Genomic DNA, 144,179 nt, shown 5'->3' with positions numbered 1-144,179 from the left:
GGGAAGTTATTGAGCCGAGTATAGTCCACATATTAATTTATTTAGCCGAATCACATAGTCGAAGAAATCAAGTCTCTGTCTGCGTCAATTACAATGGTGTGCAAGAGACAAGGGGGGCTTCCGGGTTGCCCCTTTTAGGTCACCTGGGATGAACTGTCCACACCCCATGAACAAGCCTTCTGGCTGATTGGTCTGTGCCGTGTTGATGCAACTTCAAGCATTGGGAGAAGGATGATAGGTCATCGCCCTTGCCCCCAGGCGAGTTGATAAAATCATTGTTATCTGCACAAACAAAAAGGAAGAAAAGGCGCAGTCCAAGGTGAAGTGCGGTTCACGACAAACCTCTCATAGTTTGCCCTCAAACACTGAAGTCAGATTTTAGAACAAGTATATTTGACTTTACGTAACCTGAAACTTCAGGATCACTAGTAGACCCAGCAAAGGCTCCGAGCAGTAACATAGGTGGAAATTATATCTCAAAGAAATGAAGGGGTAATAACAAATTAAAATAAAAAATAAAACAACAAACAGACATGGATTTTTCAGGATTATAATAAAGTAGAGACTGGAACAGAACATGAACACATGTAAGAGTCTTTCTCAGTTTTTCATACATTGTCAACTATTTTTCACGATGACCAGGCATCTTATGGGGCAGTGTCGTAGAGGGTGAAACATTTCCTGTTGACAGACACCAACATCATACAAGACCCATCAGTACCCCAAATTATTGACCATAACAACTAATAAAGTAATGTTTAAAGGATTCAAGTGTTTTTATTGGTAACAGATAAGAAAATACGCTTTACCAAATGCATTACTTATTATGCCCCATCTCTGATATGCCTTGCCTGTGATTGGTCCGTTGCCACACGTGGATGAGATATCTTAGAAACTGAACATTTTTCCACCCCTTCAAATAATTAATTGGGAGAAAGTGCATCCAGTGTCCAAACAGAGGCTGGCAGCCGCACCCGAGGGCATCATTCTGGTTCATCATTCCGCAAAGGAATATTGATGTGCTTGCATTCTCTTTGGAGTGATTTGCAGTGTTGGCAATTATGTTGTTATGAATAACGTCGTTACGTAATGGCGTTATTTTCAGTAACGGGGTAATCTAACTGGCAGCACGGCGGCGCAGTGGTTAGCGCTTGTGCGGCACAGTTCATTCCTGGGAACCTGTCGTGGGTTCAAATCCAGCTCCAGACTTCCTGTGCGGAGTTTGTATGCTCTCCCCGTGCTTGCGTGGGTTTCCTCCGGGCACTCCGGTTTCCTCCCACGTTCCAAAAACATGCATTTCAGGTGAATTGGCCGGTCCAAATTGTCCCTAGGTGTGAATGAGCGAATGAGTTGTCTGTCCCTGTGTGCCCTGCTATTGGCTGGCAACCAGTTCAGGGTGTCCCCTGCCCACTGCCCGGAGATGGCTGGGATGGGCTCCAGGCCCCCCGCGACCCTAATGAGGATAAGCGGTACGGCAAATGAGATGAGATGAGATGGGTAATCTAACTAATTTTTTGTTACTGAAGGCTAAAAGCAGTGTTTTACTTTGAATAAATTGAAGCAACTCCAAGCTGCAGCGAGTCTACACTACTCTGTTTATTCATCATCCCTGCACATTCCAGAATAACACCCGTAGGATCCAAAATGTATATGATATTGATCGTTATTTTTGTTTTACCCATGGGGTGGCGCACATATATATATATATATATATATATATATATATATATATATATATATATATATATATATATATATGGCAGGGCACACAGGGACAGACAACTCACTCGCTCATTCACACCTAGGGACAATTTGGACCGGCCAATTCACCTGACAAGCATGTTTTTGGAATGTGGGTTGAAACCGGAGTGCCCGGAGGAAACCCACGCAAGCACGGGGAGAACATACAAACCCCGCACAGGAAGTCTGGTAGCTGGACCTCAGAACTGTGCCGCACACGTGCTAACCACTGCGCACTGCATATATATATATATATGTATATATATATATATATATATAGCTATATATATATATATATATGTTTATAGTATATTTATATATATATATAGCTATATATATATATATATATATATATATATATATATATATATATATATATATATATATATATATATATTTATAGTATATTTATATATATATATATATATATATGTTTATAGTATATTTATATATATATATGTTTATAGTATATATATATATATCTATATATATATATATATATATGTATATATATATAGCCTGTGTGCCCTGCGATTGGCTGGCAACCAGTTCAGGGTGTCCCCTGCCCACTGCCCGGAGATGGCTGGGATGGGCTCCAGCCCCCCCGCGACCCTAATGAGGATAAGCGGTACGGCTAATGAGATGAGATGATATATATATATATATATATATATATATATATATATATATATATATATATATATATATATATATATATATATATATATATATATATTATATATATACATATGCTAAGCTGCACTACGCAAAATCTGGTTTCTTTTACGTTGAGTAAAAAGCGAGGTTCGAGAAGCTTCTCCTCCTAAAATACAATCACTATGTGTGTTTTAAGCCTACATTTAAACAGTTCCACTGAGGTTGCAGATCGAATCTTAGAGGTCAGAGCTTCCCACAACATGGGGCCCGACTGGAGAATGCTGTCGAACCTGCGGATCTCTTCTTGGCTCCTGGGATAGCTATCAGACCAACATTTGCCGAGCGAAGGCTCCGAGCAGGAACATACGGGGAAATTAAATCTAAAAGATATAAGGGGCAAGTCCGTGCTTAATTTTGTATAATACCAACAGAACCTTAAAACCTCATCTGTAGCTGACATGGAGCCAATGCAGGTTAATTAAGTCGGGGTAATGTGACGTTCGGGATACATCAGTTTTTGCTACTAGAACCTCACAACTCCAATGTCATTTTAAAATATTTATCTGGTCCGAGGTTGGAGAAATCCCACTTCCCATTTTTCTGTAATGCAGCATTATATTTAATTTAGCAAACTCAGTTAATAATGTTTAGTTCTGATTGTTATTGTATAGTATATGATATTATATTAGATTATTATATTGTTTACTGTTTATTTTTGTTGCACTTCAAGTGTAGCATGAATCTGTTGCTGCTGAGGTACAATACATATTACATTAAAACACGACTACCAGTCTGTTTCTTTCTATTCAACTGAGTTAGAAACTGCTCAGAATTTTTTAAATTCTTTGACATACAAGAACTTAGTGTTCAAGTAATGGAAATAGCTACTTTGCCTAGTAACAAGTTACTTTTACTATATGTTGTACCGCATTCAACATTGCGCAAAGTTTCTATTTTGCAATGTCAAAGGAAATTATGAGACTATGTCAGAACAAATGAACTAAATACTATGCTTTAATTTAATTATTTGATAATCTGATAACACCGGGGCTAAGATTTGTTATGTTGCATGTGGGCTGGTATGGTGTTATTCCGCATGTTGCCTTGACAACTCCCCCCCAGTTTGCTTGTCAGACCGGAGCTGGGATCCAGGGCACCTTACACCTTGCAATACAGTCTGAAAGAAGCCAGCAAGGGCACAAGAGGTCCAGCCAAACAAGCAGTACAGGCAAACAGAGAACCTAGCTTGGCCAGTGCCCAAGCCTGATTGAGCCAGCGGCCAACCCGGTAGAAAACAGCCAGCAAACTCAAAGAAGCCTCAAACCACCAACACTAAACCACGGCTTCAACACACTACAACCTGTGGTGCTTTTCCCGACCGAGTCTCTAGCCCTCGGGATTCCTCACCGCTCAACAGCCAAGGACATCAAGACTGAGCGGTCACCTTCACCGAACCAGAACCAAAGTTTATCTCATGGTGCTAGTTATTGGTATTGGTGCGACGTTAAAGGGGAATTCTATTAAATTAAGATAACGTAATATTCAAGCCAACATTGTTTTCTATCCAAATGGTGCCAGTTTAAGATCTCAACTTCTATCTTTCATTGTTTTCTATTATTTATTTTTGATCACTCCTAGAAGGTGAAATTAATCAGTCATCATGACAGACACAATGAAAGGTAGTCAATGATTAGTAAAAGAAAACTACATAAATCTATGGGTGTCATGATTAATGATTAGTATGACCTGTACCTATTCATTGGGCGCCAGCCGCTGCAGGCTACCTGATTGGTTCCCTGTCCTTTTTTAAGCCCAGTCCTGTCACTCTGTGGTTGTCAGTCCATCAGCGAAACTCTGTTGTTTCAAGGCAAGTATTTTGACCCTGACTCCCACCTGTCCCATTTTTGCACCCGTTTTTCCACACGTCCATTCCTGATCTCTCCGTTTTTCTCCGGCTCCGACCTGTTTTTGATCCCGACCACATTTGCCTGCCCGTCCCGGCTTGCGACCCGTTTTTGATCCAACCACGTTTTGCTCTCCTGTCCTGGCTACCGACCTGTTTTTCCGTCCTTGACACCGCCATCTCCTGCTACGGAAGATGCACTTCCGTGTTCGGATGACAATTCGAGTACCAGAGAGACTTGCTAGGGAGCACCGAATCGCGGGCGCTGCCCTTCCTCTTTCCATCAATAAACTTGTGTTTAATGCTACGCATTTTGGTCCTGATTCCGTTCTGATCTTGACAGAAAGTGTGTGTTGAAGTACTGTATATTGAACTATCAAAAATGGTAAATGGAATTCACTTAAACTTGGGTCTAGCCACGGTTCAGAATAACTAAAAAAGTCTTTTTAATCCATTTTTTGTGATATAATGATCCAAAAACATATGTGGTACTCCAAAAGACAAAACAAGTTTTGAAAAGAGTAAACCCTTCTTTTTTATTTAATTTGTCAATAAAGTATGGGTTGAAATAAGTTATTTACCACCCAAATTTCACTACAATTATAATTCAGTTAATAACCTTTTGGAAGAAGTAAGTAACTATTACTAATTATTATTTGAAAGTAACATGGCCAACACTGCTGATATGTCAACTTTGGTCCGAGGGCCCGGCTTAATCCCCAGCGAGGTTTAGGCGGGTATTCTTCTCAGGTGTAAACAGAAGCGCGCCGTGACGGTGACAGCTCATCCGTCAGCCACGGGGGCCTCAGGGGCAACGGCTGCAGCTCTTGGAACCTGACCAAAACAATTTCCCCGTCGATGCATGGGCGTGCTGTTTTATGACGCGTATTAGAGGAAAGGGTCTTTATTTGGTGACCCTGAAGAGAATTAGAACAGCCGAGGAAATGGCGGCAACGCTTGCTTTTAAGAGCGAAACCATCATTTGATGCCACGCTCCACCTGTATTAGCAGGAGAGGATGAAGCAAAAAGCTTTGCAATTTAGCTTGGGCCATCTGTCAAGGGTACCTGCTTCCGATACCAAATTCCCTAGTACAAGCCCTGGAAAGGGCCCAAGATAGCTGTTTCAAAACAAAATGGAATACTTCCCTATCGTTTATGTTTTTGAACCCTTCACGTTAAGTCTTGAAGCTAGGGTTTCAAGCTGGGGTGATCTTAAGTTCAGAGCTTTTGGGGTGCCGAACACCCAAAATATCTGGCTTTTTTTTCATTTCAATCAAAAAAAAGTATATGTAAAATTCAGTAAAGGTAACATTTTAATTTCAAAGATTTTGCTCAAGTATTTTTATCTTGAAAGGCCGTCTTTGTCATGATTACTGATGCGAAGCACCTGTGCCCGCACATTTGGCGCCAACTGCCTCGGACTCTGATTGGCTCCCTGTCCCTATTCAAACCCACTCCTTTCTGTCACCTGCTGTCAGTCCTTCTGCGAACCTCAGTTTACACTAGGCAAGCACTTCGATCCTGACTCACTCCTGTTTTGGCTTCCGTCTGTTTCCTGGCTTCGACCCGTTTTTTTTTATCTAGACCACGTTTTTTGCTCTCCTGGCCACTGACCTGTTTTTTCCGCTCCCGACACCGCCATTGCTTGCCACGGAAGTGCCACTTCCGCGTTCAGAGCGACCAGCGATCACCGGATCTTGTGTGCAATCCTTTCCCTTCTTCCCAATAAAATTGAGAGAAACGTACTCAAGTGGGTCCTGTCTCCGTTCTAGTCCTGACAGTCTTTATCGATTAGATGTTTGTTTTAGGGCCGTTTGTATGAAATCAGCCCCCAGGATGATAGTTTGAGGCTCCTGCCTTAATATAAAATTTAAAGGGACAATTTATATAATTTTCCCACTTGATGTTGCTGTATTTTTTTGTGCCACCAAAAACAAGAAGAAGATAGAATATGGTGACTCAAAGTGCCAAAAAGCCACTTTGTTATTTTTTAAAAGAAGAGAAATAAGAAAAGAAGAAAATAAATGAAAAGATAAATGAAAAAAGTACAAAAAAGAAAAAAGAGAAAAAATAATAAAAAGAAGTAAGACAAAAAGTTAAACTCAAGAAAAAAAAGGTGCTTCTTTTTTTTCTCTTGAATTCTTTCCATAATGACATACTCTCACCGTACTACACTGGAGCCTCCCCAGACTCTGCAGCTGTGCTGCAAGAGACTAGCTGAGGGAAAAGAGGGGAGAGGGGTGATAGGAATCAAATGGAAGAAATCTAATTTCTAATACCATTTCAAAGGGGCAGCACGGCAGGTCATGAGATCGAACCACCTGTGTGGAGTTTGCATGTTCTCCCCGTGCTTGCGTGGGTTTCCTCCGGGCGCTCCGGTTTCTTCCCACATTCCAAAAACATGCATGTTAAGTTAATTGGCCGGTCCAAATTGTCCCTAGGTGTGAATGAGGGAGTGAATTGTCTGTCCCTGTGTGCCCTGCGACTGGCTGGCAACTAGTGCACTGCGCGAAGATAGCAGGAATGGGCTGCAGCACCCCTGCGACCCTACTGAGGATAAGCGGTGCAGATAATGGATGGATGGATACCATTTCAAGGGAGCAGTTGCTTTCCGACACTGAGTTGTTCACATATTTGTTTTGTTTTACTTCTTTATATTTTAGCTAGCGTTTTTTTGTTATTCAAACCTATAGTGTCCTTTATTCAAGAAAATAAAGTTTCAAGATGCTATAATGTTGGGGGGTGCTTGTGATGAATTAGGGGCACCCGAGCACCCCCTAAAATCGAGCTGGTTACGTCCATGGTTTTAATAAGAAGGCTTTTTAAAAACCAAAAGCCTGAGAAAAAAAAAAACGAAAAGAAAAATGGTGCTGGGTGATCAACTTGAGTTTCCGTTCTTTGTATGCTTCCCTGTGTGCAATACACGAGGGGTCGGGAACCTTTTCAAGCCAAAGAGACATAATGGCTTATTTTTTTCTGTTTCGGGCGAAGAAAGCCTCGCCAAGTCATGTTTATTTGCATAGCCCTTAATCACAAGGAGTATCAAAGCTGCACAAACCACAGATTATTGGAAACCACCGACTATTATTACACCATCCCCTTATCTAAAACCTACATTAGGGCAAGGAAAAACTCAAAAAACCTCAACATGAGGAAAATGAAGAAACCTTGAGAAAGGACCGCACATGAGGTAATCCAGGATGACCAGGCAGCGATGGATATTGTAATAACAATTAATACACAGATACAATCAACAGGAAATATAGGTCATTCATAAGCTATCGAATAGAAGTGTGTTTCAAGCCTGTATTTAAACAGTTCCACTGAGGTTGCAGATCGAATCTCAGGGGGCAGAGCATTCCACAACGTAGAAGCTCGAATGGAAAACGCTCTTCAACCTGCGGTTCTCTTATGTTTTAGGACAATAATCAACAGAAGTCTAGATAATAGCTACTTTTCCCCTCATTTGATTTCACTGTGTGACGTGAGATGACTAGATAAAAATTCTGATGTAATAATAATGCCACAGTTGGTGTCCCATATCAACAATTATACTACTTGTCTCACTTTCGCAGTTACTTAAGATCATTGTCACTTATTATGACCTTCATTTATTTTGTAAATAATGGTCTTAACACATTTTGCAAGTAGAGTTCCTTTGTAAAAATATCCCAAAGAACTGCGTGGTGGAAAGAGAGGGGAGTGTGCTATGTGTGCAGCAACCACCAATACATGTTAACGTGAAAGGCAGTTTGAAATAGAAACAAAATAGAGAACACAGTATACTAACGTTACACATATGTGCTTTTTTAAGACACGCTCATACACATCAGTAACGACAAAACATATCAATATCAGAAGCAGAACTGAAACAGGACCCAATTGTGTTACGTTTCTCACAAGTTTTATTAAAGGAAAGAGGAAAGGCTGCTTCCACGATCCGGTGTTTGCTAGGCGCGGCAAGCAAGTTCTGATCCGAACACGGAAGTGGATCTTCTGTAGCAAGCGATGGCGGTGTCAAGGACGGAAAAACAGGTCGATAGCCAGGACAGGAGAGCAAAAACGAGTCGTAAGCCAGGAAAGGAGAGCAGTTGTGGTTGGGGACAAAACAGGTCGAAAGCCGGGACGGGAGAGTAGACGTGGTCAGGATCAAAAACGGGTCGAAGCCGGGGGACAGATGGGAGCAAAAAACATATGGGAGTTCGGGTCGAAAAAGGCTTGCCTGTTGTTAACTGAGGTTCGGAGACGGACTGACCAAAGGGGACAGATAGGAGTGGGTTTAAATAGGGACAGGGAGCCAATTAGAGTCTGAGGCAGTTACCACCAAAGGAGCGGGCACAGGTGATTCACATAGGTAATCATGACAATCAACAGTTTTTCAGATAACTCTAGCATAAAGAACATTCATACCAATCTATCAGCTTCACTCCAAGTCGCTAGGCTTGTGCAGTCCTTTGAGACATTTTGTGATTAATGGCTATACAAATAAATGTGACTTGACTGGAAATTATTAACACAGGCCTGGAGCTCCCTCTTGCAGTTTAGTGTGAAAATAACATGTGAAGTGATATACAGCAGAGGTAATCAAAAATGCAAGATGCAAATTCAAGAATATAATCATGTTTTAACATATAAGTCTCACTGGAGTACAAGTCGCATGAAAAGAATTTGACTCACAGTCAAGAAAATACAATAAATTATGATTATTGTATTGATGTTCTGCTGGTTCGAGAGTGTTCTCCATCCGGGCACCGGTGCTATGGAATGCTCTTCCCCCTGAGATCCGATCTGCAACCTCAGTGGAAATGTTTAAATCTAAGCTTAAAACTCACTTCTACTCTATAGCATATGAATAACCTACTCTTCTCGTCGGCTCCAGAGCAGGGGAATGTATAATAATATTCTGAAAAATAGTCTGTGTAATATAGTGTAATAATCTGTGAAGCCCTTTGAGACTCTTCGTGATTTAGGGCTATACAAATAAAAATTACTTGACTTGACTTGATTATAATGAGAACAACAAATTAAAAACATTGGATTTGCAACTAACAAATGAATTTCTCATAGCACTGTTTGCAAAAAAATGGTTATGTTTAATACATACAGTAAAGAAGTCTTCCACCCATATAAATGAGGGATGAGCGATTGAGCAAGGGAGAGAGTGAGCCACATAGCAGCTGTCCACCTAATTCCCCCTTAACCGTAGCGCTTGTGCTCTGATTAAGAAAGCGATCTGGCCTTTAATTTCCGCGTGACACCGCTTAATGCCTCTCGGAGCGTCTCAATCGCCTTGGCGAGTCTCACACCGCCGTCTCCATGAGAGAAAGTAGAAAGTCAAAACGAACGCTGCAAACAGCTCTGGTTGCAGATTTTGTTTACAGGTTAGGGTTTCAATGGATGGTAAGGGATTTTGATTCGCGTTTCAAAACGAACTTCAGGTTTTAAGATTTAGGGTTTTAATTGTGTTCAAATTCACAGATTTAGGGCTCTACGCTTTCAAGGTTTTCGACTCTGGGGTAGGGCTTCAAGATGGGTTACAGTTTCAATCTAAATAGGTAGGGTTTTAAATTGGGCTAAGGATATTTGGATGTTCGCTAAAACTGTTTTCCTGACTGACAGTCTTTTTCCTCAAACTTGAGTAGTTACTCATACCCACAGTGAGATTTTTTTTAAATAAACATACTGTACATCTTTTTCATCATTTGATTGGTAGAGCAAGGAAGCAATACATCAATTGTTGCACACAGTAAATTATTTTATTGTCTTACCTTAACTAATACATACAGTATATGCACTGCTCTTTTAAAAAAAAAGGGCCCACCAATAGATAGTTAATTCTCCATTCTGAAAAAAACGTCTGTGCAACAGGAAAAAAAAAATACTGGATAACGTCTATTGGCTTCATTACTCTTGCTGCTGCTGGTCCTTAGTGCTGCCTTTGACACTGTGGACCATAATATCTTACAAGAACGGTTGGAAAAATGGATTGGTCTCTCAGGAACCGTCCTCTTATGGTTCAGATTCTACCTCTCAGATAGGACGCACTGTGTTAAATATGTTGAAATGACATCTGAGCCCTTTAGTGTTACCTGTGGTGTTCCGCACGGTTGAGTACTTGGCCCCCTTCTTTTCAGCATTTACATGCTTCCATTAGGTGATATTATTCACAAGTATTTGCCCTCATGTAGGTTTTAGATCAGGTGATGGTGTAATAATAGTCTGTGGTTTGCAATAATCTGTGGTCTGTGCAGCCCTTTGAGACTCTTTGTGATTAAGGGCTACACAAATAAACATGACGTGACTTGACATAGCCTGCACCTTAGCTTGCTACTGCGATACTATTACTAGTTTTATTGTTTGGAGCTGAGGTAGCGCACCAAATTGGACTCCTTGGTCTCACTATCGCCCTCTGCCATTGAGGCAAGAGAATTTCATGCCTTACTATGAATCTGCAGATGCTCAGCACAATAATACATATTGATAATATTCATAATGCATTGTGAAAGTTCTGAGTCTTTGGATAAGAAAATCCAAAAAGGGCAAAGTTTAGTGAGAAACCACTCTACTACTGAATCACCCGCCTCACCCGACTGAACGTCCCAGCTCATACTGATACCAAGTACCAACAACACTACTACTTTTAAAAAATAAAATGTAAATTTAAAATCCATCCATCCATCCATTATCTGCACCGCTTATCCTCAGTAGGGTTGCGGGGGAGCTGGAGCCCATCCCAGCTATCTTCGGGCATTGGGCAAGGGACACCCTGAACTGGTTGCCAGCCAGTCACAGGGCACACAGAGACAGACGACTCACTCAGTTTTCCCGGAGGAAACCCACGCAGGCACGAGGAGAACATACAAACTGCGGTGGCTGCACTTGAACCCTGAATCTCTGCACCGCGGAACTGCGGCATGGCGACCACCCAGTCTAAAATTTGAAAATCATTCCAAATAATTTTTTTTGAGTAACAAAATTAAATCAAATAAAATAGATTTTAAAAAAGCATTTACAGAAAAATCGATTTGAAATTTGGGCTTGAGTGCAATGAGAATGTAGGTTTTATGGGGGTGCACAAAGGTACCCAGGCTAAGAAATCCAGGTCAGTGCAATTGTACGGCATTAAACAACGACTTCCATTACATGGGGTTTTCTCGAATGTTATCTGGTTGACTAATGGTAGTCAGCATACACAGCTATGGTTTGGAGTGGCTCGTGGCTTTGTCAACTTTCAGTGTACATATCTGAAACATCACATCATAGTTTAATGAAAAGCCGCATTAGCTCAGGAAGTATCTTGGGATCAAAAGGTCACAGGTTCGATTACCGGCTAACCTTGTGATATGTCAAAGTGTCCTTGGGCAAGACACTGAATCCCTAATGCCCCCAATAAGCAGGTAGGCGCCTTGCATCGCTGACTCCCTATTGGTGTGTGAGTGTGCGTGTGAACGGGTAAGTGTGAAGCACATTGTAAAGCACTTTAGGAGGTCTTCATTGTCTTGAAAAGCGCTGTATAAATGCAGACCATTTACCATTTATGCTTCTCTTAGCATTGTCTTGCGCGCCGGATTCAATTTGTAAGCGGTCATGATATGGCCTGCGGGCTGTAGTTTGGCATCCTCTGCTCAACATCCTTTGAACCCGCATTAGGTTTTAAGTAAGACTGCATGTCAAGCATTGTTTCGGGGAAGAATTTGGCATTTGTGTTTGAATTGCAAAACCGGATTTAATGATCGGGTAAGAAATTGTTTTCAAAATTATTTGTCTTCATTAACAGTTGATTGCATTTGAAATTCTTGCTTTGCTTCCATTCTCAAGTAAGTTTCATGGAGCAGGTTCATGTTTGCACAGACGCCACCAATGAAGCTTCGGTAAACACTGGAGTGCGCCATGTGGCATGTGTGTGTGCAGCGCGAGGTGGCGTTGCTAAGAGCGGCAGGTTGCATGCAGACAGCAGCACACGAGCATCCTCCACATGGCAGAAGAAAGGAGTGGAGCAATGCCAACAAGACCCCCACAAAATGACAAGACACCACCTCCTCCAGCTCGACCCTCCCCTTGAGAGTTGAGGCAAAAAGAAGATGGAGATGATCATATGGCCTCCGTTGGGCACGTGGAATGATCGTAAAGATAATTAAGATTGAGAGAAGAACAATTTCTAAAACTTGGTTTAGGATTTTAAGATATAGCTCTGGGAATGCATGTCTCAAATTCGGTTAGTTTTAAAACAGCATTTTTTAAAGGTGCTGTATGGATTTTAAAACGTCTCTATTCGCTGACACCATCTTCTGGCTTAAGTTATAATTGCAGCCTCTGTCAAGGTGGTGTGTGCAAGTACTGCATGTGCATTTTTTTAGACTCTTTTTGAAACAGTCCTTTTCTCACGTTCACCAATTTCTGTCATGAACCAGAACAGGATCAGGACCCAAACGCGTGACGTTCTCACACAAGCCTTTTATTTTACGAGAAATGGAGAATCATGCAAGTTAGGCAGCAGTCTGGCATAAAATGATAGGAAGCCAGAGGCTGACGAGATCGATACCAACTGCCCAAGTGGATATCGGACAGATGGGGTCAATACCGGACAGGACCGACAGACAGGATTGATAATGAAACAGGATAATCAAAAATACAAAGGACAAACAAGACGGGAACGAAAACTGGAGCGAAAAATCAACAGGACAAAAATAGACGGGAACAATACTGGACGGGAAATACCAACAGGAAAACGGGACTGAGTCAGAACCCACGTCTTGCGGGGTTGAGGTTCATTGACGGACTGACAAAGTAAGAGAGAGCGCACTGAACTTAAAAAGACGGAAAGCCAACCTGTTAATGAGCCGCAGCTGGTGCCACACAGGCGGGGCCAATTGGACGCCATGGCAACCGTGACAATTTCATGCTAACCTAATAGAAAACTGCGAGCATCAAACCACTTTTCTCCCCCTTCCCCCTTTTCTAACTTCCTAATGTGTCACGTGTGTTAGGTTTTTAGAAGATGATGGACCCATGTGGAGAAGGTAGGCAGGACTTTTGAAACGGGGGTGCTCAAAACAAGGACGGTATTTATTAACAAAACCGACACCAAAGTACCATGTAAACAAGTGGTCACAAAGCAACCAATAAAATGCCAAATAAGAAACCATAAACAAAAACCAAACCTTGAAGTAACACGGAAACCAGAAACAAGCAGAGACTAACCTGACATGTAGGTGAAAATAAAACTGTTAATGATCCAATCCTTCAGCGTATTGAAACCGCCATCAAATTCAATCTAGAACTCCAAAATAAGCGTGTGTAACGCCACTCATGATTCATTTTTACGCACTATTATTACACGCAAGTGCACACGATAGTGATGGAAAAGCGGAGAGAGATGTGAAATATTTCCAACTCTTTCAAAATGTCTAGAAAATTGTCCAAAGTAAAATTGTCCAAAGGGTTATATTGCTACTATTTAGTCATCTCCAAATGGCCATTGAAAAAATGTTTAAAATACAATGTTTAGTTTTTTAGATTGTGACTAAATTTGACAAGGTACAGGGTTAAGGTCAAGCTATTGTCTCACCTGTTTACCTAGCTAAGATGTCCATGCTACACTAATTTACAGGCAATTGATTGCCATCAATTGCATTCGGTGACCAAACCCCCCAATTCTAACCCTTAATGCCGAGCGCCAAGCAGTGAGGCAATGAGTACCGATGTTGTAAGTCTTGGGTATGACTCGGCCGAGGCTGGAACCAGCGACCTCCCAGTCTCGGAGCGGGCGCCCTACCCACAAGGCCACCAAGCTGGTTGGCTAGTAAGCTGGTTAAATGTTATATGTTCTGATAAATAAATTTGTAATGTTGAGAACAGTTATGTTCAAAAATATCAATTTTGAACACATACATTGCAATCTAAATAAAAAAAAAAATTCTTACTCACATATTGTCATTATTACTGATGCGAGGCACCTGAGTCTGCTCCTTTGGCGCCAACTGCCTCGGATGCTGATTGGCTGCTTATCTCTTTTTAGACCCCCTGTCATGATTGCTGATTCGGGGCACCTGCGAATGCCCCGTTGGCGCCAACAGCCCTGGTTGCTGATTGGTTCCCTGACCCTTTTTATATCCCCGGCTTCCAAGAGGAAGCTGTCAGACCGTCCTGCGAACCTACGCTTTCAGCTAGGCAAGGTCTGTACCTTCCGACAATCTCCAGCCCCGTTTTCTCCTGCCTGATACCTGTTGCTGACCTGTTTCTGGACCCGTTTCTGCCCTGCTCTTCTGTCCCGGCCATCAACCTGTTTTGCCCAGTTGCCTGCCTGATACCTGTTGCCGACCTCTTTTATGGACTCATTACCGCCCTTGATCCCCCCTCCCGGCTATCGACCAGTTTTTCCGCGGCCTACGACTATCCTCGCTCGACACGGAAGTGCCACTTCCGCGTTCCGAGCGATCTGCTACCCGTGACTGACGATACACTGAACAGAATAAGATCGAGGGTGCAAGCCTTTTCTTCCTTCTCAATAAAACTGAGAAAAACGAACGCAAGTGGGTCCTGTCTCAGTTTCTGGTCTCTTACACATATGTAGTTTAAAGGTGGGGTGGATACTTTTAGGTATCCCTTTAAAAATTGAAAGTTTTTTTCTCTATTAAGTAGCTGTTAAATATACCCAACTGTGTTCAAAGGCTTTATTTTCTCTTGCCCATTTGTTTTTATCTCACTTTATCACGCCTGTACGGGGCAGAACAAATCCCCAAAAGAAAAAAAAAGAAAAGTTTATTCAAGCGTGTCTAAGAAATGCAAATCATGTGCTATTCTCCCGCCATTTCCTGGCTTAAAGTCATAATTGCAGCCTTAAGTTTTAAAATGCTACACTCCACCTTTAAGTCTTTTCTGATTAATTAATTTATTTTCTGACTGGTTCTTAATATATTTTTAGAACTTATTTTCTTTCTTTCTTATATTTGAGAAAAGTGGTATATTTTTTCATCAGGAATTTTTTGTGGAAAACCTGATGCAGCCCAAAGTCACCAGAACCTAAGCTGCAGTGGGCCCCAATAAAATTGAATTTTAGACCCCTGAAGGGTTATTACATATTATTTGGTGCATCCTAGTGGTAAAGACAAATATACATCTAAAATGTACAAAATTATGTCGTATGCCCCACGTTGTTCCTCATCTTAATTATTATTTCTACTACAAAACACAAACTCAAAACACACTTCTATTATATAGCATATGAATAACCTATATTTTTGTTGACAATATCTGTATGACTGTTGACTATTGTATGTAAATAGCAAATATGGGCTTAAGACAGGGGTAGCGAACAAGTTTGACACAAAGAGCCGAGATTTTTAACTGTGAGACTCAAAGAGCCACACCACGCACTGACCTGCCATGACAGACAGACACACACAATTAAAAACATTATTTCCCATAACACACTCCCCTCCTTTCAATACAACAATTATTGTTCTTGTGTTCAATACGCACAAAAAAATCTAAATATGAAACCAGGCAAACAGCCACAGTATATAGAAATTATGATGAGGCAAAGAGCCGCATTCTTATTGGCCAAGAGCCGCATGCGGCTCTAGAGCCTCGTGTTCGCCACCCCTGACTTAAGATGTGCAAAAAATATGTAGTCTGCCATATCAATTATTGCATGCTAAATGTAAGGATTAGTTTTATTACTTTAGAAAGAAAAGATGTTAAAATAATCAAAAGTATCTATCACATGATGCAATTATGCTTTTTTTAATGGAACATCGTGTATTATTTAGTGCCTCCTGGTGGTTAAAACATGGTTAATTAAAAAAAACCTATTTAAATAACAATAAGATAAAAATTTACTTCAGGTTAGTTGGCTGGTCCAAATTTTCCCTAGGTGTGAGTGAGTGTGTGCGACTGGCAGGCAACCAGTTAAGGGTGTCCCCCTGCCCACTGCCCTAAGATAACTGAGATGGCCTCCAGCACCTCCTTTGGCACAGATAATGAATGGATGGAAGATAAAAATGCATAAACTATCAGATAAATGGTCATTGCTTAAAATACTCGTAGGTTGAGAAATTTGTATTCATTGGACGTAACATTAGGCTCACCTAAAGATAGCTGACATGACTGTCCTTCATCATGCTGCTACTTGGACTTGCACCCTCTTATTGGACGTGCACCCTCTCATCTCTCTGATTTGATTTCCCCCTATGTTCCTGCACGGAGTCTGCACTCGGAAAATGCCGGTCTACTTGTGACTCCGAGAGCCAAGAAGACTGCAGGCTTGAGAGCGTTCTCCATCCGGGCCCCGGTGCTATGGAATGCCCTGCCTCCGGAGATAAGATCTGCAAGATGGAAGTTGTTAAATCAAGGCTTAAGACACACTCCTATTCCAAAGCTTATGATTGATGCCTACCTCATATTCTATATTGTCCTGTGTTTTTCCGACTGCCTGCCTTGTGGTAATACGAAGGAGAAGGACGATTTGAGATGAGTCAGCGGACCAGCGTTTGACTTGAAGCATGTGAACGCCTGCATGAACCAGCTGGCAGAGATGGGAAGCTGCGTCGTGGCCGTCATATACTTTCTGGACTAGTTTACAGGCTGGGGGCGTTGCTGCTGTCATGCACTTTGCGGACAAATTTTCAACATGTTACCTAGTGTTTACTATGTTTGTGAACTGAAATGCTAAATGTAATTCACCCTGGTCATCCTGGAAGGGGGATATCACTTGTGAGGTCCCTTCTCAAGGTTTCTCTTTTTCCTCACGCTGAGGTTTTGAGTTGTTCCTTGCCCGCATGTTGGTTTAAGATCAGGTAATTGTGTCATTGTAATCCTGTGCAGTCCTTTGAGACATTTTTGTGACTAAGGGCTATATAAATAAATTTGACTTGACTTGACTACACTGCCCCCAAGCGGCTGGAGAGCGCTTTTATTTAAAACGATTTATTTTTTAAATAGAAATGACAGTTGGGATTTAATCCAGCCGAATGTAGTCCGAGGGCCGTATGTTTGGGAGAAGAAAAGTCATATTTTCTGTGTGCAGCTCGCTTGCGCGCCCCTTTAAAAAAGGAGACATCGTGCGAAAAGGCCGCTATGCAAATGAGGCGGTTATTACCCCACTGCTCATCAAGCCGCGCAGAGGAGACATTAATAGGCTGATGAATATGCATGCGGATTTGTTAATTAAGTTAATTATTCTGCTGAAAATGCATTTGTCTTCCAAGGACATCTTCCCCAGGATTTCAACCTGCTCCGCTCATTAGTCATGCGATGTTTCATGCGGGTGAGAGGGAAAAAAACAACAGGAGGGGAGAGGAGAGTGTTTGTTGTTGTTTTTAGTAGATGGAAAGGAATGGGGGGTTAATGCAGGGCTCTCAAACTTGCGGTTTCTGAGCCAATTGCGGCCAACGGGATGACCATTTTAGGCCACCACTTAACATCAAGGTTTAACGGAACAATGTATATTGTTATAAGCCTCCTGGTGGTAAAGAAAACATTCATTAAAAACTAGTTGTGTGCCATTAGAGCATCAAATGTGAAATGTGAAACCATTTTTGGAAGGCATTTCCCCTTGTGGCGGGATCATTGGAAAACCCAAAGAGTGAAACTAAGTGAAAATGGAGACTCCCTCGCTACTTCGCGCTTCGGTTATCGCTGGTTCAGTCCTTCAAGGATTTTGAATGGAATTGTCTTTATGGTGATTGATGATTGATTATTGCTCCAGCAAAGGTCGGGGGGTCCCGTTCCTGTGCGTTTAGCCGAACAGATGAACCAGGTTTTTCCAATGCTGGTGGTCTTGTGCCAGCTGTTCAGCATCCTCTACAGCAACTCCGTGTTGTTGGGGGTCGTCCGCAACCACGTCGAGTGCGGGGTTTCCCTCGTGGTCGTCTCCAGCCTGCGGCCTTTGGGTCAAACTGGAGAATGGCTCATGTCGGATGGTCTGGTGGTAGACGAAGGACATGGCCAAACCAGCGGGTGCGGCTTTGTGCGACCAAGGAAGATGCTCGGGGCTGGCACGTGCGGGCTCTGAGCTCTTTATTGGAGACTCGCTGGGGCCACCTGATGTTCTCAATGGTTCTGAGAGCCCTGCTATCAAAACCGTCGATTCTTGTGGCCAGGGTGTCGATCAGAGGCCATGTTTCTGAGCCATAAAGCAGGATAGAGAGTATGGCGAGGTTGTAAATGCGGAGCTTCGTCTTGCGTCGATGGTCTGGTGCCGCCAGAGTGGTTTCCAGAGAGATTGCAGAGCAGATGCTGCCAGGGCTCTTTTGGGGAGAATCTCTGGTTTTAGGTCCCCATTGTCTGTCACCATGGACCCCAGATACACAAAGCTCTTGACAGGCTCTACGATGTCGCTACCAATTTGGATGGGAGGTGGATCTGGTCCATCACCGACATACATGAACTTGGTTTTCGTCCAACTCACTTGGAGGCCAAACCGCGCTGCCCCTTCGCTGCAAATGCCCAGAGCGTCTCTCAGCTGGCTGTAGGAAGTGCTGAGCATGATGGTGTCGTCAGCATACTTCAGGTCAGTCAGGTGATAGTTGCCGAAAGGCACTCCGGGGATGCGCTCACTAACCCTGAACATCAGATGGTCGATGATGCAATTAAAATAGTCGGGAGCAGCCACGCAGCATTGACGAACGCCGCTGGAGATAGTAAACCAGTCGGGGTCAATGCCGTTGATACGGACACAGCTCTCTGCGTTGCTGTAGAGCAGCTTGAACAGGGCTATGATCTTGGGTGGTACTCCGAGAGCTTGGAGGATATTCCACAGTGAAGAGTGGCAGACGGTGTCAAAGGCGGCCTTCAGATCAATGAATCCGATATACAGATGGCGATCTTTACGGAAATTCACGGGTCTTCTCTATCAGCAAACGGACGGCAGAGATGTGGTCCGTTGTGGAGCGGTTGGGCATAAAGCCAGCCTGCTGGGGACGGCGGCAGCTTCCTATTGCTGGAAGGGCACGGCTGAGCAAGATCCTGGTAAAGACCTTGGGATCGATAGTAAGGTTATACCTCTGTGGTTTCCACAGACAAGCCTGTCACCCTTGCATTTCCAGAAGGGCACGATGACTCCTCTGGTCCAGTCGGTGGGCAGTTGCTCCGATTCCCACACCTGGTTGAATAGGCAGGTTAGCCACTCCACCATGCCATCACCGCCGGCCTTGAGCATCTCGCCGGTAATGGCACAGATGCCGGGGTTTTTCTTGGTGTTCAGCTTCTTCAGAGCAGCTCTCACTTCCTCGGGTGTTACAGGGTCTGTGCAGCAGGCGTCGCTAGGAGGTGCCGTGTTTGCAGCCACTAGGAGGGTGGGATCAGCCGGGATGGTGCTGTGCTGCAAGAGGATGCTAAAGTGCTCCTTCCAGCGCGCGAGGCAGTTGGCTTCTGTCATGATGAGGTTGCCGTCTGAGTCTTTTTCCAGGGCTGTCTTTATGTGGGGGCCGCTACGGGCTTGGCGTAGTAGACTGAATACGCGGCTCATGTTGTTGTTGTTGGCCGCGGACTCAAGCTCTTGGGCTTCTGCCTGCCAAAACCTCTCCCTATCTTCAGCGATGGCCACATTGCGCAGGCGGTTCAGTCTCCGATACTCCATGAGGTCGCCTCGGAGCCGGGCCTCACGCCGCTGGTCTATGATGTTTAGTGTCCTCTCTGATATCCAGGGCTTTCTCGGGGAGGATCGCGGGCGTCCGAGGACATTTTGAGCAGACTGGAGGACACTTTCCTTGAAGGCCGCCCAGTCTGTCAGCTTGTCAGGAGCCTGGGCATCGAGAGTGCGGCGGATGGAGCAACTGAAGTCTCTGGCGATGTTGGGGTCGCTGAGTCGGGAGGAGTCGGGGCCAGGCAAAGTCTTGTGCTGGTTGGCTCGGAGCTTTAGCTTGAGCTGGGCCACCAGCAGACGATGGTCTGTGTTGCCAAGCTGTGCTCCTCTGAACACCCGGCAGTTGGTTACAAACGACTTCCAGCGTCGTGATATCAGGATGTGGTCCAATGCCTTCCTGGTTCTGCCATCTGGGCTGTACCACGTCCAGTGATGGATGCCTTTCCGGGGAAACCAGGTGTCAGCAACACAGAGGTTGTTTTGGTGGCAGAGGAGGAGGGGGCGGTTGCCATTGTCGTTTGTTGTGCTGTCAACGAAGGTGGTGCCGACAGGTGAGGATGATGGTGACGTCGTGTGGTGGGGCTTGGTCAACAGCCTGGTGGAGTTGGTCAAAGAACGCGTCCGACATCGGTGGGGGCGTAGGCGACGATCACTGTCATCTTGGCGTGATGGTGGAGGAAACGGGCAGACAGTAGTCTTATTGGTGTCCAGCTGATGAGGGACCTCTGGAGGGCTTTTGGAATGGCAAGAGCCACACCGTAAAGGCCGGTCCGACTCTCGGGGCCACTCCAGATGTAGCAATGGTTGCCATCTGTTGTTTCACCATTGCCTTGCCATCGTACTTCCAGGGTGATGTTATAGCGTCAGAGCTCTCGGGACAGCAGGGTGGCAGCTCCGGGGCGAAGGAGTGTCTGGACATTCCAGGTGGCGATACGGGTCTTACGACGAAGGTCGACCCATACTCGTCGGTCGGGGGCAGGCTGGGGTCCGTTATGTGTTGGTCAGTCCGGCTTCTTTCTCTGGCCAGTTTCATAACAAAGGGGGTTTCTCCTGGGTGAGTTATTAGCCCTCGGTTGGTGGGGCTACCACCTCACAGCGTACCGACCAATGGGGTCTTTGTTTGTCTGGAACCTACCCCGGAGACCGGCCCGCCATGGGTGACCCTACCAGGAGCAGAGCTCCCGACGGTATCGCTCTCCAGGGTCACTGGAACACGCACGCCCCCTCGCCGCATCAAGGCCAGACCCATTCGAGGGGAAGTCAACAACTAATAAGCTTTGGTATGGTTTTCATGGTTTTCTTTATGGTGGGTGATATAAATGTATCGTTTATTTTCTTCAGACAGAGAGCACACAGGAAACGCTATCACTGAGGCAAGTTACGGAGGGCTTTGTCTGTAGGGTGGGCATGACTGTGTGATCTTTGATGGGCTGGTGTATGCTGTCAGCGTCTCCAAGTCAAGTCAAGTCAAGTCATTTTTATTTGTATAGCCCTTAATCACAATAAGTCTCTAAGGGCTTCACAGATTAGTATACTATGTTACACAGACTATTTTTCAGTCGACAAGAAGAGTAGGTTATTATTCATAAGCAATGGAGTAGAAGTGAGTTTTAAGTTTAGATTTAAACATTTCCACTGAGGTTGCAGATCGGATCTCAGGGGGAAGAGCATTCCACAGCACCGGTGCCCGAATGGAGAACGCTCTCGAACCAGCAGAACACTTCTTTGCTCTCTGGATCACCAGAAGACCGGCACTCTCAGATCGTAGGCTTCGGACCGGGACATAGGGGCAGATCAGATCTGAGAGACAAGAGGGAGCAAGTCCATGTATGATTTTGTACAATACTAAGAGAACTTTGAAGTCACATCTTTGGCTAACTGGGAGCCAGTGCAAGTTAGCCAAAATCGGTGTTATGTGATCGTACTTTTTTGACCTAGTTAAAAGCCTCGCTGCGGCATTTTGTACTAGCTGAAGAGACTTGATTCTGGACTTCGGGAGACCAGAGAGTAGTGCATTACAGTAATCGAGACGGGAGGTAACAAATGCATGAATTATAGTTTCCGCATCAGACTGAGACAGTATTGAACGGATTTTGGCAATGTTACGAAGATGGAAGAAAGCGGTTCTAGTAATTTTCTTTACATGCATCTCAAAGGTTAGATCAGGGTCAAATATGACACCTAAATTTTTAACTAAGTCACTCTGTGTGATGTGACATTTGTCAATGTTCACAGCAGTTTTTGAGAATAAGTCACGGCATTTAGATGGACCAATGACTAACATTTCGGTCTTTTCAGAGTTAAGACGCAAGAAATTGAGTGACATCCACTCTTTTATCTCAGTGAGGCAGGCCTCCAAATTTCCACAGTTTAGTGTGGAAGATTCCTCCAACGGAAGATAGAGTTGAGTGTCGTCTGCGTAGCAGTGGAAGCTGATATTGTACTTGCGAATAATGTCACCTAATGGAAGCATGTAAATGTTGAAAAGAAGGGGGCCAAGCACTGAACCCTGCGGAACACCGCAGGTAACATTAAAGGGCTCAGATGTCATTTCACCATATTTAACACAGTGCGTCCTATCTGAGAGGTAGGATCTGAACCACGAGAGGACGGTTCCTGAGAGACCAATCCATTTTTCCAACCGTTCTAGTAAATAGGAATAAAAACAATAATGAGTATAAAAATGGGTACAATTTACCTGCAAATAGATGAGTCACAACATTAGCTTTTTCTGCTGGCTTTGATCTCTTTGATCTCTACAAGGGGAATTCATAATTTAGTAAAACAGAAACAAAACGAAAATAAACCTAAACAGCTTGACAATATCAATCACATTACTATGCATGGTGAGAGATTTGTCAGCTGGGGTTATAATGTTCAAAATTAACTTCTTTTGTGGAGCACCAAAAGATAGGTCTTACCTTTGTAGTTCTCTCTCGTAAGACTAACAACAAACCCCGCCTCCTGGTCACATGTTAGAAGCCAAAACCAAACCCCACCCCATACCAGCAGAATGCACTGTTGGACTCATCATTGCAGGACATTTACCAAAAACTATACACATATTTCAGCAGGAATTTCAATAAAACAAAAGTTATTATTACACCCGTTACATACACCCCCCTGAAATTCTGCTAAATATGGGAGTGCTACACTAAACAGAAAAAAAATCACATGCTAAAAAGGCAAATACTGATGAAAAAGAGGACACGAAAAGTGGTACAGTATTACAAGGAACAAACTGAAGTGCATGTCAGTTCTAAAACTCTCCCAAAAAGGAGTGTGAAAAGAAAGGAGGCGATCAAACTCCTAACTAAGCACAGACTCAAAGATGCCTGTTACATCTCTGAAATATCAAACATTGTTCCTGTAGTTGTAAGTGCTCACATAGGCACTATTCTTGTTTCTTACTCAAGCTTTGTTACTCAAACTGAAAGTGCATCTCTAATGAACTTAAACTAGGAACTAGCAGATATTGCAGACAGAGAATTGTCACCTACCAACTGGTCATTCATCTGACAAATAAGACGACTAGGAGGCCTGATGGACTGGCGGACCCTAAGACCATAACGGTTAGGTTGAGCACAAATAACCTGAGCTTGAGGGTCTGGGACAGTCAAGTCTAAACAGTCAGTATCAGGGGAGTCTGTGTCCGAATGATCAGTGTTCAATGGGGTCTCGTCTGGGAGGACAGTGTGTGGTGGGCCCATACCCAAAGGGATCATGTTTTCAGAGCACTGTGATGGGCTTTCCGTATTGTCACTTGAAGTATGGTGAACATCCTGTTCAGGGATGTGCTGACTTACTCGACTGGATGTATCGACTGTGAGAGAATCAGACTGGGCATCAGATCTGCTGTCTAATGAGTTATCCTCCACCTCTGGATGAACTTGCTCTTCACCTGCCTGTATCACCCAGTTTACTCTACGGACATCACTGTCTTCAACCGCGTCAGGTAAATCAGGGCATACATCACTTCCATGCATAGCAGCGTCACACCCTGAGTGTTCAGATTCGCTGGCCAGATCATCCTCACAGGGCAAGAAGCTAACAGAGAGCAGCAAATTCCTGTGAACTACCTTCTCTTTGCCCGTCAGGCAATCCTTGACTCTATAGACATTGAGATCAGGCTTGACTGATATGACTTCATACGGGGTCGACACGACAGGGTGGCTGCCTTGGGAAAATGGCCGGTTTTAGTGAACTGTTACTTGATGATCTCAAACAGGTGGTAAATGCGGCCAAACCGACAACTTGCCAGTTCGACCCGCTCCCAGGTTCACTTATTAAAAGTCTTTTTGGCGTCCTTGGACCTTCAGTTCTAAATATTATAAACATATCACTCTCCTCAGGTGTAGTTCCAGCACCTTTTAAGTCCGCCGTTATTAAACCCACACTGAAACGACCCAACCTTGATCCAGAAATATTAAGTAATTACAGACCTGTGTCAAACCTACCTTTCCTCTCTAAAGTACTCGAAAAAGTAGTGGCACAGCAGCTGAATGCTTTCATATCCGAGAATAACCTTTTTGAATCCATGCAATCAGGATTCAGGGCTAACCACTCTACTGAGACAGTTCTGATCAAGGTAACAAATGATCTCCTAATGTCAATGGATTCTGGCGCTTCATCACTTTTGCTGCTGCTGGATCTTAGTGCTGCTTTTGACACAACCTCAAGCTTGGTAGCGCGCCATTTTCTTTCCAATTTCCTCCATTCTTGTTTAAGGGTTCTAGTTTCATCAGTAAACCAAGGCGTGCGTCTTTTAGGACGTGATTTTAGTTTTATGGGCGCTATTGAATCCAGCACACTAGTCAGGGTGGTATTGAACTCATTCATGAGTGAGTCAATCGAGCCAATGTATGTAGGAAAGGACACAACTGCTCCAGGAAGGAGTTCAAAGAGCTCAGAAACTGTGCCAGTGCTTATGTTGCGTCCGCTAAATACTTCAGCTTTTTTAACACTACCCTTAGCTAGCACCTCAAATGTAACTAAATAATGATCCGAGATAACGGTAGTACACGGTAACACCATAATGTTTGAGGTTAAAACTCCTCGAGTCAGAATCAAGTCTAGCGTGTTCCCATTTTTATGGGTTGGCAAATCAACCAGTTGATTAAAGCCAAATGCATCAATTAGAGACCTAAACGCAATAGTAAGTGAATTGAGTGGGGAGTTCATATGAATGTTAAAGTCTCCCATAATTATAATTTTGTCTGCATAGGTTACTAGTTCAGACAAAAGTTCAGCAAATTCGTCTAAGAAAGTTGTGTATGGCCCAGGTGCACGATAGATAGTTATTACATATGACAATAGAGAGGACCGCATCACAAGAGCCTCAAACGCCTTGTAATTATTAGAGGTACGTGGATTAAATTTGAGCGATTTTTCAGAAATTAGCGCAACACCACCACTCCTTTTCAACGCGCGTGCTATATGGCTACTCTCGTAGTCTGGGGGAGAAGCATAATTTAGCGCTAAGTACTCATCCGAGCGTAACCAAGTTTCACACAGACCCATACAGTTAAGTTTATAATCACGAATAATGTTATCAACAAGTAAAGCTTTTGGAGCAAGCGACCTAATATTAACAGACCAAATTTCAGCTTTGCTGAATCATTTGACTTAGCTGAACTCTTTGTAGTCTTTGTCGAAATCTTCAAAAGCTGCCGCTCTTGTGGCTTTTCGTGTGGGCCGGAGGGATGAATGGTGGAATTAGTTACATTCTCGCGTCCTTCCTCGCGTCCATCTTGCTGCTTAGACTTCGCACGCTTCACACATCTACCTGCACGGCAACCACGCTTCTGTTTTCTGTCCTTACGGCGGCGTTGACGTCGTTTATTAAGCGGAATAGCCGTCCACAAGGATGCCGGGTCTCTTTGAAGTTCGCTCGGTATATCATAGGCGGTATAAAAAGTGCCCGAAAAGTCGAAATTTAGACGCCCACCCAACCGAATAAGTTCGTCCCTACTGTAAGTATTTTTGGCCACACATGTGTCCAAAAGTAAAAGCAAAAAAGTCAAGAGAACGGCAATAGATAGAAGATTAGCTGGAGAACGAGCCGCAAGCATGTATCCATGCGCCGCCATGTTGTCCATCTCCAAATCATAACAAACTGGGAAGGAAAGAGGCCGCTAGCTTTTGGCAACTTTGAAAATAAATTTATCAATTAAATCAGAAAGCCAGAAGAGCACAAAGGAATGTTGATCACCAACAGGTGCTCCGTGGATTGTTATCGCTTCCAGGAATTGACTGAGGCAACATCAGAAGGTAAAGCAAAATCCTGGCCGCAGGTCGGTCCAAGCACCATGGCTAGTCTAACAACTTTCTAAGGCTAATTACGCCACCACTTCTGAATGCGGCTAGTCAAACCAAGTCAAGTCATTTTTATTTGTATAGCCCTTAATCACAAATAGTCTCTAAGGCAGGGGTCGGGAACCTTTTTGACTCAAAGAGCCATAAAAGCAAAAAATATTAATTTTATTTTGGGAAAGAGCCACACCATAAATTATGAGACAAATTTACTAAATTGCTAAACCGGCGCCCCAGACAAAAGCTTAGTCTTCAGCACATTTATTTTTGATGATTTGATAAAAATTATGAAAAGAGAATAATGCCAGAGCCCCTGTCCCAAATTCAACAAACAGACCACTTTAAACTTGTCTCTTTCTTGCAATTACTCAAGATCGGTTAAACTCCTTTTGACCTTTTTTTCCATACATATTGGTTTCAAAACCAGATGCAAGCATTTATTTTGTAAAAACGTCACAACATTCTGAGAATAGGGAGCCTTATGTGCTTACCTTTGGCGAGAGATGGGAGGGAATGCTTGTACTTTTTGCATAGCTCCACCCATCCCTCCCACTCACCCAATCAAATGACTAAGTTCTCTTCCGGTGTTTTGGCGTATTTACAGTTCTGTGGATTCATCATAAAGTATCTGAACACTGAACACAGATTATATAGTGAACTTTTAAATAAAGGATTCTTTAGCTTTGTACAGCCAAAACGATTTTTTTTCCCCCTTTTTTTTGTGTGACACCTTGACTGTAAACTGTAGTGAAAAACGTGCCCTATATATACTGCGAAGTGTTACCTTTGAATTCAGCTTTGGTTTGGCTATACGTGTACCTGAATAGCATAGACACCTCCGGTTTTGAACAAGATGGAGAAATTTTGCATGCAATCAAATTGGTCTCTGAGCCACAGATGCTCATAGAAAGAGCCATATATGGCTCGCGAGCCATAGGTTCCCGACCCCTGCTCTAAGGGCTTCACAAGTTATTACATATAAGAAGTTTAGGTTATTCGAATGCTATAGAGTAGAAGTGAGTTTTAAGCTTAGATTTAAACATTTCCACTGAGGTTGCAGATCGGATCTCAGGGGGAAGAGCATTCCACAACACCGGTGCCCGGATGGAGAACGCTCTCGAACCAGCGGATCCAATAACCACAAAACGGATGACCTGGAGCTACAACTCGTTGAAAACCACTACATATGGGGCTCTTGTATTTTAATCGGGAGACTTGGCTCAACCTAAGGAGCTTCGATGCTCGCGTGGAACTAGCCAGCGGCTGCCTAATTCGCTTCATGCACTGATTTTGCTGTACTATGAAGAATATAAACTCTGTCTGAAGAAAATAAACTATTCATTGATATCAATGTCAATAGAGACAATTCCATTCCTAGAAGGAGTTAACCAGCGATAACTCTTGACCCTGACCCTAACCCGAATATTTTATGAGAGGTTTATTTGTGGAAAACCCAATTAGACCCAACCTCACCCAGATCCGAGCGTCGGCGGGCCCAACAAAAACTGTGTTTGAGACCTCTGGTTTAATGTGTCTAGATTTCACGTGATCACAACAGGATGTTCTCGATTTCAAACTACCTATAAAGTCTTCAGCTTCTGACCCCTATTTTTCTTTAATTTTTGTATTCAAAATTTGCCGCATTATGCCCCCTTCCAAGCAAATGAAGCCTTTCCCCCCCTGTTTTTCCCGCATGCGTGTGCTTCCTTTCTAGCTCTCCGCCTTCTCCCTAATTGCATATTAAAACCCTTTTAAATGAACTTTTGCTGCCAACTTTCCAACACATTAATTAATTGTTTTAGCCAATTAAGTGGCGCCGTGCAAATGAGCCACATCGCAAATGGTCCTGCAGGGGCCTACCGCCCCATATTCCTCCTCTTTATTTCCTTCCAGTGATGGGAATTACAGGTCTTTTTAGAAAGCTGGCTCTTTCGGTTTGAATCACTTAAAAGAGCCTATGTGTGTATATATATATATATATATATATATATATATATATATATATATATATATATATATATATATATATATATATATATATATATATATATATATATATATATATATATATATATATATATATATATATATATATATATATATATATATATATATATATATATATATATATATATATATATATATATATATATATATATATATATATATATATATATATATATATATATATATATATATATATATATATATATATATATATATATATATATATATATATGGGCAGCACGGCGGCGCAGTGGTTAGCGCTTGTGCGGCACAGTTCATGTCATGGGAACCTGTCGTGGGTTCAAATCCAGCTCCAGACATCCTGTGCGGAGTTTGTATGTTCTCCCCGTGCTTGTGTGGGTTTCCTCCGGGCACTCCGGTTTCCTCCCACAATCCAAAAACATGCATTTCAGGTGAATTGGCCGGTCCAAATTGTCCCTAGGTGTGAATGAGCGAATGAGTTGTCTGTCCCTGTGTGCCCTGCGATTGGCTGGCAACCAGTTCAGGGTGTCCCCTGCCCAGTGCCCGGAGATGGCTGGGATGGGCTCCAGCCCCCCCGCGACCCTAATGAGGATAAGCGGTACGGCTGATGAGATGAGATATATATATATATATATATATATATATATATATATATATATATATATACACAAGGTTGGGTAGGGTTACTTTAACTGGATTACTTTCAATTACTTTTGGATAACTACAATACTAAATATGCTAATAAAAGAAAAAAGAAACTAAATATAAATAAAATGACCAAATTTTGTGCAGGCTTGGGGAGTAACGGAATACATGGAACGGCAAAAATAATGTTGGCAAGCTGTTTGGATTTATTTTCATTTCGTTTCTCTCACATGTTATGTTAGTTTTGCCGGAAATCAAAGAGATCAAAGCCAGGAGAGAAAGCTTACCACGTGCTGTGAGTCATCATTTTATTCACATTTAGTTTGTTTTGTCTTTTATTAGCATATTTGGAGTACTGTAATCCAAAAATAATTGAAAGTAATCCAGTTAAAGTAACCACACCCAACCCTGTATATGTATATATATATATATATATATATATATATATATATATATATATATATATATATATATATATATATATATATATATATATATATATATATATATATATATATATATATATATATATATATATATATCACTGAGATAAAAGAGTGGATGTCACTAAACTTCTTGCGCCTTAACTCTGAAAAGACTGAAATGTTAGTTATTGGTCCATCTAAATGCCGTAAATGGTTCTCAAAAACTGCTCTGAACATTGACAAATGTAATATCACCCAGAGTGACTCAGTTAAAAATTTAGGTGTCATATTTGACCCCGATCTGTCCTTTCAAACTCACGTGAAGAATATTACTAGAACAGCTTTCTTCCATCTTCGTCCTATGCTGTTTCAGTCAGATGCGGAGATTATAATTCACGCGTTTGTTACTTCCCTTCTCGATTACTGTAATGCACTACTCTCCGGTCTCCCGAAGTCCAAAATCAAGAGCCTTCAGCTGGTACAAAATGCTGCAGCAAGGCTTTTAACTAAGACAAAAAAGTTTGATCACATTACCCCGATTTTAGCAAACCTGCATTGGCTTGAGATGTGATTTTAAGGTTCTTTTGGTATTATACAAAATCATGCATGGACTTGCTCCCTCATATCTTTTAGATTTAATTTCCCCCTATTTTCCGGTCGGGAGCCTTCGCTCTGAAAACGCTGGTCTACTAGTGATCCCAAGAGCCAAAAAAAGAATCTGCAGGTTTGAGAGCGTTCTCCATCCAGGCCCCGGTGCTGTGGAATGCTCTTCCCCATGAGAGTCAATCTGCAACCTCAGTGGAAATGTTTAAATCTAAGCTTAAAACACACTTCTACTCTATAGCATATGAATAACCTATATTTTATGTTCATAATATGTGTATTATTTGCCCTCATGTAAGTTTTAGATGAGGGGATGGTGTCATAATAGTCTGTAGTTTGCAATAGTCTTTGATCTCGTCAGCCCTTTGAGACTCTTTGTGATTAAGGGCTATACCAGGGGTAAGGAACCTATGGCTCGCAAGCCATATATGGCTGTTTCTAAGAGTACCTGTGGCTCAGAGACAAATTTGATTGCATGCAAATTTTCTCCAACTCGTTCAAAACTTGGGCTAATAATCCTGTTCAGATATACACAAAGCCAAACCAAAGCTGAATTACAAAGCAGTACTTTGCAGAATATATAGGGCAAGTTTTTTACTACAATTTACTGTCAAGGTGTCATAACAAAAAAAAAAAAAAAATCTTGTTTTGGCTGTACAACGCTAAAGAATCCTTTATATAAAAACTCACTATATAATCTGTGTTCAGTGTTCAGATACCCTATGATGAATCCACAGAACAAACTGTAAATACGCCAAAACACCGGAAGAGAACTTAAAGTTATTTGATTGGGTGAGTGGGAGGGATGGGTGGAGCTATACAAAAAGTGCAAGCACTCCCTCCCATCTCTCGCCCTACGCCGTCTGCGCCAAAGGTAAGCACATTAGGCTCCCTGTTTGCAGAATGTTGTGATGTTTTTACAAAAGAACTGTTTGCATCTGGTTTTGAAACCAATATGTATGAAAAAAAGTGTCAAAATGAGTTTAACCGATCTTGAGTATTGGAAGAAAGAGACAAGTTTAAAGTAGTATGTTTGTTGATTTTGGGACACGGGCTCTGGCATTATTCTCTTTTCATAATTTTTATCAAATAATCAAAAAAAATGTGCTGAAGACTAAGCTTTTGTCTTGGGCGCGGGTTTAGCAATTTAGTAAATTTGTCTCATAATATATGGAGTGGCTCTTTCCCAAAATAATATTAATATATTTTGCTTTTATGGCTCTTTGAGTCAAAAAGGTTACCGACCCCTGGGCTATACAAATAAACATGACTTGAGTTGACTTGTTTGTTTCTTGATTATTTCTTTTTGTATTTGGTTGTTTCTGTCAAGACCAGAACAGAGACAGGACCCACTTGCATACGTTTCTCTCAGTTGTATTGGGAGGAAGGGAAAGGACTGCACACAGGATCCGGTTGCTCTGAACGCGAAAGGGGTACTTCCGTGGTGAGCGATGGTGGTGTCGGGAGCGGAAAAAACAGGTCAGTAGCCGGGACAGGAGAGCAAAAAACGTGGTTGAGATCAGAAAATGGGTCGAAGCCGGGAAACAGACGGGAGCCAAAACAGGAGTGAGTCAGGGTCGAAAAGCTTGCCTAGCGTAAGCTGAGGTTCGCAGACAGACTGACAACAGGAGACAGAAAGACGGGGATTTAAATGGTGACAGGGAGTCAATCAGAGTCCGAGGTAGTTGGCGCCAATGGAGGTGCCTCGGATCAGTAATCATGACAGTTTCCTGGTCAATTATTGTTTTTTTTTGGTCATTTCTTGTTGGATTTTGTTATAACCATGTCATTTTTAACAACAAATATAAAGTCAATGTGGAATTCCTATAAAATAAATGTATATTGACCAATTCCAAGAGGGAAAAAAGCATCTCAAAGGGAACCGGCTCTGGATTGGTGGGGGGCTTACTCCCGTATTTTACTTTAAACAGCTGGCTAAAAAAGCCGTTTTGTTCCTGAACGACACATTACTATAGCAAGGCACAAGCATCACAGAAGCAGAAGGCGTCCCTCCTAAACCCTCTTTAACGGCTCCCTTCCCCTTAATGCCTTACTGTTTTCTGGACAGTGTCCAGCCTTCAGGCTCTTCGGTGATCTCCAACTTTTATGGAGAGCGGAAGAGGCTGTTTCGAAAAGCTTTACAAAATCATAATATCTGATGTGTGCTCGCAATATCTTCCAGTGTCATGTCTGCCTGCAAAGTAAGGTTTCAAGACTAGCTGAGTGTTTACAGCACAAGGAGAGGGCGTATTATAGTGCAGGTTCTGGTCTCAAGGAACATTGGGCACATAGTTCATAGTAAAGGTTTAATGAAAAGGGTAGAGGTCTAATTTGGGATGCAAACATAGAGCTTGAATTAGGGTTCAAGTTTAGAGTCTCAGGCATGGGCGTAACCAAATTCAACCCATGCACCCACCAAAATTATAGGCTTTTTAAAACTCTCTTTTCTTTGATAAAGGACAGGGCAGGCTTAAAAGGGCAGTGTGTAACATTTAGTGCCTCGTAGCGGTACAAAACCTTTAATTCAGTTAAAAACAAAATTTGATTTGAATACTAGGCAAAAATAAAAATAAAAATTAAACAAATGATTTTTTTTTTAAAAGAATCATAGGTCGAGAAATTTGTAAATTTGTGCCTAACCCTACCCTTCACCAGAGAAAGGAAACAATACAGTACAAGGCTGTGACAGGAAAAGGTTTGGGGATCCCTGCGTTGGGGTTTCAAAAAAGTAATAGCATCCAAAAATGAACATGGAGGCGTTTCAGTGTAGGCAACTGAACTTGGCGAAATTCTGATGGAGATGTCGTGCCTGCTGGATTAGGCCAGGCTAGTGCCAGTCTCTGTCCATGTGCCACCTTCATCCCTTGGCCCCGCTGAGAATTTGGCTGGGGTGAGGGGCAGGGCATGGACGGGCGCGTGCCCACCCTTCCCCCGGTTGGCACACTCATGTTAACGAGCCTGTGATTGATGGGCACGCCTTCATCCCTCAGTAGGATTCCCATTCCCCTCTTATTGGCACCAATGCCCATTGGATTTATCTTCTTGGTGCCAACTGCGGCTCTGCTGGGGCACATAAATTACAAAAGAGAGCTACCGCCCCTCCGTTTTCCCCTGGTGGCTGTCAACTGCAAACACGGGGTTCTTTGGCTTCCTTTAGCTCATGCCCATGTTGTCACAATTGGTTCCAAACTAGGGGTTACAGTTTCCAATACACAAGGCTGGTTTATAGACGTAGGTTCAGGGAAATAGTACAAAGATTCTACAAAAATACAAATACGGTAATACTAAAATGACTAAATATCAAATTAGGGGTTAAAACAGGGACCTAATATACTATATGTTGCTTTTATTGTGAGTGTTTTGAAACAATTTCAAGTTAGCGGAGTATTTCTGACTATGCATTGTTTTGTTTTACTTTTTTTTTTTTTTTTAATTATTTAGCGTTTTTCACCATATTAGGCCTTTATTAAGGAAAAGAGTTGCTTCAAATATATATATGATATTACACTGTGAATTCAAATTAGACCCCCCAAAAAACGTGAATATAATTAAATAAACACAAAAACATGTTGACAAATATAAAAAAAATGTGAAATATGCTTGATGGCTGTGTTTTGCTGCTGTTGGTGTCAGTGGATTTGTTCAGACCGAGGACAATCGACTTTGGCCTGGACGGATCTATTGACACTAACAAAGATGTTATATAATGAAATTGTGAATATGTTTGATTTTCGAGAAGGTTTGTTCAAACCTCACTTTGTGTTTGCTGTTAAAAACGTAATATTGGAATATAATATTGTGAATGTGCTTAATTGCTGTTGAGATTGTCATGATTGTTTTCTGTTTTTAGTGTCAATAAATTTGTTCAAACCAAAAAAAAACATGTTGACATCAATACTATGAACAATGTTATTGTCATGATTACTGATGTGAATCACCTGTGCCCGCTCATTTGGCGCCAACCACTGCGGACAGTGATTGGCTCCCTGTTCATACTTCACTATTTAAACCCAGTCCTGTCAGTCCCCTGCTGTCAGTCCGTCTGCGAACCTCAGTGTATTACTAGGCACGCCTTTTCCGACCCTGACTCCCACCTGTCCGGTTTTTGCTCCCGTCTGTCCCCGGCTACAACCTGTTTTTATCCTGACCACAACTTGCTCTCCCAGTCCCAGCTACTGACCAGTTTTCCGTCCCTGACACCGCCATCGCTCGCTACAGAAGATCCACTTCCGTGTTCGGATCACAATCCGAGTACGAGAGCGACTTGCTTTCTGCTTCCAGCGTACACCGGTTCGTGGGTGCAGCCCTTCCTCTTTCCTTCATTAAAATGCAATTGGATCTACCATGTGTGCTGGTCGTGACAAAAACACACCTTATGTTTCCGTTCTGTCCTGACAGTAACCTTTGGGTCCTTTTTTCGTTCTACTCCTGACAGTTATAGATCATTTACAATCGTTTTTCAACATATTTAAGCCTATCGTCTATTTTATTAAGGAAAAGAGAGCTCTAAAAATTCTATAATTTTGGTGGGTCCTTGGGTTGAATTTAGCACCCCCCAAAACGGGATGGTTACGCCTGGGACCATAATCTTCATTTTTAACACAGTATATTTGGTTTGGAGCAGAGGTTTGTTTTCCAGTTGGAAATGATGGTTATGGTAGATGTGGTGCAGCGTGTGACTGGCAGGTCCCAATGGTTGGTGGCAAAAATGTCCCAGGAGAGTCGTGAGCGCGTCGCTTGGCAAAGGCTCAGCTGCTCAACTGGGCTCGGGTGCGCCCAGCTCATGTCGTCCCATCCACTTGCTTAATTACCTTCCTGTCACAGAAGCAAATAAAAGTACATTGTTAAAAGGCGGCGCTCATCACCACGGGTCGATTGACGAGACGCTTCGGGGGTCACACTGGAGCAAAACCGAATTGAACAAGGGCGGCCGCTCTGCAGCCATCAAGCGTCATCTGCAGGATTTATCATATATTACAAGGGTAATTCTTAGGAGCAACATTTGATGTCTGCATCTTTCTCTGACATTGACTTTTCTCTAAAATCTGCAAAATGTATATGAAAAGTACTTGAAATTATTCACTTTAAGTGTTAGCAACCATTTAACCCTAAATTAAACTAATTAAATGTTATGAATTTATATTTTACTTGCTATTTTGTTTAAATATAACATGCCCCAGTCGTAATTATTCACCCTGTTGGAAGGTGCTCAATTCCATAAAAGCCGTTTACAGGAAGTGAAATAATTTGATTTTTGCAGAAGTTCAACTGTGGAAAAAGAGTTGAACTTCAACCTTTACTCTCTGTACTTTTGAATTTACTTTAAATGGGTTGTACTTGTTGTCAGGACCAGAACGTAGACAGGACCCACTTGCGTTGCGTTTCTCATAAATTTTATTGGAAGAAGGAGAAAGGGTTGCGCCCAAGATCCGGTGTTCGCTGGACGCGGTAAGCAGGTCGCTCTGATACTCGGATTGTGCTCCGAACGAGGAAGTGGATCTTCCGTGGCGAGCAATGGCGGTGTCGGGGACGGAAAAAGCGGGTCGGTAGCTGGGACAGGAGAGCAAAAACGGTGTCGGAAGCGAGTCATAAGCCCGAATAGGAGAGAAGATGTAGTCAAGGACAAAAAGAGGTCGAATGCCGGGACAGGAGAACAGACGTGGTCACAATCAAAAATCAGGTCGAAGCCGGGGACAGACGGGAGCAAAAAACGGGACAGGTGGGAGTCAGGGTTAAAAGAGGCTTCCCTAGTGTTTAATCAGGTTCGCAGATGGACTGACAAAAGGGGACAGACAGGACTGGGTACAAATACTGATCGGGAGCCAATTAGAACCCACAGCAGTTGGTGCCAAAGGAGCGGGCACAGCTGAGTCCCATCAGTTATCATACACTTGTATAAGGCATTCTTAAAGTTCTATCCTGTTATGAAAAATTATGGAAAATGTTTATTGAGCACAATTTTACAATTTTAAGTTTTGCTCATCTTTTCAAAGCTAGCTATAAATTGATCAGCGAAAGAGCTACAGCTAGATTAGCTAAACAAATAATTCCACCCGTTATTTTTTCGACCGTGAAAAGGTTGGAGTGGGAAATTAACAGAAGGGTTAGGTCGGTGAATGATTATGATAATAATTAGAATAATATTGCTGCCCCTCACGAATATTAGAATAATATTCTATATTATTATCAGCATAACAACAACGACAATGATAATAATAAGATTAACTTAATATAGATGTATGTGTTTATAAACAAAACATTTTTTTTTAAAATGTGCTTTTTTTGGCAAAATGTTTGTTAAACACGTCAGGACCAGAACGGAAACGTGTAACGTTTCTCACAAGTTTATTGAGACAGAGTGAGGAAGGGCAGTGCCCGCGATCCGGTACTTGCTAGTTGCGGGAAGCAAGTCGCTCTCGCAATCGGATTGTGTTTCGAATACGGAATTGGATCTTCCGTAGCGGGCGATGGCGGTGTCAGGGAGGGAAAAACAGGTCGATTGCCAGGACAGGAGAGGAAAAACGTGGTCGGGGTCAGAAACGCGTCGTAAGCCAGGACGGGAGAGTAGACGTAGTGGGGATCAAAAATGGGTCGTAAGTCGGGATGGGAGAGCAGGCGTGGTCGGAATCCAAACGGGTCGTAGCCGGATCCAAACGGGAGCAAAAACGGGACAGGCGGGAGTCTGGGTCGAAAAAGGCTTGCCTTGTAAAAACAGAGGTTTGCAGACAGACTGACACCAGGGGATTGACAGGACTGGGTTGAAGTATGGACAGGGAGCCAATCAGTGTCCGCAGTGGTTGGCGCCAAATGAGCGGGCACAGGTGATTCACATCAGTAATCATGACACACCCGTTATTTCTTTGAACGTAAACAGATTGGATTCGGGACATAACAGGGGTCGGTGAATGATAATGATAATAATTAGAATAATATTCTATATTATTATCAGTATATCAACAACGACAATGATAATAAGATTAACTTCATATAGATTAATGTGTTTTGAAACAAAACATTTTTTTAAATATGTGTTTTTTTTTTAAATGTTTGTTAAACATTCAGAGACACTGTTTAAGAAAACAAGCTATAATTGTATTCATCCCTGAGCTTGATCACTCTGTATTTCTTAGTGTTAAACATGTTAGTCGTAATAAATTTATAAAAACATGAAACATAGGATATTTTTTAATTAAACTGATGACACCGAAATGTTGCTGCAAAAAAGAATCAACCATGACCCACTCGAATGGATGAACAATTCCTCTCACGAGCATTCTCATCCCTCATTCTCTCATCCCATTCTCATTAGCTACACCGCTTATCCTCAGTAGGGTCGCGGTGGTGCTGGAGCCCATCCCAGCAATCATCGGGCAGTGGGCAGGGGACACCCTGAACTGGTTGCCAGCCAATCGCAGGGCACACGGGGACAGACAACTCACTCGCCCATTCACACCTAGGGACAATTTGGACTGGCCAATTCACCTGAAATGCATGTTTTTGGAATGTGGGAGGAAACCGGAGTGCCCGGAGGAAACCCACGCAAGCACGGGGAGAACATACAAACTCCGCACAGGAAGTCTGGAGCTGGATTTGAACCCACGCAGGAGGTTCCCAAGACATAAACTGTGCCGCACATGCGCTAACCACTGCGCCGCCGTGCTGCCCCTCACGAGCATTATTAAGTATTATTAAATATTGTCCTAATTCTGATTGATTTTAATGTTGTGAAACATTGTATGCAATGAGATTGGACATGGCACTCCAGGGTAAAACATGCAACAAAGACTTCAAAGAGAAAAAAAGAGAAAAAAACTCAGCCTGTCTGTCCTAGTTTTGAGGCAGCTGTAGCTCCTACCAGAGGGCAATAGGTTAAAGAGGTGGTGGCCAGGATAGGAAGTGTCATTGTGCCCTGTTTAGGTGTGGCAGTTTGGCCACCTTCCCCTTGGTTCTCTGTGAGAGTTTTAGCCCACTCTTCTTCCGGCATGGCGACTGTAAAAAAAGAAAAATAAAGTTGACCGTGAGAACTGCAAGTGGAAATAAGAGTTTTTGTTTTTGTTTTTTTTAACCAAAATTCGAAAAAGACCTGCGTCTGCCTAAATTGCCAAGGAACTGTGGCTGCTTTCAAATGATATAATATCAACAAGCACTACCAGACGAAACATGCTGACTATGACAAGATAACTCATACGAACACTGTGAAATTGTAAAGCAAATGGAAGCGTTTTTTCACACGACCCTGTGAGTCAAATAAAAAGGCTGCAAAAGCGAGCTACTGGGTCGCGACGCTGATAGCTAGCTAGGTAGCTAGATAGCTAGATAGCTAGATAGCTAGATAGCTAGGTAGCTAGATAGCTAGATAGCTAGATAGCTAGATAGCTAGATAGATAGATAGATAGATAGATAGATAGATAGATAGATAGATAGATAGATAGATAGATAGATAGATAGATGTGACGTGTTGATACCCAATGTAACGTATTATATAGGGTATCTAGATAATGCTACACAGAATACACACTGCAAAAAAAATCGGTAATATACAATGTGGGGGGTGTGGTTTAATGTGGGCCTTTACTCCGCCGGGTGGATTTAAAGAGCTTCATGGCATGAGGAAGAAAAGATCTCCTCAGTCTGTCCGTAGTACAAGACTGTGACAGCAGTCTGTCGCTGAAGCTGCCCTTCTGTCTGGAGATAATGCTGTGTAGTGGATGTGATGAACTGTCCATGATTGACCGCAGATTTTCCAGTGCCCGTCTCTCATCTACTGTTGTCAGGCTGTCCAGCTCTGTGCCCACAACAGAGCTCGCTTTCCTCACCAGTTTATTGAGACGAGAGGCATCCTTCTTCTTGACGCTGCCTCCCCAACACGCTGCCGCATAGAAGAGGGCGCTTGCCACAACAGTCTCATAGAATATTTTCAGGAGTTTTTTCAAATGTTGAAGGACGCCAGCCTTCTGAGGAAGTAAAGTCGGCTTTGACCTTTCCTACATAGAGCTTCTGTGTTGGCAGTCCAGTCCAGTTTATTGTCCAGCTGCACACCCAGGTATTTGTGGGTCTGGACAAATTCTACACATTCTCCTTTGATGGTTACAGGAACCGGGTGAGTTCTAGTTCTCCTGAAGTCCACCACCATCTCCCTGGTCTTGGTGGTGTTCAGGTGCAGGTGGTTTGTATCGCTCAATTTGACAAAGTCCTGAATCAATTTCCTGTACTCCTCCTCCTGCCCACTTCTGATACATCCCACGATCGCAGTGTCATCAGCAAACTTTTGCATGTGGCAGGACTCAGAGTTGTACTGAAAGTCCGATGTATACAGAGTGAATAGGAACGGAGAGAGCACGGTCCCCTGCGGAGATTCTGTGCTGCTAACCACTGTGTCCGATGAACAGCCCCCCTGTTTCACATACTGGGGTCTGCCTGTCAGGTAGTCCGTAATCCATTCTACAAGGTGTGAGCTAACTCCCATCTCTGTCAGTTTCCTACTAAGTAGCAGAGGCTGTATGGTATTGAAGGCACTGGAGAAGTCCAAAAATGTAATCCTCACAGCCCCCTTAGCCCTATCCAGGTGAGAGAGGGATCGGTGTAGCATGTAGACTATAGCATCCTCCACTCCCACCTTCTCCTGGTAAGCAAGTTGCAGAGGGTCGATGGCGTGACGGACCTGTAGCCTCAGGTGGTGCAGCAGCAACCGCTCCATGGTTTTCATTACATGTGATGTCAGGGCGACCGGCCTGAAGTCGTTGAGTTCTTCAGGTCTTAATTTCTTTGGGACTGGGATGATGCAGGATGTTTTCCACAGCTGAGGGACCCTCCCCTGTTCAAGGCTCAGGTTGAAGATGCGCTGTAGAGGGTCTCCCAGCTCCAACGCACAGGCCTTCAGCAGTCGGGGGGGATGCTCCATCTGGACCAGCTGCCACCAAACCTTTCACAAAGGGGGGATTTTTTAAAGAGAAGTCAAAGAAAGCCCGGTTAAATAGGCGTTCTTACACATTTTTAGGTTACCAAATCTGGCCTGCTTTCTGAAACGTTTGGACTCCCCTGATATGAGTGCTTAAAACTGGGACCTAATGTATTATTTTTCCATAATTATAAACGTGTCATAACTAATTTTGTAAAATAAATCTGTAATATATATATATATACAGGGAGTGCAGAATTATTAGGCAAGTTGTATTTTTGAGGATTAATTTTATTATTGAACAACAACCATGTTCTTAATGAACCCAAAAGTCTCATTAATATCAAAGCTGAATATTTTGGAAGTTGGAGTGGGGCTTTTTTAGTTTTAGCTATTTTAGGAGGATATCTGTGTGTGCAGGTGACTATTACTGTGCATAATTATTAGGCAACTTAACAAAAAACAAATGTATACCCATTTCAATTATTTATTTTTATCAGGGAAACCAATATAACAGCTCAACATTCACAAATATACATTTCTGACATTCAAAAACAAAACAAAAACAAATCAGTGACCAATATAGCCACCTTTCTTTGCAAGGACACTCAAAAGCCTGCCATTCATGGATTCTGTCAGTGCTTTGATCTGTTCACGATCAACATTGCGTGCAGCAGCAACCACAGCCTCCCAGACACTGTTCAGAGAGGTGTACTGTTTTCCCTCCTTGTAAATCTCCCATTTTATGAGGGACCACAGGTTCTCTATGGGGTTCAGATCAGGTGAACAAGGAGGCCATGTCATTAGTTTTTCTTCTTTTAGACCCTTTCTTGCCAGCCACGCTGTGGAGTACTTGGATGCGTGTGATGGAGCGTTGTCCTGCATGAAAATCATGTTTTTCTTGAAGGATGCGGACTTCTTCCTGTACCACTGCTTGAAGAAGGTGTCTTCCAGAAACTGGCAGTAGGACTGGGAGTTGAGCTTGAGTCCATCCTCAACCCGAAAAGGCCCCACAAGCTCATCTTTGATGATACCAGCCCATACCAGTACCCCACCTCCACCTTGCTGGCGTCTGAGGCGGACTGGAGCTCTCTGCCCTTTACCGATCCAGCCACGGGCCCATCCATCTTGCCCATCAAGACTCACTCTCATTTCATCAGTCCATAAAACCTTAGAAAAATCCGTCTTGAGATTTTTCTTGGCCCAGTCTTGACGTTTCAGCTTGTGTGTCTTGTTCAGTGGTGGTCGTTTTTCAGCCTTTCTTACCTTGGCCATGTCTCTGAGTATTGCACACCTTGTGCTTTTGGGCACTCCAGTGATGTTGCAGCTCTGAAATATGGCAAAACTGGTGGCAAGTGGCATCTTGGCAGCTGTACGCTTGACTTTTCTCAGTTCACGGGCAGTTATTTTGCGCCTTGGTTTTTCTACACGCTTCTTGCGACCCTGTTGACTATTTTGAATGTAACGCTTGATTGTTTGATGATCACGCTTCAGAAGCTTGGCAATTTTAAGAGTGCTGCATCCCTCTGCAAGATATCTCACTATTTTTGACTTTTCAGAGCCTGTCAAGTCCCTCTTCTGACCCATTTTGCCAAAGGAAAGGAAGTTGCCTAATAATTATGCACACCTGATATAGGGTGTTGATGTCATTAGACCACACCCCTTCTCATTACAGAGATGCACATCACCTGATATGCTTAATTGGTAGTAGGCTTTCGAGCCTATACAGCTTGGAGTAAGACAACATGCATAAAGAGGATGATGTGGTCAAAATACTCATTTGCCTAATAATTCTGCACTCCTTGTATATGTACGTTTTTGCCGTACAAAGTACGTTTATTATGCATTTTAAGATGTGTACGACATACAAGAAAATCTTTTGGAAAAACGCAAATTTGTCAATTATGGGTATCATCCGGTAAACACCGACTATCACGAAACGGCAAATCAATCAAGTCAAACGAGTTCGCCGCAGAAGCCTCTATCTCTGTATCACTTTTTACGTTGCAAACGAAGCGAGCGGTTTGATGCTACTGTGCGCATGCGTCCGCCGCCATGCATCATTCCGGAAAAAAAATATGTTGTAAGATTATTTTGTATTTTGTACGGGAAAATACGACAGTTTGTACAGGCATGGAGCCGTGGCGGTTGACAGGTATGATATATATATACTGGTATATATATATATATATATATATATATATATATATATATATATATATATATATATATATATATATATATATATATATATATATATATATATATATATATACACAGGGTACTCACTCTTTTTATGTGTTTCGTGACATTTGCGCGTTATCAGCGTTGTCTGGACAATAATGGTCATCACTTTGAACATTTGCGAACATGATTCTTCAATTACATTTGTCTCATGTATTCGATGCTATTTCACTTTACTCTATGTTCATAAAAAAAGGTTTTCTCGTCATTCTAAGAGTGAGTACATTTTTTGAGACACCCTGTATATTAGGGAGGAGCTTATTATCAAAGTTGCAAAAAGTCACTGTCTTACCCCCTAATTGGGTTCCATTACACAAAGAACAATCGCTGTGCAGTTTGGTCTCAATAAAATACAGTTTAGAGGTAGCTCAATTGCTGAGAAGTTTGGTGTTTTCTATCCGTTTTCTTAAATGGGAGTTCTCGGCATGCTTGGGTAAGCCACAGTTATGTTAAGTTTATATCTCAAACAATTATTACCCACAAGTCATTGCTCAGCAAGATCAGTCTAATTCAACTAGTATAATTTCCCTTGACCTACAGTTGAAGACAAGGCCAGCAGACCTTCCTTGTCCTCCAAGAAGTGATTGACATTCAAAGATCAGCATCAGGTAAATATTCAGTACATTCAAACATTTCTCACTTACATAATCTTCCTGATCACAGGTTGCACTAAATACATTTGTCACACCATGATACAGTTTGATATTACATCTGCATGAATAGTCAAGGAACATAATGGCGAGACTTTCAAAATCAATGTTCATCCATATTGCAGGCGGTATCCCTATTAACCGATGCAAATTTATTGTAATCGGATGATTTTGTGACAAATACGAGTGGTTGATGGTGGACGCATCAGGTTAGCACTGCTCGTTCTATGCGTTTATACTGTCATTGGCGTCGGTTATAAGAGTATTGTTAATTATTAATTTTACAATTCTAACCATTTTAACATACAGGGAGTGCAGAATTATTAGGCAAATGAGTATTTTGACCACATCATCCTCTTTATGCATGTTGTCTTACTCCAAGCTGTATAGGCTCGAAAGCCTACTACCAATTAAGCATATCAGGTGATGTGCATCTCTGTAATGAGAAGGGGTGTGGTCTAATGACATCAACACCCTATATCAGGTGTGCATAATTATTAGGCAACTTCCTTTCCTTTGGCAAAATGGGTCAGAAGAGGGACTTGACAGGCTCTGAAAAGTCAAAAATAGTGAGATATCTTGCAGAGGGATGCAGCACTCTTAAAATTGCCAAGCTTCTGAAGCGTGATCATCGAACAATCAAGCGTTACATTCAAAATAGTCAACAGGGTCGCAAGAAGCGTGTAGAAAAACCAAGGCGCAAAATAACTGCCCGTGAACTGAGAAAAGTCAAGCGTACAACTGCCAAGATGCCACTTGCCACCAGTTTTGCCATATTTCAGAGCTGCAACATCACTGGAGTGCCCAAAAGCACAAGGTGTGCAATACTCAGAGACATGGCCAAGGTAAGAAAGGCTGAAAAACGACCACCACTGAACAAGACACACAAGCTGAAACGTCAAGACTGGGCCAAGAAAAATCTCAAGACGGATTTTTCTAAGGTTTTATGGACTGATGAAATGAGAGTGAGTCTTGATGGGCCAGATGGATGGGCCCGTGGCTGGATCGGTAAAGGGCAGAGAGCTCCAGTCTGCCTCAGACGCCAGCAAGGTGGAGGTGGGGTACTGGTATGGGCTGGTATCATCAAAGATGAGCTTGTGGGGCCTTTTCGGGTTGAGGATGGACTCGAGCTCAACTCCCAGTCCTACTGCCAGTTTCTGGAAGACACCTTCTTCAAGCAGTGGTACAGGAAGAAGTCCGCATCCTTCAAGAAAAACATGATTTTCATGCAGGACAACGCTCCATCACACGCATCCAAGTACTCCACAGCGTGGCTGGCAAGAAAGGGTCTAAAAGAAGAAAAACTAATGACATGGCCTCCTTGTTCACCTGATCTGAACCCCATAGAGAACCTGTGGTCCCTCATCAAATGTGAGATTTACAAGGAGGGAAAACAGTACACCTCTCTAAACAGTGTCTGGGAGGCTGTGGTTGCTGCTGCACGCAATGTTGATCGTGTAACAGATCAAAGCACTGACAGAATCCATGGATGGCAGGCTTTTGAGTGTCCTTGCAAAGAAAGGTGGCTATATTGGTCACTGATTTGTTTTTGTTTTGTTTTTGAATGTCAGAAATGTATATTTGTGAATGTTGAGCTGTTATATTGGTTTCCCTGATGAAAATAAATAATTGAAATGGGTATACATTTGTTTTTTGTTAAGTTGCCTAATAATTATGCACAGTAATAGTCACCTGCACACACAGATATCCTCCTAAAATAGCTAAAACTAAAAAAGCCCCACTCCAACTTCCAAAATATTCAGCTTTGATATTAATGAGACTTTTGGGTTCATTAAGAACATGGTTGTTGTTCAATAATAAAATTAATCCTCAAAAATACAACTTGCCTAATAATTCTGCACTTCCTGTAGTTAGAAGTAAAGCAGCCGAGTCCTGCCATGGCCGGGCATTATACCGGCGGGCGGAGACGTAACTGCGTGAGATTCTTGCTCAAAGATGTTGTGGCAGTTTCGGAGGGAATGTCAAGGACGGATTTTATTAACAAGTTTGTTGAGAAGATTCTGAAGTTTAAAAAGGAGGAGGTATATGCTGTCATAAAATTGACTTCTGGCAAAGGCTTTGATGTGAGTTTTGAAACGGCAGCTCTTTATCAAGAGTTTTGGAATCGCTTTGAGGGAGTGAGGTCCCAGTTTTCAGGATTTACAGTGGAGAAGCTGACTGATAATACTAACAAAATTGTCGTTGTTAGAATGTTTAGTGAAATGATCAGTGCTGATGACGTCTGTTATTGGTTGAGTAGATACTGCTCAGTAAAAGGCCAGGCTATGAAGGTGAGGTGTGAGAAAGGCTATTGGAATGGTGCCTGGAGGGTACCAGTCCAACTACGGCAAGATCCTCAGGGCTTTCAGGGACTGAAACAAATTCCGTCGACTATATTCCTGGGGGAAAACCGTGGCTTTATCCACTATCAAGGGCAACCAAAACTCTGTCGCAAATGTGGTGAGCATGGGCATCTGGCTGAGGTATGTGATCGAATTTTTTGTGGAAAGTGCAGAACAATTGGACATTCCTTTGAGGAATGTAGCAATAGCAGAAAATGCAATCTCTGTGGAGAAACGAATCACCTCTTTAGAAACTGCCCGAATTCGTTTGCTAACAAATTGAAAGCTAGGAAGGCAGTTAACAAAGACAACAAAGACAATGAAATGATGTCAGACAACATAGATAATGAAGTGAATAAATGTCACAAAGACAATGAGGTGAATAAAGATAACAAAGACAATGAAATTATGTCAGACAACATAGATAATGAAATGAATAATTGTCACAAAGACAATGAAGTGAATAAAGATAACAAAGACAATGAAATTAATAAAGTCATGGAAATACAAAATGGAAATGAACAAGAAATTAATGAAGTTATAGAAATACCCAATGAAGATGAACAGGAAATGAATAAAGTTATGGAAATACCCAATGAAATTGATCAAGAAATGCACAAAGAAATTGGACAAGACAAACAAATTGAAAAAACAGATGTACCTACCAAAACCCCTGGAGCAGAGACCAGAGAATCAAAATTGAAACAGGAAGAACCTGAAAATTCAAATTCGATTTCTCATAAAATACCTGAATTTGGACATGACAAACGAATAGAAAAAGCAACTGCCACTCCGAAAACACATATTAATCAGGAAGGGCCTGGAAGAGAGTTCAAATTAGCAAATTTGTTTGCTACGCCATTGCCGGGATTTGGAGAAGACAAACAAATCGAAAAGGCGAATGACTCTCCAAAAACCCATACGGGCACTGGAAAGAGGAGTAAAAGTAAGACAAAATTGGGAGTGGTGAAAAAACCAGAAACAAAGATAAGAGATTTAGAAGAAAGCCGATTGCCGGTGAATAAGCCCACAAGGGAACTGTATGAAGTTGAGACGGAGGAAGTCGGGGAGGGAAAAAACCTGACCCTTAGTGGGCAAGGAAGTAAGAGACCCCTTGATAGGTCCTCTGGCTCACCCCCTAACCCAGAAAAAAGGGGAAGACCTGGAACCACAGACAGAGAGTCAGAGGGTCCCAGAGTTTTCCCCGGTGAGTCTCAAAATGAGGTACTACTCTTAAGTGATGTGTCTGACACAGGTGACACCCTCGATGATCTCGATGATCACCAAAGAATGGACTCAGATCCCCCAGTTTTGTCTAACTAGTTTAAATACTTTTACAACAATTATGAACATTACATTCTCTACTATCAATGTAAGAAGTGTGAGATCAAAGGTTAAGGCTCACAGTGTTTTATCGTTTTTAAAAACTATCAGAACGGATGTGTTTTTACTACAGGAATGCTGCATCCCCTTTCTAAAAAATTATAAACAGTGGGAAGAGATTTGGCCATATCCGTCATTATGGAGTGGCTCGAATGAAAACCGTAACGATGGGGTAGCCATTTTAATAAACAACCCTCAACTCATCATAAAGGGGAGTACTGTGATGAGAGACGGACGCGCAATCTTAGCAAGACTTTCTTATATAGGGAATGATTTTAACCTCATTAACATATACGGCCATGCCGACAGACAACTCAGGTACGAACTTTTAGAGGACATCCAGTCGTATATGCTAGGCCATCAACCACTAATCGTGGGAGGAGATTTTAATTGCATCTTAAGTAGGAAGGATAGAAAGAGGAATGATGAGGAGTTTAAAGTAGATAAAACATCAACTTTATTACAAGACATGTGCCGGACATTTAAACTGGTGGACTGTTTCAAATCCATACATCCAGGAGAGGAGGGCTTCACCTGGTTCAGTAGTGACAATGCCAGAGCCTCTCGAATAGACTACATATTTACGAGGGGTTTAGCACAGAGTGATGCAAGATTAATTCCAGTTTTTTTTTCGGTTCACTTGCTACTGTCCTGCTCTTTCTCATTTCCTTCAGGTATGACTGTTGGGAAGGGTTTGTGGAAGTTAAACTGCTCCCTGCTGGAGGATGAGGCTCTAGCCGCACAATACAGGGAGCTGTACAAAGACTGGCAGACCCTTCAAGACTCGTATGATTCACGAGCACAATGGTGGGAAATGACAAAGAAACGAACACAGACCTTTTTTAAAAATGCAGGGAAAAACAAGAAACTCAAAGAGATGAAACGCATGTCGGGACTACAACGAAGACTCCAACGCTATTTCATCCTAACAGAAAAGGGGATGGACTTTAATGATGAAATCAAAGAGACCAAACAAGAACTAAACGCTTTGGCGGAAATAAAGAGCAAAGGCATCATAATAAGAAGCAGAGAAAGAGAAATAGAAGAAGGGGAAAAATGTACACGCTACTTTTTTAAAAAAATTATGGGCAAAAATGAGGGGATTTTTAAACTTCAAAACGAAAACGGGCAAATAACAAAGGAAAGTAGTGAAATAACCAGATTGGTCGAAGACTACTACAAAAAATTATTTGAAAAGAAAGAAACATATGAGAATGAAATGGGGCATGTATTAGATCATATTTCAAGATCAGTGCGTCAAGACCCCTTTTTAACATCGGACTTTACCCAAGACCAACTGAATGATTGCATAAAGACTATGAAAAAAGGCAAATCACCCGGGGAGGACGGACTCAACCTCGAATTTTACCGGACTTTTTGGGATATTTTAGCACCAGATCTGTTAACTGTTTTTAACGAATTTTCCAGTCGAGACCATATGCCGGACAGTTTCAGAATCGGGATAGTTACTCTATTGCACAAAAAAGGAGACAAAATTGACTTAAAAAACTGGCGACCCATAACGCTTTTAAACGTGGACTGTAAAATCTTCAGCAAGCTTCTAGCAACACGAATGTCTGTTGTCTTGGGAGACTTGGTTGATCCAGACCAAACCTGTGCCATTGTGGGAAGGAAGATCAGCGACAGTCTCATGCTGATCCGTGACACCATTTGTTATGCAAGAGACAGAAACATGCGACTAGCGGTCCTAAACCTAGACTTTGAAAAAGCCTTTGATCGAGTCTCGCACCAATACCTCTTCAGGGTATTGCAAAAATGTGGTTTCCCCCAAAAATACATCAATTGGGTAGGACTGCTATACCGAGACATCTACAGCAAATTCATGATTAACGGGAATTTATCGGAAGCAATCGAGATCAACTGCGGTGTACGTCAAGGTTGCCCTATGTCTCCCCTTCTCTATGTTCTTTGCATTGAACCTTTGGCACAAATGTTAAGAAAAGATAGATTTGTCGAAGGCATCAATATCCCAGGAAGTGGGGGACAAATTACCAAGTGTGTTTTGTACATGGATGATTTTAATATTTTGTGTACTGACCGCGCATCTGTTGAAAGAGCCCTTGACTTGACTGACCTGTTTGGGAGGGCGTCTGGCTCAAGGCTAAATAGAGAAAAATCGCAAGTGAAGTTTTATGGAATGTGGAAAGAGACAGAAAAGGCAGGACTCCCGCTGACGGTGTTAAAGACAGACCAGAAAATCCTAGGGGTAAAATTCAATGCGGATGGAGGAGGCGAGACCAACTGGGATGACGTGACAAGGAAAGTTAAGCAAAAACTTGTTTTTTGGTCACTAAGAAAACTGACAATAGAGGGGAAGGTCCTAATCATCAAAGCGATCATCCTCCCAATGCTTTTGTCAATCAGTTTAATTTTTATGCCTAAAAGAAACGTGCTGTTACAAATGGACCGAGCCATCTTTCGCTTTGTCTGGGGCTCAAAGTGGGAAAGGATAAAAAGAGATACAATGAAAAAGAAAAAGGAAAAAGGGGGGAAAGGAGTGCCTGACCTCCAGCTTTTCCTGGGAAGCAAATATGTCTCTCTCCACTTCCAAAACGCTGTGGGCCCACCCAACAACCCGAAAAGTCAAGCAATGACCCGTTTTTGGATGGGCTCATATTTGCGGAAGCTAAAGCTTGTACCAAACAATCGTTTGATTCCAGTTTCGTTTAACTTGCCACCAACACATCTCTTTATTCGGGCTTTTTTGAAGAAGTTTGATTTGGAAACACAAGAATGTCACACTTTACAAAACCACAGGGCCCTTATTTCTATTGTGCAAGAGCGAGCTACAGTAAGCCCTGTGCGGGGGCTTGCGTTTGGCGATTCCACAACGGTTTGGAGCAACGTCAATCATCCTGCCCTCCCAAACAGACTACGAGACTTGTCATGGATGGTGGCTCATGAAGTTCTCCCAGTCAGAGCTGTAATGCACCACCGAGGAATGTCAGCGACTTCGACGTGCCCTCGACCTGGCTGTGGCGCCCAGGAGTCGGTGAGGCACCTTTTTTGTGAGTGCAGCGCTGCCAAGGTCTTGTGGACAATGGCCGAACAACTAGGAAAGTTCCCGGACTTGCCAGCAGGAGAGGTCCCTGATGCACAGTACGTGCTTTACGGGGTGAGTCGGTCGAGGAGACATCGGAACGACTTTGCCAGGGACTGGCTCACTCTCGCCGCCATCAAGGACGCCATCTGGACCTCCAGAAACCTGCTGGTATGGAGGTGCAGGCAGATCCCCCCCGTGGCTGTGCTCCAAATGGCTGCAGATACCATACAATCTGCGAGCGGCGGGCCTAGGACGCAGCCATAAAGAAGACTCGTCTGTACCCACCCGGAGGGGGGAGCCGGAGCTACGCTGTGGGAGTCCCGGCAGCAACGGCCTGGGTTGTGGAACCCAGAAGGGAGAGGACCCACGCAGAAGGGAAAGGACCCACACAGAGGACTGGAAGAATGCTGCTTGGGAGGGTGGGATGGCAGAGCTATGCCCTTGCACAATAGTATTGCCTTTTACACGCTGGTTAACTACTGTTAAAAGAAAATAACTCTGAAATTGTTTAATTGATGTTGGAAATGTCAGGAAAAAATGTTAAAACGTGATATCGTCACGTCATATTGTCAAATATAAAAAAATTGTGAATATGCTTGATGGCTGTGTTTTGCTGCTGTTGGTGTCGGTGGATTTGTTCAGACCGAGAACAATCGACTTTGGCCTGGACGGATCTATTGACACTAACAAAGATGTTATATAATGAAATTGTGAATATGTTTGATTTTCGAGAAGGTTTGTTCAAACCTCACTTTGTGTTTGCTGTTAAAAACGTAATATTGGAATATAATATTGTGAATGTGCTTAATTGCTGTTGAGATTGTCATGATTGTTTTCTGTTTTTAGTGTCAATAAATTTGTTCAAACCAAAAAAATCCCTATTGGTGCATTCGCAATGATCGCAGCAAGGCTTTAGGGCTAGGACCTTAGCTTGGCCTTTTGGCTGAGAGTAAGTGTCCCGGCTCCTAGGCTTTGTAGCGTATTATGAACTGACCGATAACGGATAATGGATAATGAATAACGAAGATAGATCAATAACCCTTATGAAATTGATCAAGAAATGCACAAAGAAATTGGACAAGACAAACAAATTGAAAAAACAGATGTACCTACCAAAACCCCTGGAGCAGAGACCAGAGAATCAAAATTGAAACAGGAAGAACCTGGAAATTCTAATTCGATTTCTCATAAAATACCTGAATTTGGACATGACAAACGAATAGAAAAAGCAACTGCCACTCCGAAAACACATATTAATCAGGAAGGGCCTGGAAGAGAGTTCAAATTAGCAAATTTGTTTGCTACGCCATTGCCGGGATTTGGAGAAGACAAACAAATCGAAAAGGCGAATGACTCTCCAAAAACCCATACGGGCACTGGAAAGAGGAGTAAAAGTAAGACAAAATTGGGAGTGGTGAAAAAACCAGAAACAAAGATAAGAGATTTAGAAGAAAGCCGATTGCCGGTGAATAAGCCCACAAGGGAACTGTATGAAGTTGAGACGGAGGAAGTCGGGGAGGGAAAAAATCTGACCCTTTGTGGGCAAGGAAGTAAGAGACCCCTTGATAGGTCCTCTGGCTCACCCCCTAACCCAGAAAAAAGGGGAAGACCTGGAACCACAGACAGAGAGTCAGAGGGTCCCAGAGTTTTCCCCGGTGAGTCTCAAAATGAGGTACTACTCTTAAGTGATGTGTCTGACACAGGTGACACTCTCGATGATCTCGATGATCACCAAAGAATGGACTCAGATCCCCCGGTTTTGTCTAACTAGTTTAAATACTTTAACAACAATTATGAACATTACATTCTCTACTATCAATGTGAGAAGTGTGAGATCAAAGGTTAAGGCTCACAGTGTTTTATCGTTCTTAAAAACTATCAGAACAGATGTGTTTTTACTACAGGAATGCTGCATCCCCTTTCTAAAAAATTACAAACAGTGGGAAGAGATCTGGCCATATCCGTCATTATGGAGTGGCTCGAATGAAAACCGTAACGATGGGGTAGCCATTTTAATAAACAACCCTCAACTCATCATAAAGGGGAGTACTGTGATGAGAGACGGACGCGCAATCTTAGCAAGACTTTCTTATATAGGGAATGATTTTAACCTCATTAACATATACGGCCATGCCGACAGACAACTCAGGTACGAACTTTTAGAGGACATCCAGTCGCATATGCTAGGCCATCAACCACTAATCGTGGGAGGAGATTTTAATTGCATCCTAAGTAGGAAGGATAGAAAGAGGAACGATGAGGAGTTTAAAGTAGATAAAACATCAACTTTATTACAAGACATGTGCCGGACATTTAAACTGGTGGACTGTTTCAAATCCATACATCCAGGAGAGGAGGGCTTCACCTGGTTCAGTAGTGACAATGCCAGAGCCTCTCGAATAGACTACATATTTACGAGGGGTTTAGCACAGAGTGATGCAAGATTAATTCCAGTTTTTTTTTCGGATCACTTGCTACTGTCCTGCTCTTTCTCATTTCCTTCAGGTATGACTGTTGGGAAGGGTTTGTGGAAGTTAAACTGCTCCCTGCTGGAGGATGAGGCTCTAGCCGCACAATACAGGGAGCTGTACAAAGACTAGCAGACCCTTCAAGACTCGTATGATTCACGAGCACAATGGTGGGAAATGACAAAGAAACGAACACAGACCTTTTTTAAAAATGCAGGGAAAAACAAGAAACTTAAAGAGATGAAACGCATGTCGGGACTACAAAGAAGACTCCAACGCTATTTCATCCTAACAGAAAAGGGGATGGACTTTAATGATGAAATCAAAGAGACCAAACAAGAACTAAACGCTTTGGCGGAAATAAAGAGCAAATGCATCATAATAAGAAGCAGAGAAAGAGAAATAGAAGAAGGGGAAAAATGTACACGCTACTTTTTAAAAAAAATTATGGGCAAAAATGAGGGGATTTTTAAACTTCAAAACGAAAACGGGCAAATAACAAAGGAAAGTAGTGAAATAACTAGATTGGTCGAAGACTACTACAAAAAATTATTTGAAAAGAAAGAAACATGAGAATGAAATGGGGCATGTATTAGATCATATTTCAAGATCAGTGCGTCAAGACCCCTTTTTAACATCGGACTTTACCCAAGACCAACTGAATGATTGCATAAAGACTATGAAAAAAGGCAAATCACCCGGGGAGGACGGACTCAACCTCGAATTTTACCGGACTTTTTGGGATATTTTAGCACCAGATCTGTTAACTATTTTTAACGAATTTTCCAGTCGAGACCATATGCCAGACAGTTTCAGAATAGGGATAGTTACTCTATTGCACAAAAAAGGAGACAAAATTGACTTAAAAAACTGGCGACCCATAACGCTTTTAAACGTGGACTGTAAAATTTTCAGCAAGCTTCTAGCAACACGAATGTCTGTTGTCTTGGGAGACTTGGTTGATCCAGACCAAACCTGTGCCATTGTGGGAAGGAAGATCAGCGACAGTCTCATGCTGATCCGTGACACCATTTGTTATGCAAGAGACAGAAACATGCGACTAGCGGTCCTAAACCTAGACTTTGAAAAAGCCTTTGATCGAGTCTCGCACCAATACCTCTTCAGGGTATTGAAAAAATGTGGTTTTCCCCAAAAATACATCAAGTGGGTAGGACTGCTATACCGAGACATCTACAGCAAATTCATGATTAACGGGAATTTATCGGAAGCAATCGAGATCAACTGCGGTGTACGTCAAGGTTGCCCTATGTCTCCCCTTCTCTATGTTCTTTGCATTGAACCTTTGGCACAAATGTTAAGAAAAGATAGATTTGTCGAAGGCATCAATATCCCTGGAAGTGGGGGACAAATTACCAAGTGTGTTTTGTACATGGATGATTTTAATATTTTGTGTACTGACCGCGCATCTGTTGAAAGAGCCCTTGACTTGACTGACCTGTTTGGGAGGGCGTCTGGGTCAAGGCTAAATAGAGAAAAATCACAAGTGAAGTTTTATGGAATGTGGAAAGAGACAGAAAAGGCAGGACTCCCGCTGACGGTGTTAAAGACAGACCAGAAAATCCTAGGGATAAAATTCAATGCGGATGGAGGAGGCGAGACCAACTGGGATGATGTGACAAGGAAAGTTAAGCAAAAACTTGTTTTTTGGTCACTAAGAAAACTGACAATAGAGGGGAAGGTCCTAATCATCAAAGCGATCATCCTCCCAATGCTTTTGTCAATCAGTTTTAATTTTATGCCTAAAAGAAACGTGCTGTTACAACTGGACCGAGCCATCTTTCGCTTTGTCTGGGGCTCAAAGTGGGAAAGGATAAAAAGAGATACAATGAAAAAGAAAAAGGAAAAAGGGGGGAAAGGAGTGCCTGACCTCCAGCTTTTCCTGGGAAGCAAATATGTCTCTCTCCACTTCCAAAACGCTGTGGGCCCACCCAACAACCCGAAAAGTCAAGCAATGACCCGTTTTTGGATGGGCTCATATTTGCGGAAGCTAAAGCTTGTACCAGACAATCGTTTGATTCCAGTTTCGTTTAACTTGCCACCAACACATCTCTTTATTCGGGATTTTTTGAAGAAGTTTGATTTGGAAACACAAGAATGTCACACTTTACAAAACCACAGGGCCCTTATTGCTATTGTGCAAGAGCGAGCTACAGTAAGCCCTGTGCGGGGGCTTGCGTTTGGCGAATCCACAACGGTTTGGAGCAACGTCAATCATCCTGCCCTCCCAAACAGACTATGAGACTTGTCATGGATGGTGGCTCATGAAGTTCTCCCAGTCAGAGCTGTAATGCACCACCGAGGAATGTCAGCGACTTCGACGTGCCCTCGACCTGGCTGTGGCGCCCAGGAGTCGGTGAGGCACCTTTTTTGTGAGTGCAGCGCTGCCCAGGTCTTGTGGACAATGGCCGAACAACTAGGAAAGTTCCCGGACTTGCCAGCAGGAGAGGTCCCTGATGCACAGTACGTGCTTTACGGGGTGAGTCGGTCGAGGAGGCCTCGGAACGACTTTGCCAGGGACTGGCTCACTCTCGCCGCCATCAAGGACGCCATCTGGACCTCCAGAAACCTGCTGGTATGGAGGTGCAGGCAGATCCCCCCCGTGGCTGTGCTCCAAATGGCTGCAGATACCATACAATCTGCGAGCGGCGGGCCTAGGACGCAGCCATAAAGAAGACTCGTCTGCACCCACCCGGAGGGGGGAGCCGGAGCTACACTGTGGGAGTCCCGGCAGCAACGGCCTGGGTTGTGGAACCCAGAAGGGAGAGGACCCACGCAGAAGGGAAAGGACCCACACAGAGGACTGGAAGAATGCTGCTTGGGAGGGTGGGATGGCAGAGCTATGCCCTTGCACAATAGTATTGCCTTTTACACGCTGGTTAACTACTGTTAAAAGAAAATAACTCTGAAATTGTTTAATTGATGTTGAAAATGTCAGGAAAAAATGTTAAAACGTCATATCGTCACGTCATATTGTCAAATATAAAAAAATTGTGAATATGCTTGATGGCTGTGTTTTGCTGCTGTTGGTGTCAGTGGATTTGTTCAGACCGAGGACAATCGACTTTGGCCTGGACGGATCTATTGACACTAACAAAGATGTTATATAATGAAATTGTGAATATGTTTGATTTTCGAGAAGGTTTGTTCAAACCTCACTTTGTGTTTGCTGTTAAAAACGTAATACTGGAATATAATATTGTGAATGTGCTTAATTGCTGTTGAGATTGTCATGATTGTTTTCTGTTTTTAGTGTCAATAAATTTGTTCAAACCAAAAAAATCCCTAGTGTTCTAGAGTATAACATATGGCACAATAAACATTCCGCACATGTAGAAGTCATATGATTTTGAGAAACTAAATATGTTGGCATTCGCCAGCTGACGCCTGTGACAGTGCAGGCCTTCGACATGTAGTTGATTTTTGCAATCCGGAGATGGAATAAGAGCTAGCTCTGTCCACTCCACACATCGGCCTGGTATTGCAGTACCTCCGGGCACGGTGCATTCGCAATGATCGCAGCAAGGCTTTAGGGCTAGGACCTTAGCTTGGCCTTTTGGCTGAGAGCAAGTGTCCCGGCTCCTAGGCTTTGTAGCGTATTATGAACTGACCGATAACGGATAATGGATAATGAACAACGAAGATAGAACAATAACCCTTAAAAACCCCAAACCCCTTCCCATGATTTTTGCAATCCGGACTGTGGTTCGCAGCCATGATCATTGATTTTTGCAATCCGGAGATGGAATAAGAGCTTGCTCTGTCCACTCCACGCATCGGCCCGGTATTGCAGTACCTCCGGGAACGGTGCATTCGCAATGATCGCAGCAAGGCTTTAAGGCTAGGACCTTTTGGCTAAGAGTAAGTGTCTCGGCTTCTAGGCTTTGCAGCGTATTATGAACTGACCGATAACGGATAATGGATAATGAATAAAGAAGACAGAACAATAACCCTTAAAAAATCCCCCCCCCCCTCCCATGAACAATCTGCTTGGTACTTATGTGTCTGAACTAACTGGAAGTAAGCTACCATCAGTTTGCATGGCTCTTGGTTTCTTTCTTTATCAACACTTGGAATTGCAACCCCCTCAGGGCCTCTTCCGCAGTGGCAGTGAAAGGAAAATGTGTTCAAAGAAGAACTTGATGACTTCTTTGACATTGCTCATGCTAATGCTCTCAACATTATGAACATTCCAGAAGACAAAGAGTTTTGTTGGTTCAAAGAGCAAAGGGAAGAAACGGGTGTGTTTCTTCACACTAAGGATCCACGTGAAGGCCTGAATCATGGCACCTCTTGCTGCAAGTGCCCCTCGCACTGATTTGCAGCTTTTAAAGTCTTTTGTGGAATATTCAAACATAAATGCTGCAATATCTAAGGCTGCCCTTCAGAAAATGTCCAATCCCTGTGGTATCTAACACCAGAAATGGTTACACTCGCTTTGTTTGACAATCAAGTCAGTGCATCAATGAAACAACTCATGGTGGCTGCAATGAAAAATAAGGACAACATAGATGAAACTGCTGAACAGGATTTTCAAAAGAGGATATTTGTAGATTTAGACACTGTTACTAGCAAATGTCTAGAAGACTTTGTGTCCTCGCGATCTAGCACTTTCTTCAAAATCATTAACCTTCCTGTTGGCTATCTTGATGTTGAACCACAGGAATGTGAATCACTGGATGACTTCAAACAAGCTTTGGAAACTATTCAGGCAGTCAGTGTGGTCAATGATCTTGCATAACGAGGTGTGGCGCTAATTCAGGAATACTGTGGTCATATCACAAAAGATGAAACTGATCTGCAGCATCTGCTGCAAATTGCTGAAAAACACTGCAAAACTATTCCCGACAGCTGTAAAAAGACTCTCATAAAGAACTGAGTTTTTCTTCTTCTACTAAGCCATAATTATTTTGGGTGTAACCAGCTTAATGGGCGCTAATCCCAATTAATACAGTGATTGAGCTATCTGTAAATATAAACTTACATGACTGAAACTTTTGCAGCGTAGTTTTTGGTGGAAGTGGAACATTTTTGTGGGGTAAGATAAAAGAATACATGAAATTAAAAAAAATTGGTCACATAAGCTCCACCCTAATATATATATATATATATATATATATATATATATATATATATATATATATATATATATATATATATATATATATATATATATATATATATATATATATATAAAGCTGCCACGAGCGGCTGCCTTTTCCAGCAGCTGCCCTATTGTTATATTGTCTGCTCCTATCTTCTGTGTTTTTTTTCTTCCCGTTTTGACAACTACACTATGGATTACTTCTATCCTATGGGACATGGGTTTTAGCGCACAAAAAAATGCATGTATTCAAGGAATTTCAACTCCTTGCCTTGAAGAATTCTCGTGCCGGCGTGATGAAGGGGCCTATCGTGGAATAAGAGCTGAAGCTAGCGAAGCTAGCGAAGCTAGCGAAGCTAGCGAAGCGGCTAGCGGCGTTATAAGTCTTCGGTACCATCCGTAATCATGGTAAATGCAAACTCACGACCAAATAAGATCATCGAGTGCTGGTGGAAAACATCGAAGCGCACAGGGAGCGCAGTTGCTGTGTTTTGCGGAAACGTGGCTCACGTTTAGCATTCCGGACGCTAATGTGTAGCCACCCGGAGCTACCCGGAGCTGTCCGGCTTCAACGCCGCTAAACAGAGACACGAAAGCCGGGGGGAATCAGAGAGGAGGCAGACTTGCTGGGCGGACTTGCTAACACGAGGTGGTGTATCCCTGGATTTTCACAAAGAAAAGTTTTCCATCTGCCGCAGGGATGTCGAACTTTTGGACTCCGCTACAAGCACCCCTAGGGCATCATGTTAATCTGTTAATAAACAACGGGGTAGACTGCTGGAAGTGTGAATTTCCCTACAGGGATGAATAAAGTATCTATCTATTTATCTATCTATCTATCTATCTATCTATCTATCTATCTATCTATCTATCTATCTATCTATCTATCCAACCATCCATCCATCCATCCATATATATATATATATATATATATATATATATATATATATATATATATATATATATATATATATATATATATATATATATATATATATATATATACGTAAAGGGTGTAATAATAAATTTTGTTTTATTGAAATTCCTGCTGAAATATGTTGTATAGTTTCTGTATAGGTGTCCTGCAATGATGAGTCCAACAGTGCCACCTGCTGGTATGTGGTTAGGTTTGGTTTGGCTTTAGACTTTGCGACAGGAAGGTGGGGGTTTTTGGCAATCTTCAACGAGCTGCCAACAGTGAGACACGATCTTTTGGTGCTTCGCAAAAAGTTAATTTTAAACATTAAAACCACAGCTGACAAATCTCTCAACATACACAGTAATGTGATTGATGTTGTCAAGCTGTTTAGATTTATTTTCGTTTTGTTTCTGTCGCCTTTTATGTTAGTTTTGCCGGACGTTGCACGTTGTGCTAAAATACTAATTCCCCTTATAGAGATCAAAGCAGAGAAGCTTACCACGGTTGTGGCTCATTCACTTGCAGATAAATTGTACCTGTTTGTATACTCATTACTGTTATCATTTCTATTTTCTCATATATATAAAAAGGATGATGTTGGTTAAAATTCAGTTTAAAGAAAAATATGTTGAATTCATTGTAAACGTTAAAAATAAACACTATACGATCTCTTGTTAAAAGTATCTTGTTAAAATGGATGTAAAAATGCATTGTGATGGTTGATATTCTAAAATGTCTTTTATGTAAACTGAAAAGAAAGCTCTTTGATATGTTTTTGGCAGTCTACAACGAGCTGCCAACCGATCAAAGAGATCAAAGCCAGCAGAGAAGCTTACCACGTGTTGTGACTCATTCTTTTGCAGTTGCAGCAACTGTAATAAAAACCTCATCATCCAGTCCAGCGTGAATGTGGGTCTTTGGTGGGACAGGTACACCGCGGTTACATTAACACAACACAAATCAATTGAGTCAAAATATGTTTGATGGCATTGCTGCCAAGGATCATCTGTTCTGTATGGCCTGGCACAACCATTACTGGCATTATCATTTTGCATCCGTAAACGGTGACATGAATGTCGTACATCTCTCTGGGAAAAACTTGATGTCCACCGCAGCCTACAATGACATCGTTATCGGCCGTGTAACTCACCATGTCAGGGAATTGCTGCAGCAGGGACTTGGCAGTTGCCTCACTTACTGTACAAGCCATTGACCCGCTGTCTTGCGAGGTTTCGCTGCATTGTAAACACAAGCTCCTTCATATCATCGAACAATTCGAGTCAATCTGTTCTCGCCATAAGATGGACTGTGGAGAGGCCGAAGAGTTTGTACATCGTATCCACCTTGTTGATGATAAGCCGTTCCGTCTACCCTACAGACGCATAGAACCAAGTCAGTATGAAAAACTAAGGACGAACCTGAACAAAATGGAAGAGAAAGGAATTATTCAGAAGTGGACTAGCGACTATGCATCTGCGCTTGTTCTCATATGGAAGCAGAATGGAGAACTCAGGGTATGTACTGATTTCAGAAGGCTTAATGCGAGAACCATAAAGAATGCCTACCCACTACCGCATCAAGCTGATGTTTTGGCCGCACTTGGGGGAAATGCCTTTTTCTCCACGATGGACCTGACGTCAGGGTACTACAATGTCCCCTTGTACCCTGATGACAAAAAGTACACGGCATTCTCATCACCCTTCAGGCTTCACGAGTACAACCGGCTCCCTCAGGGACTTTGCAACAGCCCAGCAACATTTATGAGGATGATGATGTCGATATTCAGTGATCAGAATTTCATGAGCCTATTATGTTACCTCGACGATCTGATGGTGTTTGCCCCTACAGAGGAAGTTGCACTCCAACGCCTGCAGATGGCGTTTACTCGCCTCAAGGAACACAACCTCAAGCTCGCACCCAAAAAGTGTTTTTTTCTCAGACGGACCGTGAAATTTCTTGGGCATGTCATCAGTGATGATGGAATTCGGACTGACCCCGAGAAGGTGAGAGCGATGAATGACCTACAAGTCGCTGACCTAATGGAGTCTGACGGTAAGACGCCGTGCCCTAGTAAAATCAGATATTTTCTAGGCATGGTGATGTATTACAAAAGCTTCATTGAGGCATGTTTTGCAAAGGCAAAACCTCTGTTCAGGCTCACATCTGAATCTGGTGCCCAGCATAAGCGCAAGAGAGGCCGCAAACTAGTGAGGAAAGGTCAAGTGAAGCTGACTCCTGCTGATTGGTCCGATGCATGCCAGAACGCGTTTGAAACACTGAAACATGACCTCGTGACAGGTGTCACTCTGGCCCACCCAGATTTTGATGCGCCGTTTATTCTGGCTGTCGACGGATCCTTCGATGGGATTGGAGCAGTCCTGTCACAGCTGCCACCTGGTGGAAAAGTAGCCAGACCAGTCGCCTTTGCAAGTAAAATGCTCTCTCGCTCCCAGCTCAACTACCCTGCACACCGGCTCGAATTTCTTGCCTTGAAATGGGCAGTATGTGATAAATTCAGCCATTGGTTGAAAGGAAGAATCTTCACCACGTGGATTGACAAAAACCCGCTGACATACATTTTGACCAAACCAAGACTTGATGCGTGTGAACAGCGGTGGGTAGCGAAGCTAGCTGCATACAATTTTGACCTGAAGTACATTCCCGGCCCAAAGAATATTGTAGCCGACGCTCTGACCCGTGAACCATTTGTACGGTCATGTGTGGGTCATCGCCTTGTTACCGAGCTCTATACCTCACTGTTGGACCAGGTCAACGGGGTGAACAACAGTACTCTGCAAGAGGTGTTCAGAGTATCCAACAATTGTCACGCTCTTGTAGACAAGAGTGCTGGGACTTCAGATGAGTCAGTAAAAAGGGCAGTTCCACCAGGCACGAATGGTTCTGTGACATCAGAAGAAGTTGCTGCTGTCCTCAGTGCTGAGTCCACTGGCGGCGTGGGTCAAGTGATGGGAACGGATGCTAACTTCAATCTTCTGCAGAAGGAAGATCACTCAACGGCACTCCCACAGAGCTTGTTGGTCTACAAGAACACGACAACACAATAAGCAGAACAATGTACTTTGTGCATTGACACAAGAGACCTACCAGGCTTGAGAGAGCTGTCGAGTCGCCTAGTGTGATGAAACTACTGAAGCATTGGAGCAGACTCACCATACAGAATGGCATGCTCTACAAAATAAGGAAATATCCTTGCATGGCCAAGAAAATCTTCCAGTTTGTGTTGCCTGACTCATTGAAGCAGAAAGTCCTCCACTGTTTCCTTGACTCGGCAGGACACCAAGGCCAAAACCGTACTTTGTTGAAGCCCTTAGAGACTTATTGTGATTAAGGGCTGTACAAATAAAAATGACTTGACTTGACTTGACTTGTCTCTGGTGAGGCAACGATTCTTCTGGAATGGCATGGAACGTGATGTTGTGAACTATGTTAAATCCTCTCAGCGTTGTATAGTAGGGAAAACACCGGAACCACACAACCGTGCACCACTCAAGAACATGGTCACCTCTGAGCCTATGGAGTTTATCTCTATAGACTTTTGGACTGCTGAGCAAGAGAACAAGTCTGTAGATGTCCTGGTCATGACTGATCATATCTCCAAAAAGGTGCACGCCTTCCCTTGCAGGAATCAAACCGCCAAACAAGTTGCTCGCCGTCTGTGGCAGGATTTCTTTCTTGTCTATGGTTTCCCTCGGCGTATCCACTCTGATCAGGGAGCCAATTTTGAGAGCAAACTGATCAAAGAACTTCTAAAGATGGCTGGGGTGCAGAAATCCCATACGACTCCATACCACCCCCTGGGAAATGGTATCGCAGAACGATTTAACAGAACATTGGGAGATATGATCAGAACCCTTCCCCCTTAGCCCAAAGCAAAGTGGCCACAAATGCTGCAGCAGCTCACCTTCTGCTACAACTGCACAGAGCATGAGACAACAGGGTTTGCATCGTTCTACCTAGTGTTTGGGAGGATCCCTCGTCTCCCTGTCGATGGCATGTTTCAACATGCTAGTACCAATGATGCTGTTGTCAGCTACTCTGACTTTGTATCCCATCTGAAGAAGGATCTACATGAAGCTGCTCAGATTGTACGGAGGAACACTCTCAGAGAACAGACTGGCCATGCCAAGCTGTATATATAAATATATAAATATATGTAAATTCCGGACTATAAGCCGCTACTTTTTTCCCAAACGTTCAACCCTGCGGCATATTCGTTGATGCGGCCAATTTATGTAATTTTTCTAACGGAGCTCAAGAACAAAAAGTACGATTTAGACTGGTGGAATATATGCGCCGAAGAAGACTGCAACTTCTTGGCTTGTGCACAAATTAAATTAGCGTTAACATACCATCATCATGCAAAATGCAAAAAGAAAGGCACATCAAAAAATCCACCATCACCAACGGGTTCCGAAAAGCTGGTCTGCTGCATGACGGAGAGGAGGGCACAGAATCAGGAGTGGATGGGAGCGTGGGACGACGTTTATATGACAAAGTTTCTTTCCGACACTGCGGATGACGACTTTGATGGCTTCAGTTCTAAGGAGGAAGATGAGGACGGTTTACCTTATTTTTTACAAGTACGGTATGTTTTTTTTAACAGACCCGTTTACTGTGTTACGAGCGTGTTGCTAGCGTGTTGCTACCATTAACTGCCCTGTCAGGCACCGTTTGGGATGAAAGTTATATCATTATTATTAAAGCTTTGAAAACTCTCTCTGTGTACCGTCTTTCTTTGTAAATATGTCTAACCATGTAAAATATGTATTTGCAACTGTATATTTTTGTAATGTATTTATTTTAGAGACTTATTATGATATGTTTTGCACGGGCGAATCAATAAGAAGGGGCGAAAAAAACGGGGGCTGACGGGAAGTGGTGTAAAGGTGAGACGTGCTTGTGGACGCGAGATAGTGGATATATGTTTTTCCCACTCTTACCTTTGGAAATACACACTTTTTTCTTTGCATTACTTTCAATGGGACCCGGACTCTGCAGGTCTGCATCAAACCTTAAGTACCGGTATCATTTTCCGCTCATTTTGCCGGCTGTGATTTTTGGACTGTGTACTTTAATGAAGGACATTCAGTTTCAATCGCGGGACTTAAAGTCCGGTTTGGGTAAATTTTGTGTTTATGTGAGCGCATGCGGCTTATATACAGGTGCGGCTTGTGTAAGTACAAAATCGGTTTTCCTCTTTAAATGTGGTGGGTGCGGCTTATAATCAGGTGCGCTCTATAGTCCGGAATTTACGGTATATGGGCAGCACAGCGGCGCAGTGGTTAGCACGTGTGCGGCACAGTTCTGAGGTCGTGCGAACCTCCTGCGCGGGTTCAAATCCAGCTACCGGCCTTACTGTGCAAAGTTTGTATGTTCTCCCCGTGCTTGCGTGGGTTTCCTCCGGGCACTCCGGTTTCCTCCCACATTCCAAAGACATACATTTTTCAAATTGGCCCTAGGTGTGACTGAGCGAGTGAGTTGTCTGTCCACGTGTGCCCTGCGATTGGCTGGCAACCAGTTCAGGGTGTCCCCTGCCCACTGCCCGGAGATGGCTGGGATGGGCTCCAGCCCCCCCGCGACCCTAATAAGGATAAGCAGTACAGCTGATGATATATATATATATATATATATATATATATATATATATATATATATATATATATATATATATATATATATATATATATATATATAAAATATATATATATAGCATGCATGTATATTTATTCATAAATGCATATTGTATAGGCCCGTGGTCACGTATTTTAAACCAATGCAGCCCGACTCCAAATGGTTGCCCGCCGCTGATTAGAAAAACGAAAAGTACGGTATTACTGTACATCCTAAATAAATTTCCAAACACCGTTCAATTTTTATTTGAGTATTACGGTTGTCTACGGAAGCCCACACAGATCTGGAAGGTGTGAGGAGGGGCAGAGGGTTGCAAGAGGAAACGCGAAGTGGACACAATGGCGGCAGTCCCTGGTTTAGTTATGCAGGGCAGTCCCGCCACAGAACTTTCTACCACCGGTCCACCGGCAGGAGGCCAAGCTCACGGGGACCGCGTGAAAGCCGAAGAAGTAACTGGTAAGCGGGCTGGCAGTTTACATCCTATCCTACTCCCGTCTTTTACTTCTTTAGCCGCTAAGCTAACTAGCCGCGGCTAATTTGACATTAGCACACAATTTGGAATTGGTTAATTTTTTTTTCTCCCCTCCCAAATGTTTTATTATTATTGGTACTCCTATGATCCCAGTAAGTGTATGGTCGGACAATTATTTTCTTGTTTATTGGTCGTAACGTATTATTAAATGTTTCACTGGGCACGCTACTTCAACAAAGTACTTAGTAATAGTTATTCACTACTTCTTCCAAAAGAGACTGAGCAGATAACTGAATTACTTAATAGTAAAAGTAACTATTTCCGATACTTTACACACAGTTGTATGTCAAGAATTTTAACTTTTCTGAAAAGTATTCAAATCAGTTGAATAAAGAACAGACATGTAGTTGTTTTATAGAATCTTAATATTTAATTAGTTGTGATTGCTCCAGCAAGGCACAACTACATTGCCCTGTGCTTACAGCACTTGGCAATGTAGTTGTGCCTTGCTGAAGCAATCACAACTATTATAATCCCTCGAGATCTTTTTATTATATCTATCTTCTTCCGCCGAATTTTGACGGGCTTCTCCTCCCAGAGCTTTTGGAGTAGCCCAACGATTCATATACCAAAAATTCCGGCCGAATCAGGACTCTTCTGCGACAATACAGTTTATCGATACGAGTCTCCGGGGGCCCCAAAAATGTCCCTATGCTCAGTAGCCTAGATGGTAGTGTGCCGGCTTTGAGACTGGGAGGTCGCTGGTTCGCGCCTCGACCGAGACATACCTAATTGGTATAATGGCGGCGCCCTCTGGCTGCGGCTGCACCGACTCGCTACAACGGGTCAGGTGTATCGACATTTCGTTCTGTGTACATTGTTACAAAGAATGACAATACAAAGGAAATTATTATTATTATTATAATGGGTTTTGAGAATCTCCCTTCCCATTCATTTCTATGGGTAGTCATGGAAACGAGGGCTTTTTCAGAGGTTAGTAGGGACTAAGCAGGGACTGTCCAGGATGGCTTGAGGGGGCCCGACCCACATTACTTTTAACCATGGGTAAATGGTGAATTCCAAAGAGTGGATGCTAGCCAAAGGATGCTAACAGCTATGTGTGCAGCTAGCAAGGTGTTGGGCTGGCATAGCCAGCCCAAATATTAGCGATGAGTGGTTGAAGCTATGCTTACTCATGCTAGCTCTAGAAACTATTGGTGACGAGTTGGGCTGGCACAGCCAGCCCAAGTATTAGCGCAAGCTCGCTGTAAACACTGTCCGCAATGGGTTGGGCTGGTACAGCCAGCCCAAGTATTAGCACAAGCTAGCTGTAAACACTGTGGGCAATGCTAACTTCTTCATGCCCAAAAATTTTGGGAATGGCTATATTGTAACAACTTCATATTTACAAATTATGCTAATGGGTAATGTCAATGCGTTATGCTAATGGGTAGATGCTAAAAAGTGATGCTAACGGCTAAATCAGGGGTCGGGAACCTATGGCTCGCGAGCCATATATGGCTCTTTCTATGAATATCTATGGCTCAGAGACAAATTTGATTGCATGTAAAATTTCTCCATCCTATTCGAAACTTGGGTAGTTCGTCCTATTCAGGTACACGCAAAGCCAATCCAGAACTAAGTCTTACGGCGTTACTTCGCAGTATATATAGGGCACGTTTTTCACTACAATTTACAGTCAAGGGCCCAATCCCATTTCTCTCACTCGGCCCCGAGAACCCTCCAGTGAGGTCCCTCGATAGAGGAGTGCCCTCATCGAGTGGAGTGCAAAGTGGAAAAGGTTTGGACAAGACTTGCAAGGTTCCACCCCTGTCCAGGAGATGGCGGTAATATTAATTGGCTGTAGACCTTAGTGACGTATAGGCCTACGTCACATGTAAACAACTCGAGTCTCAACCTCTAGTGTGTCAGTTGGAGATTTCGTGCAACGTTAAAAATGCCCGCTACAGCTGTGTTATTACCGATTGCCTGAAAGCTCATCATCTTTTCCGTGTCTCCAATCAACGGAGGAGAAATGTGCTATACTGAAGACAGCTTCGGCGCTATGTAGTGCTGATTCACCTTTACAAGGTACGTACACTCAGTAAAAAAATGACCCGTTCGGTCAAATACAGTAAGAGTTAACATACAATGCACGTTCACATAATACCCTATGTTTGTGTAGACATAAATGGCAATCTACTTATTAGTATCTTAATGCCATTTTATGACACATAGTAGGGGTCTTGAATGTGTGACATGACGAAAAGTAAACAAACACAAGAACAGTCCACCTGACCCTGTAGCTGACATAATATCGTCACCAAACTTCCCTGTACGACCCAAAAACCTTAGTTCATAAGGAATTTAATTCAAAAGAGTTGTCATTGGATATAAAAAAGGTGCTTGATTGCTGTTGTTTGGTCATGATTGTTTTCTGTTGTTGGTGTCAAGGGATTTGTTCAGACCAAAAAAGACAATCGACTTTGGCTTGGACAGATCTATTGACACTAACAAAGATATCATATAATGAAATTGTGAATATGCTTGATTGCAAATAGGATTTTCGAGAAGGGTTGTTCAAACCCTCACATTGTGTTTGCTGTTAATAACATCATATTGGAATATAATATTGTGAATGTGCTTGATTGCTGTTGTGATTGTCATGATTGTTTTTTTTGTTATTAGTGTCAATAAATTTGTTCAAACCAAAAAAATTTCAACATTTTTTCATGATGCTTACATCACAGTTAAAGCGGTCTTTTTCTTTTCTATGCCCACATTTATGTCTAAAATGTTTGTTTTCTATTGTGTTCCAGAGTGGCTGTCCCATAAGCATGGACAGGTTGGACAGGAATGTTCCCATCCTGTGCTTATGGTTGGATGTGGAGTCAGAACTCATTCAGGACTTAAGGTTGAGCAAGAAGGTTATGTGGGCCCTGCAGGAGCTGCTAAAGAGGGAACAGGGCCATGGCTGGAGGTCCTGATCTACGTGTACTGGCTGGCCCACGCTCTGTCCTACCGTGTGGTGTCACGGGTCTTCAGGGTTCCCAGGTCCACCGTACAAAGAATTGTCCACAGTTAATATGGAATAAATTGCCCAAAAGCCATATTTTAGGCTCTTTAAGTCAGACCCACATTTGCATTATGTGCTTTTCTGCATTACTATTCAATAAACATCTTCATTTTGAGTAACACCTTGGTGGTTTATTTCATAATGATGTGAGATACTGCGTGTGAACTATGTGACTGTTGGACAGAAAACAACTACAAATCACTCCAGCTTAAATAATACTTTACTTTCAGAAAAACAAACTCACATTGGGCCAAAATACATAATAGTAAATAAATAATGTGTCACAAATTTTAACAAAAATATACCAATACTTCCATGAAGCTGGAAAACACAAACTGGAACTTCATTGAGTTCTTAATAAAAAAAAATATTTTCCTTTTATAAAACAAAGGGAAACATTGCAGAGATGTCACTGTTCTGGAAATTTGTCCACGAGCTTCCCAAAAAGGACGGGAACCGCTCAGTTTTGGCCACAGTTTCTTCGAGACTTTTCCTCACTCCGGCAGACTCCACTTTCAAAAAGTCAAGGAGTGTATCGTGCTTCCTTTTTTTTTCTGGGTGATTTGGGGTTTGGCGCCGGATTAGAAGGTGCCAACGACGTGCCCGGTGGTGTGGATGGCGTGGTAGCTGTGATGGTGACCAGCTCTTCCACGGGACGTTCTACAATGGCCTTTAGGTTGGGTGGAAAAAACAAGAATTACTTAATGCTGATGTATTGTACAAAAACAACTGTGTATACGATGCTCAACTAGTTGATGTGAGACATGAAATTGACATGTTATTCTTATGGCTGTATGAGCCTTCTATTGGCCAGCATCACATATGCTTTAGAATTGTCTCCACATTTGGACAACATTTTGAGAAGGTAATTCGTTCACTTAATATGTGTTTACAGAGAAGACAGTGAACTATGTGATAGTAGTTTGTTTCAACTGTATTTCCACGTGAAATTCGGAGACATTACTCGTAATGCATGATGAAAACTAATGCATTCTGATCTCACATGAAAGAATCATATTGTAAATAAAACACGACACCCGAAATTGTGTGCAGTAAACAAGCGCTTATGTCCAGAACGGTATTCTGACTATGCTCCTTTAGCGACTGGCCATGTACATGAAAAGCACGACTCGTTTAAGATAAAAACAGGGATGGGCTGAACCGTGATTTTCTGCACAGTTATCCTACTTTACAGTTTGTAGCGTGAAGGTTTTTTTTTGCCAGCTCCCTTGGTAGATTAGTGCACTTCGTAAAGTAGCGATTTTGCAATGTTCGTGTTTTAACGCGAAAATACGATTTTCTATTGCATTTACGTCTAACTAAGATATCTCAATACATTTTATTGCAAATACATGCGTGGTTGTGGAAAACTACTTACATTTGTGTGGTTCCTTTTCGGGCATGTTTGTTGATATTGAGAATTCGCAAAGCCTTCTGGGTAGTCACTTCGCTGCCAAGTGAGGTCGAGAGCCCCCTCGGTCTTGAAGTGGTTACGACTTGGTTTGAGGGCACTTCTGCCTCGGTCTTGAGAGTATCGGGACACACCCCATTTTCACGTGAACGCGCAAACCGAGTGACTAGGGCACATAGCGAGTGAAAGTGCGAAGAATGGGACGCAGCCAAGGTGTCACACAAAAAAGGTGGGAAAAAAACTCGTTTTGGCTGTACAACGCTAAAGAATCCTTTATATAATCTGTGTTCAGTGTTCAGATACCTTATGATGAATCCACAGAACACACTGTAAATACGCCAAAACACCGGAAGAGAACTTAGTCATTTGATTGGGTGAGTGGGAGGGATGGGTGGAGCCATGCAAAAAGCGCAAGCACTCCCTCCCATCTCTCGCCCTACGCCATCTGCGCCAAAAGTGAGCTCATCAGGCTCCCTATTTGCAGAATGTTGTGACGTTTTTACACAATAACAGCTTGCATCTGGTTTTGAAACCAATATGTATGAAAAAAAGGGTCAAAAGGAGTTTAACCGATCTTGAGTAATTGCAAGAAAGAGACAAGTTTAAAGTGGTATGTTTGTTGATTTTGGGACAGGGGCTCTGGCATTATTCTCTTTTCATAATTTTTATCAAATCATCAAAAATAAATGTGCTGAAGACTAAACTTTTGTCTGGGGTGCGGGTTTAGCAATTTTGTAAATTTGTCTCATAATATATGGTCTGGCTCTTTCCCAAAATAAAATTAATATTTTTTGCTTTTATGGCTCTTTGAGTCAAAAAGGTTCCCGACCCCTGGGCTAAATGCTATTCCTCATGCAAAAAATTTTTGGTAATGGCAATATTTTAACGATTCTATATTTACAAATTATGCTAATAGCCTCATGTTGATGAGTTTTGCTTATAGGTGCGACAATAAATAACAGCTTTTCACTCTTCACGGATGGTTCTTATGGAGTTAAAAACTTTATGCTAACTAATAATGCTAACAACTCAACGCTACCGGTTCTCTACCAACATCTGCCAGATTAATCAGAACTCTTACAATTTGATTTAATATTGAGCCATATATAAGGTGCACTGTATTATAAGGCACATGGTCAGCTTTTGAAAAACATTAAGACTTTTAGGTGCGCCTTATAGTGCGGAAAATACGGTACGTAAAATATACGTAAACAAGCATAAAAATGTACCTAATTACGCACGAAAACGTACTTGAATACGCACATAAACATCTGTAATTACACACAAAAAACATACTTAAACACACAAAAACGTAGATAAACACAAATTGTACGTAAATACACACATAAAAGGGATGTAAATACACTCAAACTCAAATGTACATAAACACAAACGAAAACATTTGTAAGCATGTATACCACGTACTGAAAAACACGCAAAAAAGTATGCAAACACAACACAAAACGTACATAAACACGTAAGGAAATGTACGTAAAAACTAACAAATACTACGCAAACACGAACGAAAACGTATTTAAATACACGCATAAATTTACGTAAACATGCAAGAAAATGTATGTAAATGCTTATTCAAATGTGCGTAAAAAAGCATAAAGATGTACGTTAACGCGCAAGAAGATGTACGTAAACACGCTCGCAAGCATTCGTAAACACGCACGCAAACGTACTTATTCATGCACAAAAACGTACGCGCACACGCACAAAAACGTACGCGCACACGCACAAAAACATAGATAAACACACACAAAAACGTACATAAAAGCATAAATTGTATGTAAATATACACATAAAACGTATGTAAATACACACAAAGACGTACATAAATGCACACAAGACGTATTGAAGCACAAAAAAACCTACGTAGGTACAACAACGTACATAAAGGCACGCTTTAAAACTTGCGTAAACACACACGAAAATGTACGCAAATACGTATGAAAACATACCGTATTTTCCGCACTATAAGGCGCAGATGAAATCTGATTTTTTTTTTAAAAAAGCTGACTATGCGCCTTATAATCCGGTGCGCCTTATATATGAATCAATATTGAATTGCAAGGTCATGCAACTAAGAGAAGCAGCCACTGACTCAATTTTTCGTGTAGAAGAAGTGCGCTGTGCGTACTGGGAAATATTAAACAACGATTCTCTTTTATTTGTGCGTTTGTTTAAAGACCCTGAAATGGCTCCTATTAAGAGACACGCTTACAACGCAGAGTTTAAACTCAAGGCGATCAGTCACGCTGTAGAACACGGAAATAGAGCAGCAACAAGTGGAGGAAGCATGAGGATAAGCTGCGCCAAGTAAGGAAGACTAAACAAAGTTTCCGTGGCAATAAAAGCGAGATGGCCACATTTAGAGGACACACTTGAACAGTGGGTTGTTGAACAAAGAGCAGCAAGTACAAGTGTCAGTACAATAACTATTCGAATGAAGGCAACAGCGCTGGCACGGGAACTTAACATTAAAGAATTCAGAGGTGGTCCTTCTTGGTGTGTGTTTACGTTTTACATTTTACAGTTATTATGTTATTGCTTTATTGTTATTGTTTTGCACATTACGAGTGTCACTATATTGCGATTGCACTAACGTTTAATTTACCATAACAGTATCAGAAGGTTTTTTGCGTGTTGACTAAATGCAGGAAAAGTAAAATGTTATGCCTTGCTGTTGTTCAAAGATGTTAAAGATGTGTCACGAAAATGCTTTACCTCAGAGAAAATAATAAAACGGCTGTTTATTCATTTTGGGAGTGAATGGAGTTGTGGAAAGCTTGTTTGTTATCTATTAATAAAGTTTGACTGACCTATCTGACTGTTTTGTTGACATTCCCTTTAGCGCGGCACCATCTAATGGTTGCATAACGTAACTACATCTTCCACTGTAGCCAAGTCAAGTTAAGTCACATTTATTTATATAGCCCTTAATCACAAAAATGTCTTCAAGGACTGCACAGGATTGCAATTACAAAATTTCACAATTACCTGATCTTAAACCAGCATGCACTTATAGCGCCTTATAATGCAGTGCACCTTATGTATGGTAAAAGTTAAAAAATATATCATTCATTGAAGGTGCGCCTTATAACACGGTGCACCTTATAGTGCGGAAAATACGGTACTTAAAAAGTGTAAAAATATACAGAAACACGCACAAAAACGCAAGGAAACACACTAAAATGTAAGGAAACACACACAAGAGCGGACGGAAACACGTCAACACAACTGTACTGTAATATATTTTTCTGTCAGGGAAAGCCATTTTCAGAATCAAATCAAGAAAACAGAGCAACGGTGGGATTAGGAAAAAAAGATTTCACACGTGCATTATATCACACTAGTGACTACTGAAGGAGAGCAAGAGGAAGGCAGCGATTGACGTGGATAGATGGTGTTATGAGTGCGCTGCATGAAAATGTAGTAGATGTTAGTGCTCTTGTTGGTGATAAGAATGAATGGAGAGGTGTTCAGAAAGGATAGTGGGATGTCTGGATGCGTTCTAAGGGATGGGCAGGGCACCCGTATGATGCAGCAGGGATAAAACAGTGAAAGCTGTCGGGCCCTGCTGTTGAACAGAAGAGTGTGTTGTGTCACCCTGACCCGAGCGACATGGCCACTTTCTTGTGTCCCGTTTCATCTGAAGGGACAAAATCCTGACCAACTTAGGTGCCGAGGCGCCTAACTTGTTTGGGCGTTTGGGCATTTGGGTTGGCCATGGTTCAAATTTTTTGTGTGTTTTGCTATTTTTTTCCCTATTCTTATTTTCTTTTCATTTTCTTTGTATTTTCTTTTCTTTGTCATTGTATGTGTTTGTCTGTCGGTCACCCCTCGAGGGAAATTATCAAGGTAGATAGATAGATAGATAGATAGATAGTGACTACTTTAACATATAATACTCAGAAAATGTAATAATATATTAATCGTCTGTAGCACATTTATCAAAAATATTTATATACATTTTTAAATGTATACAAATTGGAGACGTTTTTAAGGTCATCGTCTAAATCATTCCATTAATGATTACCTTTTTGAGTGGCACAATTATTTGTTTAATGATGTACGCAAATATTGGACATTGAGGTTATGGATTCCTCTTAGATCCGTGGTGTCCAAAATTTTCAGAAAGCCATCCAGATTTGGTAAGCTGAAAATGTCCAAGGGCCGAATATTCAGCATTGCCATTCTTTAAACAGTATTAGATAAATTCACCCTCCGTCAAAGGTTTGCAGTAGTTGGCGCTTAGCATCGTGATCTTGTAGCATGGCTTTTTATCATTTTCATTTGACTTGCGGGGTCTCGTGAAAAAGCACTGTCTGACAGTGCTCCTTGATATTATATTCGTTGAAAACAGCCAGTCTCTCAGCAAATTAGGCAAACGCAGTTGTTTCAGATTTCGGTGAAAAAAAAGTACTCAAATTTCCACTTGTCATAGTAGCAACTTAACTTTTTTTTTTACCTGCAGTGGTCATGTCGTCAATGGGGTGGGCTAAGATTTTCACAGAAAGGTGGGATTAGGAAAAAAAGATTTCACACGTGCATTATATCACGCTAGTGACTATTGAAGGAGAGCAAGAGGAAGGCAGCGACTGCAAAGTGGCCAGAGGGCTACTGCCATCACCTGGTATAATGGTGATTTTTTTTTTTGTACAACTATATGTTATACTGTGGTCAACATTTCGGGCGGTCCACGTATTAATAATTTTATGACTAAGGCTTTAAACACTGCCACTAAGGTTGCAGATCTTATCTCAGAGGGCAGGGCATTCCACAGCACAGGGTCATGACATCATTGAAAACCTACACTAGTCGAGTTTTTGAGAAAGGAAGGTTGTTATTCCTGACAACTGGACTTTTTGTATGAATTCTGTTAATAAATTTAATGTTGATGTTAACTGTGTAATTTCCGTTGATGCCCATGCAACATTCGTTGCAGCCTGGTCATCCTGGATCAAGCAATGGTGTAATCAGTGTCTGAAACTCATGACAAAAAGTTACCGGACACCAGGGCAGACAACTCTGAAAAGTTGCCTACCCAGACATAAAGTTGCCCTGCCCCGTTTTTCACAACTTAAAACACAATAAGACGACTAATTGCCCAAAAAAAAAAACCATTGTTGCAAAGTATTGTGGATTGATAGTCAGAATATATGACAGAACAACATTTTAGAATTATGTCTATTATAAATCTACTTATAGCATTCATTGCATGTATATGACATTGCTGTTTTCCATCTGCCATCAGTATGTACCTGTATTTACTCACCTTCATTCATGCAATGTTTGCGTTGCCTCGTCTGTTACAAGCCACGTGAACTCCTCTTTCCACGATTCTTTTAATGTACGTTTACGTTTTGTAGCGTCATCAATTTTGTTAGATTCTTTTGAATATTTCTTCTGGGGCTGAGGTTTTGGCTTGATTCCTGGTAAGGATATAGATAGATAGATAGATAGATAGATACTTTGTTCATCCCCGAAGGGAAATTCACATTTCCAGCAGCATCCCTGAGCTGAGAACAATCGAGAACAATCGAAAATAACACGGGAGCTGCTGGAGTGGCTGCCATTCGTGACGGCGCCGGAAGAAAAGATTCAATTTGAATCATGTACAAACAAACAAACAGTTGAATCATGTACAAACAAACAAACAAACAAAATATTCATGTTTCAATAAGTGGAGTGTTAATAAAATGGGGGGAAAATAATACTGATATAACCAGGTAAAACTAATTTTAAGTTACCTGTCCAAATGAATGTTGTGCCATCTCACCTTTCCCACTCTCTCTCCTCTCACCTTTCCCACTCTCTCTCCTGCAGTTGACTTGCTGCTGCTCGCTCCTGAAACTAATACTTACCTCTTTGTGTATTGTGCAGTCCCTTCTCTAGACAAGGTCTCACCAATGGCCATCAACAGTGGCAGCAAGCTCATCCCCCGCAGCAGTAGACAAATGCCCATTTTTATCTTTTTCTCCAATGTCATTTTTCTTTCACATGTATATTTATTTATCTTGTTATTTAATCCCATGCATGTATAGTACACAAAGTAGTACTTTTTTTCTTTTTTTCTTACCCCTTTTTAAAGTTATCTCACCATCATGTTATATAATAACGGGTGAATTTTTAATGAAAGCAAGAAGTGAATCGAGATAAAATTTAACAACAAAGAGGTTGTAATTCAAATCAAATTTGTAAAGCATTTTTCAGGCAATAAATCACAACTCAAAGTGCTATATAAAAACCTTCAGTGTACACTAAGACAATAACATCCCCTCCTTTATCCACTACCTAACAACCTGAAACAGTTAGTACGCAGACACACACACAATTGTTAAAATAATAACACAATAAATAGTAATATAGAAATAACATGATTAGTGTGACAACAACAGCCAATCATGGAGTGTTAGGCCAACATGAAATGTCATATTTTATGGTTCAACAGTGCCAGGCAATCAGAAGATATGTCAGAGTGTGCAGTTTCCTCATGTGTGAGAAGATAAGCAGGACATTGTGGTTCAGCCTTTAAGCATATTTATTCCTCAACAGCAAGCAAACAACAACACGGCTCCTTTCAATCCAACATGGCGATCAACAATTGGCAAAATGAAAAATGGTGCGTGCGTAATAACGCCACACAATGGAAATCGTCTTACAGCAATACCATGAGTAGAGCGCTATTAAATTGACAAATTTAACAATTCCTAACCACGTATCCATTTTTCTTGTGTTCTCTGTGCGTCTACTTTGGGAAATGATACGCAAATGCACGACCTTATAATGCTTGGGAGAGTTCCGAAGCACGAAGTTATTCAATGCAGGCCTCTGATTGGCTGCCGAATATGCAAGTTGCCAAACGAAACAAAATTCGGAAACTTCCAAACGAACCGAAATTCCGAAATATCCAAAACGAACGAAGATTTAGAAATTGGAATAAAACGTTTTATTAGTAAAAAGAAAAAAATCTTTCTTTTTTTTTCTTGAAAAAGTTGTCGGCCACCCGGGCAGAGACGTTTTGAAAAGTTGTGCGCCCGACGTAAAAGATTTACGCCCAGGGCGTACGTTATTTCAGACACTGAGTGATGGTGGACTGTGCAGCCCTTTAAGACTTTTTTTTTTATTAGGGGCTATACAGATAAGTGTGACTTGACTGGACATGTTAAACAAAATGTTACTGGTTTCACTTATGCATGAGTTTCTTGATAATAACATCAATATACCAAAAGATTAACTGTTTTTTTTTCTCAGAATCGGAGAAGCAGAGTCGCATGGCCGCCTTGCTAGAGAGGCTTCACGCCAAACATAACGCGTCCCGTCCATGGCAGGAGACAAGCAAGGTTGTGCGTCAGGCCATGGTAAGGAAACGCTTTTAACATTACGATTGATTGTAAAGAATCTCTGTATTCCCTAAGTTGCAAAATCGTATTGTGCATAGCCAAACACAAATCAATATTGACCGTATACATCATATTATATTTTTTTCTTAATTCATGCTTTGTAGGAGAAACGTGGGTTGATGAATGCTGCTGGGCACCAGCTGCTACTCAACTGTTTGGAGACTCTGCAGAAAGCACTCAAAGGTGAGACTAAAATATTTTTCCTCAATCCGACTTCAACATTATTGTCACAAACATGCTATATGCACAATATGCAGCAGAGATGAAATTGCCTTCCCTTCACTGCGTGCAAACATGCAATAGAAAAGGAACAATTCAAATAAGCAACAGCAGCAAGAACAAATAGCAGTAAGCTTTATTCCTCTTTCTTTTTTTTTTCAAAAATGTAGTGGTTTCGAATAAAAATTGTGCAAAGTAAAGCTAGAGTCTAAATAGAGCAGTTTTGCATTAATTTGGCAGAAGACAGGAGAGTTTGCTTTGGAGTTGAACAAACCTTCGCCATTAAATCCACATAACCGTGACATTTCCTTGCTTTACGTCCGTTCGCACTAACACTTTGGTAAAATGACACCCCTTGGCCACTAAGCCATTAACACTTTGGGAAACCTTCCGTTCTGACGCTAACTAAAAATATCTTTGGATACACCAACTGATTGTATGGGCCAGTGCCTGCAAATATCTTCCTGAAGGCCTCAGGGTAGATTTCTAAACCTAGCAACAAGTAATGGCATGGGTACTGAAACTCAATTATCTATCTTTGGGTTGGTCAACTCATAAGTCAGGGTTAGATTCGGCGCATATTGAACATTCGTTGTGAAATAGGCCCCAGGTTTACCTTTGACTCAATCCCCAAATTTTTTAAAATGCAAATTTTGGGGAATTTTCTTTAAAACATTGTGGCTTTAAATATGGTGTGGCTTTTTCCTTTTTTTGTAGCAGCTCCAAGGAAATTGGCCATCTGCTATACTCTACAACTCATGTGCTCTATATACATAACATTTGGAAACATAAATAAACCCCACTCGAGAGAAATTAGTGCATGTTTTTACCCAAATCATTTATATATGAACAACAGGAGCAAAACCAGGAGTTTACAGTACCTCATTCATTATTTACAATGTACTCACGGTATTTCAAAATTTTCACCCACAAATCAAGTACGGTCCCTTCTCAAGGTTTCTTCATTTTCCTCATGATGAGGTTTATGAGTTTTTTCTTGCCTAGCCTTTTCCTTGTAGGTTTTAGATCACGTGATGGTGTAATATTAGTCTGCGGTTTGCAATAATCTGTGGTCTGTGCAGCCCTTTGAGACTCTATGTGATTAAGGGCTATACAAATAAACATGACTTGACTTGAGAGTGTGAGGGGGCAGGGCAGGGAGAAAGTTCAGAATATTTGCAGCCTGATGGACGGAGCTGTTCTTTAGCCCGCTCTTCGTTCTGGCTCTTCTCCCTGACGACAGAAAGTTGAAGAAGCTGTGAGATGGGTGGATGGGATAACCTTCAATCTTGCTGGCCTTGCGGGCGAGTCTGGACTTGTAGATGTCCAAGAGGGGCGTGGTTTGAACACCAATGACCTTTTCCGCTGTTCTCACGATACTTTGCAGGGTCTTTCGGCAAGACATGGTGGAGACGCCGTAACACACAACTAGGGTTGTTGCGAATATCACATATCCCTCTAATCGTTAATATTTTTCATATTCGTTAATATTTTTTACATTTGCGATTAGTCTTTTTTCTTTCCACCCCCTATTGTGACCACCTTTGAAATGTCGAGGAAATCACGTCAACGCGTAGTGAGGCACATGACGCAGACAACATCGGCACTTAGTTATGTGGTCATCATGGTTGCGCAACCTTTATTTTCAAAACCACGTATTTTGGACACATTCCGTGTTTATACCGAGCGACAGGTAAGCCCTAAAACACAATCCAGGGGTTGCAACTTGTCAATTGGATTTGCGTGAAGTTACACCGTGTAAGTGGGCAGAATGTGGTTAGCGCGTTTGCGGCACAGTTCTGAGGTCATGAGATCGAACCTTCCTGTGTGGAGTTTGCATGTTCTCCCCGTGCTTGCGTGGTTTTCCTCCGGGCACTCCGGTTTCCTCCCACATTCCAAAAACATGCATGTCAGGTTAATTAGCCAGTCCAAATTGTCCTTAGGTGTGAATGAGCGAGTGACTTGTCTGTCCTTGTGTGCCCTGCAATTGGCTGGCAACCAGTTCATGGTGTCCCCTGCCCACTGCCCGAAGATAGCTGGAATGGGCTCCAGCACCCCCGCGACCCTACTGAGGATAAGCCGTGCAGAAAAGGAATTAATGAATGAATACACCGTGTAAAATGGGGCACATTTAAGATTGTGTCACGCAGTACATTGCTACAAAAATCCTGCCATTCAATAGGGTTTAGGAACCAGCATTCAGAGACATCTTGTACAATTTTGATAAGCCTTCTGACCCACCAGGCAAAACAATTTTAATTTTACATGTTCAGCATTTCTTTTTTTTATAATCGATATACAAAATAGTTCAAACATAAACGGGAATCGTACATGGGTTTGTTATTCTCCCCATTGCAAAGAAAAGATAAATAATGAAAACTTATGATATTCAATATTCTCAGTTGTGGGAGTTCATTTTAAAGTTTATGCCGTGTTAACAGAGTTTATGCTGGGCAATTCTTTGTTTGTGTTTTACAGTTTCTAAGATAAATTTTATGTATACTTTCACTAGTCTCTTCTTTTCAAAGACTAAAAACTTCAAGAATAGAGACATTAGTCTGCTGCTTTTACTTGCATTTACTTTAAATGTGTTGAAATTTTAAAACTCAAAGAGGAGCAAAGAGACATGTATCTTCTCTGCTGCTTTAAATGTGCATGTTCAAAGTAGAGTATTTTTTTTCTCATCTGTGCACCTCATTTTTTCACTTTGTTCAATTTTGCAATTTATTACTGAAAAGTTGAGTGTAAGACCTTACAACACCTCACCTGTGCATTAGTTCTCAAAAGGTTTTGACCTAACAGACTGAAACCCTGCACTGATGCATTTGTTTTAATAAAAAGGAACCAAATGTTTAGTTAACAATGACTTTTTTTATTGTTTGATTTGATTTCTTGACAATTAAATTGGTACGATGTACAGTATATTTTATATTAAGATGATGTTATCATAATAGCATATAACGCAAAAGGGATTTTTTTTCAATGTTACTTTTTTCTTGGAAAGTATATTCATCAATCTTGATTCTTTGTGTGTCTCAAAAAATTCTTAATCGTGACAGCCCTACACAAAAATGAAAAATTAAGAAATTGTCTTCCACTGTTCTTTTCAGTCTCATCCTTACCTTCTATGACGGATCGTCTTGAGTCCATAGCAAGACAAAACATGTAAGTTCCAACAGAGAAGTGTATTCCGATTGAAAATATTAACTATGTTTAAGGCTTTTTTTTTTGCTAGGCTTGGTTCCCATCTGAGTCCGTCTGGAACAGAGTGCTACATCACTTCTGATATGTTTTACGTGGAGGTGCAACTGGATGGTGACGGTCAGCTTGTGGATGTCAAAGTAGCTCATCAGGGAGAAAATCCTACGGTAGGGCTCTGCAGGAAAACCAACAATGCCTCAAAACACCAACCTAGAGAAAACAATAATGTTTGTTCTCATTTGAAAAAAAATGCGTTCATTACAGAGCTGCCCAGAACTGATTCAACACCTCAGGTGAGCTTGGATGTTATTTTTACGAATATTAAAGAACTATACTAATTTAATCCATGTTTTTTTAATAAGAGAGAAAAACTTTGAAGAGTTTTCCAAGCATCTGAAAGGGTTGGTTGACTTGTATAAGCTTCCAGGAGACAAGTACGTATGACTCTTTTTTTCCTAATCTTTCCATCAGTGCAATTAATTGATTTTTGTTCCTCAATGTCTTGCAGTAAACTGAAAACAAAGATGTATATTGCGCTACAGTCTCTGGAGCTCGATCTAACCAAAATGATGCACATGTTTGGGTGAGTTTTCTGCAGTAAAAAATAAACACGTATATGCAATGAATAGGCATTTAAAGATATTCAAGCATTACAACAGTATAAATATTCGAACTGCGACAACGAATCGATAAAATTGATTAAATTGGTTATCAAAGAGTTGGCAACGAAATTGATCATCAATTTGTCGTGTCCTGCATTTTCAATAGCACTCGGTATGTATATTCAAAGCATCTAATAGACTGATATTGAAATGACTTTGCTTTGGACCTTGCACTTTTGGTCCGGCAGAGGGCGCTCCGAGACCTTATTTGGATGCACAATGAGTGGTTTTCAACTGGTCTGACTTCAGGACCCACCATCCTACCTTAATTACAACCCGTATTTTCGCTTCTGAAATGTATTGAATTGAAAGGGTTGAGAATTAAAAAGCAGTGATAGTAGATTATAAAGTATTGACATATAAAATATGGCCAGTAAAACCAAAACGACTTCAAGTAAAAGTAAGCTGCATTGTAATATAAACATAACTCTTTACTTTCATGGATTTGTTTTCAACTTAATAAAATCCATTGCTGATATAATCCTCACCGTATCTGCATTATACTTTGCTCAACACGTGTAAACAAACTTTATCTGTCTTTTTCTGTGGTGTGAAATGCAAGTGTCAACTCGCATTTGCAAGGAATTACAACAATCCATTCTTGAGGGGTTTATTCTTTTTCTTAGCATTATTTTGCCAAGGCAAAGGCCAGTGACCCACTGAAAAAAGGTCCGCAACCCATTCTTGGTTGCTGACCAGCCCATTGAGAAACACTGATCTCGATCTAAATCAAAATGTATATACCATAAAAAATTGACTATAAGGCGTACCTGATTATAAGCCACACCCAGTACAATTTAAAAAAAACAAAAACATTTTGTACATACAAAAGCGGTGCCTGACTATAAGATGCATGTGGCCACATTGAAACATTAGATAATTGCTAAGAGAGACCGTACAGAGTTGTAACAATATACGATACCTTAACCCCTTGCGATAATTAAATACATGTCTGTTCGATGTCACCAGTCACTGGAATACATCATGCTACATATCATTGTAAAGCTTAAACTCTTGGGATTCAAAATATACTCGTCAGAGAAACATCACCATCAATGTTCCCTCTAAGCTGCGTGTGTGCGCAATTGTGCACTGCCCAGAGCTTTTCCGCGCACAAGAAGCGAATTAAGTCAAAGTTACAGTGCATGAAGGTAAAAATGCACGGGTTCCCCTGACGCTGTGTTATAAATGCAGTATTATGAAGTTAATGTCGAAGTAGAACGAAGTTGAGTAAAGTTAATAGAGTTTTTCGAGAATCGGCTTCTTCGGCTCGGCTCAAAAATAGGAACTGGCTCTTTCGGGTCCTAAACGGCTCTTCAGGTTGTTTTTGCTCCTTTAATCCCAACATGACCAAATATTATGTAAAATTATGCACAAAATGACTTAAAGGAAGGGGGGAATAGAACAAAAAAGAAAAAAATACCAAAATGAAAAAGTAGTAAAACGCTGAGAAAAAAAATAAACAAAAAGGAAGAGAAAAAAAGAAGGAACATTTCAGAAAAAAAACTGGAAAAAAGAAAAGAAAGAAACAAAGGAAAAAAGTAAATAGAGAACAAAAAGAAAAAAATAACAGCTAGGAAAAAATAAACACAATGAGATTTTTTTTTATAGGAATTTAAAAAAAAAAGAAACGGGGGAAAAAAAGAAAAAGTTTGTGTTGCATTCAAATAATTTCCAATTCTATCAAGTCAATCTTGTTGCAAACATTGTACTTCCCCTAAAAACATGTAATTAAATACAGTTGTGTATCGTGCAACCGACTAGATAAGCCCCCAAAAATGTTAGTATTACGCGACAAAAGATACAAGGAAAAAAAAATGGAAATCTTGTGAAAGAATTGTAAAAACAAATCAAAAACAAAAACAACCTTTGCCATAGTACATTAGTCAATTCATTCAAAAGTGAAAAATAAAGTTTTGGACATGTTTGATAATGATTTAGTTGCCACACTTTGGATTGCTGTTGCTCACTGTTGTTTCAAGCGTTGCTCACGACTTTGTGTGAACGCTCAGACCCGTGGAAGATTAGAGGGAACATTGATCACCATCAGTCTGAAAGATACATGAAAACTATAAAGGCAAGGTAATTCACCTTAATGTCCCCTGGCCGCCTTCAACTTCTTTGAATGTCCCCAAAAATGGCCTCGTTACATCAAGGACAATCCATAGAATCCAACCTTGTAAAATAATTACTCCAAAACGCAGGATAATGTCGACAGATTAATGGGAATCTGCCTTAAACACTTCTTCTTAGTTGGATGTTGCTTCTTGTAATCCGTTCGTTACGCCACATTATTTCCATCTATGAATAAACATACTTGTAAAAGTATTCCCAATATGATAGTTCCCCTTTTCGATTGACACCTTTATCATTAGGTGGGTCTGTTCATGCTAGTTTCTATTCAAGCACAATGCGCAAAGTTACATTAAACTTGTGTCTTCCTCGACACATATGATCCCCCGTGTCTCATATTATAGAATATCCTGTTGTTTTTTGCAAAAAAATTCTATCCATCCAAAACCTAAATATTTGAGGAAGAAATTAAAAATGTTTACGAAAAAAGTTCAATTCATCAAAAAAATAATCAACTGATTAGAATAATCGTTAGTTGTGATAAAATAGCTACCAAAAATGGTATCACCTCTTTAACTAATATTAATTAGATCATCGTCTTAAAATCCCAATGGAAATAATAATAATAAAGTCCCACTCTCTTGGTTTTATATATGTGCATACATTTTTTTCTTTTTTCCTTTCTTTTTTCCTTTTAATCTTGTGTTGCACTGTTAAATCATTTGTGGAAAAAAAAGGTAATAATCCAAAAGTTTGTGTTTAATTTTGGACGATTAATATGATAAGTCCCACCTTTGAAGATAAAGATTTTTTAAAGAGTTAATTGAACATAATGTGTGTTCAGTTGTTTATGAGCGTGTCCAGGACTTCAATCCAATTTCAGAATTCATTTTGGTGGAATTTTAATTGATGTACACTTTTTGCCCTTTGAATTTTGGCCCTTGCTTCAAAATAGCACGCATCTCCAATCGGTTGGCAACCAGTAGAAAATCAATTACAGTGGAACCTCGGTTTTCGAACGCCTCTCAGTTCGAACAAATCTGTTCTCGACCAAATATTTCGAGAAATTCTTGCTTCGCTTTTCGTTCAAAAAATCGGAATTTGAACGCCGGTACGCTAGGGCTGAGCGGCGTACGAGTGTAAATTGCCCCCACCCCTCGTGAAGAACTGTTGTCACGGCAACGCGCACTCCTTTCTGTTTTCGTTTTCAAAAGCGGTGAAGGGAGTGTTTTAACCCCTAATTATGCCTCAGAAGAAGGTCGGTGCAAGCAGCAAAGTTGCTACAGGTGAAAAAAGACGGGTAATGCGTACAACTATTACATTTAAGAAAGAAATAATAGCAAAATATGAAGAAGATGTGCAAGTTTCCCTTCTTTCAGGAATACAGCATGGCTTCTGCCGACCGGTAAGAAATCCTATTCATAATTCTTTTCTTTATCCTTTAACCCAGGGGTCGGGAACCTTTTTGACTCAAAGAGCCATAAAAGCAAAACATATTAATTTTATTTTAGGAAAGAGCCACACCATATATTATGAGACAAATTTACTAAATTGCTAAACCCGCGCCCCAGACAAAAGCTTAGTCTTCAGCACATTTATTTTTGATGATTTGATAAAAATGATGAAAAGAGAATAATGCCAGAGCCCCTGTCCCAAAATCAACAAACATACCACTTTAAACTTGTCTCTTTCTTGCAATTACTCAAGATCGGTTAAACTCCTTTTGACCCCTTTTTTCATACATATTGGTTTGAAAACCAGATGCAAGCAGTTATTGTGTAAAAACGTCACAACATTCTTCAAATAGGGAGCCTGATGAGCTCATATTTGGCGCAGACGGCGTAGGGCGAGAGATGGGAGGGAGTGCTTGCACTTTTTGCATAGCTCCACCCATCCCTCCCACTCACCCAATCAAATGACTAAGTTCTCTTCCGGTGTTTTGGCGTATTTACAGTTCTGTGGATTCATCATAAGGTATCTGAACACTGAACACAGATTAAATAGTGAACTTTTATATAAAAGAATTATTTAGCGTTGTACAGCCAAAACGAGTTTTTTTCCCCCTTTTTTTGTGTGACACCTTGACTGTAAATTGTAGTAAAAACGTGCCCTATATATAATGCGAAGTAATGGTTTGTTTTATAGCTTTGGTTTGGCTTTGCGTGTACCTGAATAGGATAGACAACTCGAGTAATAAACAAAATGAGGAAATTTTGCATGCAATCAAATTTGTCTCTGAGCCACAGATACTCATAGGAAGAGCCATATATGGCTCGCGAGCCATAGGTTCCCGACCCCTGCTTTAACCGCTCACCACTTGTTGTGGAGACCCCGGTGCTAAATGACGCTTAAACGACCTGATTTTTTTATTTTTTACACGTTCATGTTAGCATAATCTTTCGTACGGAAGATTACCCCAACGCGAACGTACGATCAGCCTGGGTTAGCTTCTTGTTTACGTTCATGGTAAACATTCAAAGATTTGGAACGGATTAAAATGATTTTACATTACTTTCAATGGGAAAAAAACAGCTTCGGCGATCGTACAAATCGGTTTTCGTACAAAGAAATGGAACGGATTATGGTCGAGAACCGAGGTTCCACTGTATGTTGAAATTTCTGGGTTGAGAAATCACCTGTTGAGCCACTCTTTGGTCTGGGTTGACATGTCTGTTGAATTTTTACTCCTGTAATAAATCTGTGACGACAGTAACTTCAAGCCTACTCTTTAACTTTATGTAGATTGGCAACCAACGCCAACACTGTGGAGACGATCCTGCACGGCAACGTCGGCCTGCTGACAGCAAGAAGTGGCGGTCATCTTGTTACCCTTCAGTGCTATGTTTCACCGTATGAAGTGTTCGATGAAGGGATGGCCGTACACGTCAACCTGGCAAACACAGATGGTAAAAAAAATGGAGAATTTTTTTGAGTTCAGCTGATTTGTTTTTATTTTTTATGTATTTTTTTTAATGTATTATGCATATAACAGTTCCACGCTCACTGGGTGTTAGTGTTTCCGTCACCATTGAGGGAACGGCCAACACTTACAAGCTCCCAATTGCACCACTCATCACAGGATCCCACCCTATTGACAACAAGGGGTAACAATCATATTTATTACCATGTTACTGGGATTTTTTGTCACGGTATTTTGTCACTTTTCCCCGTCCTTCTAAAGAAAAGCAATATTATAAGAGTATGAATGCATTAGATAAAACGTGAACCACTTTAAACACTCTCCAGATGCATTACAAGAAATTTGCGGCCAGTGAATAATAAAAATTTCTTTCAGAACACCTTCTTTTTCAACGGTGACCAACTCAAACTGCGTGGATCTGCCTGCTTGTTTTTTCCTTAAAATGAATCGGCTCATGCCGTTTTCTGAATCCTTCATTCACAGGCTGGGCAATGCTACCGGTGAGTTAAATACAAATGACTGTTTTTGGTTGTTTGAGGGCAATGTAAACAGTTTAGGTCACACTAATTTGATCCTAACATTAAAAATGTGCAGCACAGCAAGCCTTTTGTTTTTCACAGGGGTTTCCTATAAAGTTGTGGTCAAAAGTTTACATACACTTGTGAAGAACATAATGTCATGGCTCTTTCTAGTTTTCAGTTATTTCTACAACTCAGATTTTTCTCTGATAGAGTGATTGGAACAGACAGTTTTTGGTCACAAAAAACATGAGGTTTGGTTCTTTTATGACTTTATTATGGGTTCCCAGAAAAAGTGATCAAATCTGAGGGGTCAAAAATATACATACAGCAGCGCTAATATTTGGTAACATGTCCTTTGGCCATTTCACTTCAATTCAACTCATACTGGACTACAGGAGGAAAGGCAGTAACCCAGCACCACTCATTTTAAAAGGAGACTGTGTAGAGAGTCCACTCTTTCAAATTCCTGGGTGTGCACATCTCCGATGGACCTGGTCTGCAAACACTAGAGCGGTTGTAGGGAAGGCCCAGCCAGCAACTTCATTTTCCTGAGAGTGCTCGGTGTGAGTGCTACCCAGTCCGGAGGACATTGCCTGCTCTCGCTACCTCAGCAGAGCAGAAAACATCATTAAGGACTTTTCTCACCCCGGCCACCACCTCTTTGATCTGCTGCCTTCCGGCAAGCGCTACAGGTCACACAAAACAAAAACAAACAGTCTCACAGACAGTTTCTTCCCCAGAGCCATTACCACCCTTAACACACACCGCACAACAAACTGAAACTCTTGCAAACACACTGCCTCATACAGAAAAAAAAATTGTATTCATGCCTTTGCTCACTTTGCACAATGTTGACTATTTTTGCAAAATGTTGACTATTTTTGCACTGTATGTAACATCCTACATGCCCACATTTCTTGTGTAAATATTGTGTAAATTATAACCTTATCTTCTTTGTTCCTTTATATTGTGTAAATTATAACCTTATCTTCTTTTATGCTCACTGTTAAATGTGAAACTGGAGTGCCACACCCAATTTTGTTGTCACAATATGTTCAACCCATTTTGTAACAATGACAATAAAAGTATATTCTATTCTATTTTATCCAATTAGGTGCTTTTGATAGACATCCACAAGCTTCTGGCAAGCTTCTGGTTGAATCATTGAGCACTCCTCTTGACGTAATTGGCGCAGTTTATTTAATTTTGATGGCTTTCTCACATGGACATGTTTCTTCAGTGTTGTCCAATAGTTCTCACAAGGGTATAAGTCAGGACTATGAGAAGGCCATTCTAAAACCTGAATTCTAGCCTGATGTAGCCATTCCACTACCACTTTTGATGTGTGTTTGGGGGTCATTGTCCTGTTGGAACACCCAACTGCTCCAAATACCCAATCTTCGGACTGATAACTTTAGGTTATCTTGAAGGATTTGAAGCTAATCCCCCTTCATTATCACATTTACTCTCTATAAAGTACCAGTTCCATTGGCAGCAAAACAGCCCCACAGCATAATGCTACCACCACTGTGCTTGATTGTAGGCATGGTGTACTTGTGGTAAAGGCCTCACCTTTTCTCCTCCAAACATATTGCTGGCCAATGCGGCCAAATAGCTAGATTTTTGTGTTTTGACCTCAGAACTTTCCTCCAGAAGGTATTATCTTTGTCAATGTGATCAGCAGCAAACTTTATGGACTTTTGGAGCAAGGGCTTCCTTGTTGCACGGTAGCCTCTCAGTTCATGGAGATGCAAAGCACGCTTGACTGTGGACACTGACACCTGTGTTCCAGCCATTTTCTAATTCTTTGCATATCTGCTTTTTGGTGATTCTGGGTTGAATCTTCACCCTCCTGAGCTCATGGGACCTGCAGCTTCTTTGAAATGGCTCCAAGGGACTTTCCTGACTTTATCAAGTCAATGATTCACTTTTTCAGTTCCATGCCGAGCTCCTTTGACCGTCCCATTGTAACGTTTGTGGGCGTTTGCATCCAATGAGCCCTATTTGTGTGGCCTCAGAGAAGTCACCAGAAGTAGTCTCTTATAAATCACTCACAAGCAGTTAAGAGGCCATACTAGGAAGCTCATTTCACTGACACAACTTTCTAAGTAACCAAAATTGCTAATTTTTGTTGATGTATGTATATTTTTGACCCAGCAGATTGGATCACTTTTTCTGTGAACCCATAATAAAGTCATATAAGAACCAAACCTCGTGAATATTTTTTTGTGACAAAAAACTATCAGAGAAAAATCAGAGTTGTAGAAATAACTGGAAGTTCTAGAGAGCTATGACATTATGTTCTTCACAATTGTATGTAAACTTTTGACCTTAACTGTAGGCAAAATCTGTGGAGTAGAAACTTTATTTTTTTTACAATTAAATACTTTATTCCTGATGATATATTAAGATAAAATAACAAATCCTTTTACCGACCCAAACCTTTTACAACTCAAATTACGTTTTAAACATTTTTTTTACAAATAACTTTAGGTATGTTATTAGTCCACCAAAGTAACCCTTCCTTCTCTTCACAAATACAATATGAAAATTCCGGTTTACTTTGTGCTTAATACCTGAAATGATGAGACTACAGGTAATAACTATATGGATGTGTCTGCCTAATGCACCTCCACTGGTGCCAAATGGGAGGGTCATCAATGGGAGCCACCCTTCATTGCTGTTTCGCTCCATTCATCCTGGAACATCTCATGGTGGTGAAGCAACCGGAGGGACGTCTCCCTGCCGGCCCCTGTAGCAACCATTCTTTCCCCCACAATCTGTCCTTCCTTCTTAGCCACAGCTAAATGATGGATCTTTCCGCCTCTTCTGCCACGTCCCTGATGGCCCTTTTCAGTTCTGCTCCACTCACTCCAATCTTGTTTAGGAGGCATTGGATGCAAGTTTCAACAAACCCCCTACAGCCAACCTCCACAGGGTAGATAGATGTTGCCCAACCCGCTTCTCGACACACAGCTACCGGCTCTGTGTATTTGACGCCATTTCTCATATATGCAGCCTCTACCCCTCCCTCCCAATGGATGGTTTACTCTGTCAGGATCGCTAGCTTGCCTGCAGGGCACCACAGGATGACGTCTGGCCTTAGAGAGATGATGGTTATCTCTGGTGGACCTTGAGCTGCCTATCAAGGTCCAACCTTAAGTTCCAGTACTGAGCTCCAGCCCCTTGTCCAATAAAGCAGATCAGTGTTTGTGTCCTGGAAGGAGGGTCTTTGGAACCTTCGATTCGCTGCTCTTCAAGGACTTCTGCAAGCTCCTGAGGACCTGTACCTACCCTGCACCAGCACTGTCTTGAAATTGGACAGGATATGTTTTAGGCTTGTGTGTGGGGTGTTGCAGAGCATGCAGTTCTCCTCAGAGCCATACCACTGCCTCACATTGCTTGGACCCGGTTTGGCGTCGTACTCGCGCCCCGAATGAGGAAACTCAGGCTTCCTTGTTGGCCTTTAATCACAGGCTATCCTAAAGGACTGCACAGGTTACAATTGCACCATCCCCTGATCTTAAACCAACATCTTCCATATGTGGGACCACTTGTTGGTCCTGTTGAGCTGTTCTTCCCAGGTCAAGTTGATTGGTCAGGCTATGGCTGGTTTGGCTTTGATACCGCGGGCCCGGATCGGGTTGGATTTATTATACGCGATCCTCCCTCTAACCTGGTAATATTGAACCGCAAAGTTACTGACACACAGGTAGAGAAGTGGCAGAGTGCCTGTTTATCATGATGCCAATCCTTGAAGTAGCGGTAAACCTCGTTATAGCGTGAGATTACTGTATTTCAAATTCTCTTAGGGAAGTATTTAAATAATTTTGTGCTTTTCAGGTATCCCAGTATTTGAAAGTGCCCCAAGCCTGTCTGCTCTTTACCAGCTTATTGTCCAGAGCCAACTTCAGTCCCCAGAAGACGGCAATGCTGCATTGGTTCCCACACACAACATGCACTTTTACTCTGTAAGTACAGATTTATTTGAGAATGCATCAGGCCACATAGTGTTGGACTTAATACTGAAAAATCAATCAAAAAGGAGTACAGAGATCCCTCGTTTATCACAAAGAATTGGGAACAGAACCACCCGCAAAATTTAAATTCCGTGAAGTAGTGTCACACCTTTATAAGAGCCCCTAAGGGCCAAACTTGCCTCGAGATTCCGTCATTACCAACTGAAAGTGTACAAGTGTAACAAAGTGAAAACTATGATGACAGTAGCGCTTTGGCCACATTGCCCTTGGCTTTCAACATGATTTTTACCGCACACCATTTCTGATTTGGAGACTGTAATTAAAAAGGAAAGTTGAGTGTGAGGGCCGCCGCATCTTGGACAGGTGGAAATTGGAGTATTTTTTCACCGAAATCTAAAACGACTGCGTCTGCCTGATTTGCTAAGAGACTGTATTTGTTTTCGATGAATATAATATCAACATGCACTGCCATATTAAACATGCTGACTAGAAAAAGCTAACTGAAAACGGACGCTGTGAAAAGGTGAAGCAGCTGGAAGCTGTTTTAACGGCACAGCAGCACCTTTTCACGAGACCCTGCGAGTCAAATGAAAATGCTACAAAGGCGAGCTAGAGTGTCTTGCGAAACTATTTGCCCCCTTGAACTTTGTGACCTTTTGCCACATTTTAGACTTCAAACATCAAGATGTAAAATTTTAATTTCTTGTGAAGCATCAACAATAAGTGGGACCTAATCATGATATGGAACACAAAAAAAGTGCATGTTATTCAGCCCCATTGAGTTAATACTTTGTAGCGCCACCTTTTGCTGCAATTACAGCTGCAAGTAGCTTGGGGTATGTCTATCAGTTTTGCACATCGAGAAACTGATATTTTTGCCCATCCCTCTTTTCAAAACAGCTCGAGCTCAATGAGGCTGGATGGAAAGCGTTTGTGAACAGTGGTTTTCAGTTCTTTCCACAGAAATTACAGTTTTATATCTTGATGTTTGAAGTCTGAAATGTGGCAAAAGGTCACAAAGTTCAAGGGGGCCAAATAGTTTCGCAAGCCACTGTACCAGGTCGCAAAGCTGATCGCCAAGCCTTGCAAATCTTTGGTATAGATTATTAAAGATTGTTCAAACAATGCCAGGCTGAATAGTCATCATTTGCACATTTTCAGTTGATCAAATCTGGCCCGCTGTCTGAAAGGTTGGGACCACCCTGTTGTTGTTGAATGAATCTTTTTATTGTCAATAAACAAAATTAAAATGAAATTGAGGACATTCATCAAAAGCTCGTGCAAAGAGCCCCCACTTACTTGAACATGGACTCCCTGCCGAACCCTGTGTTTTCTGGACTTTATCACCCTCAAGCAGAAATCTGAACGCTTGAACCCTCGCCACTCCGTCATGCATGTTAAAGCCCCATGCGCTTGTGTGGGTATGGCACTGAGGGGCTGGCTAATTGCGCCCTAGCTTTGGGTATTGGCCGAGCCGAGCAGTAGGCCGCACCTGTAGCCAGGCTGTTGCTTTACATTCCAATTCCGCCTCAGTCGATTCCCGGATGCGATGACAATCTACGGAGCCCCGAATGATGATCAGCATTTCTTTACGCTCATCTGACTTTCCTTAGAGTTTGATTTAATTGATTTAATTTATTTTCAACGTAACGTACCTCTAAAATCAAGCGGCCGCTATCCTTCCCAGTTTGTTTTGATTCGGAAACGTTGACTGCGCATGCCCAAACTGTTAGACTGATAGCATACACCAGCCCATCAAAATGGTGCTCACAGATAGTCGCACCTACCAATCACCGAGCGGCCTAATTTGTCGCCGCAGTTGCTGTCTATTATAAACCTAATGCAATATATGTTGAGCTTAATGACAGTAAATACAATTCAATCAAAAATCCTCAAATGAGTAAAGCAGAGATAACCGATGCAGGATGTAGCGAGGGGGTCTCTGTGTTTGATTGAAATCAGAGATCAGATTTTTTTTCTGTGCTTTTAAAAGGTGCTTCCAGACCAGCAGCACTGCTACTTTCTAAATGGTGATGCCCCAGTGCAGGATGGTCATTCCCTGCAAGGCGCCCTGGTGAACAGAATCCCCTTTCGTCACCCGGCACAGGTGCCCCTTCTCCTGGACATAATTCGGCATCAGGCGGCCTACAACACCTTGATTGGGAGCTGTGTGAAAAGGACGTCTATCAAAGAAGGTAGACAAATGTTATATAGATAGATAGATAGATACTTTATTCATCCCCATAGGGAAATTCACACTTCCAGCAGTCTACCCCATTGTTTATTAACAGATTAACATGATGCCCTAGGGGTGCTTGTAGCGGAGTGGGTGACGTCACGCTACTCCAAAAGTTCGACATCCCTGCGGCAGATGGAAATGTTTTCTTTGTGAAAATCAAGGGATACACCACCTAGTATTAGCAAGTCCGCCTCCTCTCCGATTTCCCCGGCTTTCGTGTCTCTGTATAGCGGCGTTGAAGCCAGATAGCTCCGGGTGGCTACACGTCCGAAATGCTAAACGTGAGCCACGTTTCCGCAAAACAAAGCAACTGCGCTCCCTGTGCGCTTCGATGTTTTCCACCAGCACTCGATGATCTTATTTGGTCGTGAGTTCGCATTTACCATGATTACGGATGGTACCGAAAACTTATAACGCCGCTAGCCGCTTAGCTAGCTCCGGCTCTTCTTCCACGATAGGCCCCTTCATCATGCCGGCACGAGAATTCTTCAGGGCAAGGAGTTGATTCCTTGAATAGACGCATTTTTGTGCGCTAAAACCCATGTCCATAGGATAGAAGTAATCCATAATGTAGTTGTCAAAACGGGAAGAAAAACACCAAAGATAGGAGCAGTCAATAAAACAACAAATCACAAAAAGTGAGAGATAACAGGGCAGCTGCTGGTAAAGGCAGCCGCTCGTGGCGGCGCCGCTTTGATCTTACTTCAGTTAAATATAGTGCCTTGCAAAATGATTGGCCCTCCAAGAACTTTTCGAAATATCGACACATTTCGGGCTTCAAACTTATAGTTAAAAAAACTCTTAATAATTCCAAGGAATTAATAACATGTGAGAAACAATCCTGAAAGAAACCAAATGTATTCAACATTTTGTATTCTGCTATAGAATAAAAAATAGTAAACTAGGCATTGCTAAATCATTGGCCCTCTTTGAGTTAATACTTTGTACAACCTCCTTTTTCTGTGATCTTAGGGGCCGGTCACACAGACATTTGCGGCTGAATCACGGCCAGAAATTTCTGCCTGTGAGGCGGACGCCATTGGACGCTTTGAGATCGCAATGCAGACGAGATATAGCAGTGCTTAACACGCGGTCGAAAAAGTCTTGCGCCGCTCAATTCTTCAGAGCGCGGGTACACAGCCTTTCACGAGCGTATCAAGACTGAACCACGGCCAGAAATTTCTGGATGCTGTTGGGCGATGTTGGACGTTTTGAGACCGCCATATAGACGAGATACAGCAGTGCTTTACTCGCGGTCGGAAATTCACACGTGGTTGGCCGCGCGCAAAACTTTTGAGCTGCTCAAAAGTTTGAGCACGTGTTAAACCGCGTGCCGCACACGTGGTCAACACGAGGTAATGACGCGGAAATGACGCGGAACGACGTGCTCTGGCCGCGGCCAGGGCGTGGTTACACATGGGTAGGACGGGAAATTTCAGCGGTTAATCGTGGGTGGAGCATGGTAATAGCATGTTCTGCGCCTGTATCGCGGTGTTATTACGTGAAATTAGCGTGTTACGCGTGTGACAGTCAAACGCCTTTCTCCGCGTATCTACAGCGCGATTTGCCAAGCACACGTCAGTTGTGCTCGAGACGTCAAGGGGTGAACATGGATCCCCGTCAGCGCAGTGACCTCGTCTTAATCCATTTTTATTTCTTGACATTTCTTTTCAAGATAATAAAATAAAAATGATGCCATAGCTTGAAATCTTGATCTTCACGGGACTGTGTCTTGAGCGGTTATGATTTCTACAGCCCGGTGTTATCCGAGAAATGCATCCCTGCCGAGATTTGCATCCCCTCGCTACTACAACCACTTTTACCTCGTTTTATCTCACTTTTAGGGAATGTAATGGCGAACATATAACCAAAACCACTTCGTCTTGCATTTGTTGGAAATGTAATACAACTTAAACCATTCCGTCTTTGTTTTTGTTGTGAACGTAATCGAACAGTAAATCCTCCCCCCCTCGCGTGAACGCGCATTCTGCTGCGCTTCCAACGAAAGCGATCGTATTCTATATAAAACGCTTATTAAAACTATAAAGCGAGCTAATTATAACAATTGGGAGATCCTAGTCTATATAACGCGTTTATTTAAACAATAAAGTGCGATCGTATTCTACAAAATGCGTTTGTTAATGCGGATGAAAAAGTCACCAACGTCAATGCACACTTACAACAAAAGCGATCACAGCAGAATGCGCGTTCACGCGAGGGGGTGGGGGGGTGTTTGTGTTGCGTAGAGGTCGGATTTGGGCACAACACCGGCTCGGGAGCTTTTATACCCATGGTCCACACGAGAAAATGACGCAGAAATGACGCGATGAGGAAGCGGAACAGTCGCCGGCGTCTGTTTTGCGGGCATACCACCGATGAACAGCGGGTTGGCCAATTTTGCGCATTTTCCATCGCGGGCAACCACGGGCAAAAAAAAAACCCGCAAAATTTTAGCCGTGATTCAGCCGCAAACGGCTGTGTGACCGGCCTCTTTGCCTCGTCTTTTTTTGGAATGTCTCTAAAGGTTTTGCACATCGTGAAACAGAAATATTTGCCCATTCTCACTTACAAAACAGCTCAAGTTCCTTAAAGTTTGATGGTGATCGTTTGTGCACAGCATTTTTCAGATCTTTCCACAATTGCTGTATAAGATTGAGGTCTGGACATTGGCTTGCCATTCTAACACTTTCATATTGTTAGTGTTCAAGTCAAGTCAAGTAAAGTCACATTTATCTGTATAGCCCTTAATCACAAAAATGTCTCAAAGGACTGCACAGGATTACAATTACACCATCACCTGATCTTAAACCAACATGCGGGCAAGGAAAAACTCAAAACCTCAGCGTGAGGAAAAAAGAAACCTTGAGCAGGGGCCGCACAAGTGGTAATCCCTCTTTCAAGATTACCAGGGTGGAATAGATTTAGCATTGGGTAACAGTTCACAAATATAGTAAACATTAATAAAAGAGAACACTAGGTAACATGTTGAAATTTGTCCGGAAAGTGCATGACAGCAATGACGCCTCAAGCCTGTAAAATAGTCCAAAAAGTCCATAATAGTCAAGTCAAGTCATTTTTATTTGTATTATCGGTCCTTTTCCATGCAATGACAATGGTTAAAGTCTGTGTTTGTTTGCCGTACCTGGACACAGCGCGTTTTAGTGTCTCCGCCTTGTCAGACTTGTCGTTGAATTCATGTTCATGATTTGTTACGTATTGACGTTTAACCCTTGATGTGCGAGCTCTCGAGGCATAATGCACAAACAGCACGGTACTTTTTTTGCACAAAGCCCCAATCATTTGCCCACGCTGGCTGAAAAGAACAAATTTTTTTCGCTGGAGGAGCCGTCATGATTTATTCGTTTATCATGCGCTTGTGTTTCCTTGGCTGGGTTAAAACACGGATCTCTCCTCCTCTCCTCGGCGCCACACAGACAGGCGCTCACAAACTGAGCAGAGGAGGAGGGGCGTGACCGTAAAGCCTCTAAACAACACGGCGCGCAACTGAAAATGCCTAAATTACAGGTAAATGCGCGTTAGAAAAAAATAAATAATTATTATTCTGCCGTGCGCTCGCGTGCCACTGGTTGACTCCTTGCGTGCCACTGCTGGCACTCGTGTCATAGGTTGGCCGAACCCTGGTCTAAAGTCTCGCTGCCGCATTCGGAACTAGCTGCAAACCTTTGATGCTAGACATCGGGAGAACAGAAAGCAATACACTACAGCAATCAAGCCGAGAAGTAATAAACGCATGAATTAGAACCTCTGCATCTAATTGGGACAGCATCGAACAAATTTTACCGAGGTGGAAGAAGACTTATCTAGTAATATTCTTCACGTGTAACTGAAACGACTGATTAGGATCAAATATAACGCCTAGATTTTTGACCGAGTCACTATGGGTGATATTACATTTGTCTAGGTTCAGGGCAGTGTTTGAAGACAACTCACAACAAACCATTCCTTCTTAGATTTTGCTTTATGTTTGGGGTCGTTGTTCTGTTGGAAGGTGAACATGCACCCCAATCTTAGGTCTCTTGCAGACTCCAACTTATTACCGTATTTTCCGCACTATAAGGCGCACCTAAAAGTCTTAATTTTTTTCAAAAGCTGACCATGCGCCTTATAATACAGTGCACCTTATATATGGCTCAATATTAAATTCGCAAGGTCTCGCAACTTACGCAACAGCCGCCGACTCGATTTTCCCCCGAACGTGGAGTAGTCCGCGGTGTATGCTGGGATTTATATACCGGCGTTTCATTGGCTAACCAATGTGTCAATCATCATTTGAATCGATCGCTATTGGCTAAAGTTATTCGGAGCCTCGGATTGGCTAGAGGGCCAAAACAAACCCTGCAATTGGCCGAAAAAGATGTGTCAATCATCCGTTAAATCGATCGCTATTGGCTGAAGTTATTTAGAGCCTTGGATACGCTAGAGGGCCAAAACAAACCCTGCAATTGGCCGAAAAAGATGTGTCAATCATCCGTCAAATCGATCGCTATTGGCTGAAGTTATTCAGAGCCTCGGATACGCTAGAGGGCCAAAACAAACCCTGCAATTGTCCGAAAAAGATGACTGAATAGCAAGCTTGCTAAACAACGCCATAAAGAAACATGTTTCGTTAGTCTGTATCTGTAGATATTTTACTCTCCTGGATTTACTACACTCACAGTTGTAAGAAGACCATGATTGCGTATCATTATTGAACGTGAGAACTTAGGTGAGTTATGCGGCTTTATATTTTCCCGGTATCTTGTTTTAGAACAATCTTGATGTTGCTGTGATGAGTTGAGTGAATTAAACTAAATTCCAAGTGTTTATTGTCATATGCACAGTAAAGTTGCGAGCGAAAAAGAAAATAGAAACTAAGGAATGGTTGCCATTTCTTGAATTCCAAGACTTTAACGTTCCGAATGATATTTGAAATGACGCATTTAAGTGACATCGTACGGACACCGCATCTGCACGTGTCTACGACACGTATTTGCTTCTTTGCAAGCTTTGGGAATGTTAAGGGGGTAATCAGTTTGACTGAATCATCTGACTGTTTTGTCGATGTTCCCATTGTAGCGCCTTATAATCCTGTGCGCCTTATCTATGGAAGATATAGGACCAAAACCTATTTTTTGGGGGTGCGCCCTATAACCCGGTGCGCCCTATAGTGCCGAAAATACGGTATCTTCCTGAATCCCCTGTATTTGGCTCCATTCATCTTCCCATCAACTCTGATGATCATTCCAGTCCCTGTTTAAAAAAGCAACCACAGAGCATGATGCTGCCAAAACCTTGTTTTGACAGTGTGCATGATCTTTTGAGCGTGATGTCCAGTAATACACTTTCGCCAAAAACAATTTATGAATTCAGCCCCAAAAGTTCCATTTTAGTCCCATACTTTTGCTAGGCATTGTAATTCTGACGTGTATGGACCTTTTCACTTTTGTTTTCATCTGGCCTCCAGACAGCATTGGCCTGCTTCAGTTTGAGGTTTGCCCCCTGACCGACTCGAGCTTCAGTGTCTCTTTCCAGCATCCGGTCAATGAATCGCTAGTGTGCGGTAAGCAATTCACTTTCACACATTTTAACAAAACTTTTGCTGGTTTTGTGTCCTGTCAAACTTGGATATTTGTGCATATTTCTCTTTTCGCGCTTATTTAGCAATACTTTCATTGTCGTCAGTACACTTAAAAAGTACTGTCTATTTTTAAATGAAATAACTCTCAAACCACAGTCACGACTGCTCCGCAGCACGATGGATTTGTTGTATCAAAAATGGGCACACAAAAAATGGCGAAATTACATGCTGAGCTAAAATTGTTAATTCTAACACATTACATTTACCAGAAAGCATCTTAGTCTGATTAAGATAAGCCACTGAGCAGGGCAAAGCTACCGGTAAGTTAAATACAAATTTAAATTTATTTTGTTTCATGGCTTCTCGAAACATTCCTCAGAAGAATCTGTTGGTTTTTTTTTTCCATCATTTTAATTTAATATTTTTTTCCATGAAGGGGTTAAAAAAAGAGAATTATACTGTACACACTTATCTTATCAATATGAACCATAGCTGCAGTTTAATGTCACTAGACATTTTTATTCCCCTTGAACCTGTTACTTCCTCTACCTTGTATGTCCTCCTGAGTCATGCACTTCCTGTTTTTTTTTTGAAATCAGAAGGTCTTACTTATATAAGAGGTCATTTCTACCAAGAACACACACTGCACATTATTAATGCATGATTTTCCCTCTCAGTTGTGATGGATGTGATAGACTCAAGACAGGTGACCTGCAAACTATATAAAGGCCTATCTGATGCACTGATCTGCACTGATGACTTCATCACTAAAGTTGTCCAAAGGTAAAGCTACATTACAATATGCCACATTAAAGGTGGGGTAGTTTTGAGGTGTTGTTAAGAAGTTGAAAGTTAAATGGTTTCTCTATTGAGTATGTGTTAACAATGCCCAACTGAGTTCAAAGATCCCTTATGCTTTATTTTCCATTGCGCCTATCTGCTTTTATATTACTTATCAGACCTTTTTGGGGCAGAACAAACCCCAAAAAGATGAAAAAAGAATTTATTCGAGCGCGGCTAACAAATGCATGCCAATTATGTGTTACTCTGCCACCATCTCTTGGCTTAGTCATGATTGCACCCTAAGTTTTCAAATGCCGCACCCCACTTTTAAAAAACAGACCAAAAAAACTCAAAATTGATCATGAATTTATAAAATAATTTGTCTGTGTCATATGGTTGGGTAAATGCCGTAACATTGTATTCTTTATAGTAACATGAAAATACTGGCGCCATGGGGTCCACTGTACTTTAATTCAATTCTGTATTCTTATCCTAATACTGTGTTAAATTTAAATGTATGTGTATGTTTTTTTTAAATATACCTCTTCATTAAAGGTGGAGTGTCTAGTTTGAAGTACCCTTAAAAAGTTGAAAGTTGAATATTTTCTCTTTTAAATATCTGTTAAAAATGCCCAACTGAGTTCAAAGAGGCCTTATGCTCTGTGTTCCATTGCACCTATCTGTTTTGATCTTACTTTTATCAGTCCGGTTCTGGGCGGAACAAACCCCCAAAAAGAGAAGAAGAGTTTATTTGAGCGTGTCAAAGAAATGCATGCAAATCACTCTGCCGCTATAACCCAGTTTAATGTCATGATTGCAGCCAAGTTTTCAAATGCTGTACCGCACATTTAGATTTTACTCATCTTACCATATATAATCATTGACTTGTACATAAGACCCCTCTTTTAAAAGCGGAGTTGTGGGAAACGTTCTCACACCTGCAGGTCTATTGTTTATTCATTCATTGAATAAGCCAACTGATTTTTTTTTAACTAAAACAAATGCATTTTAGTAACCTCATCAACAACATATTTTCTCAGGTGTATGTCCATACCTGTTACAATGCGAGCCATCAGGAGGAAAGCAGAGACAATCCAGGCAGACACCCCAGCCCTGTCCTTGATTGCGCAGACAGTGGAAACTATGGTGAAAAACAATCCCCCGCCGTCTGGCAGTCCCTCTTACAATATGGCTGGAGGTGATGCGTTGAATCCTATGGGGCTCTTGGGACTCACTGGCGATAACACACCCACCAGTGGCGGACTACCAGGCGGGCCAAATTTTACTGGGCCAATTACATCTCTATTTGGGATGTCTCGCAATGAGAGACAAGGAGCTGAGTGCCAAAGTCATGGTGGACAACAACAGCAGGTTCAACAACTGCAGCAGCAGCAGGGTCTAGGCCAAACGGATGACTACAGCAAAGTGACTCAAAACCCAATCCTGACAAGTCTTCTGCAGATAACGGGTAGCGTGGGATCTAGTCCCAACTCTCAGAATGCTCCGCCGCCTCACCAAACTCCACCGCCGACGTCGTCACCTGCTAGCAATACTAAAAATCATCCCATGCTCATGAACTTGTTGAAAGACAACCCTTCGCAAGACTTTGCTACTCTATACGGGTCCAGTCCACTTGAGAGACAAAATTCCTCCTCAGGGTCACCTCGTACTGAAAGCATAGGGAGTGTTTGCATTGGAGGAACTGTAAAAGGCAAAAAGAAGCGCCCAAGAATCCCTGAAAAGGCGGGCTTCCTGCCCGGGGCTCCTGGTTCAGGGGGAGCGTCCGGGGGTAGTTTGTGCATGAAATCCCAACAGGTGTCTTCCATGTCACACCATCAGCACCACACTGTCTCGCATGAGGACGATTTCCACAGAGAGCTTCTCTCAATGGATGTCGATGCAACTCAGACATCCATCTTCGATGTCAATATCGCAGGCGACGGCTTGGACACTCCCCATAGCATTACTCCAGCCCCGAGCCAATGCGGAACCCCGCCTTCTGGCCCCAGTATGTCTTACCCGCCATCTCACATCCAGACCCAACCCCCGCCAGGCGCCGTACCACCCCGCATGGTGCGCCTTTCTAGCTCTGACAGCATCGGACCGGATATCACGGAAATTCTGTCAGATTTACCTGAGCAAACCAGTAAAGCTAGCAGTGGGGGCCAGCATTCCATGGGTGGGGCTGGTGATGATGGGGGCCCGCTGGGGACCCCCATACGTGACTCTTCCAGTTCAGGACAGGGCAGCACTGTATTTGACTCGGCAGACATTTTCAACACCAACAGCAATGAGAACCCGTTTACAGACGCTGCTGACTTGATTGCTGAGGCTGCGGCCACACCAACGAGCGATTCGTCCTCTACTAACTTCTTCCCAGACGCCGCTGACTTTAATCCTGATCTTTTAAATGCGGCCCATGGCATTTCCCAGAACTGCTTTGAAGACAGTTCCCCGAGCGCTGATGGAGACTTGGATCTGGTAAAGGGGTTTGGCGGCAGCAGTCAACAGAATACGCCATCAAGTACACCCCAGGATCCTACACCGCACGGGCAAAACACCCCGGAGCCTTCCCTGAAGGACCCCTTTGATATTGGAATGTTTTTTGGAGGCAACAGCGGCACAGGAAAACCACTTCTTGGGCAAGCTCCGGATTTGGGTGACACTCATTTTTCAGGGTCCCAGAGCCCTTTGATGATGGGCATGGGGTCGGCGTGTGTTGATTTAAAAAATGCTGAGTCCAAAATCAAACAACAAGGTCTTATGCGCCAAAAGGATGACAATGGTGGCTCTGGATTGGGTAGCCTTTCGACTGAGAGCAAGCAGATAAAACGAAGCAGGACTCCATCCAGTGAGGGCAAGTCCAAGGAAAAGCAGCCCAAACGAAAAAAAATGGACCCAGATGGTAAGTCCCCCTCTCATAGTTCAGGTGGACGGCCGTACACACCTCCCAGTGGTGGATCTGGATCTGGAGGGAGCTTGAGCGGTGGAGGCTCCAAGTCTCCGGGAAGTTCGGGATGCTCACAGACGCCGCCTGGCGGAGCCACGCCCCCCATTCCCAAAATTACAATCCAGATCCCAAAAGGGACGATAACCGGTGGGAAAACCTCTTCCCATAGTGGCTACACTTCCAGCAGCTCAGCCTCAAGCGGCACAGGTGGCAGTGGGGGCACGGGCGGCAGCAAAAGCCACTATTCACATTCTTCTTCTGGTAAAATTAAAACCAAGGACGGATCCATGACACAGGGCAGCAGCTCGAAGTCGGCAAGTGGGACAGGCAGCGCGGGACCACCCCATATGAAGAGTTCTTCTCAGGTAGTTGGCAAACCAGGTTCGTCCCCTATCACAAAACATGGACTCTCTGGTTCAGGAAGCAGTGGAAGTGGACTTGGGACTGGTAGCAAAGTAAAAACTCAAGGAGGAAAACCTCCTGGGTCACTTATGAACATTAAGCCCAACATCTCACCTTCTCAATCCCGTTCGAGTAGCTCAGGCGAAAAGCTGTCCTCACCCATTAAAATCCAGCAGTCCCAAGTGCCGGGAACGCCACCTTCCTCTAAGGCCAAATCCCCAATGGGTTCAGGTGGTGGCAGCTCAGGAGGTTCCAAATCTTCTTCTGGGGGAGGTATGAGCACCCAGAAGCCCATGAGCGGGACACCTACTTCCACATCTTCATCTAACAACTCCTCTTCCACTTCGATGGGCTTCTCTGGAGGCTCTCAGTCCCAGTACAGTGGAGGGGGGAGCGGGAATTCTAATGGTGGGAACAGTGGAAGCGGAGGTGGGGGAGCGGGCCAGAACAACACCAACAACCCAAATGCCAAGGGAAAGTCTCCCAGCCGAAACAAGAAACCTTCGCTTACAGCGGTCATTGACAAATTGAAGAGTGTGGGAGGTGTGGGTGAGGACGGCTGCGAAGTTGGACCACCCGGAGCCCCGCCTGGTACTGGAGCCCCAGCTGGCAGCGTTCCTGGAAATGTTCCTTCAAACATGTCTTCCACAAAGCACTCTTCATCTTCTCAAAGCGGCGACTATAAACGGGAGAGGTCAGATAAAGAAGGAAAGGCAAAAGTGTCTGTTTCAGGGGGCAGCAGCGGGGATAAAAAGTCAATGGACGCCAAATCAGGAGGGGTCAGCAGTACTGGGCTGGCCAAGATCATCATCAGCAAACCTGACGGTGGCTCACCTAGCATCAAGGCTAAAGTCAGCCTGCAGAAAGGCAGCGAAGGGACCGGCGACTCCATGCGGCCCCAGATCAGCGGCTTAAAAGCCTCGCCCCTCTTTAGCGGTTCCACCCCAAAACACGACCGCTCATCGCCCAGCCACAGCCGCTCGCCAGGCCACACTCCGCTCAACCAGGATAGCGAGAGTGAGTCTGGCAGCAGTTCGGTGGCTGAGAAATCCCACCAGAACAGCCCCAGCTCTGATGACGACCAGATGCCGCGACCGGCACAACAGGACTACTTGAGCTCTGTCCCGCTGGGATCCGGCGAGAAACACAAGAAGCATAAAAAGGAGAAGAAGAAGAGGGAGCGAGAGAGAGAACGGGACAAAGAGAAGAAAAAGTCTTCCGGCGGACCCTCGTCCCACCCTATGAAAGCAGATAGTTGGTCCCGGTCGCCCATCTCGGCCTCTGAGTCCTCTTTGTCCATGCATGCCTCCGAGCGGCCTTCACGGTCCAGTCCAATATACATTAGAAATGAAGATGACGACCTCATGGACTCAGCTCTAACTGGCAACCTCTAATGTTAATAATTGTTTTTATTTTTATTCCTAGAGAAAGACTTTCACAACAGTTACTAATGGCAGCAATAGAGGAGCTTCTGTTTTATTCCTTTTAAATGTGTTGTGTCCAAACGTGGAATTACCGTAAATTCCGCTACTTTTTTCCCAAATGTTCAGCCCTGCGGCTTATTCAGTGAAGCGGCCAATTCATGGAATTTTTCCATTGGCCACCAGCGGCGCTGGAGTATAAAAGGTAAGATTAAGACCAGTAGAATATGTGCGCCAAGAAAGACTGCAACCTCTAAGTTTAAGCATACATTGTCTATAAAGTTAAGGTACGTTCCGATAATGAGGAAGATGCCCTTGATGGCGATAGTTATGAGGAGGAATCTACCGTGAATTTCACAACTACAGGATGCTTTTTTTAAACAGGCACGTTTGATACATTGCAGGCGTGATCCTACTAGCGTGTTGGTACCTTTCAAAGGCACGGTTTGGGATGAAAGTTAGATTATTATTATTATTAAAGCTTTGAAAACTCTCGGTGTACAGTCTTTCTTCGTAAATATGTGTAACCATGTATAATATGTATTTGCAACTGTATAGTTTTGTAATGTATTTATTTTAAAGATTTATTCTGTTATGTGTTCTACGGACGAATCAAAAGGAGGGGGCGGAGCAAACGCAGGCTGATGGGAAGTGAAGTAAAGCTGAGTTACCGGTAGATCTGTCTGTTGTCGCAGCGGACAATAGTGGATATATATTTTTCCCACCCTTAACTTTGGAAATATACATTTTGTTTCTGTGGATTACTTTCAACGGGACCCGGACTTTACAAGTCTGCATCATACGTTAATTACGGGTATCTTTATCCATCTATGATGCCAACTGTGGTCCTAGTATTGTGTTCTATCTATGGAGTTACAATCACAGATCTTACAGCTTGGACTGGTTTAAACTTGTAATTGTGTCACAAGATATCATGCGGGCGCACGCGGCTTGTACATGGGTGCGGCTAGTGTAAGTACAAAAGTGGCAAATCACCTAAAAAGTAGTGGTTGCGGCTTATAATCAGGTGCGCTCTATGGTCCGGAATTTATGGTACTTTTTGGAGAAAAGTGAAAGTACTGTTGTCACTATAAGCATCGACACACACAAAAAAATGTTTTTAAGGGACAGTGTGTAATATTTAATGCCTCTTGTGGTACATAAAACCTTTATTCAGTAAGAAATCAATTTTGATTTGAGTAAAAGCAAAAATACACGAGTCAGCTTACCAATGGGTTGTTAAATTTGTATTACTTAGCATAATGCATACTTAGTAATTGCTGCTGTTTGTCTCTCATCTTGCTGCTACCCTGTGTTCATTTGGCACTGTTTTTTTTTCGCGTTAGACCAGGCGTCTCCAAAATGGTGCCTGTGGGTCCTGGGGTTGAAATTTTTTAGGTGAAGTGCTTGTAAGTACTTGAATTTGTTGCCATGTTTCCTAGGTTAGGTGTTGGGCAAATGGTCAGGAGTTAAGGTTTGGGCTTCAAATAAGGGTTTTTAAACTCGTTTTGTTTCCAAAAAAATATTGGGTCTAGGGTTAAAAACTTAAGGTTTAGGCTCCTTATTAGGGCATTATACTAAATTTAGGGTTCTAAAATAGGGTTAGGGCTAGGGTTATAACTGGAGTTAGGTGTAGGGCTATGATTAGTAGTGAGCATTTGGGCTGCAAGTCAGGGTTTTAAACCTATTTTGGGGTTCTGAAATAAGGTTTGGGCTAGAGTCAGGGTTAGGAACTAAGTTTTAGTCTCGTGATTTGATTAGTGGTTGACAGTCTATTTAACCCGACTTCCAATAAATAACCGGTTAAAAACATAGTAACAACATAGTATAAACAAGAGAAGTCATAATTTTTGGAAATATTTATCGAACTGCGCTAATAAAAAACAAAAAAGTAGCTCTTCGCTTGAAAAAGGATGGAAACAGCTGGATTAGACAATACAGTGCCATTGAATGGTCAAATATTATACAATGTACCTTTCAAGCCCAACTAAATGGCACTGGGTTGTCGAGTGCGAGCAAGGGGGCTGTCTACAGAGCACAGCGTGGCAGGTGGATGGCGGACAAACATAGTGGTGGCCCAAGTGTGGATTCCACAGTGTAAATAAATACAAAATTATCCACCGATGATTTTTTTTTTTGATTAAAAAAATAACATTGGTATGATAGTTCATGTATTTTTGCCTAGTATTCAAACCATTGTTTTATTTTTTTTTACTGAATGAGTTTTTTTGTACCTATAAGAAGCACTAAATATTACACAATGTTCCTTAGGCTCAATGGACTTTCTTTTATATGTACCGTATTTGGAATTTCATTCCAACAGTTGTTTTAGAATCCAATTTTGGGGGGTTCAATAGTAGTATTAGCTAGACACTCATGGAAATTCTTTCATCCTGTTGCGTTATTTATAGAAGAAACTCACCTCGTTAAGGTGTTTTCCATTTTTTTAGGAAATCTGTATATACAGTGGCTTGGGAAACTTTTTGGCCCCCTTGAACTTTGTAAACTTATGCCAACTTTTAGACTTCAAACATAAAGATATAAAACTGTAATTTATTGTGAAGCATCAACAATAAGTGGGACACAATCATGAAGTGGAACACACTTGATCAGATATTTTAAACTTATTTAACAAAAAAAAAAACGAAAAAGTGGGTCTGCAAAGTCATTCAGCCCCATTTAGTTCATACTTTGCTGCGATTACAGCTGCAAGTCGCTCGGGGTATGTATCAGTTTTGCACATCGAGAAACGGATATTTTTGCCCATTCCTCCTTGGAAACCAGCTCGAGCTCAGTGAGGTTGGATGGAAAGCGTTTGTGAACAGCAGTTTTCAGTTCTTTCCACAGGTTCTCAATTGGATTGAGGTCTGGACTTAGACTTTCTGAGCATTCTAACACCTTGATATGTATTTTGGTGAACCATTTCATTGTAGCTTTTGCTTTATGTTTTGAATCATTGTCTTTTTCTAAGACAAATCTCCGTCCCAGTCTCAGGTCTTTTGCGGACTCCATCAGGTTTTCTTCCAGTATGGTCGTGTAATTGGCTGCCACCACCCATGTTTGACTGTGAGAACGGTGTGTTGAGGGTGATGAGCTGTGCTGCTTTCAAGCCAAACATGATGTCTTGCATTGTTGCCAAATAGTTTGGTTTTGGTCTCATCTGACAGAGCACCTTCTTCCACATGTTTGGTGTGTCTCCCAGGTGGCTTTTGGCAAACTTTAAACAACACTTTTTATGGACATCTTTAAGAAATGTCTCCCTTCTTGCCACTCTTCCATAAAGGCCAGTATACGACTGATTGTTGTCCTATGGACAGATTCCCCCACCTCAGCTGTGGGCCTCTGCAGTTCATCCAGAGTGATCATGGGCCTCTTGGCTGCATCTCTGATCAGTTTTCTCCTTGTATGAGCTGAAAGTTTAGGGGGGCGGCCCGATCTTGGTCGATTTGCCGTGGTCTAATACTCCTTCCATTTCAATATTATTGCTTGCACGGTGCTCCTTTGGATGTTTAAAGTTTGGAAAATCTTTTTGTATCCAAATCCAGCTTTAAGCTTACCCACAAGAGTATCTCGGATCTGCCTGATGTGTTCCTTGTTCTTCATGCTGGTCTCTGCGCTTATAACAGACCTCTGATACTATCACAGTGCAGGTGCATTCATACAGAGACTTGATTACACACAGGTGGATTCCATTTATCATCATTAGTCATTTAGATCAACATTGAACCATTCAGAGATCCTCACTTAACTTCTGGACAGCGTTTGCTGCACTGAAAGTAAAGAGGCTGAATAATTTTGCACATCCACTTTTTCATTTTTTATTTGTTAAGGAAGTTTTAAACATCCAATAAAGTGTGTTCCAATTCATGATTGTGTCCCACTTATTGTTGATGCTTTACAAGAAATTACAGTTTTATACCTTGATGATTAAAGTCTGAAATGTGGCAAGAGGTCACAAAGTTCAATGGGGCCAAATAGTTTCGCAAGCCACTGTACTTCTGAAAACAGGCACCAGGAAACATTTGGCAAAACTGAGTAACAAAAATACCTAGACTTTATTGTCATAAAATCAGATTTTTCTTTATTTAGTTCAAAAGACAAAAATATGTTTCACCATGACTGTTTTAAAAATATGTATTTTCCACAAATTTTCAATTTTTTTTCTGTAAACTTGGGGGTCTCAAACTTGTGACCTTTGGGATGATAGGTTAAGGCCTCCACCTCAATGTGAAAGTTTAAAGGGACAGTGGTGTTATTTAGCACCAAGTGGTAATCTTTTTTACCACTTGGAGAAAAAAAGCAACATTAATAATTTAAAGAAATAATCCAAAATACAAAAACTATTGTATAAACGTGCATTTTACTCCTTGCCCGAGAATTATGCAATTATCTTATATAACGTGTGAATTGTCGGCCCTTTTGCTGTTACGGGTACCCAAAAATCTCAAAAAAGCTGGGCAACAGAATGGGAGGTAAATTTGTGCATTATGATCACATTGCGTCGCCATAGTTAGTGTTCTTCCTTGCACTTGTTTTTCCATGGCACTACACAATGCAGCAACATCTAGTGCTCAATTAATACACATCGTCCCTTTCGTGCAGTTATGTCCAAAGTCCAGCCTGGGGGGCCAGTTGTGGCCCATGATCAAATTTTTACTGGCTTGCGGCCTCTCTCATAAAATCAAATGAAAATGCTACAAAGGTGAAGTACGAGGTTGCGACGCTGATCTCCAAAACTGCAAGCCTTTCACAGAGGGTGAGTTTATTAAAGACTGTTCAAAGAATGCCAGGCTGAAGTCGGCCATTGCACATATTAAGGGCCCGGTCATACAGCCTTTCACGGGCGTATCGAGGCTGAATCACGGCCAGTAATTTCTGCCCGTGAAGCAGACGCTGTTGGATGCTTTGAGATCGCCATATAGACGAGATATAGCAGTGCTTTACTCGCGGTCAGAAATTCACACGCGGTTGGCTGCGCGAAAAAGTTTTGCGCTGCTCACCACGTGTTAACTGCGGGCGGCAGACGTGGTACACACGAGGTAATGACGCGGAACGACGTGCTATGGCCGCGGCCAGGGCGTGGTTACACGTGGGTAGGACGCGAAATTTCAGCGGGTAATCGTGGGTGGAGCACGGTCATAGCATGTTCTGCGCCTGTATCGCGGTGTTATTACCTGATATTAGCGTGTTACGCGTGTGACGGTCAAACGCCGTTCTCCGCGTATATACAGCGCGATTTGCCGAGCACACGTCAGTTGTGCTCGAGACGTCAAGGGGTGAACATGGATCCCCGTCACCGTAGTGACCTCGTCTTAATCCATTTTTATTTCTTGACATTTCATTTCATAACGATAATAAAATAAAAATGAAAAACTAATACAATAATAACATATTGGCTTCTTCGGTGCCATAGCTTGAAATCTTGATCTTCACGGGACTGTGTCTTGAGTGGTTATGATTTCTACAGCCCGGTGTTGTGCCGAGAAATGCATCCCTGCCGAGATTTGCATCCCCTCGCTACTTCAACCACTTTTACCTCGTTTTATCTCACTTTTATATCACTTTTAGGGAATGTAATGGCGAACATATAACCAAATCCACTTTGTCTTGCATTTGTTGGGAATGTAATACAACTTAAACCATTCCGTCTTTGTTTTTGTTGTGAACGTAATCGAACGGTAATGCACACCATATATAAATCACTTTAGAGAACTGTTATACACTCTACCGTAAAGCTTATTATGCAGAAATAAGCTTTATGGTAGAGTGCATAACAGTTTCAATACGAGCGATTTGATTAGAAAAAGGCAAAATAAACATGTTACCTGCTCAAAAGTGATTTGTATACGGCGTGCATTACCGTTCGATTATGTTCACAACAAATACAAAGACGGAATGGTTTAAGTTGTATTACATTCCCAACAAATGCAAGACGAAGTAGTTTTGGTTATATGTTCGCCATTAAATTGCCTAAAAGTGATATAAAAGTTAGATAAAACGAGGTAAAAGTGGTTGTAGCGAGGGGATGCAAATCTCGGCAAGGATGCATTTCTCGGCATAACGCCGGCTCGGCAGCTTTTATACCCGTGGTCCACACGAGAAAATGACGCGATGAGGAAGCGAAACAGTCGCCGGCGTCTGTTTTGCGGGCATACCACCGATGAACAGCGGGTTGGCCAATTTTGCGCATTTTCCATCGCGGGCAACCACGGGCAAAAAAAAAAAAACGCAAAATTTTACCCGCGACACAGACGCAAACGGCTGTGACCGGGCCCTAAGCTTACCAGATCTAGCCCGCTTTCTGAAAAGTTTGGACACCCCTGCTTTAATGTAATAAATCCCATGCAAATCACGGATTCATTTTTACTTTTTCACATTATTTAATTCATAGTTTCACATGAATTTAAAATGTTTTTGTGGACTTCAATTTATGAAACAAATGTTTGAGATTTGAGAACAGTGAAATGTTTGTACCTGAGCTTTTCTTGTGCAATATGGCCCGGATTCACCCAGGATCCTAGCTCAAGTGGCCCCCAAGTAAATTAAGTTTAATACCAGTGTCTGAAATAATGTCTGCCCGGACGCCCGGGGCGTGCATCTTTTACGTCAGGCGTACAACTTACACAACGTCTCTGCCCGGGTGGCCGACAACTTTTTCAAGAAAAAACAAAAAACAAATCTTTCGGTTTTTATTATTATTTTTGGGTTTGTTTTTTTTTTCAAATCAAACGTTTGCTTCATTCCGATGTCGAAATCTTCTATCGGTTTGGAAATTAGCATACTCTGCAGCCAATGAGAAGCCTGCATCGAATAACTTAGTGCTTTCGGACTTTCCCGAACCTTAATAAGGTTGTGCCATTTGCATTTCATTTTCCAAAGTAGATGCACAGAGAACACAAGAAAAAGGGAGAAGTGGTTAGGAATCAAGCCAAAACCTCAGCCCCAGAAGAAAGATTCAAAATAAGCCCACAAAATTTATGACGCTACGAAACGCAAACGTACATTGAAAGCATCGTGGAAAGAGGAGTTCACGTGGCTTGTAGCAGACGATGCAACGCAAACATTGCATGAAGGAAGATTAGTAAATACAGGTACATACTGATGGCACAGGGAAAACAGCAATGTCATATACATCCAATGAATGTTATAAGTAGATTTATAATAAACTTGATTTTAAAGTGTTGCTCTGTTATATATTCTGATTATCAATCCTTAATAATTTGCAACAATGGGTTTTATTTTTTGCGATTAGTCGTTTTATTGTGTTTCAAGTTGTAAAAAAATGGGGCAGGCAACTTTATGGCTGGGCAAGCAACTTTTCAGAGTTGTCTGACCTTGTTTCCGGTAACTTATTGTCATGTGTTTCAGACACTGTTAATACTCCTGCTTTAAACAGTATTAAATGTGTGTTTGTGACTTTTTAAGATTACAATAAAAACACAAATACAATGGTACATAATAAAGGTGTTTTTCTCTGCTTTAGCGGCCATCATTGTGGAGGAGGTTTAATACAAGATGGAAGGATTCTTTTCATAATCGCAAATGCTGAATGTGCTAATAGTTCTTGACTTTTTGGTTTTCAGTTGCTGACATATCCGTCACAAAGGCTCCCCCAGGGAAAGTCATCTGACCTCTTGTTCATATTCAGTCACCCGATACAATAGAGGTACTTACTGTACCGTTGGAGGCTTGAATGTCACTGATGGCTAAAATAGATGCCCTTCTCAAGACTTGCTTACCTCTCTGGAGAAGGCAAGGATCTAGAAAGTCACCCGCATTATCATGTTAAGGTGCGTAGAGAAGCCAAAAATTGACTCAAGTAAAAGTACTGTCACCGCAGAATAATATGACTCAAGTAGAAGTAAAAAGAAGTCATCCAAATAAAAGTAAAAAAAGTACTGAACTGAAGCAATGTCTTATTTATTTTGTATTTTTAAACAACTATTTAATAGATCAGCAAAGCGTAAAGTCCATTAAATGAACAATAGATTCCAAGCGTGTGATTGTAATTCTGTGTACTCCGTTTGTTCGGATAAACCCGTGCTTCCGTGGGTTTTCTCCCACATAACAAAAACATGCATGTCAGGTTAATTGGCCCGTCCAAATTGTCCCAAACGAGCGAGCAAATTTTCTGTCCCTGTGTGCCCTGCGACTGGCTGGCAACCAGTTCAGGATGTCCCCTGCCCACTGCCCGAAGATAGCTAGGATGGACTCCAGCACCCCCGCGACCCTACTGAGGATAAGCGGTGTAAATGATGAACGGATTGAACAGTACGCATTGCATCGCTTGTGGCTTTCTTATGTTGAAATACAAACTTTGTAGCAATGATGTTATGTCCTTTTGCTTTTGTGACATATTGAAGGCTGTTTGCTTAGTATATTTTAGTATTTAATATTCATATTCAAATTATGCATTTAAATGAATAACTAGATTGATAAATAAATACATTAAACGGTCCCATCAAAAGAAAGCAATATCTGATTTAATAGCGCGACCAAAGCACAGTTCTGAGGTCATGGGATCAAATCCAGCTACCTGCCCTCCTGAGCGGAGTTTGCATGTTCTCCCTGTGCTTGCATGGGTTTTCTCCGGGTACTCCAGTTCCCTCCCACATTCCAAAAACATGCATGTCAGGTTGATTGGCCGGTCCAAATTGTCCCTAGGTGCGAGTTGTCTGTCTCTGTATGCCTTGCGACTGGCTGGCAACCGGTTCAGGGTGTCCACTGCCCAAAGATCCTACTACTACTACTGACTATAAGCGGTGCAGCTAAGGGATGGATAATTTAATAATTTAATCAATGGAATTGATCCATTGAATAAATATCTGGAAAAATAGATGTGAAATAAAAACGCAACAGAATACATGTACCGGCATTGTTATTCGGATACCACATTTTTAAAAATTGTAATCCATTACAGTTACATAAAATATGCATTTAAATTACCGGTGTATTTTGTAAAATTAAGCATTAGTTTGCAGGTTTCAAATTTTATTTAAAAGCATTTTTACGTTGCACACTACAAGGGACAATATTGAAGTCAGGAGGGCATTATTTTAACTCTTTTTGTTCTTTTCCTCATTTGCTGTAGCTTTGTTTAGATTTGCCATGTCCAGTCACTACTCCCTCTCTCTGCCATCTCCATTCCACACACACGCTTCGGTGCACAAGGACCCTTATCTCTATACCAAAGCCATATCCCCCTAGTAGGAGGTGGTTAGAGTCAAGAACATTCATATTTACCAAACATTCATTCCACTTCGGTCTTCTTAACCTGACACCAAACGTTAAGCCCACAGCACAACAAGGGGTGAGTTGCTGTGCCATGCAACCTGTCACCAGCAGAAAGGCTTGACAGCATACTGGTGTACCCCCTCCTCCTCATATCGTCGATATCAGTGATTCATAACTATCCTTTGCTATATAGTGAGCGAGACAGGAGCCAGTCACATACAGCCTGGTTTGAGTCAGCGACAAATTCTTTGCCAAACCCCCCCCTAATTCTTTGTTCTTAGTTTCGTAAATGAATACAATCCTTGTTTTGAGCACCCATGCTTCCAGTTTATGCCTCTCTCGTTGTCATGATTTGTCAATTGCCCTCACCTGTGCTCACTCTTTCAGCCCGAGCTCCCACGCCTTCCGTATTTAGTCCTCCTATTTAAGCATGTCATTCTCGTTCACTCCTTGTCAGTCCGTCAGCAAAGTCCACACATGCAAGGCAAGCATTTTTGACTCTGGCTCCCGTCTGTCTCGACCTGTTCCTGTATCCTGCTCGATTCTTTCCCCTGTTTCCTGTATCGATTCCCTGTACCTGGCTTCCAGATCGTCTCCAGTTACCTGACGTGTTCCGATCTCTGACCACACTCTGTCTCCCGTCCCGGCTACCCGACTTGTTCCCATTTCCGACCACGCTGCGTGTCCTGTCCTGGCTGCCCGACTAGCCTGCAATCTCCAGCCACGCTCCGTTCTCCCTTCCCGGCAGCTCGACTTGCTTCCGATCTCCGACCACGCTCCGTTCTCCCATCCCTGCTGCCCGACTTGCTTCCGATCCCCGACCACGCTTCGTTCACGAGGGCTTCACGCTCCTCTTGCCCAGCGAGCACTAGATTGCTTTCTTTTTCCTCTCGCCCTGACTTATCGATCCCTTAAATAAAGCTTTGTGTGAAACATTGCGCATTTGGTCCCACTGCTTGTACCAAGCAAAACCTTAACAAACAATGTGCTTTGAGATTTTTTAATGAAAGAAAATGTGCCTTGACTCAAAAAATGTTGATAAACTTAATAAATAGAATCACTGATTAAAAAGAATAACACACCATCAAAGAACTTTACATATCTGTGCATAGTTTTATATCCAAAAGGCTATCAGTTTTAAGTAGCAGGAGCATCTAATTTTCACTCTCTAATGACAAGTTCCTCTTTCGAATTACAAAAGTTTCTCCTAATTGTGTTTCTCAAGAAGAAACCTTAGCGTTTGTTTCTTTTTGCCTTTAAACAGCATTGTGCTGCTCTATCTGTAACAGGCGCCTCATTAAAATGGCTGCATGGACTCAGCGATTTTTCAAACGTCAGAGAAACTCGAGATAAAACCAAAGGAATTGCGAATGCTTCCCTGCCCGAATGAAAACATCTTCGATAACTTTAAATCAAGTTACATTGTTTTAATGATTTTGTTCCCTCCTTTCTATTCAGGAGACCAAATAATAAATAATAATGATGATCTGATTGAATGGTTGTTTAAAAATAATATAAAACATTAATCAAAGTTGCTCCTTGTAGGGTAAGCGCTCATGATTACCGATAAAAAACAGTTGTGCCCGCTCATTTGGCGCCAACCGCCGCGGCTTCTGATTGGCTCCCTGTCACTATTTGAACCCATTCCTGTCAGTTCCCTGTGGTCAGTCCGTCTGCGAACCTCTGTTGATTCAAGGCTAGCCTTTTTCGACCCTGACTCTCGCCTGTCCCGTTTTTTGCTCCTGTTTGTCTCCGGCTACGACCCGTTTTGATCCCGACGACGTCTGCTCTCCCGTCCCGACTTACGACCCGTTTTTGATCCAGACCACGTCTGCTCTCCCGTCCCGGCTTACCACCCGTTTCTGACCCCAACTACGTTTCTGCTCTCCTGTCTCGGCTATCGACCTGTTTTTCCGTCCCTGACACCGCCATCGCTCGCAACGGAAGATCCACTTCCGTATTCAGATCACAATCTGGTTGCGAGAGCGACTTGCTTCCCGCGTCCAGCGAGCATCGAATCGCAGGCACTGTCCTTCCTCTTTCTTTTAATAAAACTGTGAGAAAACGTTACGTGATTGGCTCTACCCTGTGTGCTGGTCATGACACAAGGAGAACTATAACTACTCAGTCGTTTTCATTTAACAACTACTATCAATACATTTGGGGTAATGTTCATGAATAGTTAAATATACTTTTTTGGTTTTAATATTGAACACCTTAAAAGGTAAATGTATGGGATATCCGTTCCATATTTTGACTATTATGCACTGTCTACAACGTTGTCACCATTGGCCAATGTTTCTGTTCTTTGATCACCACACCCTTTATAGCAGATCTGCTTTTTGTAACCTATAGGAGATTTATAAATATAAATGGCTCAATGGGAGGTTTTAGAGATGCCAGTTCAATATTTTGACAATTATGCACTGTTTACATGACGTTCACTATTGGCCAATAATGTTTTTTCTCTTTGATTACCAGGGTTGGGTAGGGTTACTTTAACTTGATTACTTTCAATTACGTTTGGATTACTCTAATACCAAATATGCCAATAAAAGACAAAAGAAACTAAATATGAATAAAATTACAACATTTTGTGCAGGCTTGGGGAGTAACAGATTACATGGAACGGCAAAAATGATGTTGGCAAGCTGTTTGGATTTATTTTCATTTTGTTTCTGTCGCATTTTATGTTAGTTTTGCCGGAGATCAAAGCCAGGAGAGAAAGCTTACCAGGTGTTGTGAGTCATCATTTTATTCATATTTCGTTTCTTTCGTCTTTTATTAGCATATTTGATATTGGAGTAATCCAAAAGTAATTGAAAGTAATCCAGTTAAAGTAACCCTACCCAATCCTGTTTATTACCACACCCTGTAGGGCGGATCTGCTTTTGGTCACCTATAGGACATTTAATTAAAAAAAGGGCTCAGCGAGGGTTTTACAAATGCCTGTTTGTTATTTTGACTATTATGCACTGTTTACATCATTGTCACTGTTGGCCAATAATGTTTCTGTTCTTTATTTTCACGCACTTTAGGGTGGATCTGCTTTTTGTTACCAATGGGAGATTTAATAAAAAGAAAGGGCTCAGGGAGAGCTTTTATAAATAGTGTGGAATTTATTATCTCAAGGATTTTTGTCATTTTCTGTTCTCCTTGCAGCTTCAAAATTCATTGATCCGATTTTCACTTTAGAGTGTCGACTGAACTACAAACATATTAGTTTAACAACTTTGCTTTGTCATTTTGTAATGCATTTTACATGTGTAGCCACTGAATAAGCAACTTCCTCATACCTCCAATATTCCACCAACTGAATTAGTTGCTTCATTAAAAAGAAAACGGCTGCCTTGGACACAAAAATAATTAAACAAAACATGGCTTAAAAAGCATTAACATTAGAATCAAAGCAAATAAAAAGGAAGCCACGGCCGGAAAAGAAACTTCGAAGTGAGTCAAGTCAAGTCACATTTATTTATATAGCCCTTAATCACAAAAATGTCTCAAAGGACTGCATAGGATTACAATTACACAATTACCTGATCTTAAACCAACATCCTGGCAAGGAACAACTCAAAACCTCAGCATGAGGAAAAAGAGAAATCTTGAGAAGGTACATCACAAGTGGTAATCCCCCCCTTTCAGGATGACCAGGGTGAATTACATTTAGCATTACAGTACACAAACATAGTAAACACTTGGAAACATGTTGAAAATTTGTCCGGAAAGTGCATGACAACAACGAGGCCCCCAGCCTGTAAACTAGTTCAGAAAGTCTATGACGGCCACGACGCAGCTTCCCATCTCTGCCAGCTGGTCAATGCAGGCGTTGACATGCTTCAGGTCAAACGCTGGTCCGCTGACTCATCCCAAATCGTCCTTCGTATCACCACCAGGCAGGCAGTCGGAAAAAGACAGGACAATACAGAATATGAGGTGGGCATCAATCATAAGTTTGGAATAGAAGTGTGTCTTAAGCCTTGATTTAACAACTTCCATTGAGGTTGCAGATCTTATCTCCGGAGGCAGGGCATTCCATAGCACCGGGGCCCGGATGGAGAACGCTCTCAAGCCTGCAGACCTCTTGGCTCTCTGAGTCACTATTAGACCGGCAGGAACATAGGGGGAAATTAAATCAAAGAGATAAGAGGGTGCAAGTCCATGCAAACATTTGTATGTTAATACAAGAACCTTAAAGTCACATCTTAAGTGGACAGGGAGCCAGTGCAAGTTGGCCAATACAGGAGTAATATGCTCAAACTTTTTTGTCTTCGTCAAAAGTCTAGCTGCATTCTGAACCAGCTGCAGACTTTTGATGCTAGACATCGGGAGACCAGAAAGCAATACATTACAGTAATCAAGCCGAGATGTAATAAACGCATGAATTAAAACCTCTGCATCTGATTGGGACAGTACCCAACGAATCTTCGCAATATGTGGTAGAAAGCTATTCTAGTAATATTTTTCACGTGTGACTGAAACAACAGATTAGGATCAAATATAACACCTAGATTTTTGACCAAGTTACTATGGGTGATATTATATTTGTCTAGGTTCAGGGCAGTGTTTGGAAAGAACTCACGACAGTGAGCTGGACCAATAATCAATATTTCAGTTTTTTCCGGGTTAAGGCACAAAAAATTAAGTGACATCCATCTTTGAATCTCAGTAAGGCAAGCCTCCAGATTTCTACAACTTAACTGTCCAGTTGTGTCCAGTGGCACATACAGTTGAGTGTCTTCTGCATAGCAATGGAAACTAAAATTATACTTGCGGATAATGTCACCAAGCGGAATCATAGATAGATAGATAGATACTTTATTCATCCCCGTAGGGAAATTCACACTTCCAGCAGTCTACCCCGTTGTTTATTAACAGATGAACATGATGCCCTAGGGGTGCTTGTAGCGAAGTGGATGACGTCACGCCAGTCCAAAAATTCGACATCCCTGCGGCAGATGGAAAACTTTTCTTTGTGAAAATCCAGGGATACACCACCTCGTGTTAGCAAGTCCGCCTCCTCTCCGATTCCCCCCGGCTTTCGTGTCTCTGTTTAGCGGCGTTGAAGCCGGATTGCTCCGGGTAGCTACACGTTAGCGTCCGGAATGCTAAACGTGAGCCACATTTCCGCAAAACACAGCAACTGCGCTCCCTGTGCGCTTCGATGTTTTCCACCAGCACTCGATGATCTTATTTGGTCGTGAGTTCGCATTTACCATGATTACAGATGGTACCGAAGACTTATAACGCCGATAGCCGCTTCGCTAGCTCCGGCTTTCCTTCCACGATAGGCCCCTTCATCACGCCGGCACGAGAATTTTTCAGGGCAAGGAGTTGAAATTCCTTGAATACAAAACCCATGTCCATAGGATAGAAGTAATCCATAGTGTAGTTGTCAAAACGGGAAGAAAAAACACCGAAGATAGGAGCAGACAATAAAACAATAGGGCAGCTGCTGGAAAAGGCAGCCGCTAAATACTCTAAATACTAAAAAGAAGGGGGCCAAGTACAGACCCTGTGAAACACCACAGGGGACATTAGAGTGTTTAGAGGTCAGATTGCCATAGGTAACACATTGCATCATGTCTGACAGGTAGGACCTAAACCACAAGAGTACAGTTCCCTGAGATACCAATGCATTCCAGACGAACAAGTAATATGTTGTGGTCGACAGTATCTGTTAAAGATAGTCATTATAAAGACTCTTTGCTGGCTGTATTACATAGGTAAAATACAGATATTAAGTAATAAATTACATCGTGATAGCAGCTGTACATACCTCACGAGGCTCAAACTTGGTCGAACAGAACCTCCCAAACGGTAGGCGTGGTTTATTATACGTCAGTGAAAACAGGAAAAGGAACACACATGAGCACGACTTCACAAGAAAATAATATAAGATTGATAAACGCACAAAAGATGTAATTACACTCATTATTGACACGTTACTTTATGTGTGTGTGTGTGTGTGAGAGAGAGAAAAATTGTTTTTATATTTAGGAATATAAAAAGTTATTTTCATTAGACTGAACTCTGAGAAATGTACATCGGCCAACTTTACATTTCCCCACTGTTGTGAATTTCGAAGAATTTTATAGAAGAGAACATCAGATTGGTAATTTCACGGAGAGGCAAAAACCTTCAAAAAAGAAAAACTTCCTCTGCTCCAAGGAATGTCTTTTTCTGGAAAAACAGAGGATAAAACAAAAACAGACAAAAAACATACGAACAAAAAATTGGACAACTAAAACGAACAAAAAGTAGCCTTATTTTTAGTGTGGTTCATTTTTTTCAAAAATGAAGACAAATCTCTAGTTAAGCAATCATTAACTATAAGGTCATTGATGGAGACCGCGATAATTAAAATAAACAGGATAAAAAGAACCCCAAAATCCTTTTCGAAACTGTAGCATCACTAGTTAGGCAAGAGGTTAGAATACGATTGCATGGTGCCAATTTATCAAAAAATTGTATGCATAAACAAAACCCTTTTTCATTAAGAAAAATATTGAATTTTAAATTCTAGCAAATATGACAACCGGCATCGATAAAAATGTGTGGATGTTTTACTATAGGAATAAAAACAAAATCAAAAACATTATTAAAATATCGCCTGTTACCATGATTGCTCCTTCATTAAGTTTGAGACCCAATGTCGAAACGCATCAGAAAAACCGTTGAGTGATAAGATGTATTTTCTTGTAAATGTAAATACCTTGTCATAATACGTTCATTACATGATCTGATTCGTGTGAAAAGGCCCTTATTTCTCTTATCTCAATTGTCAAAAGTTTTTTGACCCAGCAATTGAACCAAGTACTTGTTAAACAGAGAATAAACAAAAATGTCAATCAAAGAATCAATCACTTAGTTAGTGTTATTTTTTATTAACCCAGTAACTATGTTGTTCATAGTTGTGGGGTCCGGTGAGTAAGTATGTGAGACTTGTGGAATATCTGGCTATTATCAATGAAATTGTGTGATGTGTGAGAGCTGATACCAATGTAATAAAGCAGTCTTTAAAGTCTTGATTTCAACAAAACAATAGCAGAAATTGAACCAAAACTCCTTTCTTCCCACTGTTTTTGGAGTCTTATTTTGGTACTTTTACGACCACCAGTTTTCTAGATATCATTGTGGAGTCCGATACCTATTCTTTCGGGAGAATAGATTAGGACATTATTGGCGGCTTTGATACGGTCTGATCCAGGCACATGCAGCGCTCATTCGCTACATAAAAGCCGTCCACGTCTTTAGTGGGGGCCACGGCGTTGTAGATGAGGTGAGGCCGCCGGTGTCCGGCCATCATCCATTTGTCCACGTTGGACCGCTGCCCTTGTAAAGAAAAGTTAAGTTTGAAGCTCCCTGGGGTGACAGAACTAAGTCAGCAGGGGTCACTGTCTCCTCTGTGGATGAGATAAACACAAATAAGTACCGTAGGATGGATATTTAGGGAAAGCTTTCTAGAAAAAGGATAGATAGAGGGACTTAATTTTTTTTTAATAGTTTATGCTAACCATATTTTATTCCCCCCTGTTGAGACACTTCTTGTGTCTCAATTTAACTTAAAAAAACCCAATTAATTAATTTATAGATTTGTATATTTTCTTAAGTTATGTTTATATTTATTGTAAGTGAAAGCAAAATCCCCACTATAAGTTGCCATACCCATTTTGAGCATTACATCCCAAAACTCCAACTCGAAGATAAACAATTTTTTTTTTTTTAATTATTAGTTCTAAATCTCAAATTTTGCTTTTTTACTAATTCAAGTCACTGAATCAGTTTAACCATTATTCTTGTCAGAATCATTCACCCTGATTTAAGTGACTGAGTGTTTTCTCTTTTGTGAATTGATCATATTCGAAAAAATTCTGTATGCACTTTTTATTTGCATTTTCTTTTGATTTTTAATGCGTTATCTTGCTGTTGGCCATCCCCCTCGAGGCAGATGACCAGGGTAGATTGTTAAATCATCAATTTAGCCCAATAAAACGTTTTTATTGTTATGATGATAATCTTTGTTTTGCCCTTTGTAAAAATCATAACCAATGTATAATCTTTTCAGTAAGTAAATTTGTTCAAAATAACAGTATTTTGCAAAGAAAGCAGGTAATTCATGCTTAAAGTGAATGACTTTGCCCAATATGAAAAATACCATCCAAAAATGTTTTCAATGTGGGCGATAATCTAATGGTGTATGGTTATTCTAATTGATTATTGTTAATCAATTTGACAAACATTTTAATTTTGTTATAATATAGCGTTTCTTTTGTGTAATATTTTTCTATCTGTTCAAATTTTGTAAATTGAATTTCAAAAAACAGTTATATGGAGAGCTTATTCAGAAGACAAATTTTTATCAATTGCGGACAAAACTAGGTTTTAACTCTTATTTTACTGAATGTCTCAAAACATCTTGCATTTATAATTTTGCAAGATAAATTTATCAATATTCCTCGCGTACATATACACTTTGTATTAACAAGACTCTATATAACTTCAAGCAGATGTATTCTTGAATGTTGTTGTGTTTCAGTCTTTGATTTGCGTATTCCACATTACATTCAACATTTGAATGTTGCTTTTGGCCCATCAAAAGTACTTTTTCAAAATGTGTCCATGTCAAACACGAAATGACTTTATTGTCTTTTTTGTCAGTTCCACTGACAACGAGTCCAGGAATCTCCTGTTAGCTGTCTGAAAAGCAGCTGGGATGTGCTCCATCACCCCGTGATCTCGTTGTTGATAAGCGCAGCTGGGATATGCTCCATCACCCCCTTGGCCTCGCTGTTGATAAGCGGTGAAGACAATTAATGAATAATGTCTTCGTATATTTTTCAACTGTGTCCCCCATCACACCAAATAACATTTTGTCCATGACCTCTTTTTGACAGGTTGATATGTCCTTTGGAGAGTGCATTGACTTTCAAAAAAAAAAAAGTATTTTGTGGAATTCAGTGGCACTTAAAGTCTCATCAATTTTACCGTGCTTACGTACTGGGCTGTGTTGGTAAATTAGCCGGATTATTCAATGTCTTAAATTTTTCTCTAAATTTAGGTACTAGTAGACATTATCTTAGTTTAATTAATTTATATCCATTTATTTCCTGTGCAGTTATATTTTTAAATTATCATGACATGTCTCGAAATCAATTAATCCGTTATCTTTAATTCCTATGATCCTTTCCAGGAATGATCAATTTGTTTCTCATTGTCTTCTGAAAAATGCTTTTCCATGGACACTGTTTCCTTTTAACTTAACCAAACCGTAAGTCAGTATTTGTTACACATTTATTAATCATTTGTCAATAGTAACACTCATTCCAAAAAAAAATTCAGTGTGGAATCAATTGTCCTCCCAGAGGATCCAGTCCTTTGGGTTAAAACTTGTCAAAATTCCAAACCCTCACACTATCTAAACATAAAAAAATCTCAAAAAATGCCAAATCGAACTCAATGTCAAAACTTTCTAGTTGTCTTTTCCTCTCTCTGTAATCATAATCAATCTTTTGTTATTGATTCAATAAGAAGCAATGCATACTTGTCACTTATGAATTATCTTGTTGATTCGTATTTATATTATATTATTATCATAATCTTTTATTCTGCGCAACAGTCTTTGTTTTTACGCGTTAGTCTTTGCTCTACGCAATAGTTTTAGTTTTATGCAACCCTTCGAGATCCCTTGTGATTAAGGCTATACAAATTAACATGATCAAGCCAGACTAATAATACTTGTGTTTTTGTTTTTCTTTTCTTTTTAAAAAAAAACATTTCATTCTGTGACTGAAATAGCTTAAGCTACGTTATTAATGATTTCTAGTCTCAAATTTTCTTTTCTGTGTTAATTTGTCGTCATTTTCAAACTTATTTCAAAATTTTGATTATTTAAAATAATTCAGATTAGCTGCTCTTTTGTGTGCATTATTTTATTGAGAGTAATCTATTGTTGAATATGAGAAAAAAACTAAGGAGATAATCTTTTTACGTATTACGCCTCGTTTGAATTTGTCCATTTATAACGAACGAGAAGATGGACACTAAAATTATGGACAGTTTCCAGTCATCTTCTTTGCTTTACTCGTCCTTGCTTTATTAGGAGTAAAACTACACGTCTTAAAATTTCTTACACTTTTGCTATTCGCATATTCAACGAGAAATGAGCAGTTTCAGCGACAGACTGCTGTCACTGTCTTGTACTACGGACAGACTGAAGAGATCTTTTCTTCCTCATGCCATGAGGCTCTTTAACTCTACCCGGCAGAGTAAAAGCCCACAGTAAACCACACCACCTACGTTGCATATTACCGAATCTTATTGCAATATGTATTCTGTCTAGCACTATTTAGTTATTCTATATAACACGCTACAGTGGTCATTTGCACGTCACACTGGGTATTTGTATATTGTATTCTTTTTGCTTTATTATTGTATTGTTCTCAGCTCAGGGATGCTGCTGGAAATATGAATTTCCCTTCGGGGATGAATAAAGTATCTTTTTATCTATCTATCTATATAAAAAACTAAGAAATCACATTTACATAAGAATTCACAGCCTTTTCTTAATACTTTGTTGATCCTCCTTTGGCAGCAAATACAGCCTCAAGTCTTTTTGAATAAGATCCCACAAGTTTAGCACACCTATCTTTAGCCAGTTTTGCTCATTCTTCTTTGCAATAAGTCTCAAGCTCAATCAGGTTGGATGGGAGACGTTTGTGCACAGCCATTTTCAGATCTCTCCAGAGATGTTCGATCGGATTCAAGTCTGGACTCTGGCTGGGCCACTCCAGGACATTCACGAAGTGGTTCTGAAGCCAATCTTTTGAGATCACAAACTTCAACTGTATGTAACATCCTACATGCGAATATTTTTGTGTAAATATTGTATTAATTATAACTATAACCTTATCTTCTCTGTTCCTTTACCTCACTTTGAAGATGGAGTGTCATGCCAAATTTCATTATCACAATATGTTAACCCATTTTGTAACTATGACAGTAAAGGTATATTCTATTCTATTATAAATGGTCTGCATTTATATAGTGCTTTTCAAGACCATGAGGAACTCCAAAAACACTATATAATGTGTTGTTTTTCATTCTATTGTCGCAAGGTTTTCATACCCAATTTTCAGCCAATTATTTTTATTTAAATAACTTTTCCCTTTTACATTTCTTCCTTTTCTTTCTTGTATGCTCCTTGCTTTTTTCCTTAATGTTTACTTTCTTTTCCCTTCTTACTTTCTTTTACTAACTCTTATCTTTCTGTATTTGTAACTTCCCTACTTGCTCTGCCAACAATCCATTCTCAACATAACATTCCTTCATTCTGCGCCCTCTAACACTGGCTTTTTAGCTCACCAGTTTAATGGGAAATTGACATATAACCTTCTCACTTAATTTTAGCTTTTTTTCTTCAAACCAATTAAATCTACTATTTTAGCTTCACCTATTTAATGTGAAAATGACGTGTATTGATCTACAACAAGTCATTTTACTCCTTTGTATTCCACTCAATTAATTTTTTCTCCATATTCATTGAAAAGAAAGTATTTATTCGCTCTTTTTCAATAATTTTGAATAAAAATGCTTTTATCTCAAATTAATCTATTCCAATTCACTCAATTGGATTTTTCCTCCTCTTTACAGTCCTTAATTTTCCAATTTTGAACTGTAAACCGGAATATTTTTATCTTTTTTGTTATTATTTTATCTTTTCTTGGTGTTATTCTGGCATTAAATTAATTTAATGCATATAAAATAACTCAAACATAATTTTTCTAAACTTTTCACTCCTGAATTTATTTTTTTCCAATTGAAAAACCCAAAAAATTTTGGACCGGAAAAAATATTTTTGGGAACTCCGTAGGCCCGCGGCCATTACGTTGCGCACCGTTTGTGTGAAACGCCAGTTTTCCAAGAAGTGAACGTTTTCGATTCCTTACGAGATGTGCTATCGGTTCCACTCAAAACAATATATTTTAAACGGTCTTACTCTTTAAAAAAAAAAACGATTTTCTCAATCCAAAAAGCACTATTTGCGCCCTTTTTTCGTTTTTTTTCTTCGTTTTTTTTCTATTTTTTCTTTTTCAATGCGTCAACTACGTGGGCCGAATCAACGCCAGCGCCAGACAAACACATAGGACAACAAAAACATTGGAATTCAAGAGAGATAGGAAAGGATGACAACACAGATGACAAAACAGAGGGCCCACAAAAATTTGTTTAATTTAGACAGTGCACATTGAAGCCATGTGTTTACACAATTACTGAGTTTTGGTTGTTTTTTCTACACAATTTTCCTCAGGGGAAAGCAAACCACGGACCTTAACTTTAATTTAATTAAAGAGGAGGCGTCGCCCTTGCTAGAATCATATTTCTCCACGACATTTTAACTGAACAGGAACGTGCATTTTTTGGGCCTGTGAGCGGACTCTTTGGTAATTTACCCATCTCATACATCTGAACCGTTTCAAACTAAAAATATAGTTTGAATAACAATGCCTCCTAATTTTAACTGTCTTTCTCTTAGATGTAGAGTATTTTTCATTTTTCTTTGTACCTAGGACTTGTTTTTAGCTTTACATGCCTCCCCGCTCACTAGCGCCCCCACGGTATATTACATTATAAAATGGCTTCTTTTTAAAATTATTCCAAATTTATATATTGATAAATGCATTTTACCTGAGTAAGTACACCAATCTGTTTCGATGAAACCCGTTCTTAGTCGATTCCAAAGCATTTCGGATGCTAACCTTGGTCGCTAACCTCGGTCGCTAACCATGTGCTCTTGTTGCATGTGCTACCAATTCCCCATCCGAATCCTTCCGATTCGGCAAAAAACGTGGAACATACCGAACGTTTCGGCACCAATTGTTAAGGATAGTCATTATAAAGACTCTTTGGTGGCTGTATTACATAGGTAAAATACAGATATTAAGTAATAAACTACATCGTGATAGCAGCTGTACATACCTCACGAGGCTCAAACTTGGTCAAACAGAACCTCCCAAACGGTAGGCGTGGTTTATTATACGTCAGTGAAAACAGGAAAAGGAACACACATGAGCACGACTTCACAATAAAAGAATATAAGATTGATAAACGCACAAAAGATATAATTACACTCATTATTGAAACGTTACTTTGTGTGTGTGTGTGTGTGTGTGTGTGTGTGTGTGTGTGTGTGTGTGTGTGTGTGTGTGTGTGTGTGTGTGTGTGTGTGTGTGTGTGTGTGTGTGTGAGAAAGATTGTTTTTATATTTAGGAATATAAAAACAAGTTATTTTCATTAGACTGAATTCTGAGAAATGTACATCCAAAACGGCCAACTTTACAGTATCTAAAGCAGCACTGAGATCCAGCAGCAGTAACATTGATGAGGCACCGGAATCTATTGCTAAAAGGAGATAATTGGTTACTTTAGCCAGGGCTGTCTCAGTAGAGTGATTTGCCCTAAATGCTGACTGGACAGTTTCAAAGAGGTTATTTTCTGACCTGAAGTCATTTAGCTGCTCTGCAACGACCTTTTCAAGTAATTTTGCAAAAAATGGCAGATTTGACGCTGGCCTATAATTACCTAGGATTTCTGGGTCAAGGTTAGGTCGCTTAAGCGTGGGTTTAATGACGACAGACTTGAAGGCTACAGGAACAATACCCGAGGATAGCGATATATTAATAATATTTAAAACTGATGGTCCTAAGATCCCAAACAGACCCTTCACCAGTGAAGCTGGAAACGGATCAAGCAGGCAAGTAGTTTTTTTGGCCCTACTGACCATCTGTGTTAGACTATCAAGGGACAAATCATTGAAACTGGAGAATATTTCTGAACAACCGCGGACACTGTCTTTACCTAACACCTCCACATCTTTGAGGTAGGAGGAGGTTACAGAGCGTTCATTTAAAATTTAATAAAAAATTCCATAAAGTCATTAGTAGAACTATTTGGGTTAGGTTATTGTCTGGTAAGTTTTGCCATAGTGTCAAACAAAAATTTCGGATTATTCTTATGTTTAACAATAATCTTGAGGAATAACGAAGAAAACAAATCTGTATAATGCGTACACACTCACGTTTTACATCCTTGAAAAATTCAGAAATTCAGTTAGCTAGACTTAACAAAATGACAATTTATAATGTTAAAAAAGCTCTTCTCATTTATTTTCTGTCACGCCCTCACGGGGACGAAGACAACTTATCGCACCCCCATAAAAACTCAAGCGTCTTATCAGACTGATTATGGTGGAATGTCATTAATGAACAGCTTATTTTGTTTGGCTTTATGCCGTCCGCTGCCAATATTTTTAAACATAGCAATCACACTGCTATCTCTTAGCTATCAGAGGACTGTCATTTCTTCTTTATCCCCATCACTCTTAGTCTGTCTTCTCATTCCCGTTCAATATTTTTTCATGGGTCACTGGAGGGTTTGCAAAAAATTTGTGTATATATTTCATACTCATTCTCTCAGTTGTGCATGCTTTACCACCAAGCGTACACTCTGCCAATGGAATATAAGTGTTGACGAAGACACAAGTTCAAGTTAACTTTGTGCTTTGTTTATGAATAAAACTAACATGAACAAACCCTCATCATGGAAAAGGTGCCAATCAAAAGGGGGAGTGCTGACTACCATATTGGGAAAAATGTACGAGTCTGTTTATATGTAAACACAAATAATGTGGCGAAAAGAAAGCATTACTGGAAGCAACGTCCAGCGAAGCAGATATTTTAAAGGCGATTTCCTATTTATCTGACGGCAACATTGTGTGTTTCTAAGTAAATATTTTACACGGTTGGATTCTATGGATTGTCCTTGATGTAACCAAGTGGACATTCAGAGAAGTTGAAGACAGCCCAGGGGATGAAATTGTAAGTTACCACGGCTTTATAGTTTTCAGGTATCTTGTTTTAGACTGATCTTTATGTTTCTCTGATGGGTATTTTTTGAAATGGTCCCAAGAGTTTAAGCTTTCCAGTGATATGTGGCATGACATGTTTCAGTTCCTGACACGTCTTTGTTTATCAAAAGTATGGCGGCCCACTGGCAAGTCGTCGGAATGTTAAGGGGGTAAGGTAACGTAAATCATTAAAACTCTTTCTGTGAACTATCTGTCTTTGTAAATATCTCATATTTTAATGTATATTATATATGTACAAACTGTTTTTTCCATTTAAAAAAAGTACTCGGTGCGGTTTATACTCAGGTGCACTTTATAGTCTAAATTGTACTGTATTTATTTTACACTGCAGTGTTAAATGCACTTTATATTGTTCAATTGTTTACTTTTGTTGTGTGAATACACTTGAAGTACAGTATTACATGTCTACTTGACCAGTTGCCTCAGGTTACCGGAGATATATTTAATCTATTCAATTCACTTTATATTGTTTACTGCTGATTGTTACTGTTACTGTTTATTTTTGTTTCACTACAAGTGTAGGATATTTCTGTCGCTGGCGAGGTGCAATAAATATAACAAGGTCCTAACTGATTCAAATACTGCTCAGAATTTTTCAAATTCTTTGTCCTTATACAACTTATTTTTAAAGTAACTGAAAAGTTATTTCCACCAACTCGTAGTTACTTTACCTATAGAGCAAATCAGCTACCAAATCGATCAATTTTTGGAAGAAGTAGTGATAATTACCACTCATTACTTTTAAAGTGGGCAGCACTGCGGTGCAGTGATTAGCCCGTGTGCGGCACAGTTCTGAGGTCATGAGATCGAACCTCCGGTGTGGAGTTTGCATGTTTACCCCGTGCTTGCGTGGGTTTCCTCCGGGCACTCCGGTTTCTTCCCACATTCCAAAAGCGTGCATGTCAGGTTATTTGGCTGGTCCGAATTGTCCCTAGGTGTGAATGAGCAAGCGGATTGTCTGTCCCTGTGTGCCCTGTGACTGGTTGGCAATCGGTTCAGGGCGTCCCCTGCCCACTGCCTGAGGATGACTTGGATGGGATCCAGCACCCCCGCGACCGTACTGAGGATAAGCGGTGCAGATAATGGATGGATGGATACATTAAAAGTAATGCGCCCAACGCTGTTAGGGGACAGTTCTTCCTGTAAGCGTTTGGCCGTAACCTATCATCCATTTTTTTCAGTTGATTTGTTCATTTTGTGATGAAAAGTTTGTTGCATTATGCCTAAAAAGAAAAAAAATGTAAAAAAAAATACAAATAATTCATTCCATGAACGTAGGCTCACCCAATCCCTGATCAGTTCTCAACCATTGGCGTGCCCTAAGCCAACCAGGAAACGGGATGAGTGTGACGTTACGGAGAACTCAAAGTAGCCATAGAGCGCGTTAAAGCACTTAGAGAGTAGGGTAGACAGAAAAGGTGGATGACACTCTTAAGAGAAGACGTCCACGAAAACTAAACGCATTTGAACGACAAATAGCCACAAGTCTGACGTCCGAGGAGGGACCAACAACTTGGAGGAGTTGATGGGATGTATCCGTTCTAGCTTGCCTGAAGTGTTTGTTGCTTTTTTCTTTTAAACTGAGAATTTTTGTTTTTTGTCTTTGTCATGACGGAAATAAATGAAAAGGTACACGAGCCACAGCGGAGAGACCTCCACAGACCACCGGCCAATGCGCACACTCAGCCGGAGTCTAAAGTAAGACCGCACCTGCCGTGTCATTTTCATTAAAACATTTCATTAAGGAAACATTGTTTTATTAAATTTAGCTCGTATACTGTAAGTCCGTGTTTCTGAATCTTTTTTGAACTGTAGTAGACTTGTTTTTTCAGTAAAAACCTCGAGGCACACAAGAAACAAAAAGTCTGTTGAAAATTATTAAAAAATATTTCCAGGCAGGTACCGGTTTCATGCTTGTATTAAATTGCTTGATTTGGTAATCTGAAAATGTTATACGGCTTATTCAGCTTCGTATTATTTTAACAATCTTTATTAAATCATATCTATCTATCTATCTACCTACCCACCTACCCTACACTCTTCTGTTCAACAGCAGGGCCAGACAGCTTTCACTGGTTTACCCCTGCCGCATCATACAGGTGCCCCGCCCATCCCTTAGAACGCGTCCAAACATCCCACTATCCTTTTGTAACACCTCTCGACTCATTCCTATCACCAACAAGAGCTCTTGCTTCCATTATATTTAGACCTTTTTCCTGCAGTGCACTTATAACACTATCCATCCACGTCAATCGTGGCCTTCCTCTTGGTCTCCTTCCATTTACTTCTGCCCTGTAGATCCTTTTCAACATTCGCTCCTCATCCATCCTCTCCATGTGTCGAAACCAACTGAGAATCGTACTCTCCAATCTTGCTACTCCTAACGTACTCCTCAAACACTTTGTCTCAAAAATATTTAATTTCCTTCTCAAATCTGCTTTCAGGCCCCAAGTCACTGCACCATACAACACAGTGGGCACAATCAGACTCTCATACAGTCCCGTTTTACTATCCATACTCATGCTCTTGTTGCTCATCACTCCGCTCAGAGCACCCGAAACCTTGCTTTCTTGCAATACCTCACACTCCATTCCACCAACTGCAGCAACATCACAACCCAAGTACCTAAAGCTTTCAACTTCTTCCAGCACATGTCCATGCAACCTTATTTCCTACGCCATGCCCACTCCATGACGTGAACACTTCATCACCTTACTCTTCCGAACATTCACACATAACCTACGTCTAGCACACACTCTTCCAAACTCCATTGCCAACCTTATCAATGTTTCCTCACTTTCAGCCACAAGCGCTTATTAAATCCAGCCTCCATGAAATGTTTGCGCGACTTTGTAGCTCACTTTTGTAGCATTTTCATTTGACTCGCTGGGTCTCGTAAAAAAGCGCTGCTGTGCCATTAAAACAGCTGCCAGTTTCCAGGTGGCTTGTTGTAATCGGGGTGTTTCGTTTTGCATTGCCTCATGATATTTTATTCTCAATCTCATGGCAAGTTACGCAGATTTCGGTGAAAAAAGTACTTCAGTGTTCCACTTGTGCAGTTTTTTTTCTCTTTTCAACAAATGTATTCTATACTTTGGTCAACATTACTGGCAGGCCACATATTATTAATTTCATTATCTATTTATTATGACAGAGGCCTCAGGCCAGTCAAAATTTGATCACGGGCTATAACTGGCCCCTGGGCCTGACATCGGACATGACTGGCTTAAAGGGATAGTGTGTATTATTTGACCACCAGATTTAGCTGTATGATACAGTGCAAGGGTCTCCAACCTTTTTTAAGCCAAGGGCTACCTTTTTGTTGGTAGTTATTGCAAAGGGCACCCATTTTGATATGCATTTCTAAAATAACAATGCATCATTTTTTTACTATCATGTTACTACCAGGTTTTATTGGAAGTAGGGTGATGTAGTTATGAAGTATTTCAATTGTACTATTGTTATAGTATTTCTGGAAATCACAATCATCAATTATATCGAATCGCAATACTTGTAGAATCGCAACGAAATAGGTACCAAACCAGATCAGGCCAGATCGTTCCTAAGTTGATTTTGTTCGTAAATTGCTTCAGTGCGATATTTTGTATGGAATGTATGATTAAGGTTTATATAAGTATGTTTAAGGCCTGTATAAGTAACCTGTATTGTTTTGTACTAAGAACATTTTTTTAATAAAATGAAAAACTTTATCTTAATAGAGTATAACTTACTTTTGGAAGATGAGGTTCAAGAGTTGGGCGACTTCCTCCTCTGTAGTAAAAAGTGGTGGAAAAAAAATCGATCCAACCACTTTCTCGACTGCATCAAGCTTTCTTATCCCACTTTCATTTCAAAAGGAACGTCTCACCTCTTCTTTACACTTTACACCAACCATATTGATTGGATGCACAAGATAGTATACAATAAAAATGTCAAAGTTCTTACCGCTGGAGATACAGTACAGTATGATTACACACGAACTAGAAAGAGGAAGCTGATTTCTCCTTCTTAGTGGATGCTGGGTGAGCTCTCAGAGCGCCACATGCCGGTAGCGGCGGAAAGAATCACTACAGTACTGTCCTGTACTCGGGAAAAAGGTCACAATACAAAATCTGACTTACAGCAATGTTCGGATATTTTTCAACATCCACCAAAAAATGTTCGCATCTAATGTTTTTCTTAACTTGAATGTTTGTAAGTAGGGGAGCGTCTGTATACTGTAAATGGCAGCTTAAGATCTTGATACAATCAAATTTTGACCAAAGTATATCGTCCGACCCCTAGTTTCTAGGGTAGTAGACAACGCTTGTTTTCTGATTTTTGGTGTAGAACAGGGGTCTTAAGCCTTTTTCAAGCTGCGAGGTACTTTTTGTTTCTAATTAGCACATCGGTCTGATACGCATTTCTAAATTACGATTTATCATGTTATCACTATGTTGTCACTCTGTTATTACTCGGTTAGGAAGTAGATTTAAATCGACTCAGTCAAACACTAAAACAAATAATTTGCTAGATTATCTGCTAAAGAGAGAAAGCGAAAAACAGATAAAAAGAGCGAAATAGATAGAAAGAGAGAAAGGGAGAGAGGAAGAGAGAGTCAGAAAAAGAGAAAGATCGAGAGAGAGAGAAAGAGAGAAAGAAGTATCGTGAGGAAGAGAGAGAATGAGAAAGGGAGAGATGAGAAAGAGAAAAAGAAAGCTAGACAGAGAAAGAAATACAGCTCCAATTGCTTTGTAAGTGGTGCCTGACTTTGGCGACACCCTAGTGGACATTTTTCTCTTGTGCTTCTCTCAGCGAGTTCTCGCAAGCCAGATTAAAACCCTTGGTGGGCCTGATCCGGCCCGCCGGCCGATGTTTGACGCCCGTGGTCTAAATAAAATTTATCGCAGACCTACAGTATATCATGATACAGTATATGTATTTAAGATTTTTCAAAATACTTTGAAACCAAGTGCAGCGAGCTAATGAATAAATAAATCCAGTATTTAATGAATAAATACAATATTTACAAAATTCTATGCTACAATTTAGACACCTCAATTTTGGTTGCATATAATTGTGTTGTACCCATTCACAGGGGGATTACCACATGTGCGGTCCCTTCTCAAGGTTTCTTCATTTTCCTCATGTTGAGGTTTTTGAGTTTTTCTTTGCCCTCATAGTTTGGTTTCAGATCAGGGAATGGTGTAATAATAGTCTGTGCAATAACCTCTGCAGCCCTTTGAGACTCTTGGTGATTAAGGGCTATACAAATAAAAATGACTTGACTTGACTACAATTATTTTCAAAGAGTTACACTCTTTTAGCTAGGCTCTTGAAGTTTTACATGACAACACTTAAGCTACCTTAATTCGTATTGTCCTAAAGCTTATACAAGCACAGATCAAGCTGTTTTTTGAGTTCCTACGCTCAAGGTTTGTACGGGTGCTTGAAATCCTTGAAACTGCTTGAATTTTAATGTTGTCTTGTCAAGGTTTGAAAATTCCCTGAATTTTGGGTGAAGGGCTTTGGAAATACTTCCCTACAGTCTCGATAGACCATACATTAAATGAAGAAAAATAAATCAACTCACCTTAAATAATTCTTGCTTTGGAAAGAATAAGTCTTTATTCAAAGCATTTGCAAAATTTGCCAGTAGTGGGCGCCAGCGATTCACCATAAAGTTTAGTTTGATCGTTAATCGGAAGACAAAATTTACTACATTTATTTAACTTATAATTAATTTAGTTACAGTCCAAAAAATTTTATATGAATCATCACACCAAAGGGATTGAAAACAGAATGCACACGCTGTTTTAATCCAACACACACTAGGGTTTATTCAAACATGGAATTGAAAAACACTACAATGGGTACTGGAGAAATTAGAAAATTTGCCTTGAGATTGCCTAAAAAGTGCTTGAATTTGGCGATGAAAAAGGTGTACGAACCCTGTACGTCAGGGGTGTACAATTTTTCAAGATAGCAGGCCGGATTTGGTAAGACGATAATGTGCGAGGGCGGACTTATTCAGCCTGGCATTCTTTGAACAGTCTTTAATGAATTCATCCTGCGTTAAAGATTTGCAGTGCTTGGCGATCAGCATCGAGACCTCGTTGCTGGCCTTTGTTGCATTTTCCTTTCACTTCCAGGGTCTCGTGAAAAAGCGGTGTTGAGCCGTCAAAACCGCTTCCAATTGCTTCATCTTTTTACAGAGTTCGTTTTCAGTTAGCTTGTCGTAGTGAGAGTGTTTCTTCTGGCAGTTCCACTTGGTATTCATCCATCCATCCATTATCTTCCGCTTATCCGGGGTCTGGTCACGGGGGCAGCAGCCTTAAAAGGGAAGCCCAGATAACCCTATCCCCAGCCACTTCTTCCGGCTCATCCAACGGAATCCCGAGGCGTTCCCAGGCCAGCCCAGAGACATAGTCTCTCCAGCGTGTCCTGGGTCGCCCCCGGAGCCTCCTGCCGGTGGGACATGCTCTGAACACCTCCCGAGGGAGGCGTCCAGGAGGCATCCTTATCAGATGCCCGAGCCACATCAACTGGCTCCTCTCAATGCCGAGGAGCAGTGGATCTGCACAGAGTCCCTCCCGGATGACTGAGCTTCTCACTTTATCTCTAAGGGAGAACCCAGGCACCCTGCGGAGGAAACTCATTTCAGCCACTCGTATCCGGGATCGTGTTCTTTCGGTCATAAACCAAAGTTCATGACCATAGGTGAGGGTAGGAACGTAGATCAACCGGTAGATTGGGAACTTTGCCTTTCAGCTCAGCTCCCTCTTCACCACGACGGAGCTGAAGGTCCGATTGACGGCAGACGCTGCTCAAATCCGTCTGTCGATCTCCCGTTCCATCCTACCCTCACTCGTGCACAAGACCCCAAGATACTTGAACTCATCCACTTGGGGCAAGATCTCATTCCCAACCCGGAGGGAGCATGCCACCCTTTTACGGCTGAGTACCATGGTCCCTGACTTAGAGGTTCTGACTTACATCCCGGCCGCTTCACACTCTGCTGCGAATCACTCCAGTGAGTGCTGAAGATCACGGCCTGAGGAAGCCAACAGCACCACCTCATCTGCAAAAAGCACTGATGCAATGCTGAGGCCCCCAAACCGGACTCCATCCCACCAAGGCTCCGCCTAGAAATTCTGTCCGTAAAAGTTATGAACAGAATCTGTGACAAAGGGCAGCCCTGGCGGAGTCCAACCCTCACCGGGAACGAATCTGACTTACTGCCGGAAATGCGGACCAGGCTCTGGTCCCGGCCATACAGGGACCGCACAGCCCGGATATGGTATTATATTCTTTGAAAACGGCTACAGTCTGCAGAAGGAAGATCAGCTGATGCTTTGGCCGCACTTGGGGGAAATGCCTTTTTCTCCACGTTGGACCTGACGTCAGGCTACTACAATGTACAATGTCCCCTTGCACCCTAATGACAAAAAGTACAAGACAGAAGAGACCTACCAGGCGTGAGAGAGCTGTGGAGTCGCCTAGTGTGATGAAACTACTGAAGCATTGGAGCAGACTCACCATACAGAATGGCATGCTCATCAAAATAAGAAAAGATCCTCGCATGGCCAAGAAAATCTTCCAGTTTGTGGTGCCTGACTCATTGAAACAGAAAGTCCTTCACGGTTTACATGACTCAGCAGGTCACCAAGGCCAGAACCGTACTTTGTCTCTGGTGAGGCAACGATTCTTCTGGAATGGCATGGAACGTGCTGTTGTGAACTATGTTAAATCCTGTCAGCGTTGTATATTAGGGAAAACACCGGAACCACACAACCGTGCACCACTCAAGAACGTAGTCACCTCTGAGCCTATGGAGTTGGTCTGTATAGACTTTTGGACTGCTGAGCAAGAGAACAAGTCTGTAGATGTCCTGGTCGTAACTGATCATTTCTCCAAGATGGCGCATGCCTTCCCTTGCAGGAATCAAACCGCCAAACAAGTTGCTTGCCGTCGGTGGCAGGATTTTTTTCTTGTCTATGGTTTCCCTTGGCGTATCCACTCTGATCAGGGAGCCAATTTTGAGGGCAAACTGATCAAAGAGCTTCTAGAGATGGCTGGGGTGCAGAAATCCCATACGACTCCATACCATCCCATGGGAAATGGTATCGCAGAACGATTTAACCGAACATTGGGAGATATGATCAGAACCCTCCCGCTTCAGCCCAAAGCAAAGTGGCCACAAATGCAGCAGCTCACCTTCTGCTACAACTGCACAGAGCATGAGACAACAGGGTTTGCACCGTTCTACCTAGTGTTTGGAAGGATCCCTCGTCTCCCTGTCAATGTCATGTTTCAACATGCTAGTACCAATGATGCTGTTGTCAGCTACTCTGACTTTGTAACCCATCTGAAGAAGGATCTACATGAAGCTGCTCAGATTGTACGGAGGAATACTCTCAGAGAACAGACTCGCCATGCCAAGCTGTACAATCGTAGGGCCAAAGAATCACCCCTCGTTGAGGGAGACCGGGTGTTGATCGCCAACAGAGGTGTCCCAGGGAAACGCAAGGTTGCAGATAAGTGGGAGTCGACCCCGTATGAAGTGTTATCAGTCAAGTCTGATCTCAATGTCTATAGAGTCAAGGATTGCCTGACGGACAAAGAGAAGGTAGTTCACAGGAATTTGCTGCTCTCTGTTAGCTTCTTACCCTGTGAGGGAGATATGGCCAGCGAATCTGAAGACTCAGGGTGTGACGCTGCAATGCATGGAAGTGATGTATGTCCTGATTTACCTGACGCGGTCGAAGGCAGTGATGTCCGTACAGTAAACTGGGTGATACAGTCAGTTGAAGAGCAAGTTCATTCAGAGGTGGAGGATAACTCACTAAACAGCAGATCTGAGACCGAGTCTGACTCTCTCACAGTCGATACATCCAGTCAAGGAAGTCAGCACATCCCCGAACAAGATGTTGATCATACTGCAAGTGACAATTCGGAAAACCCACCACGGTGCTCTGAAAACATGATCCCTTTGGGTATGGGCCCTCCAGACACTGTCCTACGAGACGAGACCCCATTGAACACTGACCACCCGGACACTGTCTCCCCTGATACTGACTGTTTAGACTTGACTGTCCCAGACCCACAAGCTCAGGTTATTTGTACTCAACCTAGCCGTTATGATCTTAGGGTCGGCCAGTCCATCAGGCCTCCCAGTCGTCTTATTTGTCAGATGAATGACCAGTTGGTAGGTGACAATTCTGTGTCCGCAATATCTGCTAGTTCATTGTTTAAGTTGTTTAGAGATGCACTTTCAGTTTGAGTACAAAGCTTGACCAAGAAACCAGAATTGTGCCTATGTGAGTACTTGAAACTACAGGAACAATGTTTGATATTTCAGAGATGTAACAGGCATCTTTGAGTCTGTGCTTAGTTAGGAGTTTGATCGCCTCCTTTCTTTTCACACTCTTTTCTTGGGAGAGTTTTAGAACTGACATGCACTTCAGTTTGTTCCTTGTAATACTGTACCAGTTTTTGTGTTTTTTTTCATCAGTATTTGCACTTTTGCATGTGATTTTTTTTCTGTTTAGTGTAGCACTCCCATATTTAGCAGAATTTCAGGGGGGTGTATGTAACTGGTGTAATAATAACTTTTGTTTCATTTAAATTCCTGCTGAAATATGTGTATAGTTTTTGGTAAGTGTCCTGCAATGATGAGTCCAACAGTTCCACCTGCTGGTATGGGGTGGGGTTTGGTTTTGGCTTTGGACATGTGACCGGAAAGCGGGGTTTGTTAGCAGTCTACACAGAGAGCTGCTAACGGTAAGACACATCTTTTGGTGCTCCACAAAAGAAGTTAATTTTAAACATTATAACCACAGCTGACAAATCTCTCAACATGCACAGTAATGTGATTGGTGTTGTCAAGCTGTTTGGATTTATTTTCGTTTTGTTTCTGTTTTACTAAAATGTTAATTCCCCTTGTACAGAACAAAGAGATCAAAGCCAGCAGAAAAGCTAATGATGTGACTCATTTCATCTGCAGTAACTGTAATAAAAACCTCATCATCCAGTCCAGCGTGAATGTGGATCTTTGGTGGGACAAGTACACAGCGGTTACATTGGTGCCGTGACCCGGATTCAGATGGGAGCCTGAACAGAGGTTTTGCCTTCGCAGAACATGCTTCAATGACGCTTTGGTAATACATAACCATGCCTAGAAAAGACCTGATTTTACTAGGGCACGTTGTCTTACCGTCAGACTCCATTAGGTCAGCGACTTGTAGGTCATTTATTGCTCTCACCTTCTCGGGGTCAGTCCGAATTCTATCCTCACTGATGACATGCCCAAGAAATTTCACAGTCCGTCTGAGGAAAAAACACTTTTTGGGTGCGAGCTTGAGGTTATGTTCCTTGAGGCGAGCAAACATCATCTGCAGGCGTTTGAGTGCAACTCCCTCTGTAGGGGCAAACACCACCAGATCGTCGAGGTAACATAATAGGCTCATGAAATTCTGATCACCGAATATCGACATCATCATCCTCATAAATGTTGCTGGGCTGTTGCAAAGTCCCTGAGGGAGCCGGTTGTACTCGTGAAGCCCAAGGGGTGATGAGAATGCTTGTGAGAGTGCCGGTGACTGATCGGATGTGAATTTCCCTGCGGGGATGAATAAATTATCTATCTATCTATCTATCTATATACCTACAGTCTCTCTGCTAATTAGGCAGATGCTCTTGTTTCAGATTTCGGTGAAAAAAACACTCCCAATTTCCGCTTGTCCTGGAAGTGGCGGCCCTCACAGTCAATTTTCCTTTTTTTATTTACGGTCAATCACAATGATGATTTTTTTGTTTTACAAGTTTGTTTTATACTCCGGTTAACATTACTTTCAGGCCACATATGATTAATTCCATGAAAGAGGCCGCAGGACAGTAAACATTTTATCATGGGCCGCAATTCTCCCCCGCGCCGGACCTTGGACACACCTGTTGTATGTTGATCACTTTAGATGCGGAAGCAAAGTGCAAACAAATAATATTCATATGCCAGTGTCTTGACAACCTTTAAAACAGACAAAAACCTTCAAAGAAAGCTTTTCGACAAGTCACTCTCGTGGGTGACTTTGTGTTTATTTTGCTTGCCTCCAGACGAGACTGCTATATGCGTAGGTTGGGTGTTGAAATTATAGGCCAATATCAGAACAGTTGTTTGCTGTGTCTGGCCCGGCATCATATTTTACAGCAAAGGGCCTGAGTGGACTTGCATTCCGTATACTCCAGGTTTTCTAAATCTAAGTGCATATATTTTCACGGAGCTCTACCATATTTAAATGAATCATAATTCCACTGAGGCAAACTGAATATATCTTCTCTTCTTTCCAAACCACCCTTGAACTGTTTTCAGGGTTGGTACAAGTGCTTGTAATCCTTGAAAAGGCTTGAATTTGGAATGTTGTGTTTTCAGGGTCAAGAATTTGGGGGTGAAGTGCTTGAAAATGCTTGAAATTGTTGCCATTGCCATGTTTCTTGGAATTCTGACTCAATGAATGAAGAAAAATAAAATATAGTGTGTGAAAATGACGCCGACATGCTTGCTCTGGTGGTTTATGGCATTGTCATGTGAAGAGTCACGGGCCCCCTTACTGGTCATACCCAAGAGGACAGTTTTATTAAGAAAACAGGCTCTTTTGACTCCCAAACGGCTCAATAATAATAAAACATAATGCACCGAGCTATTTGGTAATTAGTAATAACATGTTTTGCAGGGGATTCTTGAAAAACTCACACGTAGTTGGGAAAAACGGGTCGTAGCCGGAGATGAACGGGAGCAAATACGGGATAGGCGGGAGTTGGGGGTCGAAAAAGGCTTGCCTTGAAAAACACAGGTTCGCAGACAGACTGACAACAGGAGAGTGACAGGTCTGGGTTTATATAGTGACAGGGAGCCAATGAGATAGCCCGCAGCGGCTAGCGCCAAATGAGTGGGCACAGGTGATTCCAATCGGTAATTATGACACAAACCCTGTATATTGCTATAATTAAAACACTTCCGGCGCCGTCGCAAATGGCAGCCACTCCAGCAAGGTCCCGTGTTATTTTCGCTACTTTTGTGATTTATTGTTTTGTTTTTGCTTATATCTTCAGTGTTTGCCTTGCCTTGCCTTGCAGCACTTTGGATTACTTTCTATCCTATGGATATGGGTAATAACGCACAAAAATGCGTTTATTCGAGGAATCAACTCCTCTGCCTGAAGAATTCTCGAGCCGGCGTGGTTCCCCTTTTACCTGACGAGGTGAGGCGGCCCTATCGGGGGTGTAGAGCCGGTGCTAAGGTAAAGGCTAAGCGGCTAGCAGCAAAGTGGCGATATAAGCCCTCGGTACCGTCCAAAATCATGGGAAATGTCAACTCCCTACCAAATAAGATTGACGAACTGGCTGTGCTTGTGAAAGACATCAAAGCATACAGGGAGTGCAGTTTGCTTCCCGGACGCTAACGTTGAGCTAACTGGCTTCTGTGCTGTTAGGGCAGACAGAGACACAAAAGCCTGCGGGAAGCGCAAAGGAGGCGGACTTGCCATCTACATGAACACGAGGTGGTGTAACCCCGGGCATGTACAGTAAGACCTCAGTTATCGCGGTTAATGGGGACCAAAACCACCCGCAAAAACTGAAAATCTGCGAAGTAGCGACGCCCCTTCAAAAAAAAAAAAAAAAATCTCATCTCATCTCATTATCTGCACTGCTTATCCATATTAGGGTCGCGAGCGAGCCCCTAACCCGCGGCGCGGGTACTTTTGGGCGTGATACGCATGACACCGCGACAAGCCGAGCGGGTCGGGCACTCCGCGCGGAGGCCAGCCTGTCGGAAGCGCAGCAGAATGCGCGTTCACGCGAGGGGGGGAGGATTTTGTACTGGAGTCGGATTTGGGCACAACACCTTCGCCCGGCGTCTCCCTCTCGGGCCTCGATGGCGCTACATGGCGCTACACGGCCCTCGATGGCTCCGGCCGACGGACGGGCGGCCGCGGGGAAAAGGGGTAGGGGGGACCTGTGGGGTTAGGGGGCGGTGAACTTTTATTGCAGTGTGTATTTTACGTAGCACTATTTAAATACTCTATACAACATGCGACAGTGGGTATTAGCACGTCACATTGGGTATCTGTATATTGTATTCCGTTTGCTTTATTATTGTATTGTTCTCAGCGAAGGAATGCTGCTGCAAATGTGAATTTCCCTCCGGGGATGAATAAAGTATCTATCTATCTAGTACGCTCGTCTCCTCCATGATCTGCTACCTTTTCGTGGTGGAGGAGTTTGTGTGTCCCAATGATCCTAGGAGCTATGTTGTTGGGGGCTTTAAGCCCCTGGTAGGGCCACCCATGGCAAACAGGTTCTAAGTGAGTGGCCAGACAAAATGCAGATCAGAAGACCCCTTATGAAGAGAAAAGACGATGGTCCTCAATTTCCCTCGCCCGGACACGGGTTACCGATGCCCCCTTCTGGAGCCAGGCCTGGAGGTGGGGTCCACTGGCGAGTGCGTGGTGGCTAGGCCTTTGCTCACGGGGTCTGGCCGGGCACAGCCCGAAGGGGCGACGTGGGACCCTCTTCCCATGGGCTCACCACCTGTAGGAGGGGCCTAAGGGGTCGGGTGCATAGAGAGCTGGGTAGCGGCCAAGGGAGGGGTCCTTGGCGCGATGATCCCCGGCTACAGAAACCGGCTTTTGGTAGGGAAGGAGCCCGAGTTGGTGTTTGAGGTTAAGAAGTTCCGACTAGATACAGTGGGACTCACCTCCATGCACGGCTTGGGCTCTGGTACCAGTCCTCTCGCGTGGGGTTGGACTCTCTTCCACTCTGGAGTTGCCCGTGGTGAGAGGGCATATTAGTTGCTCCATGGCTCAGCGCCTGCATGTTGGGGTTCATCCCGGTAGACGAGAAGGTAGCCTCCCTCCGCACCAAATAGCAGTTCAGAGTACCCACCCTTCTTGGAGTTCTTGGAGGGTGGCTTGAGAGCGCGCCCCTTGGGGACTCCCTTGTACTGATGGGAGACTTCAACGCTCACGTGGGAAATGACGGTGAGACCTGGAGGGGCGTGTTTGGGAAGAACCTAAACCCGAGTGGTGTTTCGTTATTGGACTTCTGTGCCCGTCATGGTTTGTCCATAGGGAACACCATGTTCAGACATAAGGATGTCTATATGTGCACTTGGCACCAGGACACCTTAGGCCGTAGTTCGATGATCGACTTTGTCGTCGTTTCGTCGGACCTGCGGCAGCATGTTCTGGACACTCGGGTGAAGAGAGGAGCGAAGCTGTCAAATGATCACCACTTGGTGGTGAGTTGGCTCAGATGGTGGGGGAAGATGCCGGTCCGACCCGGCAGGCCCAAGCTTGTTGTGAGGGTCTGTTGGGAACGGCTCGCAGAATCTCTTGTCAAAAGAAGTTTCAATTCACACCTCCAGCGGAACTTTGCCCATGTCCCGAGGGAGGCGGGGGGAATTGAGTCCAAGCGGACCATGTTCCGCGCCTCCATTGTCGAGGCGGCTGATCGTAGCTGTGGCCGTAAGGTGGTCAGTGCCTGCCGCGGCGGCAACCCTCAGACCTGTTAGTGGTCACCGGCGGTGAGGGATGCCGTCAAGCTGAAGAAAGAGTCTTATCGGGCCTTCCTGGCATGTGGGACTCTGGAAGCAGCTGGCAGGTATCGGCTGGCCAAGCGGAATGCGGCTTTGGCGGTTGCCGAGGCAAAAACGAGATAAGGTGAGAAGCTCAGTCATCCTGGAGGGCTCTTCCGCATTGAGAGGAGCCATTTGAGGTGGCTCGGGCATCTGATAAGGATGCCTCCTGGACGCCTCCCTCGGGAGGTGTTCCGGGCATGTCCCACCGGCAGGAGGCCCCGGGGACGACCCAGGAAACGCTGGAAAGACTATGTCCCTCGGCTGGCTTGGGAATGCCTTGGGATCCCATCGGATGAGCTGGAGGAGGTGGCTGGGATAGGGACGTCTGGGCTTCCCTGTTAAGGATGCTTCCCCCGCGACCTGACCCCGGATAAGCAGAAGATAATGGATGTATAGTACGCTAGTTAAATTGATGGGGAAAAAAAATACTTAAAGTGACAATGTTTAATAAATACACACTTAAGGTAGGTATCATACAACCAGTGTTGTGCAGTTAGGTGAGGTATGTAAAGCTAAGCTGGTCATCAAGGAATGTTCTTTTTTCGTTTACCTTGACAAACATGCGATTTTCCTTTTCAAAATCGCTGATTTTTAGCATATTATTAATGCATTGTAATGTTTTACTGTGCAGATGCAAAGTGATTCATCTGCCTGGGTGATAGTGGTGCACACCTTAGCCCCAAACAATAGAGTTCATGATTGTATTAGCAAGCTAACCGCAAGTCAAGCCATCAAGTAGTCTTATTTCTAATTGCATGGACTCTTTAAAAAAAATGGATATTTCTATTTATGCTTTGATTTCGAAAAGCTTAATTTAGAAGGTAAGACAATATTTTTTTTCTCAATGCTACAGTTTTTTATACTGTATTCCTTTATTACCCTGCCAATGAAATAGGTAAGATTTTGTAATACCACTTTGGTCAGGCAGAGGGCGCGAAAACAGTTTTCATGAAAAAGTGATCTTTGTTTTGTGCACTATTTCTCTATCTGTCCAAAACTCCAATATTTGAAGGACGAGAAGGAAATCCAATATTTCTTTTAGAAATCCGATTTTGGCTGTTTAATGTGTACATGGATGGTGTGGCGAGAGAGGTGAGTGCAAGAGTTTTTGGCAGAGGTGTAGACATGATGGACAACAGTAGAACAGTGTGGCAGGTAAGTCAGTTGTTGTTTGCAGATGACACGGCGCTTGTGGCTGATTCTGAGGAAACATTGAGAAGGTTGGTAACGGAGTTTGGAAGAGTATGTGATAGGCGTAAGTTATGTGTCAATGTTGGGAAGAGTAAGGTGATGAAGTGTTCACGTGATGGAGTGGGCATGACGTTAGAAATCAGGTTGCATGGACAGGTGCTGGAAGAAGTTGAAAGCTTTAGGTACTTGGGTTGTGAAGTGGCTGCAGTTGGTGGAATGGAGTGTGAGGTATTGCACAGAGTGAATCAAGGAAGCAAGGTTTTGGGTGCTCTGAAGAGAGCGATGAACAACAAGAGTATGAGTATGGATGTTAAGAGGGGACTGTATGAGAGTGTGATTGTGCCAACTGTGTTGTATGGTGCAGAGACTTGGAGCCTGAACGCAGATTTAAGAAGAAAGTTGAATATTTTTTAGATGAAGTGTTTGAGGACTATGTTAGGCGTGACAAGATTGGATAGATTGAGAAATTAAATTGTGAGAGACAGAACTGGAGTAGTCGTGGAACTGAGCAAGCGTGTTGATAAGAGAGTACTCGGTTGGTTTGGACACATGGAGAGGATGGATGAGGAGTGAATGTTTAAGAGGATCTACAGAGCAGAAGTCAATGGAAGGAGACCAAGAGGAAGGCCGCAATTGACGTGGATGGATGGTGTTATGAGTGCACTGCAGGAAAGAGGTCTCAATATAATGGAAGCTAGAGCTCTTGTTGGTGATAGAAAGGAGTGGAGAGGTGTGAAAGGATAGTGGGATTGTGGACGCGTTCTTAAGGATGGGCTGGGCACCCGTATGATGCGGCAGGGGTAAACCAGTGAAAGCTGTCGGGCCCTGCTGTTGAACAAAAGAGTGTGTTGTGTCACCCTGACCCGAATGACATGGCCGCTTTCTGGTGTCCCGTTTCATCTGGAGGGACGAAAGCATGACCAACTTGGGTGCCGAGGTGCCTAACTTGTTTGGGTGTTTGGGCAATTGGGTTGGCCATGGTCCAAGAAATTTTATGTGTTTTTTTTGTTTGTTTTTTATTTCCCTTTTATTTTCTTTGTTATTGTATGTGTTTGTCTTGCTGTCGGTCACCCCTCTTGAGGGATATGACCAAGGTAGATAGATAGATAGAAATCCGATTCATTGATTAATCGGAAAAAAAATCGACAGATTAATTGATTTTGAAAATAATCGTTAGCCCCGGCCGCAGTGACCTAATGGTAAATGGTCTGCATTTATATAGCACTTTACAAGTCAATGAAGACTTCCCAAAGCGCTTTACAATGTGCTTCACACTTACCCATTCACACAC

At 41.9% G+C, this 144,179-nt stretch overlaps 2 protein-coding genes, 2 long non-coding RNA genes and 2 pseudogenes across 4 annotated transcripts in view; 5 read left to right on the top strand and 1 right to left on the bottom strand.

Moving 5' to 3' along the window:
• Positions 1-55,311: 55,311 nt before the first annotated feature.
• On the top strand, positions 55,312-55,440 carry LOC148346873 (U2 spliceosomal RNA; annotated as a pseudogene).
• Positions 55,441-55,468: 28 nt separating this feature from the next.
• LOC148346872 (U2 spliceosomal RNA) lies at positions 55,469-55,746 on the top strand (annotated as a pseudogene).
• Positions 55,747-63,905: 8,159 nt separating this feature from the next.
• med1 (mediator complex subunit 1) lies at positions 63,906-103,416 on the top strand. Its single transcript, XM_088322908.1, has 16 exons — positions 63,906-64,059; positions 75,826-75,932; positions 76,079-76,157; positions 79,304-79,358; positions 79,429-79,561; positions 79,659-79,687; positions 79,757-79,828; positions 79,903-79,977; positions 84,872-85,035; positions 85,122-85,233; positions 85,425-85,549; positions 89,414-89,541; positions 91,544-91,745; positions 97,254-97,349; positions 98,045-98,150; positions 99,191-103,416. The coding sequence occupies exons 1-16, from the start codon at positions 63,942-63,944 to the stop codon at positions 102,894-102,896; spliced, it is 5,307 nt and encodes a 1,768-aa protein (XP_088179034.1). The 5' UTR covers positions 63,906-63,941; the 3' UTR covers positions 102,897-103,416.
• On the top strand, positions 64,614-67,270 carry LOC148346871 (uncharacterized). The gene is made up of 2 exons (XR_015847803.1): positions 64,614-66,166; positions 66,895-67,270. It is a non-coding gene; the product is annotated as an uncharacterized LOC148346871 (long non-coding RNA).
• On the bottom strand, positions 67,354-68,766 carry LOC148346870 (uncharacterized). The gene is made up of 2 exons (XR_015847804.1): positions 68,530-68,766; positions 67,354-67,821 (listed from the first exon to the last, which is right to left on the bottom strand). It is a non-coding gene; the product is annotated as an uncharacterized LOC148346870 (long non-coding RNA).
• Positions 103,417-128,499: 25,083 nt separating the features above from the next.
• Positions 128,500-144,179, top strand: part of LOC148346867 (SH3 and cysteine-rich domain-containing protein 2-like) — an 80,099-nt gene continuing 64,419 nt past the window's right edge. Inside the window, exon 1 of the mRNA XM_088322993.1 lies at positions 128,500-128,781. Within this exon, the coding sequence (XP_088179119.1) occupies positions 128,692-128,781 (90 nt within the window). The 5' untranslated portion in view covers positions 128,500-128,691. The remainder of the gene's footprint in view (positions 128,782-144,179) is intronic.

This window comes from Urocampus carinirostris, chromosome 19, assembly GCF_059441175.1.
Source record: "Urocampus carinirostris isolate Australia breed hairy pipefish chromosome 19, RoL_Ucar_1.0, whole genome shotgun sequence".
NCBI classification, from domain to species: Eukaryota; Metazoa; Chordata; class Actinopteri; order Syngnathiformes; family Syngnathidae; genus Urocampus; species Urocampus carinirostris.
Note: the sequence above shows the minus strand (reverse complement) of the source record. Positions and strands in the feature narration are given on the sequence as shown.

Bases quoted from the DNA above. Each gene is read 5' to 3' on its own strand.
- med1 (XM_088322908.1), top strand. From the start codon at position 63,942: ATGGCGGCAGTCCCTGGTTTAGTTATGCAGGGCAGTCCCGCCACAGAA. The intron at 75,933-76,078 runs GTAAGGAAACGC...CATGCTTTGTAG, and splicing joins AGGTTGTGCGTCAGGCCATG to GAGAAACGTGGGTTGATGAA. The intron at 79,829-79,902 runs GTACGTATGACT...AATGTCTTGCAG, and splicing joins TATAAGCTTCCAGGAGACAA to TAAACTGAAAACAAAGATGT.